General features: G+C 31.9%; 5 protein-coding genes across 11 annotated transcripts; 3 read left to right on the top strand and 2 right to left on the bottom strand.

Annotated features, from left to right (window-relative positions):
- Nucleotides 1-2,989: 2,989 nt before the first annotated feature.
- Nucleotides 2,990-3,833, bottom strand: mRpL43 (mitochondrial ribosomal protein L43). Its single transcript, XM_067280396.1, has one exon. The coding sequence runs from the start codon at nt 3,716-3,718 to the stop codon at nt 3,170-3,172; it is 549 nt and encodes a 182-aa protein (XP_067136497.1). The 5' UTR covers nt 3,719-3,833; the 3' UTR covers nt 2,990-3,169.
- An 831-nt stretch (nt 3,834-4,664) lies between these two features.
- LOC136983601 (abnormal spindle-like microcephaly-associated protein homolog) lies at nt 4,665-12,026 on the top strand. Of its 6 annotated transcripts, none has more exons than XM_067280391.1 (17): nt 4,665-4,800; nt 4,864-4,974; nt 7,193-7,309; nt 7,444-7,518; nt 7,613-7,756; nt 8,154-8,306; nt 8,400-8,534; nt 8,608-8,742; nt 8,819-8,953; nt 9,583-9,738; nt 9,962-10,036; nt 10,118-10,384; nt 10,470-10,544; nt 10,614-10,667; nt 11,392-11,505; nt 11,575-11,667; nt 11,734-12,026. In XM_067280391.1, exons 1-17 carry the CDS (start codon nt 4,735-4,737, stop codon nt 12,016-12,018), a joined length of 2,190 nt encoding a protein of 729 aa, XP_067136492.1. In that variant the 5' UTR covers nt 4,665-4,734; the 3' UTR covers nt 12,019-12,026. The 6 variants fall into 6 exon arrangements, with proteins under 6 accessions (XP_067136492.1, XP_067136491.1, XP_067136493.1 ...); XM_067280390.1 differs by having other exon boundaries at nt 8,376-8,534; XM_067280392.1 differs by lacking the exon at nt 8,819-8,953 and having other exon boundaries at nt 8,376-8,534.
- Nucleotides 12,027-17,509: 5,483 nt separating this feature from the next.
- LOC136983667 (glyoxylate/hydroxypyruvate reductase A-like) lies at nt 17,510-40,444 on the bottom strand. Its single transcript, XM_067280475.1, has 12 exons — nt 40,151-40,444; nt 39,757-39,900; nt 34,944-34,981; nt 34,735-34,868; nt 31,541-31,623; nt 25,463-25,550; nt 25,252-25,369; nt 21,707-21,774; nt 20,831-20,915; nt 20,682-20,726; nt 17,677-17,769; nt 17,510-17,585 (listed from the first exon to the last, which is right to left on the bottom strand). The coding sequence occupies exons 1-11, from the start codon at nt 40,275-40,277 to the stop codon at nt 17,683-17,685; spliced, it is 1,017 nt and encodes a 338-aa protein (XP_067136576.1). The 5' UTR covers nt 40,278-40,444; the 3' UTR covers nt 17,510-17,585; nt 17,677-17,682.
- Nucleotides 40,445-68,771: 28,327 nt separating this feature from the next.
- Nucleotides 68,772-118,836, top strand: LOC136983666 (ral GTPase-activating protein subunit beta). Of its 2 annotated transcripts, XM_067280474.1 has the most exons (28): nt 68,772-68,997; nt 74,430-74,628; nt 74,703-74,867; nt 78,226-78,459; nt 78,547-78,801; nt 80,003-80,149; nt 80,233-80,502; nt 84,227-84,459; nt 85,640-85,779; nt 91,019-91,122; nt 91,239-91,361; nt 91,426-91,542; nt 102,342-102,458; nt 103,094-103,234; nt 103,973-104,199; nt 104,279-104,419; nt 111,461-111,653; nt 116,216-116,304; nt 116,384-116,508; nt 116,581-116,748; nt 116,839-116,911; nt 116,990-117,160; nt 117,229-117,361; nt 117,437-117,613; nt 117,684-117,947; nt 118,026-118,167; nt 118,244-118,360; nt 118,431-118,836. In XM_067280474.1, exons 1-28 carry the CDS (start codon nt 68,794-68,796, stop codon nt 118,549-118,551), a joined length of 4,590 nt encoding a protein of 1,529 aa, XP_067136575.1. In that variant the 5' UTR covers nt 68,772-68,793; the 3' UTR covers nt 118,552-118,836. The 2 variants fall into 2 exon arrangements, with proteins under 2 accessions (XP_067136575.1, XP_067136574.1); XM_067280473.1 differs by lacking the exons at nt 117,684-117,947; nt 118,026-118,167; nt 118,244-118,360; nt 118,431-118,836 and adding an exon at nt 103,854-103,868 and having other exon boundaries at nt 117,224-117,361; nt 117,437-117,573.
- An 11,555-nt stretch (nt 118,837-130,391) lies between these two features.
- Nucleotides 130,392-134,143, top strand: LOC136983668 (uncharacterized). The gene is made up of 6 exons (XM_067280476.1): nt 130,392-130,547; nt 132,876-132,949; nt 133,028-133,117; nt 133,197-133,259; nt 133,342-133,434; nt 133,955-134,143. Exons 1-5 carry the CDS (start codon nt 130,472-130,474, stop codon nt 133,402-133,404), a joined length of 366 nt encoding a protein of 121 aa, XP_067136577.1. The 5' UTR covers nt 130,392-130,471; the 3' UTR covers nt 133,405-133,434; nt 133,955-134,143.
- Nucleotides 134,144-144,179: the final 10,036 nt, after the last annotated feature.

Below are 144,179 nucleotides of genomic sequence, written 5' to 3'. Positions count from 1 at the left end.
TTTTTCACTCAATGGGAGTTATTTGAATCTAAAACCAAACATAAAATGAATGTTATCAATAAATAAATAAATAATATCAGTATGATTGTCCTCCTTCATGGAAAAGAACCATGAATCCATAAACTTATATCAAACAAGCAGCGACAAACTTTGCACTCATAGGAAAAAAATTTGAGTTTTGTCTGACATGGAATTTATTCAGTCTAATTTGTAACATTAAGAAATGCTATATGAAGAATTTATGATGAAAGGCTATAATTAAATAAATATCAAATAATAAGATTATGACAAATATTCAGATGATTAACAATAAAATGCCAATCTATACATTTTCTATTAATCTACTTGACTAATCATTTAGCCATCAACTTTTCATTTGTGATTAATCTTGGCAATTTTTACATTCCTCTAGAATCCGTATATGATTAAAATATGTATATATTTCAAATTCTGATAGCAATTTAAACCGAGAAGTGTTGCTGTTGTGAAATTGGAACTCAATATGTACTTTTTCAATAACTGAAATTCTAGCCTGAGGATTTTGTAACAAAGTAATAGTCTGTGAAATATTTGTAATGAGCTATTTATGCTCATTATAAATCATAACAATCAAAAACTTTTATACCCAAATATTTAAACTATCTACTAACTCTTACAGAGTATTCTTCAAATACCATTAATCAAACTTCTGCAAACATCTCTACAACAAAACACCAAAATTTTTTACTTATTTAAATCTTTTTCATTATGAAATCTATAAAGCTTATCAATTTTCCTGTACAGAACAATCTTATCCTAGACAAGAGTACAATATAAACTATGTAAATCAATAAAAAAACAATTATCCCCAGAATGTCAAAAGCATTTATGGAAATCAGATATATAAAATATAAACAAATGTAGACTTAGGAAGTACACTATGGTGATTGAAAATGTTTCAGAGTACAGCATTCCATAATTATTCATTAGCTTCTAACCATATCATATGTTATATTTATAATATGTTATATACTGTATATGCTTTGAGACTGTGTGAAGATTTTACTAATTTAAATTATTAATAAAATGAATAAATTGTCTGATTTTAGTTTTGTAAAATCCTTATTTACACAATTAAGTAATTTTTAAAACAAATGAAATTAAATTAAATTCTCTTCTCAATCTTAATAGAATATATAGTTATATATTTAAGATGCACAGGAAAATTTATATTATGTGAGCATTATTCAATAATACATTATAAAAATTAATATCTATAAACAGATATCCTCTCTAAAAAAAAATAAATTTGAAAACATGAAAGCTTTATCATCAGATCCAGCCATTATATACAGGTCAATTAATACAAATTTAATTTTAATTAAATGGGTAGATTGTCAACATTTATACTAACTTAAATAAATGTAATTATTTTTGATGTTGAAGATGTTTGTTAAAAATTTATTGTCATTGTATTTCATTTGAATTCTTAGTCGGGAGTTTTAGTTAGTTTCATTTTAGATTAGATTGATCAATTTTCAAACTAAGAAATGTTCTTTTTCTTACCTCTGCTGCAATATGTATAAAATATACTGTATGTTTGTATGCATACAGGATAACTTGTTTAATGTATTTTAATACATGTAATATGACAATAATTTTGATTATTCAAGATTATATCATTTATTTTTATAATTTTGAATTTGATCTATTTGAAGCATACTGTTTCATTTAAAAATGTGCAATTTTGTATAATACATAAAATTATAAAAATTTTGAAGAATCTTCGAATAAACTTTTTTTGCTTATATTTGTGTTTGAATCCAAAACTCGAAAATTATACATAAAATACCTGTTTTGTTTAAAACATTTAGAAATATGACCAAAATTATGCTTTGAAAAACAAACAAAAGCTCTAAAGTAAAGAATACAAAGCCAATTATCAGCTTATTTTCAGGTTAATTTGGTACATCATTTGGCTTTAATCAATTGAATTGAGTTTTGAGTTGATGTTACATAAAAAAACATTTTTAACAGCAAGGTTAAAAAAAATTGCTAACATTTTTTGACTCAATTAACAGGCCATATTCACATGTGAACAGATAGAAAATGGAATGCTAGTGTTAGATAGGAGAGTTAGAATAAAATAAACAAGAGAAGGTAAATTATAATGGTGAGTGATGCAAAAGTTTAAGATATGCCAGGCAGGCAATGTCTTCTATTTCTCCAACCTTACCTACCCACTGTCTTGTCACCTGGAGACACACTAGGCACTCATCATGTTTTGAAACTGCATCAGTTCTTAGAATAAGAAGCAATGCAGATAGCTCCATTTCAAAACATTCAATAGATAAGTGACCAGAATACCACCAGATGAATGGCCACCCTGCTAATAATTAAATACAGCAGCTAGCTAGTTCAATTTTGTAAAACACTGTAATTTATAGCTACAACATATAACAACAAAATGAGTGCTGTATGTTAATAAATTAATTTATTGGTTATGAATATTTTCTTTCATATCTACACATGATAAATCTTTTACTGAATTCAGATTCAACTTTGTATTAAAATTAATAGTAATCTTACTTGAATGACTAACCTGTAAATTTTCCAGTTAATTATACCTATCATTTATTAGTCAGAAATGTGATTAAAATCTAAATCATATTATTTTGTTTTAGAAAAATATTTGTAGATGAAATATAATAAGTTGTTAAAACTTTGAACACTTGTAATTCACTTTTGTTGTTAATACGTTACATCTGAATAGATATTCATAATTTTATGCTTATATTCAGACAGTCCAATTTCCATTTTTAAAACACTAAAAAACACATTTTCTTAAAAATTAAAACTTTGAATTAAAAATCATGATTAAAACTTGTACAAAACAAACATCTGTATAATCACTTCTTATTAACGTACCATAATTTTATTTACACATTTTTCATGTTTTAAATGTCAAAAAAATTCACTTTACATGTATATTAAGTAAGTTTACTCTAATTTTTACTTTTATTAACTCTAAAATTTGTATAAATATTTAATAAATTCCAGTAAAATATCAAAAACTCATTACATTTTAACAGCTTGCTAATATTTTTCTATATACTTTAATTGTTAAATTAAATTCTAATTTCTATTTTAGAGTTTCTATTTTGTAACTCCAGTTAAGTATGAAATAAATTTAATCAACATCTTCATCATCTACATAAACATTTTTCTCAGCCTTGGCAATTTGCAACAATTGTTCAGTAGCCGAAAGGCCTGGAGTACAATGTTCACTCCGTTCCGGGCAAGGAAATTTAGCTAAATTAAGATGCGTAGGTTTATGAATGAAGGGATGCCATACACCTTGAATGCTTGGACTATCTGTATGATGATACTTCCTTATTCGCACAATGGGTAATCCAGATTTGTTTTTCATATATTCCAGCCATTTTCTAACTTCGTCTCGGCTGTAGTTTTGACAATATAACCAGTCTTTATTACCATTTAAATACTCGGCACTTATAACGGGTCCTCGATGCCTCCTCGGTTGAAGGTAAACTACGGTCCCGGGATTCTGGCGTGCAAAGTCAACCAATTCCGTTTCTATGAACTCTCTAACACCTTTACTACCGCCGTGACTTTTACAGAACTTTAAAGTTACTCGCTTTAACTGACAGACATATCTACCAACTCCGTTTTGAAGAACACTTCTTAAGAAATCACTAGGAATTGTAGAATTCGCCATGCCGTCCTCACAATATTTTTATTTTTTAAACAATCTTCAGTGTTGCCAGGTGTTCGCAGTGACAAAAGGTCTGAGAAAATAGCCAAAAATTCGCCAACCGGAATTTCGTTGACATTCAGAAACTAAATTAAGGATGACCACAATTTCTCTTGTTAGGATCGCAGTAATGATATCTGTAAAAAAGTAAAACAGTAAAATTAGCTGTTAGTAATATACCGATAGTATAAAAATGTTTTTAAAATGTAAAAACACAAAACAGCTGAAAGAGATCGGATCTTTGTGTCATCTTTCACATGTCTCCTATCCTTCTACATCGCTATTTAAAATTATGCCAGAAACCAATGTTAAAAATAGTGTCCAAATTGAATTGTGCACACTTTTTGGTGGGCACTAATTATACGTGAGTGGTTGGACTGAATGCAGATAGCCATTCTCCCCATTCTCAATATATATTTCCAACATTTCTGCTTGCAGTATGTAGTACAGTATTTTTTTTTCTTCAAGTTTTTGATAACAAGACATTATCTTATGTGAAAATGTAAATTTCTCAACACATTTTTAAATGGATATGCAATAAGTCGACAGCCAAAGTAGTTAAAGCATCAGCTTGTCGCTCTGGGAATCAGGAAACAAATCCAGGTGAGCCATTAAAGAATTTTTCATAGGTGGCTTGACCCGAAATCTGGTTCCGACCGTTACCATCTGGATTCTTCATTGTTGGTCTACAGAATCCAGGATGAGTATGGACCATTTACGAAAATTCGCCAGGACTTTTCCTCCGCCTGGATCCGATCTCGGATCCCCAAAAAGTAAATTGACGCCTTAACTGCCTGATAGAAATTACTGTTAAAAGAGAAGATGAAAGCATTAATAAAGTAACAAAAATAAAAGTATTTGTTTAACTAACAATACAGTATACATTTATTATTATTAAATTAATCGTGTATTACATTATCAATAAAACACCATTCCAAATTATCACTATTATATCTGAAAGAGGAAAATGATAATTATTCATGAAGATTAAAGAATTTTATTCACTGATGCGAATTTTTAAAAATAGAACATGCAAAAGGATAAAGGTAACAAATTTATTGATATAATTATTTCTTATATTTATTTACAAATTAATGTTTTCTATTCAGGATTCAGTTTCGGTGGAATTACTTAATGAAAAAATCATCCTCGTTCAAAATGTGATTCGCTATTTTGTTTTTCATAATAACATTAGAAGAAATGGACACATATTTCTTCGAGTGAGATTCAAAATCGTTAATTTAATTTTTTAATACTTTATAAGTTTTAATTGTTTCGTTATATAGTAAAATATTCTAATAATTCAATTAAAATAAGATTGGATCAATGGAATAAGGCAATGCAATGGACGATCTGACTAGGAGTGGACTTTCTATAGGAAACTGTAGCATTTTGGTATTAGACACTTGAAGAAAGCATAGAAAATTTCACGTGGCCAACCCGTTGGTCAGGCACAAATTCCAGACCAATTACCATGTTTCAGTGATTTTATCCGCTGGGCACTGAAAGACTCAATTCCAATAAATTATTACATTAGAAGTAATAGATTACCAAGTGCAGAGTATCTAAGCAAACGCGGGCCAAATTAAAATCATTAAAAAATAAACAATTAAACGATAATGAAACCGCTAAAACATTTATATTGTAAAAAATGTTAACAACTGAAAAATCTATAATTCTTGTAAAATAAGATAACAATTCCTTTACAGAATAAAAATTTCTTTTCTTCGCATAGGTCAATAAATTCAGCGCGGACTCCCACTGGCCCGCGGCCCACCAGTAGCCAAGCTATATTCGTTCCTTGAACACTGGGAGTTCGGTCGTGGGTTCGCACCTCGCTCGGTCAGGCTGGCCACATGGAGTTTTCCGGGTTTTTTCCACGTCTGTAACGCCTAAATAGGGGCCAGTTTCTCTTAAAAAGACCTCCCGGGAGGTATCTCCCTAGGCAGATCGCACAAAGTGTCACGTTGCCGTAGCTAAACGAACTAGAAACCCACTGGCCCGCAGACTCAATTGAGTCCAATCTATCCAATCGACTTAAGGCTGGCTCTGGCCAAGCGTAATGTTTTGTCAAACATTTTAATATTTGCACGTAAAAGCAATAAAATACAGTCAAACCTGTTTTTATGCGGTGGATAAGGACCGCATAAAAAAAACGCATAAAAAAAATCTCACGAAACTTCACGAATGGCTGTAAATAATAGTTTTCGCAACACAATTAAAAAATATTTTTTATGCTGTCAACAGGGACCGCATAAAAAAAGTCTCACATAGAAAATAACTCAAAACCGTACGAAATAGAATTTATTGACAACAGATGTCAGCACTTGACTGCATCGTCTGGTCTATCGTCTGTTTTACATATTTTTGTCCAGGTGGTGTTTTGTTGACTTAAAAAGTAAATTATTTCATTTTTCGCATATTCATGCAATAATATTACTATAATAAGTGCATTTATGCTATAATAAGTTTATTTAGCTATAATAAGTCAACGTGAGACATGACGAATCGCACGAGACTAGTCGCCAACTATACCACATAAATAAAAAATCGCACAAAAAAAAACCGCACAAATTAAAAATTCGCATAAAAAAATCGCACAAATAAAAATCGCACATAAAAAGACCGCATAAAAACAGGTTTGACTGTATAACATTATTAAAATCGCATTGGATTGTCATCTTGAGTATGCCACGAATTGAAGGATAAAAATCTAATATTGTAAATTCTAGACTATATGGCAATCTCAATTTTGTTCGTTAAGAATAAGAATTGATTTAATAGGATACAGCAACGCAAAACATAGGCAATCTTCTAAAGAGAGAAAATGCCTCCAGGAAAGAACTTTCATGTGAAAATGGCCCCTACTTAGATGTGAATAAAACCCAAAAAATTTCACCTAGCTAGCCCGTTGGTAAGACGAAAGTCCACGATGAACTACTAGTGTTCAAGGATTTTGTCTACTGGTGGGCACAGGAATGAGAAAAACTACTTCTAAGTTAGTCAGATGGATGGGAAATAAGAGGTTAATTTCAATTAATTTTTCATTCGCGATTATTAGAGAGGTTGCGGCCGAAGTTTTAGTCGCGAAAACGTGAACGTCGGACGTTCATTGCCGGCATCCTGTAAGCCTAGAAGTTTGACAATGGCGTTTGGAACGTCAGTGGAATCATGCTCGACGTTCCAAACGCCATTGTCAAACTTCTAGGCTTACAGGATGCCGGCAATGAACGTCCGACGTTCACGTTTTCGCGATTAAAACTTCGGCCGCAACCTCTCTATTTACTTGTTATATGAATATCTGGATTCAAATCGGATTCGATCTCATAACATACTTTTGCATTAGTAGTATGAATCAAAGCGTCTTTCTTCATCCCTCATCCTTCTCAAAACGATAAATTCTAATTTATGAGTTCATGATTATGTTATTTCGCACAGCTCTGGTGGAAGATTCACGTACGAATTCTAGTAATGAGATATAAAAGAAAATTGATTGCTATCCAAAGTATCTTGAGAAGATATCGCGTGAAAAAAATACTATCAAGAATTATCAAGGTAATTTAAAAATATTATAATTCATTTTATATCACAAATGCATGTTGATCTAAAAAGTCAGTTAACGAAAATATTTTTAAAGATTGTTTTTAAAATGATTTAAATTAGATATATTACACAAACAAATTTTATAGGATACAGCTTCTAGAATTATTCAGTTATGGTGGATTCGAGTTGAAGTAAAATACAAAATATTAAATCAAGTTCAGGTAACAGAAACTATCTGTAATAAATATATATATATATATATATATATATATATATCTTTCATGTTATACAATTCTATTTGTCCACATTTTATAGTTGAATCATTTGATCGCATTGCAATCTCGTTTTAAAATGATGATTGAAAAGAGAAAATATTTACAAATGAAAAACTGTGCCATTATTTTAAAATATATCAGGAAGAATTGTAAAAAATCATTACTTCTGCAATATAAAAACAAAGTAAAATTTATTGTAAATAGTAAATATTTATACAGGGTGTGCATAAAGTTTGAAACCAATGGAAAAAATAAGCAAAAACACATACTTCATTACTTCGATGGTCCGGTATTATTTTATTTCCTATCATGATAATTATCCCCAATAACAGATATTTTAAAGAAGAAGGACACAATGACATGCATGTTCCATTAACTGCACCACACCATTATTCTGTCAGCTTCTTGTTCTTTGCTGTCGTAAACTAATGAGGATCTTCGACAGACAAGGAGAATTATCTCCATCCGGTCTTACTCAGCACAATCACTCAACCTGTAACGAGGAAAAATTCCCTATTGGTTCCAGACTTTATGCGCTTTGTAATAAGTGGACTAATAAATAACTAAATCTTTTTATACAGAAAGCTGCTGTAATTAAGCTGCAAAAATTGATAAAACTGTTCTTGCTAAATCGCAAGTACAACAAAAATTGGCCTGTTCTGATTAGTTTCCAAGCAGCTATTAGAGGTCGTATCGTTCGAAGCAAAATTATCCTCTTTACTTACGAGCTCATGGTAAGTTTTTAAAAATATAGAAATTTAAGTTTAAATTCTTTTTTTATTCTATTATTTTTTGCTGGTTAGCAACATTCAGCTGTTATTACACAGAGCTGGTGGAGAATGGTCATACAAAGAAAAATATACCAGAAACTCTATTTCCTAGTACAGAGATTACAAAGTTTATCTAGAGGTTATCTGATCAGATCAGATCAAGTGAATTTAAAAGCAATCATTATCTTTATGGTAATGTGTTAATTATTAAATAATTTAATATTTCACGTATTTTTAATTAATTTGCATAATTTTATTTTATAAGAATTCAACGGCTAATAAATTGCAACGTTGGTTTAGAAGGATATGTCGCGATGGCACAGGATCATTGCAGAGGAAAGTTGCGATCGATTGTCAGAGAAAAATCAAAAGCAATTCGTACGAAGAGTTGAAAAAAAAGGTAATGTACATTTAATTTTAGGCTGCTGATTAAATATATTAGCATATAAAAACTTTAAAATTCTATTATTTTGAAGAAAAATGCAATTACGAGAATAAGAAATTGGAAACGAATTATATTCTACGGGAATTTTTGTTTCAAGCAAATTAAAGTTATACAACATGCAATAAGAAATTATCTTTCTATAAAATATAACAGGCTGGCAATTATGGTAAGTTAGCATATGGCTAGAATTTTATCATAATTCTATTGTAAAATGAGATATTTAAATGTGCTGTGTTGTAATTAAACTGTGTTGAAGAGGATAAATTAAATTAATCAACTTTGGTAGCTATCTTGCAATTATGTTCGCTTTTTGATTACTGGTTTTAGTTACTGTTTTAAACATTTGTGACGATTGAAATTTTTCCTCGGATTCTTTTCGTTTTTGTAACTCTGTTGAGACGTCTTCTTTATGTCTCATTTATAGGTGTGCAGCAGTTGTGTCAGATTTGTTTATTTGTTCTCGTCCTCATTGAACACAAGCTCATCTTTCTATCTGTTATGAAGTGTACGATGAACATCTTAGATCTAAGTGCTTTACGTTTTGTGTTCTTATAATTGTTTGTGTGTGTGTACAATGTATAATTTACAATTTTTACGGTTTTAAGTTTAAACTTTGTTATGGAATCGCTCCGATGGCCGCAAAACTTCCTTTGTCCTGGATTCTGTGCTTCTGTACCATTTGCACCTATCTAGTTACGGCACCTCATAAAATAATGGATATTATACATTAAAAAAATATTTTTATTAATTTAGAATAACTCATATTTAAGATAATAATTGTTTTTAAATGTCCAGACTGAGGCAAAAATTCGAGCTTCTTGGAAGAAAATGTACATGCAGCTTCCAGCATTTCAAATGAAGAAGAAGAGATATCGTTTACTTTACAGTTTTCAAATTTTGTCGAAGGGTTATATAGCGAGACGCAAATTCGAAAAGAAACGAAATCAATGGGTAAAATTTTATCAAATTTTTTATTTTTAGATTTAACAATATTTAGTCATTATCTTTCGGAGACCGGATGATCCAGGCGGTCAAGGTGTCGATCTACCGCTCTAGGGATCCAGAATCGAAAACCCACTTGCAATCTCAGAAATTTCTGTACCAAACCCAAATGACACATTGTGCAGAACAGAAAGTTACAAAAATTGTTAAAAACTATCGTCTTTTGTTATAGATTAATACAGCTACAGCAATTCAAAAATGGTGGAAGGAGCATAACGGAAAAAATTTGAATTCAAAAAAGAGAAAAGTAGATTCTTTGTAAATATTTACTAAAATTCTTAAAAGATAATTCAAATTTTTACGTAAAAATTAAATTTTTTAAAACTAGAATTTACGTTCTCATCCGAATATTTTTACTTGGTCGTCTACACTTTTAAATAGAAGTAACAACTTTGATAAATCGAGAAAATGTGACAGATTTAACATCGCTGGTGACAATCTTAACACCATAAAGAACCACAAATTTCTAAATACTTCTTATATAAATTCACGAAAATCATCAGAAGAAATAGATTTTAATTTGATGTTTATACATTTTCAAGCTTGTTTACGCGGTTTTTTAATAAGAAAAGAAATCGAAATAAGTTCGTACGAAGTAAGAGAATGTATTTTTTATCTTGATTTTTCTTTAAATGATTATTTTTTCCATTATTAAATCTTAAATGTGATTGTAAATGAAGAACGTACTTTCCGAACTGTATCGAAAGAAACAGTCCGAATCACGAAGAATAAATCACATTTATAGCGCTATCAGAGTAAGGATGAAGCTAAGAGAAAAACTAATTATTCTTTATTTTTTAGTAAAATATTTAAATAAATTGCAGATAAGGACAGAGAAACGAAAGCGCTCAAGTTTAACATATAAAGCAGTTTCCGAGGTATGTAATACCTTCAAAGCATACAGGGGGGCCTCATATGTCCACGTTTATCCGAGGCCTGGGTTTTGGACAAACGTGGACGTAAGAGATCCCCTATATGCATTTATATAAGTTAAAGCCTGTATCACACAATATTTAACATTGTACAAGCCCGGTGGTGTGCCGAAAATGGACTACGAGGACTAGGCTAGTCCCCTAAATTCCTTGAAGTACCTTCTAAATATCACTTTTAATGCAGTTGTATTTGAAACCTTTTATATAAAAAATATGCATTTTTCGTGTATTTTTCCCATCCGTTCTCCCTTTCTTTACGCTGAATTCAACACTTTCACGAACAAACCTGAACAACCCTCAGGACTCATTTATAACGGAGCTGGGAAAGTAAAATTAATGTGCCAATAGCGTGCAAATAAAATGAATTTTTTCCTGGTGTTTAAATAATTGTTATAATGTATGAAAAATAAGTTTTCTCACATCTGGTCCTTTTTGAAAATTTTCACCGCACGCCGCTGTACAAGCCATAGAATCCCAATTAGCACAGTATAACATTTCGTGACATTACTGTACTAACTGGACCGAGACCGTACGAAAGTTTTAGGCCCTAAATCTTGAGGATTTAGATTGCTTACGCCAAAATCGCCAATGAATGCAATACATTTGATATTTATTCTTCATAATAGAGTACGTATAATGAAATTTACAATTATTTTATGCATTTTTTAAGAGGCCGAACCGATGGGTAATATATCTGAAACATAATATGGGTTTAAGAAAATTGGCAAGATCGAGAACAATTTTGAACTGGTCCAAACTTAGAAAGACAATGAAGCGAGTTAAAGTATGGAAATTTATTTTTATGATAAACAATGGATAATAAATGTTGATAATTTCCATTACTTTCAAATAGATAAGGCTTACATTCAAGTTCGCGAAGATAAAACTAATATACGAGAGCCATATTTACGAAAGGGAAAAACTAGAACAATTGAGAAACATTCAGGTATTTTAAAACGTATTTAAGTGATATTTATTTGAAATATAATTTTTTTTTTAATTTTTTCGAAAGACACTAGCATCCGTTAAAATACAATCTTGGTGGAGGATGAATTGTGAAAGACTTTTTTATACCCATTGTTTGAATGCATTCAACATCGTTCAATGTGTTTTTCGGAGTTATCTTTTGAGGAAGAAATATAAAATTTTTAAACAGAATGTAGAATTGTACGAATGGATTTTTATTAGAGCCATGTTTTATTATAGAATGCTTCAGAAGAGAGATCGTGATGTGTTGCTTTTGAATAAATTGCGTTTGATACAATCTGCAATTAAAAAGTTTCTTCAATTTCAATAACAAAGAATATAAAATAAAAATTATTTATAACTATTTATGTTTTATTTTCGCTTATTTAATTCCATTTTCACTTTAATGAATACTAAAAATTGATGGCCCACCAGTGGCCAAGCAGTCTTCGTTTCCTGAACAGAGAATTGGGGGGGGGGTTTGCGCCTCGCGGGGCGAACCCACGACCGAATTCTCTGTTCAGAGAACGGGGCGAACCCACGACCCTATTTAGGCGTTACAGACGGGTTTTCTCCACGTCTGTAACGCCTAAATAGGGGCCAGTTTCCCTTAAAAAGACCTCCCGGAAGGCATCCCCTCTAGGCAGATCGCTCAAGTGTTGTGTTGCCATAACTACATAAACAAACTAAAAATTGAAACTGGTTTAGTCGAATGGGCGAATCTGTAGCAGATGCAAGGAAGGGATAGGTTTGCAGCTTCGATCGGGTCGAATTCCCAGATGTCCACTTTCCTCGAATCAAGTAACCATTCTCTCATGAGCATGTAGAGTATATAATATTGTACAAATGTTCAATTTTCTAAAAATTAAAATATAAGCTTAAATACATAGATTACAGAGAAATAATGTTTGAATATATTAATGTTTTTCTGTCAAATATTATTAAATCTTAATTTTTCATAAAATAATTTATTGTTCAATAAATTTTGACCATGATTTTAGAGTTTATAGATATACATTGTTTGACATCATGCAAAATTTCCCCATATAAAAATTGTGATTACCAACATTTTCTTCATTCCAAAACAAAAAACTATATGTAAATAATCGCAACTAAATGTGTTAAACCATAAAATATCTTAGAACACATCAGAGCATAACTAGAAAATTCCTTCCATTGGTCAACTGTAAAGATTCTTCTGCATGCATAATAGAATAACATTGAAAACTCATCCTCTAGCTTATTATTTGCTTTTCAACATACCTATAAAAATTTGCACTGCAGCCTTCATCGCCTCTTCGGCACAAGTTCCAATATTAGTCTTGCATTATCTATTTCTAAGTATGATTGATTAGACTATAAAAATAAAATTCAGGCTATTACTTGATATTTAGGCTTAATGAGCCATGCAATCGTATTGTGGCGCCGATCAGCGACGTGCCGATAGAGATGGCACATGGTTAGTGCTAGAGTACCTAGATATCAGAGTAGCGACACACGAGTCATCGCCTCCATGTTCTGTCGACTGTCGTCATTTGGTCTACGGGTTTACATTAAAAAAAAAATCGTCATTTCTTAATGTAAACCCGTAGACCAAATGACGACAGTCGACAGAACATGGAGGCGATGACTCGTGCGTCGCTACTCTGATATCTAGGTACTCTAGTTAGTGCTAGTGGGCCGTGACGATCTCCGTTTCTTCTCAAAACAATGTTAAAAATCAATTAAAATTCACTTTACTAGAGATGGCTAAAAGTTCATGAAACATTATTGCACCGACTACTTCCGGGGCGCGATTTATTAAGCCTATCGCACGTTTAACAAGCAGTCTGATTTTGAGGAGTTATATCTCTTAAAGGGTCACATGTAGACATCGGTTCCTTTGATCTTTTATTTCTATGGACATGGTCTATAGCTCTGATAAGGTTTCAATCGTCTCATTCAGAGCACTATTTTGTACTTTTTTAGGAACTAGTCTTTCATTTTACTTTCTTGGCAGTTATAACATAATACGTGTTACTTACCTGGCCGTAATAACGTAATATTGTAATTGTGTATAATTGTAATTGATCTTCCGGGGTTTTTTTTTTTTTTTTTTTTGGAATGTTGACGTTTGAGACCTCCTGAACCCTAAAAACTAAAAACAAATGATTTGCGGATTATGTATTAGTGTGTGTGTGTGGAAAATATAAATTCCTCTTCTGAACTTTCCAAAATATAAGATAACATATTAACATTACTTTAGAATAAATGAAAGTACTTCTGTAAATTTTATTTTTATAATTTTATTTATTAGAAATACGGAACTATTAAACGGGAAGTTGGCTGCTTTCCACCCGATTATTAAAGCCCACGTAGGGCGAGTAAAAAATACCGACGGGAAAAAAAGGCGGCTGCTTTCCCCCGATACTTAATGCCCATGTAGGGCGAAAGACCGTTTATATTATTGGAATATTTATGCATTTGTTTTATTATAAGGTTGGTATCGTTACACTATATGTTACCGGCTGTTTTAGTTACTATTTATATTATTGCATCTAACTATTTAGATAGTAATAAAATAGAAAGTTTCGAACAGTTGAATTGTTGTTAGAACGAATTTACAAATTGTCTGCAATAATTTAATTCATTAATTATACATTAATATAATTGTGAAGAATTTGATTTATAAATTGCAAAAATTTCTGTGGAAATATGAATATACCGATTGACGAAACAGTAAACGACGACAATACAAATAATAAGAATGTAATATAACAATCGGGCGTCTTATTTAATTGTTTGACTTCATTTAATGCGGAGAGACGAAATACGAGTCTCTTCGGACTAAATGGGGGCGGAAACCCAAATCCTCCGAGCCTTACCTCCTCGTGGTGCCACCGGGATACTTCCTTTCTGGCCCGGGATAAGTCCTTTCGGATCAGGACTTTTGGCTTTTTGTCAGACTGGGTAGTATGCAAACAAGGCAGGGGTACTTTTTTCCTCCCCGTCGTGGTGGGAAGGCTTGGTGATCTGTGCTGCAGTGTCTCGATGGGATTTCTCGTCATAGTGTTGCTGCCGGATCCAAACTAAGAGAGACACACGCCAATGCCGAGCAGGAAGGCATGGTGCAGAGGTAGCTTTCTGCCCTATCTTTGAGTCAAAAAATTCACGTGGCTGGTGACAACCACTCTTTTATAGATGTTGGCAACCTTATAATCTAGGACCTTGGACGCAGCCACCTACATGTGATGAGTTCTGGGTCGTCTTTCGTCTGTAAATGACGAAGGGCAAGCGAAGAGTTGCGTGTTTCCATTGAATTGAATATTATAATAAGAGATAAAAAGTCTAATATAAGTAAAAATAACAAATTAATAAAATTAATTAAGTTGAGAGAATTAAATATTGTAAGTTTGGTAAATATCACTTTAATTTTTTTTTCTGTTAATATCTTTGAGAAGTTTAGACGTTTGAACGTTCGAGATTCGAGTTAGCTTACTCTAATCAGCATTAAGTTGTTAATGTCAACGAACCCTTCGTATTTATAGGGAAGAATGTATACTATGCCAAATTTATTTCTCCTGGAAGAAACTTAAACGTAGTCATAAATGATTGGTGTATTTTTTAAAAATACGAATCGAGATACGTTATCGAAAAATCCCTGAAAAATTTCGGATAAAAAGTGAATTTTTTTTTTTTTTTTTTTTGCTAATACGCTAAATGCCGCTCTTCTCAGATGAAACATCAATTATTTTCTCATATGATTTGTTTTGATGCGACACGTTTCAATCAATAGCTTTTTAAAAATTTCTTTCTTTCTTTTTTGATTCTTTCTAGCTTGTGAGTATTAAGACATTCTTTCAATCATATTGATTATGGGTTGGACCTAACCCAAAATGTGACGACAATGTAGTAAGCGACAGAGCCCGTCAAAGTTTGGTTTTATTTGTATACGACATCGCCACACATGGACAATGTCTCCCGGGAGGTCTTTTATGGGAAACTGGTCTCAATTTAGGTGTTACTTACGTGAAAAAACCCCACGTGGCCAGCCCGTCGGTGAGGCGCGAACTCGCGATCAATGTTCAATGGTTTTATCCACTCCGCCATTGGTACTGTACATCCCGACGTATCCGGGACAGATCGTCCGTGAAAATTTTCTGAGTTTGTTCAGATTAAATCCTGAAAGTGATAACTAGAGACTGTCACAGCCGAAAAGTAAGTCACACCGATTTCATTGTCGGCGTACAACGGCTCCTAAATATAAAATGCATAGTTTATTATCTGCAATAGAGGCAAAATCTCTCTCTTTCTGGGTAAGCTGCGGTTAGAGTTAAAAAAACTGCCTTTGTTTTAATTTCTATAACATTATATTACTGGAAAACGTTTAGGAAAACTCGAGTATACTAGTTTCACATTAATCGGGCTGCAACTTGAAAAAATTTGTAGACAAATTTCCACTGTCATTTGTCCATCCATCTTTCCTTAATTAATCTCGAGAACGGAGTTACATAGATGAAAGACTAGATTAGATATGGAAACTTTAGGAGACCCGATTAACTATATAAGAACTTCCGATGCGAACCGGAAGTCACGTTATTTCAATTCAAAACTGGAAGCAGTTAACAGATGATCCGCACGACTCTATTGCTAACGGAAAAGTATAATGTACAGGGGCAAGACACTACAGTACTAATTTGAGTTGGAGAGCATATATTTTAAATGAAATAAATTAAAAATATGATTAAAAATTGCAGGCCGGCATTGTGATGATGTCACAATAAATAATTTTGATAAAAATAAAGTTTTAAACATAGTTTAACATTATACAGTACATAAAAATGAGCTATTATTTATTGTGACATCGTCACAACGTTCTCAATTTTAGTAGTCTTGTCCCTGTACACCATATTTTCCTTTTAACAATAGAGTTATGCCGTTTATCTAACTCCGTTCACGATAAAAATTTTTGAATTGAAATAACGTAACTACCGGTCCAAACAGAAAGTTCATATTCACAGTTAATCGGAGCCTTCTGCTGCTAAGCATTTCATAACCTGTTTTGACTTTTATCTGTCTCATTTTGTTCTCAAGATTAAGGAAGGACAGGCGAACAGAAGGAGAAATGGACCAACTCGGACGAAAACTCACTGCTCTTTGAGACTCGGGATCGAAAAATCTCAGGAATATTTCGGGAGGTGGATCTATATGTAAATAATCTATATAATATAAAAACACGAATGCGACGTTGTGTCAAAATTTAAAAGCAATCGGTTAAGAACTTTCCGAAATTTAAGATTTTGAACAAACGAACATTTACATTTTTATTTATGTAGATTAACAACAACAACAAAAAAAAATCAGGGAACGTTTGTTTTAGTTTTCATAATGATTGAATGACAAACTTGAATAATGCAGTAGAGAATAACTAAATTCATGGTTATTAGTTTTCAGGCAAAATATCATAAAAGCGATTTAAGACATTTTTATTATTTTTTTATTTTTGCTGTATTTATTTCAGATTATTTTTAAATGAATGTAATCTGTTCAGTGTGGGGATTTTTAAAATTAGTTATTTTCTCAGAGCACTTGGAAATGCCTCCCAAATTTTATAATTTCTGCTTTTATATATATAAATCACAAAGATGATTTGAATAACAGTAGTTTAATTATGATCTATTTAAGAACAATAAGATGCTATAACAAAGATTATATGTCAAATTAAGCTTGATTCTTCCAATTTTGCATTAAGGAAATAGAAACACACATTTTCATTTCAGGAGTTAGTTTTATATATATATATATATATTATATATATATAAAAACTAATTTTTTTAACTTCCTGAGTAAAATAATTATTTTATTTAGAAAAATATCAAATTTTTATCGATTTCATATGATACAATAAATCTTCAACACCTGCAAAAGATATAGCTAAATAAGTTAATTGATTCTATATTTTTTGTTTCGGAAATGAATGATTTTCAAAATATTTTAATATTCTATTTACCTAATTCTAGTAGCCTTTATTCCAGTCAATAGTGTATAGCAGTTCTCTTCCAGAAATGAATCTTTTATAATTTTCTTTAAAACATTCAGCAACCTGAAAGTATTTTTTTTTCAAATTTCATAAAAATAGAACTGAAAAAAATAAATATTTCAATTAAGAAAGTATTTTTTTAACTTAAAATATTAATGTGAAGAAATAAATCATTTCATTAATGTCTCGTTTTTATTGGAGATTAGATATTAATTTTAAACAAGAAAATTATAATCAAATAGTTCTTCAGTTTAAAAATTGAAAACCATCTTTAATTACATTTAATATATTTATGTTTCTGTTATTCATGTTAAAAACTTAAATGATTTAAGAATTAACCACTAACACATGGTCAATTAGATTATCTAAGAATGTTTTTTAAAAACTGCAGATGAATTCAATTTGTCAACTGAAAAATTGGTGATAAAATGTATACATGGAATCTGAATCAGAATCAAGAATCTTAAGTTGATAAATTTAAAAATTACAGCGACAGTTATTTATTGTTGCTATGTACGTAATATTGATTATGCCTTTGTTTAATTCTGATTACTCTTCATTTTTTATTTTAAAATATAAATTTAACGTCATTACTCTCTATTTCTTGAAAATTATTATAGTTTTAAAATCATTTCTGCAAATTATTTGACTGGCCAACTTCAAAAATTGAAGTTACACAAACTTTGAGAATCTATACCATTCGAATAGTTGGCTCCTGTAAGCAATAGATTTTTCAAATCTATCAGTTTCTAACAAAATGCACATGGCTTGAAAACAGACACTGGTAGGCAGTCAAATGTGAATTTTGTAATTAATAAAATGTTAAAAAATTAATGTCAAAGTAGATCATTTATATTACACAGCAAAACATTGGTTTAGCAGACACTGCATTTAGATAACACCTGTACTTGAGTAAACAAAATGTTCAGTTTTGGCATAGTAATAAGACCTATTTTTTTTTTTTAAAGTGGATATGGCCTCTGAAGGTGAACAAACCAAAAAAGTTTCCCATTCTCCAAATCTCTAATAAACTGACAATATCCTGGATTGCACATTTCCCAAGAAAAGCATGGCATTTTTAAGATATTCTTTGTTACCATTCACTGTTTTATAGAATTTTTCAGTGTGTTCTTAAATTTTTCAAATAAAGTTTTCATAATTTCATTTTTAAATAGCACTCTGACAATTTGCATGTAAACATAGTAGATTGATACCAGCATTTCTACTTGCATAATGGGAGGAAAGAATGAAGCAATTTAGAAAAATTTGGAGGAAATAATAGAATCAAATGAATTATGTATTAAAATACTTATCTAGAGAGCATAATGTATTTGCTGACTTAGAATAATTAGAGTTTGGATTTCCATTCCAGGCTAGATTTTCTTTAAATTTTTTAAGAAAAAAATCTAGAATCATATTTTCTAATTAAATTTAGTACAAAATGACACTTAATGCTATTAGTCTAAATTCTGTTAATTATTGAGTAAAAATAATATATGCACCATAATTCCAGTGATTTTTTGGCTATTTTCGATTTCTGTTCTTTCCTCATACTTTCACAAAAAAACAGTATCTGCTAAAAATTGATGTATCTTAAGTGGACAGTCTTCAATCCCAAGAGTGTCCATTAAATTATAGAAACACAGTAAATTTGAAAGACAAATTCTAAATTGTATATATAGAAACAACTAAAAAAAATCTTTTCACATACTTGTATACTTAAAAGATTATTATAATCAAATAATCATTCACTTTTGTTTTTAAAAATTTATACTTCAGTTTCACAATCAGAACAATACAAGATTTTTCAAAAGTTATTCTTATTATTTCTCAAAATATATAGTAAAAAATCCCTATAAGACTGGAAGCATATATTTATTTAAATGCCTTAGAGAATTTGACACACTTAATTATCAGTTTTTGCAGACAATCATCAAGATCTTTAGTCCCTAAAGTAATCAACTGTTTCATAGATCACACTTTAAAGTATTTCAGGTGTTATTTTTCAAACCTTTGCAGTAATACAATCAGTTACATAATAATTGTTCTACGGTACACTTCAGATTTCATGAAACCATGCAATCTGAAAAAAAAAACATTTAAATCAGTGAAAGGAGCTGCCAATGCTCCTTTCACTGATCCATCACAACCAAGGACCCATTCTATGAAATTTCCTCTTAAAATTCTCTCCAATTATTTTGCACTTCATGCATTTTATCTTGCATGTTACCATAAGCACCCATTCTTACACATTCATCATTAATGATGAGTTTAAAATGGAACTTTACAGCAATTGAACTTTTCTAAATGCACAAAATTTGCACTAGAAGCACATATTATTACAGTATAAAAATTAAATATACTCCCACAACTGCTATAAATAAACAGGCTAAATTTGGATATAATGATTATAAATTAGATATGAATTTGGCATTAGAGTGCAGCATTAGGTGCCATGTCGTATTAAAATTAATAATTATAACATTTAATTAATTAATTTAGATTAAACTGGAGTAGTATAATTGCCGTGTCCGCACGGTAAGCGGGAGTTGCAACTTTGAGTCCCGCTTTGGGCCAATTTTTTTCTTCCAGTTTAATCTAAATTAATTATTTAAATATTATAATTATTAATTTTAATACGAGATGGAGCCTAACGCTACACTATTGCCAAATTTATTTCTAATTTATAATCATTATATCCAAATTTAGCCTGTTCATTTACGGCAGTTGTGGGAGTATATTTGCTTAGAATGGGTTTTCGATCGGTGTTTATATTTGTATAAAAATTATTCTAAAATACCTTTAAATTTCATTAAAATAGTTAATGTCTTTTGAAACTATTTACATTTTATTCAAATTTATTGCATTCATGAAAAATATTTCAATTTTGGTTTTATGCTAATTCAGCTTAAATAAAATTAATCTGTTATTATTTTAAAAAGTTATTATATCTTAAATAAAGTAATTGTACTTACTTGGTGGTGTTGTGTTATAGCTCCAATATGTGGTGTTATAATTACCTGTGTTTATAAGCAGTTACTATATTAACTACATTTTATGTAATTTAAGATTAAATTATATTTTATGTTTACGTTTTAAATTACATTTTAAAATAATATCTTACTTCTGGTGTTTTCCAAAGTGGATTATCTGATGGCAATGGCTCTGTTTCAAATACATCTAATACTGCTCTTGAAATCCATTTTTCACTAAAAATGTATTTAAGTAGTTCTGTTAAATTAAACTATAATCATTTGTAAAAAATTTAAAAATTGAATCTTATGTAATATGTTAGTTGTTTAACAATAATATCCTAAAATTACTATAAAATTCTCAAAACATTTTTTCGGATATATTTTTGGTAGTTTTTTTACATCAGATACTTATTTTACTAGTCACCACAGCCTCTTAACTAAATATTAAAACCATTTCCATTTTTATTGTAAAAGTGTTACATAATTTCAAATACTCTTCCTTGACTGTGTTCTCCGAAATCATAATTATTACTTGATTTTCTTTTACATGCACAATAAAAGAAATGTTTGCAAAACAAAATTTATTAATATAAATTTATAAAATATATTTTACTTTCCTAGGTGTTATAACATAACATAGGAAAGCATTGTAATCTTATCACAATTGACCTTCTGGATTTCTTGCTAATTTTAATGTTTTGAGACCCTCTGAATCCAAAAACAATAAAAAAAAATTGTGCATGTGCAGGCATTGAATATGTCAGGATGAGATAAAGTAGCACACTTTGATGATGATGGTACTTTTATACCATCATCATTTGAATTTGTTAAATTACAATGGTATTATAATGGAATGATAAACATTCTGAAAATATATTTTATTAAATGAAAAGTTAATATTTTCTGACATCTTGAAAACTTGAATAATTGATTTATTAATCATGTTATCCAGAATTGATTTTCTATGTTTACTTCGGATATATAAAAACATTTTAAGTAAAAATAAAATATTAATCATATCTCACTTCAAGGCATGAATTAAATCTGCTTCTTTAATAATATCACCTCTTCCAATATTTATGAAAACTGGGTCCTATGAAATTAAAAATATTTCAATATAAATATCAAAAGCAACATGTAATTAAATCAAAAAATTCTAAAGTAATTTTTTCTTATATACTAAAAAATGATCATAAATAAGGTTGAAGCAGTTAAAATGATAAAAATGATACAGTTTATAATAAGTAAATTTATTAAAATGACAGAATGTGAACTAAAAAACTAGAAATCCATTTTTAAAACAAACAATGTAGTGTAAACGAAAGCATTCAACATCTTTTATTCAAAATATCTTACATCAGTCAACTAGCCATCAACATTTTAATATTTGAAAAAGTTTTATTATGTAAGAAAAATCACAACACACCAAAATCCAGTAAGAAAGAAAAAATAAATAAAAGGAAAGAACACTGATAAAAAACTAACGTTTTCAACTAATTTTATCAGCCATTATCAGGTTTATATTGAAATATCATTGAACATAAAATAGAATATTTAAATACTTAGTAAGCAATTACAATATTGAAAACCCAATTGAAAAATCATTCTTTTTAAATCGAATTTTAGATTCCACTTTATGTTTGATGATATTTTAATTATAATTATAAACTTGACAATATTGAATTTTTATGAACTTTCATTTTCAACTACTTATTGAATCATCTTAAAACTTCAAATGTTCAGCTGGATTCTATATCAATATATAAGGCCAAATAATTACTAAGCAATTTGGCAGAAAGTAGGCCACCAGGTTGCCATTAAAAATTAATTTATTTATAATTATTATATTTAACAAGAAATGGTAGTCTGCTTCATGCTAAATTGCTTAGTAATTATTTAGCCTTTTAGTCCAGTAAAGAATTTGGCTGTTCGTTTGGTATTTGAAATAACTATTGGGTTAGTTGTATTTATTATATACAGTGAAATTCCATTAACATGGCATCCAGTATGCCAGCAAACTGATAAGCTGGCATGTCGAGCTCATCTTTGGGGGGTTTTATTGGTACACTGGGTATTCTGTATTTACACATAACTAGGTACAGTTAACTAAGACTAAAAATAATTAATTTAAATTTAAAATTAAATTAAAATTTAAAACTCTGACCTTTATACTGAAACAAAAACCAAACGATCACCATAATTAATCGAGCTATAAATTTGCTATTATTAATGATTGCCTTTAATACCAAGTTACTTAATATCTAGACATTAATAATTTAGATAAGAGATAGTTATAAATTATTTAATAAATTATAAACAATTATAATTAGGCACCATTTGGAAGAAGAAAACTAGCATAGAGTGGGATTTTAACCCACAACCTCTGCTTACTGTGCGGTGCATTTGCCAGTTATGTCACCAGGACCTCTGAGCAATTCTTTGCTTCCAGACAAATGGTTATATCTAAAGTTTAAATATGTGGTTTCTTCCAGACAATTCTAAATTATTTAATACATTATTAAAAATTACAAATTATGAATTTAGATAAGAGATGGCACCTAACATCTACCTCTAATATCAAATTACTTAATCATTACTAATAGCAAATTTATAGCCCAATTAATTATGGCAATTGTTTGGTTTAGTATTAACATAGATATAAAATATAGAGTAGATATAGATAAAAGTATACAAAGCATAAAGTAAGATTCTAGTTAGTGTGTTCTTGTTTCAAACTAACCAAGGTAAGGAATAATCTGGAAAAATTAAAATGGCAAGTAAACAATCATAAAAGGTGGATTTGTACAGTTTTACATACGAAGATATGGTAAAATTGTGTCCAGGGTATCGAAAAAAACCAGAAAAAAATTCCATCATCCAATAAGTGATCATGTTCGATAACCCAGCACTACATTGGTCCCAACATGCCGGGTTAATGAAACATCATTATTACATGTATTACAATGAAACATGTATTAAAATACAGATGGCCAGTCAATTGAGGCAGTTAAGACATCAGCCTACTGTTCTGGGGACATAGAATTTAATTTGGGCCAACCCAGAAAGTTTTCATAGATAGTTTGTCTCATATGTCAAGGGGATACTATAGATTACCACCTATGGAATTTCGGGTCTTTGGGTATATATCTGAACTCAGGAAACCGAAACGAGTTCAACGATACCCTACTTTTGGACCGGAGACGAAAAATAAAAAAAGTTATCATACTTTTTTCCAGCGATCGTGTGATGATAGGGAGTCGCGTCGCTCTCTCTGCTAAGTCGGCCTCGCTATCACGATCGGGAGTCGCATCGCTTGCCGTTAAAATTGCCTTTAGTAGACGTTTTCTCCTTTTTCTTTACTTTGTCCAAGATCTACCGTGAATCAATAACTAGTGACGTTTAGCACATGGCGGCCTGCCGGCGGCTCCCCTCCGGGAGGTCAGTCAGGATCACGAACAGTGGAAACGTCCACCATGTTCGTTGCCATAAGTAACATTAACCGAAATGGCAATCGCGTGATGATCGAAAGTTGCGTTGCTCTCTCTGCTCTCGTATCGCGTGTTTAACCCTCCTGGAGATGACCGTAGTCCGACATCATGGTTTGCAGACTTTACCGCAAGATGGCAGTACTAGCAACTATGGCGCCATCTTCACGAGAGCATTAAAAAAGTATGGTAACTTTTTTATTTTTCGTCTCTGGTCCAAAAATAGGGTACCGTTGAACTTGACTCGGTCCCGAGTTCAAATATATAATCAAAGTCCTGAAATTCATAGGTGGTAATCTATAGTACACCTTATGTCAAGCTTCATCCTTTACTAGCCAGGCATCTCTGTTGTGGGTTCAACCAAACTCACAATAGAGATGGCTGGCTATTAAAGGATGAGGCTTGACATATCTGAGACAGACTACCCATGGGTGTAGAAAAAAGTTTATTCTTCATCTCTTGCCTGTGAGATGAAGAATAAGCAAAAAAATATATGGTGTTAGAATATAGGTTGGTCCAAAATCAGCTAAAAGATATAGTGCTGTAACTAGGTTTTCATATGCCCTGTGCTAGATTTTATTTTTTGGTTCCTTTTGTTTTGGAAAAAATACATTAAAACAAAAACAAAGTATGATAGGAATGATTAGTTCTTTTAACTTTTTTGTTAAACATTATGGAATGGCCACAAAATTTAAAAAGTATAATATTGATCATTTTTGATGCCCCATTTTAGGGCCCTCTTTATCCTGAGCCTAAGCATCTGTTACACTCAAACCTGTTTTTGTGCAATTTTTTATATGTGCAATGTGTTTTGTGCAATTATTTTTGTGCAGTATACCAATTTGATTGAAATTCATATACCGCACACAAAACAAACCGCACAAAAACAGGTTTGAGTGTACACCTACCTAGTTATGGCACTAAACAGATAAAGTATTTTATTTTAGAAACAGTTAAAATTAGTTTAAAATGCCTGCTTATTTTTATTTATGACACAGTTGCTTCCAATATGGCAACTAACATATCTCAGTTTCCTGACTTTCAGGGCAGCCTGTATTTAAATAAATGCTCTGTTTTCAAAATACCTTTAAACATTTCTGTAAAGTATTTCCATTTAATAATCCGTTTGTTTCTGATGTACTTGGTAACACATTACAGATATAATCACACTGTTTCAACAATTCTGAAATATCTGTAAAAATGCTGAAAAATATTTAGTTGAATATTAAAAAAAATCTTTCATACAATAATTCTTTAATTATTTTTAATAATATATAACAAACTTTAAAAATTTACTTATCAAAATCTCCAAATTCTTCAACTGTTCTTGGACGTTTTGCAAATCCATAAACAATAGATCCTCTTTGTTTCAGAAATTTGGCAACTAAACATATTAAACAAATAAATGACAAATATAAATTCTATCTTGAGGAAACCGTGTTTTGTATTTTCGTTTCTTTTCTTTCGAAGACACAATGTAGTGACGTAAACTTAAACACTGGGCGAATTTTTCATCCTTTTTATTCGGTTGGAATAAAAAGGATGAAAAATTCGCCCAGTGTTTAAGTTTACGTCACTACATTGTGTCTTCGAAAGAAAAGAAAAGAAACGGAAATATAAATTGTTAACAATACGCTATGTACAGTATATAAACAATTAGGTTGTTGGTTGTTTATATACTGTATTGTACATGTCTATTATCATAAGTCTTTCCTTTATTACTGATAAGAGCAGGGCCGGATTTACATAAGGGCATTTGGGGTCTGTGCCCAGGGCCCCCACAAAATAGGGGCCCTGACAAAACTAAAAAAAAATTATGTTTAAACATAATTTTTTTTTCTATTACCGCTACCGCGACAGCCTAGTGTGGCCTAATCATGAGGGCAACAGGCAGAGAAAACCAAACCAGAGAAAAAACCTATGAAACATCGGAAAATTTCGGGAAAAAATTTCACATAGGTATTTTTCAGTTAAATTAAAATAATTAGTTTTACACTATAAAATATATGTATGTTTACAATAACCTTATTTTTAAATGAAATTTACAACTTCCTAGTTCAAATCTAATTGAAAGTACAGTATTTTGTGTAAACTTTCTAAATCATCAAATTTGCCTACTCTTAAAGGGGGGACCCCCACCAAATTTGTGCCCAGGGCCCCTGGATTGGTAAATCCGGCCCTGGATAAGAGTTATATGTCAGATGAAAGGAACAGAAGATAAATTAGGAAAATGAGGGAAAAATTCAATATTGATAATTAGCCTCTAATCTAAAAATTGATTAAGATGATAAACTCAAGGAATAGCATTTATAGGCAACACACAAACTTTTAATCACCAATGTTTTTGGCCATTTTTAATGACCTTCAGATAACAAAAAATGTTCTACCATGTAATTTTTTCTATCTGTTTTTGGTATATTTTACATTTGTTCACTATTTATACAGGGTGCGGCATGGGAACTTCCTTATTTTAAAAAAATCATAAAACAAAAAGTATTAGCGATATCAATATAATTCTTTTTTTCTTTACATAGAGGTACATTTAAAGTTTTATTTCATTAGGTTTTGAAAATGACATCTCGAAGGTGGCTTCCGTTCTGGTTAGAACATTTGGAGAGTCTAAATCGGAAGTTTCGGTCCACTTTGTCCAGCATGTCTGTGTCTATGTTGGCAATAGTAGCAGAAATATCGTTCTTTACCTCACCCAGGGTCTTTGGACGATTGGTATACACCAAGGATTTAAGATATCCCCATAAGAAAAAAATCGCAAAGGGCTAAATCTGGCGAGTGTGTTGGCCACTGAAGATCGCCCCTCAAACAGATGAGATGTTCATGCAAGAGTCATTGAGGTTCATGATGTGTGAGCTGCGGCACCATCTTGTTGGAACCACACATCCCTCAATTCTAAGTGCAGCTGCATGTTTAAGTGCAGATTGCTTAGGGGATTTCAAAATTGCCAGCCTTACTCTCTCAACGTTTTCTGGCGTCCTGATGGTTCTTGAAGGTCCTGATTTCTTTTTCTGCACACTACCAGTGTCCATAAACGTGTCCACTCACTGAACAAATCGATTTTCAATCAGAAACATGACCTACAGGCACAATATTAAACTGTTTCCTGAATGCATGCTGAACGGCTGCTGTGTGCAGTGCATTTCAAATACAGGGTGTGGTGCGAGAACTTCCTTATGTTTTTATTTTTGTAAATTTTATTCCTACATTTATTCATTTTTGATTTGTAAATGGTTCTTGTTTTAATTTTAATTTGAAGTTGTACAGCACTCTTATTCTAAACGTTTATGTTATGCTCTATCATTTGATTTTTGTATATTGTTCAATTACTTCACTGTTACCTGATGGTGGTCATTAAAAGTGGCCAAAATGTTAGTGATTTATTAGCAATACAAAAAAACTTCTAAAGTTATTTGTTGAGTTTATTATCTTATGTAGCAATATTTAATTGAAATTGAATTAAGATGACAAATTAATAAGTTAAATATTGATTATATGATTGCTCGACAATAATGTAATAAAATTTATTATGTTGCTGTTATTTAAGAAGTCATTTCTAACATTTTCAAATTCATAACTGCTTTGGTTTACTATGAATAACAATATTTCAATTCAGATAATTAAAAGAAAAAAAATAATTTCTAGTTGTTATCTGTTTAATCTATTATTTATTTCAAGTCAGTCAACTCTCAAAATAATAATGGTTTTTTGCAAAATGTTCTATCTGGTTATGTATCTTGAACATGATAAATGCAGCTAATAAGAACTATAGGTTTATATCACAATGTTTTATGTATTAAACTACTAGCATAGACAAGGGGATTAAAAGCTACAGCCTCAAAAAAGAATAAATTTTAATAAAATAAAATGTAAAATGCATTTTAAATAAAACTGTAATACTGATAGAAAAAATATTTTAAAAACTTATTATATAAAATATAAAATTATCACATTCCCAATCTGACTGAATTTCATTTATTTCAATAATAGCTTTCTGTATATCACTCTAGCCAAGCATACTTTTCTTGCCTCCCTTATATCATCTCTTTATATATATTTTTTTCTTTCTTTTTCTTAAATTAAATCTCATTCTCTCAACTATTATAGCCACTTTTACCTAGACCTGCACCTCTCAAGTTTACCAATCACAGAATCTGTTTATACTTTGCCATAATCTCATTCATTATCTCTACATTCCAAAACCAATGGAGTGCTGATTTATTCACTTCTCACAAATATTTTCTTCCACTTTGTACTCTTTCAGTATATAATTAATATATATATATATATATATATATATTAGTGTAGAAATTTTTGAACAGGAATTATAAAAAAATCAAAAACATGAAAGATAATACACATATTTTATTCAAAGTACAATCTATTGACATGTATGCAGGCTTAAGAATAGTCATATAATTTTCAGAGCAAAAAAAAAAAAATCCTTCTTTTCCAATTATCTCTAATTTGTTGGTAGCAGCTTTTTAGATGATGGGAACTTCCACAAGTTGTTGAAACTGAAGCTTAAACCACATGAGAAATAGAAAATAGTTTGGAGGGGACAAGTCTGATGAGTAATGAGGTGATAAAAAACAAGAATTCTTTTTCATGTAAAAAGTTTATGTATGCTTGCAGTTTAGATACAGTTTCATCTACATCCATGATTACAATGATGTCCTGACATAACATGGCTATCTTCTCTTAGCTCAGTTGTCAAAGCTTGTTTATTTACTTATTTTATACATAATTAGGAACTGCCAGCCAACAAAGATATCCACTCCCCAAATTAACAAAAGTCCCAACAATGAATTACAGTTGAAACCAGAAAATATTTCATAAATCATATTTATTTTCTAACACAGTATATGTTAATACATTAATGCATGCAAAATTTATAAAAAATTTATTTAAAAAATATAGTGAAGACAATAAAATTAAGCATGTGAAATAAAACAAGCACATATCTTTACTCAAAATGTGAAGAACTGTTTTGGGGATGTTCAAAGTTTGTTATTACATGTGATGTTATTTGGCAATTGTTCTTCACCAATTCATTGATGGTAACAGTAACATTTTCTTTTGTTTAAAGTCAATGTGCATTGGCCACTTCTCTCATCATCTACCAATTCTATTCTGTGATAAAACTATGACCACCATCTGAAGCACTTGACACATTACCATAAACCTTTTGTACCAGTTTTATGGTTTTTGTAGAAGAAATATCCACCTTAAAACATAACTTAAAATCACAATTTTCTGGTCAATATTCAAATCCATGACAAAGCAACAGAAACTTTGCAACATATTCTAGTGACACATTGCAAGTGAACAGACAATAGTTGATATTACTTAATTAGCATGCTGGCTGAAATATCACTACACTATTGTTATGGAAAAAAATTAAGTTTACTTTTTATGGACTACACTGTCTAACATGATTATATCTCATTATACCTTATATATTTCACAAGTAATGCATGTTACACTGCTTATGAGATCTGCAAGTGCATAAATTTAAATTATAGCAGTCAAATATTTGTTTGCCCCTGCCAGACTTAATTCCTGGCTATACTATCAGGTCAGTCCATAAGTCCATGGACATTTTTATGACCTTGAGAAAAATCTTGTTTTGCTGTTAAAAATCTCAGTCTAATGTGATAATTTTTACACTGAAGTGTTAAATTGGATCTCATTCATATAATACTGTTCAGAATGTGAACATTTCAGTTGTTTATTTTTGTTAAAATGGAAGTAACCTACGAATATAAAAGAAATGTTTTATACTTTTTATTTTTAAATGGTGAGAATGCTACAAATGCAGCCAAAAAAATAAATACTGTATATAATCAAATCTTAATTAGTGCAAGGACTGCGCAAAAGTGGTTTGAAAGATTTAGAAACAATGATTTTAGTGTGGAGGATAAGGCTCATACTGGAAGACTCGTTGACTTTGATGATGATGCTCTCTCTGCACTAGTTAAAGCAGAACCATCTTTAACAGTTGATGAAATTGTGGAACATTTAAATTCATCCCATGGAACTGTTCATACAGGGCCAGATTTACCAATCCAGGGGCCCTGGGCACAAATTCGGTGGGGATCCCCCCTTTAAGAGTAGGCAAATTTGATGATTTAGAAAATTCACACAAAATACTGTACTTTCAATTAGATCAACTAGGAAGTTGTAAATTTCATTTTAAAATAAGGTTATTGTAAACATACATATATTTTATTGTGTAAAACTAATTATTTTAATTTAACTGAAAAATACCTATGTGAAATTTTTCCCCGAAATTTTCCGATGTTTCATAGGTTTTTTCTCGGGTTTGGTTTTCTCTGCCTGTTGCCCTCATGATTAAGCCACACTAGGCTGTCGCGGTAATAGAAAAGTTTTAGTTTTGTGGGGGCCCCAGGCACAGGCCCCAAATGCCCTTATGTAAATCCGGCCCTGTGTTCATAGACACCTACAACAAATCGGAAAAGTTTCAAAGCTTAAATGGTTACCACATGAACTGTCAATAGCTAACCGACAACAACGTGTAAACATTTGCAAGTCTCTTTTATCCCGTATTGCTTTAGAACCTTTTCTTGGTAGGCTGGTTACTGGAGACGAAAAATGGATCCTCTATAATAATGTGACGAGAAAAAGACAATGGACGGATTGCGACAAGCAGCCAAAACCGACTGCAAAAGGTGGGTTGCATCCAAAAAAAATTATTTTGTCTGTTTGGTGGGATATGTCAGGTGTAATTCACTTTGAGCTGTTAGAACCTAATCAAACAATTACAGCTCAAATGTGTTGTGAGCAATTAGAGCATTTAAATGAAAAATTGAAAAAAAATCGATCATCATTTGTGAACAGAAAGCAGGTTCTCTTGCAACATGACAATGCCAGATCACACGCTGCAAAAATAACTGTACAGAAACTTGAAAGCTACAACTGGGAAATTTTACCTCATCCACCATATTCGCCAGATATTGCTCCCAGTGATTATCATCTTTTTCGCAGTTTGCAGAATTTTTTAAAAAAAGGGAAAACTTTTGAGGATGAGAACAATGTAAAAAAGGCTATTTCTGAATATTTTGATTCAAAACCGAAATCATTTTACGAAGACGGGATTAAAAAGCTACCATCAAGATGGCAAGAAATTGTACAAAATAATAGTGAATACATTATAGATTGAAATAGAATTTAATTTTATTTGAAATTTTTTGCTGCTTTTTTGTAGATAAAAATACACATGAACTTATGGACTGACCTGATAAACAATTGCATTAAACAATTTTATTATTTTTTGAAAGTTCTCTTAAATTAATTTATATAAAAACAACTAATTTAGGAAAGTTATTTATAATATAATAATACCTCTTTTTCCTATAGTCCCAACTCCTAAAATTCCAACAGTAAGATTTTCCAGTAATCGACCTCTCTCTATTTCTCTACGAGTCCTTTATAAAAATAAAATATTTAAATGCTAATGCATGTTAAAAATATATTTATTTTTAAAGTACTTAAATAAAATATTTATATAAAATATTTTATTTATTAAATATATTATAAGAAAACAAAAAAAAATTAATTGTAATTTATACATTTCAGTTCTACATGATCAGGTATGTACTGTACAGTACATATGGTAATGTGAAGTTATTTATCACATAAAAGGAAAAAAAACTCTACACTGACTTTTTTTTTATAAAAATTAATCTAAACCAAACTAATAAACCAATAATGTGGAAAGCATGCAATTATATATTGACATGCTATATTCCTCATGGCTTGTCTGAATGAAGAAAGCATACACAGACATCTTGTTGTGGGGGATTATGACCATACTTGCCCAATTTTTAAAATTTGAAGACTTGATAGTGTGAATACCATTAATGTTTTTATGATTTATTTTTTACCAAATCATTTTTTATGTATACAAATCTTTTTGCCAAAAATATATCTTGGACATTCTATTTGAATCTCTCTAACAATTACAGCAAAAACGACTAATCAAAGCAACTGCCTAATCAATACCATATCAAAAAGAAGTATTGAATGAAAACGTTCTTCAGAATTTTCAAACAAGAAACAACTTTACATTTTTTTTGTTGTTTTTAATGATCTCAATTCAAGTCTTTTTACAATGTTTCAGAATATAATTACTATTCTTTGTTCTAAATATAACAACCATCTTGTTATAACTGAATATTTATAACTAAAATACTCAACTTATCTTTCAGCAGATTTGTTTTATAGTAACTAATTCTTTCAAAAGTTAGTGCTAGTTAGTCAACAATTGTCTTTAAGTAGAAGAAATACCTATATTATTCATGACATTTTATGTTTAATACAAACAGTAGAAAACAATTAATGATACAGATATCACATAATAGTAATAAACTTTGATTTATAACATAAATCTTAGTAACCTAGAAAAAAGCTAAGAAGTTAAATTCCCTACAGCACTATTTCCAAAGTTTAGATCTGCAGATGGAGATCTTGGAGACCCTCCCCTCTTTCTGGTTTGATTTCAACATATGATAATGACTAATTGAGTGTGTGAGATCTGGAATTCCATCAGACTCAAAATTGTAATAATTTTTCCTATTATAAACATCCTCGATAGAAAAATTCCTAGCCGAGAAAATATGCATCCCTGGCCGTATAACTGTCAACTATCCATTGTTCTTAAGCTGTATACAGATCATCTTGCAACTTAAGTTTATAGTTAACATCCGAATTCGTCATATATCTTTGGTCCCAGGAACACCTATGACCCAAATCGCTATCAACCATCGATCACGTGACCAATTTTTCCAGCCTAAAACTATAAAAGCCACTTCTTTCCCCCCCTCCGGGGAGTCTCTTATCCTCTGCCAGACCAACGCCATCGCAGGTCGTCACCACTCTGGACCTTAAGTTCCAGCGTCACTGTGCTCAGTCGTGACTTTATAAAAGTGTGCCATTTCCGGATACTGATATACACTTCTTGGATATCTAAGTGCTAACTCGATAAGGAAACTAATGATGAGGTATGAACTAAACCTGTAAGCTCTCTCTCGAACCCTATGCGAATTAGGGAAATAATTACAAAAGTTGACTAGTCCTTTGTTTACTTCCAATAAATCTTGTTTTAATGGTTAAATGGTGTCCTCTTTGACTCGAATATCGCTTTTGCCTTATTGTCAACCCCATTTCACCTCCCATCCACTCGCCTGACAAGAAGAGTCCCGACTCTCGGGACCAAACTCGTAAACTTAGCCATCTTGATAAGTAAAAGGTCAACGACCTGTTGCCAGAAAGGGGAGATACGACTTCCTCTTACCTCCCTCGATCTCACAAGTGTGTGGGAGTCACAAGACTTAAACAATGACACGAAAGAAATAAACCTTCATCCAAGTCATCACTATCTCATGAAAAAATCATATGATGGCTCACCGGATGCATCTTGGAACAAGCTCTAGTCTCACTAGCTCTCGTCTTCTCTCCCTTCCGAAGTGGACACAACGTCTCCATTGAACACTGTCTCTAGAGAAGTCTCCCTACCACTAAAGGAGGTATTCTACTTGATAGATTTATGTAAACTCTCTCTCAAATCAATAGTGAGGTTGTGGCTGAAGTTTTCATCTCTAAAATGTGAATGTTGAGCAGCACTTACAAGATAGCGGCACTTGACGTTCACATTTTAGAGATGAAAACTTCAGCTGCAACCTTGCTAATGTAGACGTAAGTATCTAGTAAGATGACATTTTGTATCCCTTTTGATGTATTATCAAATTATCATAGCTATTGTGTTTGTATGTACATGTGTCTTATTTAGGTTATTAAACTTTTGTTGTTTGTTGACCTGGTAACCTGTCTCGGAGAATGGACGCCTATTGTCTTACCCATGACTGCCGCTCGATCCAGCCTTTACTCTGAACTTTGATGACAAGTATAAGAGTGAGTTAAGACACAAAAATTTATCTTAAATGGTGACAGATCTGACAGGAGAGGGAAATTATACTATTTCCTCACCTCTGACCATAAACAGAGGAAACAAACCATCCAGTGTCAACTGAGTAGGCCTAACTGACCTGATACCACCACTTGGTGATAAGACCAACACCTCTACAAGGGAGCTTCTCACAGAGATCAATTCCAAAAGATCTATGAAACATTCAGATGATATCTGGTAATATGCATTTATTTTCCTAAAAATATACCAAAAGAGGATTTCATTATAGAAACATTGAGAGAAACAATTAATAAAAAAGCTGGCAAGGGCTCTTGCTAGTCTTTTTTGGGCACTTGAAGGGGATGACCTGTAGCACACTATTCTTTGAATCAGTTTGATTAACATTGTGGCTTTTTAAAAACCTATTTTCAGTATTACTATCCATTAATTTGCTTTCCTACTAATATGATTTTTAGTTCCTAGATGGCCGAGACTTAGTTATAAAATTATAGTGATAAAATCTGAATCAAGAATTTAATGAAATACTTTACTATTCAGAAAAATTCTTAAGTTTTGTTCAGAGTATTTCATAAAGCATAATTAAAGATTGGAAAGAAAAAAATAATAATACCATTTATTTTCTTTCTGATCATCCCACATTTCATAAAATTTTCTTTCATTAATTATAATTTGTGCTATAATATATTCAGCCATATAATCAGCAAATCCTTCATTTCCAAGTTTAGTAACAATAAACTTTGGAATCTACAAAAAAAATTTTATTTAAAATAATTAGCTTATTAATTTATAATAATTTGTTTATTTCATTTTTATGCTTACTTTATTTTTATCAAAATTTCGAAAGATAGCTTCCACTCCTGGAATTAAAATTATTCATTACTTCTACATAGTTCATATTCAAATAATTATTATTCAAATAATATATTAAAATTTCAATTTTTTTACTCATTTAATTTAATTTTCAAATATGATAAATGAAAAATATTGAAATGGTCTTAATAAATATTTTGATATTTTTTTAAAAGTATTTGATATTTTAAAGAAAAATTATTTAGACATATTTGAAGACATTAAGAAATTCTAAATTAGGATTTATAAAAATACAAGTGCAGTTCAGTCTCCAGTAAATCAATACTCATTTATCAAAGGTTCTTTATTATCCAAAAAGGTGAATTTGGAAGGATATTTTGTCAATAAAAACAAAGAAAATTACAGTACAGTTTGTTTTATGAAATTTTGGCTGGGTAATGCACAGTATTCAAAAGCAGTTCAAGAAGTTTTAAAAATAATTTACTCTGATGACTTCTCATGATAATTTTTAGAAACAGTTTTAAAAAATTTAATTGTAAATCATTTTAGATTTAAATTATATAATGAAGATGTAAAACTGTATTTATTAAAGAAAACATGTGTAGAAAAACTAGAAACAAAGATACATCTTACACACTTTCCCAGTACTGGTTTAATCAAAACAAACTTTTTCAACCCTGTTCACGAGTCTGCCTCTGTATTTTAATATGTTTTTAACCTAAATTAAAGAAAAGAACAGAGTTCTAATGGTAGAACTATAACCATTATTTTTAAATTTACAATATTGAAAAACCAAATGTTTTTTAAGTTTTAAGAGTTCTACAAACAAATAATTTATGTAGTTTTAAAATGAAAACATTAAAATAAAATACAATAATTACACATGTTAACAAAAGTTTTTTAAGTTGAGCCTATCTTGTTCTTGTGCCTCATCGAGTTATCAACTAGAAACTGCCATGCTTTGGATAACATTTCTTTCTCCTTGAAATTAATGCATTCACTCATAGATGCTTGGAAGTGACTCACTGTAAATGGTATGTCTATAAGTAAGGGTCTGTATACCAAATACAGGTCCATTTTTATGCAATCACGCTGAGTCAAAAGTCCTTTGTACCCTTTCCATTTCAAAAGTACAAAAGATGATGTAACTATATTAACAGAATTAATATAGTTACATAGTCATGAATAGAGAATCAAATAAAAAAAACTTTTTTTTGTTGCCTTTTGAAATTGATTTTCAAGGTAACCTTTTAATTTTAACAATATAACTTTTTATCGAGTAGAGATAACATAAAAGTTCTAAAAACAAGTTAGAATATTGTTTAATTGTGAATTCTTAAAAAGATTTAAATAAAATAGAAGCATATTTTATTTAATCTTTTAGAATTTAATATTTTTAATAGAAGGGTTTCCAATTATAGTATATGTAATAAAACAAAACATCTTTAAGAATGCTTTAAGACAAGACTATTTTGAATAAAATTTATACTACAATTTTAAATATTGTCATCTTTAACATTTTACTAATATGTAAATGTTACTAATGCAGTTCTGATTGAAGTTTATTGACAGGAAAGACAAACTTCAGCTCCAGCAGGTCCCTGTAAGGAAAGATCTGTTGAACAGACTTTTTTTTGTTTTTGTAATAGAAGTAATTTATTAAATTAAAAGATTCATTTTAAGATATTATTTTTTAAATTTGAAAAACAAATTGAAAAAAGTGAACATAAAAATGGGAAGATTTAAGTATTTTTTCTTTAAATTTAATTCTAGATAATATAGGTGAAAATATGATTTCTATTAAGTAAATATTTTCACATTTTTTATTTTAAAGTTTTCAATTACATGCTTGCATCATGATGATTATTACAAAATTGTTTTATTCTAAATTTTTGATGATACAGGATGAGTTTTTTTCATCTGAAAAGTTTGTTTATAACTAATTTTTAGTTTAAAATGTGTACATTAAAAACATTTAAATTCATTTGTAATAATAACCATGAAATTCAAAAATAACTAGAGGTAAATAGTTCATAAAAAACTTACACCTTTGTACATCCAGCAATGAATTTAATAAAAATTAAGTGTTTTTGACCCAAAGTTACAGAACATAAAATGTACAAAAGGTGCAAGTTTATATGTAATAATTTTTTATTGTATAAAATTTATTTTAAAAATGATAAACATACTGAGAAATAGTTTTGTTAAATTTGTAAAATAAAAATATTTTCTCTTGGATTGAAAATCTTGAAATATTTTAAAATTCAACCACTTTCAAGGTATGAAGGTTACCATGAAAATCAATTTCAAAAGGCAACAAAAAACAGGTTCTATTTGATTCTTCATTCATGACTACGTAACTATATTAACAGAATTAATATATCATCATCTGTACTTTTGGAATGAAAAAGGGTACAAAAGACTTTGGACTCACCATGATTGTATAAAAAAAAGGGGCCTATATTTGGTATACAGACCTTTAATTATACACATACCATTTACATTGAGTCACTTTAGTATATTACAGTAAAACTTCTCTAATTCAAAACATCTGTAAACTCGAATATTTCTTTAACTCAAAGAAAACAAAGCACTTGGTAGGATTCAATGTCTCCAACTTGAATTTCTTAACTTGAATTTTCTCCAAGTCAAAGTTTTGTGGTCCCCCGACGCCAATTTATGTTGATTTTAACTTCCCAACTCAAATTTTAATATTTATTCTATTCAAAGTGATCCTAATTATTGGATTTCCATAAAATTTTCAAACAGTTGTATCTACTCTCCAATACCAATTTTCAGACAATGTTCCAATCCAAAGTGAGACATCATCTATCTCAATAAGATGAACAGTTTTGCAGGTACAATTGCCATTACTTACATTGAACATTTTGCTTTATGTTCAATGTAAGTAGATAATATTGCTGAAAGGCATTATTTGAGCTGTTTAAAACAAAAAGAAAAAACTATCAGAGATTCTTTATATAAATGCCAGAGAGATAAAACAACAAATCCATTCAGAATTGGCATTTTTTATTTTCTTGTTCTCTAACTTGAATCGTTTGTAACTCAGTTTTTCCCTGCCCTTGGAGCTTTGGTTACAAATTTAGACCAAGTACAGCAAAACTTCTCAAACTCAATCTGACGCTGGTCATCATCAGGTATGAACAGGTGTAAGATTAAAGTGTAAACTAGTCGATTTTGCAGCAAATTAATTGGATGTGACATTTAACTAAATTTGTTTGATCATTGTATATTTGACCATTCACTGTACAGTTATTGATTCAATATCCTTCTATGTCATACTTTTCAAAAGAAAGTAGGTAGAAACTCTTGGATCCAACATGTTGGATTTTTCATGCAACAATCATGAGATACTCACATGCAGTGAAATATTAATGCCACTTACAGGGATAACTCAGTTTTCATCAATAATCGATCAGAAAACAATCAGCAAAATCCAAAACCAACGAAATCTGAGGCAATTATTTCCATATGAATCAATGTAAATCCAATTAATTTGTTCTAGACACTCTAAAATACATACCAAAAACACATTTTATAGAGAATTAATATAGCATTAAATACTAAAAGCAATAAGAAATTAATAGATTAAAAATAAGATTATTAGCATTAAAATGAAAAGCAATGGAATTGTTCTGCTAGACACGCAGGATAATGTCTTGTCTTGTAAAAGCTAGTTGGACATGAGCTTCTAGCCTATAGTGTCCTGTGGTAAAGTGTGACGTAATTGTCATGTAATAGTAGTTGTATGTGTTTATGATGGTCGTATCAAGGGGAATAATGCCTTCCAGGAAATCCGTTTAAGGGTAACTGATCCCTATTCAGGTGTTACAAACTTGGAGAAAACCCAGAAAACTTCACATGGCCAGCCTGCCCTAATGAAGCGCAAACCCACGACCAAACTCCAAGTATTCAGGGAACAAAACCATTGGCCAACAGTGGGTCGTCACGGGGTAATGTTCACACAACGAGAAATAATGCCACATTACACCAGAAAACACATGGGTCGACCTTTGTTTTTGCAAAATTAGCAGCGAGGTCACTTGAGCACGCTGACGAAATCTGAGGCAATCAACAAAAATCGAGCCAAATTTTACATGAAAAAAATCGACAAAAACTGAAACTGACGATAACCGAAGTCAATGAAAACTGAGGTATTACTGTATTTCAACTAAGCTGCAATTTCGAGACAAAAAAGTTTTTTGATTGATTATCATACATATGAGATCATCATAATTACTTCATTAAATTATTGAAACTATAAAATATACATATAAATATATAAAATATCTTTAGCAATACATATAATGCTTATTAATTCTTTTCCAATATAAAACACTATCAAGAAGTGTTAACACAAAACTATAACACACCATAACTGCCAATATTCATCATTTTGTCAACAAACTCTTTTGAGCTATAGTTTCTAGGCAATAGAAAAAATGTTTATTGGTTCTTTAGAACTAGATGAAGAGTAATATCACAAGATTGTCAAAGGAAAGTAGTCAGGCAACTACAGAAATGTGATCCAATATCACTCAGTGACAGTATTAATTAGTTTGAACTGGGTTTAAGAGGAATGAATTCTGTTCACATTCGAAGGTAACTCATTAACCAGGTCAAAACATTAGTATTTCAGCACTATCAATTCTTAAAAATGTATTGTTACTTTTTTAAATTAACCACATTGACTAATTTGACTTTTTAAATGTCAAAATAAAAAATTATAAAAATATTAACAAAATAAATGAGAAACGAATGCAGAAATATCTTACCGATACTTAAAAATTAATTTTCATACCTGCCCAAGTTGATTGCACCCATTTCATATTTGGAATATAATCTAATATCTTTGAGATGACTGAAGTATCAGCAATTAGGATTTCAGCATCTTTCATTATTTCAATTTCTTCTGGAAGGATTTCTGTGCATTTTTTACATTCCTCTAAAAAGGACACGATAATATTATATTAATATAGGCTATATTTATAAATGAATTTAAAAAAAAAAAAAAAAATTAAATATATGAAGCTCCTTATATAAATTATAAAATTTAAAGTTAATATGTATATTATATATAAATAATATCAGTAGAGATATTTATGTATAATTATACAGTAATTATTACAGCACTTTAACTATAATTCTTGTATTTTTATACAAAATGTTAAAAATAAATCTAATAAAATATTTACCAGCTAATCTTATCTGTTTAAAATTAAGTTCAGGTAAAGACGATCGCAAGCAGGGTAATAGGTCATGAACTTCGGACCAAACGTAAACGGTTCTCTGCAAGTTAGACATGACTTTTCTGAACAGCATCTCGTCTCACATCGCATTTAAATACCCTACTACAAAGCACGTGGTTTGAAAGTCAACGCAAGGTAAAACCGAGAGATGGCGTTATTTTCGTCGAATTTACTCGGATGCAATTTAATGCATCGACTTGAAAAAATAAAAATAATTCTGTCATAACTTTACTGTAAATTTCCTTACTCACACTCGAAACCTATTACCTTCGGCAGAATCAGCACGTGTTTCTTGATAAGCTACGGCCACCTACTCGATATATCATAGACATCATATTCATAATTCTGTATCAGAAATCTATTTGTTTACAAAAATGTGTTTTATAATTCAATTGAACCATCATTTTGTAATATAAATATTCAATATATTTTTTAAAAAAAACATTATAGATAACTTGTTTAATCGACGTTAAAATTATATTAGAGTTTTGTTTTTACTCTTCTCCCTACGCCAGCGTTTCTTAACATGGAGGTCACGTGATATTAAAGGGAGATCGCGAAACAATAATGAAATAATTTTATCAGAAGAAAATCATTTATTATAAACTTATAAACATTTTACTTACACTAAGTACACGTGTAAATAAAAGAAATTAATGCGACGGTTACATTTGTTTCTCACTTAAAATTTTCTCCATACGTGGATCTACGTTAGAAACACACAAAAGCAACTTGTTTTCGAGTGATAAAAGACGATTCCTGGGATGCATATACTTTTGGAATCTAACTGATCCAAGATCACTTCGATCGTTCAAATCGTGTATACAAAGGAACTACTGCGATCCGATCAATCTCTATTTGCGTATACAAACGCCATCTAGGATCAACTGGATCGCGATCAAACTAATCCGAGCGGAGAATAGGATCGTTTGGATCGGATAAAAAAGATTAAAGATGGCGGCTTCCATGGTTAAAGTTAAGCTTACAGTAAATAACGAAGAAACACGTTTAATTGTTGACAAAGAAACTTATTTAAAACTATTAAATGGCAAGTAAAAACATCATTATTAAAATATCCGATAAACTGAGATGAAAAAATAAGTATTTAGAGACAATTTTGAGAAGTTGAACGTCAAGACTGTATGGCGTGCACTTTCATCTTTTCTGCAAGTTTTATTTTCTTTAAGTTTGTAAAATTTTTATTTAAATGTTATTTTGTGGAAAACAATTTTATTCATACAGTAATACGAATTAAAATTCGTATGAATGAGCACAAACAATTTTGTCAAATAAAGGATAATTCATAACTACGTATGTCGTTTAGTACTAACTACAGTTTTAATATCGAGAGATAAAATGGATAATTTTAATTTAATTAATTGATCCTTGTTAGTTAACATATACAGAGTTACAAAGATATTATACGTATAATATTTTTAAAACTCAGTATATGTTAACTAACGAGGAGAGACTATTAATAACTAACAAATGTTTGCCGCCATCTTCGATCCTACTTGTATACTTTCCGCCATGACAGAAACTATCTGTATCACGTGACAAGGACTGATCCGCTTTTACAGATCGATTCATACAAAACGAAAAGTATATGCACCCCTGTATTTAGTTTTTAATGCAACCATAGACGAAAAACAATTTTCACAAAGATAAGACGTGGCGAAAGGAATTAATATTTCCAATGCTTCTGTGACTTTTATACTTAAAGTTAACGAAGACTAAACAACGTTCTGTCCTGATTCCCATATTAAAGACTCATTATTATTATCTTCGTCAGGATATACACCTAATTATGACTCCTTGGTTAGAGACATGCAAACGCAGTCCTCTCATTAATGTTAAGATAATAAAACAAATTCTAAATCTGTCTTTATCTGTAGCTATTTTGAATTAATATTGTTAATAATTTACTCATGATGTTTTAATTTCCCTGGACGTGAGTTTTTTGGCCCGTCAAATAATTTACCTACCGTTAACAATCTACCTACGTAAAAACGTTGTTTTTTACGTAGGTAGATATACAGGGTGTTTTAGTACGAGGGGCAATCCTGCGAACTATTGATCGTTTATTCTAAAGTAATGTCTGTATTTGTGAAAATCCAAAAATCCAAAGAGGAATTTGTAATAACGAGGTTGAGGCCGAAGTCTTAAACGCGAAAACGTGTACGTGGGACGTTCAGCGCCGCTTTCCTGTAAGCCTAGAAGTTTGACAATGGCGTTTGAAATGTCGAGCATGATTCCACTGAAGAAGAAGAAGAAGACCAACTCGTTGATGGTTTATTTTTCAATGAAGAAAGTTAATTAATACTTTGCAGCCTGAGGAAATTATTTCTCATGTTTCAGTTTTTGAACATTTATTTAATGTGGAACGAATTTAATAAAATAATCTTTTCTAAAATATTTCAAACCGATTAACGTTTTACGTAACACGTGACGTAAAAATATGACGGGATCGTAACACGTCACGCGTTCTAAACAATACATTTTAACAATACGTAACGAATTGTTAGAATGCATTGTTGGCTTTTGTAGGCAATTGTTATTAAGCGTAAATCTGTTCGAAAGTTCCGCGTTTCTTTGAGATTTCGCGAAAAAATTGCGATTAAGTAAACTTCGGTAATGCACGGGACGCAGAAAGGACTCTCTGTGTCGCCTTTCTCTTAGGCCCGCTCGAGAAAAGGGATAGAATCTCCCGTCGGCCTTTTTACTCGAGTTACTTTTTATTCAAACTAACATTTTGTGTCCCTCCATATTTAAGGCCCGCTCGGACGAAGACAGGAGATTTGACCGGAGGCGTAGAAGGCTCCCTGTGTCAACCATATTTAAGGCCCGCTCGGACGAAGACAGGAGATTTGACCGGAGGCGAAGAACGTTCCTTGTGTCCCGCATTTTCAAGGCCCGCTCGGACGAAGACAGGAGATTTGACCGGAGGCGAAGAACGCTCCCTGTGTCCCGCATCTTCAAGGCCCGCTCGGACGAAGACAGGAGATTTGACCGGAGGCGAAGAACGTTCCTTGTGTCCCGCATCTTCAAGGCCCGCTCGGACGAAGACAGGAGATTTGACCGGAGGCGAAGAAGGCTTCCTGTGTCCCGCATCTTCAAGGCCCGCTCGGACGAAGACAGGAGATTTGACCGGAGGCGAAGAAGGCTTCCTGTGTCCCGCATCTTCAAGGCCCGCTCGGACGAAGACAGGAGATTTGACCGGAGGCGAAGAACGTTCCTTGTGTCCCCCATCTTTAAGGTTTGCTCGACCTTAAAGATACGGGACACAAGGAACGTTCTTCGCCTCCGGTCAAATCCCCTGTCTTCCTTCGAGCGGGCCTTAAAGATGCGGGACACAGGGCTTTAAGGCCCGCTCGGGCGAAGACAGGAGAGGCGGAGAAAGTTTCCTGTGTCCCATCTTCAAGGCTCGCTGGAGTGAAGACAAAAGACGGTGAGGCTTAGAGGACTCTGTGTTTTGTATTTTTAAGGTCCGCTCGAGTAAAGAGGCCGATCAGAAATGGAGAGGGCTTTCTGTCTCGATTTCTTAAATCCCGCGCAGGGCGAATATTTTTTTCTTTTGTTTTTTATTAATGAAGTTCGGTATGAGATTGAACTAAATTTTGTGGCCCTAACGTGCATTTTATTACGACCAGGTGTATTTATAGATTTCCGTCTTTATTACTAGTTGTTGTAATATTGTATCCCTTAGTTTAGTTAGTAATAATACAGCGAGTTTTGAATAGCTGAATTTGGAGTATTCAGAGGTAATTATGAATATTTTCATCGTGCGAGTTAGGAAGAACTCGACTCGACAAGCGATGTTGGTCACTTGTGGAGTAGGATTCTTTCCAACTCTTGGTGGAACTCTGAAGCAGCCACCTCCACGTGGTGAGTTCTGGGTTGTCGTTCGTCTGGTAATGACGAACGGCAGGCGAAGAGCTGCTTGTTCCATTTTTATCCATTCGGCCGCTGCTGCATTTCTTATGCCGTTTGACGTTGAAAACCCAAAGTGTATTGGTGTTTCGAGTACGAAATCAAATTTAAATTTATCATAAACTGCTAATAAGCAATTTACGATTGTCCCTCCTGTAATTTATTAATTCTAAAACTGGAATATTTTGTTAAATACATTCTATTATAATAACTCCGGCTTTCTTGACGGGGTTGACTCTTCAGGGGTCGATGAAAGTTTGCGGGGATAGCTAAGACTTTGCAAATATTTAAAATTTTACACATTTTTCTTCTTGCTCTTAAATAAATGTCTTTTAATAATTATATAAGAGGTTATATTATATATAATATAATATTGTATATAGCAGGGGTGGCCAACAAGTCGATCGCGAATGCAATTTTGGTCGATCGCTCGCGATGTCTTGACTTAATGTGTTACACTTGTAATCGAACGTAACGCGCAAACGTAACAGTATGCATGCAGTTGTGACTGGACTCAGAAAAACAGCCATTTAGCTTGGATATTTGCTACTGTCATACGGTAGCTTCTTTTCTTGAAAAAATAAATTGTGGAATTTATATCTTTTCCTTTTAACAGAGATTTGTGTGAAACGTATTAGCCAAAAAATTTCAGACATATTAATATTTCATATGGAGCAAAAGGCATTAGAAAATGAAATTAAAATTTTACAAACTGATTTAATCTTACAAGCCAGAAAATTTGAAGGAGATTTTTGGAAATACGTCAACTGAGAAAAATAGCCCACTATCACCGAATATATTTACTCTTGTTTCGGATCTACATACCTGTGTGAATTGGCATTTTCATACTTAAAGTTAACGAAGACTAAACAACGTTCTGTCCTGACTGATTCCCATATTGAAGACTCATTATTATTATCTTCATCAGGATATACACCTAATTATGACTCATTGGTTAGAGACATGCAAACGCAGTCCTCCCATTAATGTTAAGATAATAAAACAAATTCTAAATCTGTCTTTATCTGTAGCTATTTTGAATTAATATTGTTAATAATTACTCATGATGTTTTAATTTCCCTGGACGTTTTGGCCCGTTAAATGATTTACCTACCGTTAATAATCTACGTACGTGAAAACGTTGTTTTTTACGTAGGTAGATATACAGGGTGTTTTAGTACGAGGTGCAATCCTGCGAACTATTGATAGATTAGCGAAAAATAAGTCTGAACCTTGGTATCATTTTTCTATGATAAATTTTTTGGCCCAAAAAAATCGCGAAAGTGAAATCAAATTATCAGCCATACTATGCATTTTTATAACAACTTTTTCATATTTATGAACAAATAGTACTACAACTTTTACATTGCAATTAATAAGAAAATTATATTTTAAGTTACTAAAAATTTATCTTGAAAAAGAGTCGAAAAATCGAATTTTTTAGGTACCGCCTGTACGGAATGAACTCGTAGATGCAAATATCAAAAGTTGGGTCTGGAAATTTATTTTCTTTATGAGCCTATACCTCGAAAGCTTAATAAGTGATTTAAAAAATAAAAAAATAGCTTTGAACATATATTTTGCTTATCTACCCATAGTTGCACCTCGTACTGAAACACAGTGTATAAACATAGTCTAAATGGGGAGGGGGAGGTGTGAAATACATACTATGTCTATGACAACAAGTCGATCGCGACATATTTTGAAGATAAAAAGTAGATCTCACGTACACAAAAGTTGGCCACCCCTGGCATATAGTACATAACATTGAATGGGTCGTCAGAAAAAATACTTTTTTAAAAGGGGACAATACACGAAAAGGATTAGGAACCCTTGCATTAATTGGTCTAACTTTTCATTTTATTGGTTTTTAGGCAACTTGAACCAATCTTCCAACTTACTTTACCGTGTTATATACAAAAGAAGCCAACAAAGTATTTGAATTGTATCAACTTTGTCCTTCCGAGATTTTTCCAATTTCGACGATTTCAACCCAGAAAACCGAAAGAAATTCCTACAATGAGTTGCGTGTATTTTAAAAAGTAACATTCGTGTCTCCTACCATCTTTTATGAGATTGTGTTGTGTAAAGAATGTTTTTATATCATTAATTATTATAAGATGACAAAAACCTTAATTTTGAGGGTAGTGATTGGTTTTATAAAAATAATCGTAAATGCTAATAACGAGTAATCTTCGTTAAGTCAGATCTTTCTCGAGATCGCCACTATTTCCCCACCTCCTCGATCTTGACTATAGGGACATTGATGATGATAAAGTTACCGTGCCAAATTTCGTGTTATCGTCTTTAATTTATCCTGAGATATTAAATGAAATAAACGCCAACATCCGCATTCGCATGCCACATGCATCCACAGATATCTTTCCCGTTAACAGCATTTTCAATTTGTTTATTTTATAAAACTCATCCCTACTTTCACAATTAAGGTTGTTGCAATTACAAAAAAACTAGGAACAAAGGATTACTGCATAGCGATGTTTTTCAACCCCTATTTGGTCATGTGACACTTATAAAATATGGAAGCATTCAAATACTTTGTCGTTAAAATTAAAGGCTTACCTATATTATGAAACTACTGAACATACGTTTTCTATAATGCCTTTCGCCCGCCCGATCACGTGACCGTGTTCTTTCCTTCGTTTTCTTTTTCTAGAACGACGTTTAGGCATTGGTCTTTCTCTTTTAATAATGTTTTTTTCCCCCCCACTATATGGTCTTGAGCCAAAACTTTTTAAAAATAAATTTTCAATATCGCAATTACATTCTGAGTCGCTAGCCATGATATAAGGGCTAAAATTAAAAATAAAATTATAAGAACTTACTTGGTGAAATAAAATGTGCGGTGAATATACATATCTGGTACAAAATATTCTTCAATTGTACGAATATACTTTTAAAGAAAATCATAATTAAATATAGCTTTGTAAAGAAACGTACATAAAAATAACAAAATCTTTACTTTTTAAATCTTAAAACAATCCAAACTTAGTCAAATGGCTCCCTACTAGTAGCTAATGGGTGGAATCTGCTGTCTAGGACTGAGTAGAGTGTTTGTCGTTTGGATTATATGTTGGATGACCGTGGTCATCGGTGGAGACCTCAGACGACCGAAGATGCGGTAGAGCGTTGAGTGGGAGGAAGGAGGCACACAGACGACCCCAGCACTCCCGGCGAACCTGACGGGTCTTCCGTCCGAGTTTCGCCTGTATTTATCCCACCAGGCGTAAGACGCCCACCTACAGGCTAGACGGAACGCACGACGTTTTTGCGCTTTAATGCGGCCGCGCTCGGTTTCCCCGAGGAAGGAATAGAGCAGTGGCGTGCCGTCATTGGAAGCGATGGAAGCGCCGATTCCACCTTCCAATGACCTTCCCTTGTATTTTATAAAATATAAATTTTCATATTTTAACGTACTTTGAATTAATTAAAATTAATATTTTATTATAACTGCATTATGTATCTTTTACAAATTTCTATACTACGTGTGAAAAAAAACGATAAGATTGCTATTGTATATTCGAATAATTCGGTGGCGGAAGGAATGTCGAAACCGGGTCAGTTTCTAATCAGCCAGATTATATAGGCATTAGCACATGCGGTTTACAGAGCACCAACCTCACCCGGTTTAGCTGGTAGAAGCGACACACGCGTACGGAGTCCAACTTTATAACCCGGACCGGTTCTGAGCTGTTAGCCGCCTGCCTGTCAACTTCCAAGCAGCCAGATTATAGGCATTGGCGCATGCGCTTTACAGAGCACCAACGTCACGGTTTAGCTGGTAGAAGCGACACACGCGTAAACAGTACGCGACTTTATATCCCGGACCGGTTGTGGGCTGTTTAGCCGCCTGCCTGCTAGATAATCGGCCGCTCTCGCCCGATTACGTGAATCACGAGTAGACTACATCAACGGCGGGCAACCCGCGAGCCAGCTACGGCTGGCGAAAAGTTTCTATCCAGCCCGCGAGATCTTTAATAGATTATTAAATTGGAAAAATAACTATTAATTAGTTATTTTTCCAATTCTTTGTAATTTTCGAAAACGATAAAAAAATAAATGTAGTAATTAACTTTTTATTTATTTATTTCATATTTGCAGACTAAAAAAATTACGAGTCACAAGAAGGCGTCAATTAACTACTACGGCGCGGAAAAAAACGTAAAATTTATTCTGGCCCATGTTATAAAAAGGGTTGCCCACCCTAGACTAGATTTATAACAACCCAACCGATAGGAGTTTACTGGCACGTTTTTATGATAGTTCTGTATAGTTGACAGGAGTTTAAAAAAACTCCATTAAAATATTTGATATATTTATTCTGCGTTTATTCCGCTTTCCCATCTTATATTACTTACGGATTTCAATGTTAAACCGGTGATATTACGATTTAGTATGTCCCATCTGTAAGGGGATGCAGAAAAAACGTGTACAATTCTAGTACAGTGTTAAAAATTAACTGTTACTTTGGCAGCATCATTTACAACCAAATTTAATGAATGAGACATACAATGGTACAAAAAAAAAAAGCTCTAGAATTTATTTTCCTTAAATTTACCATTTATATATCCGTTGTCATAAAAATTTGTCTTTCCACTGTTTTCCCAAGACTACAGATATTCAGGTACAAAGTAACTGGTTTCGACTTATTTCTACTTAAGAAGTGACTAAATAATTAAGAGATTAGGGAATGGGGACATAAATAAAACCCTGTTGAAAGAGCCAGAATTTTACTTCAACAAAAGCTTAACAGAACCAATCACTCGCTCAGTACAGTGGGAAACTGATTTCCGTGTACACCTGGTATTAAAACGAATTAGTTAGAAAACGAATGACTATTAAGTTTAACATAGTTAGATGTTTACAGCTACGGTGAGAAACGTTTAAAATTTACAACAGCCCTGTGGCGTCCTTTGAGATATACTAGTGATGCGACAAAAGAGGCATTTGACATTGACCGGTATCGGCACCCTCGGGATTTGGCACGCACACACTCACTACACACCTACCTGGACCGTCACTAGTTCCATCCATTAGCTACTCGTATCAAGATATTTGACTAAGTGGATTGTTTTAAGATTTAAAAAGTAAAGAATATTTTATGTTATTTTTATGTACGTTTCTTTACAAAGCTATATTTTAATTATAATTTTCTTTAAAAGTATATTAATACAATCGAACAATACATTGTACCAGGTATGTATATCCACCGCACATTTTATTTCACCGAGTAAGTTTTTATAATTTATTTTTAATTTTAGCCCTTATATCGTGGCTAGCGATTCAGAATGTAATTGTGATATTAAAAATACATTTAGAGAAGTCTACAGTTTTTACTGGCTTATCGAACAAATGAATACGAATGGACCCTAGACCAGTGATTCTTAACAGGGGGCCGCGGCCCCTGGGGGTCCATAAGAAGTTTGCCGGGGGCCGCCAAATTATGCAAAATTTCCTTCAGGAATATAATAAAAAGAAAATTGATGTATAATCCGAATATCGTATTGAAAAGTGAAATAAGAAAGATAAAGTTTTCCTATTTAGTTTTTATTTATTTATTTTGTATTTCTTCCTACATACAACTTTGTTAGTACAGAAGAAATAAATGTAAATATGCTACTTACACCGCAGTATTTACTTCTTTTATTCCAAAGCAATTTTAAGAAACTATTAATGCTTGGAATTTTAAAAATAATTAGGAAAAATTTAAATATTTTTGCAAAAGATATGCAAAATCCTTACGACAAGTGGGCGTTTTAGTTTTAGTTTTAGCATCGACATTGGATCGATTTATCGACATGTTTCTTATTTTATTTTCTGTTAAAAATTAACGAGTTTTCGTGTTTAATTGTGAAGTTTGAATGTTATTTAAATAGATAATGAAATAATAAAGTTATGATTTACATTTATTATATAAAAAATAAAGCAATAATTAAAAAATCAATTTATTATAGATAAATTATCAAATTATCAAATATAAATTATTATTAAAAAATGGGGGTCACAAAAAATTATGAAATATTTGGTGGGCTGCGCGTATAAAAAGGTTAAGAACCACTGCCCTAGACCCTCACTGACGCGCAATTAACTGATTGCCCCTGGAAGTCGGCTTCTTACAGAAACACAGCTTCCCTATCTTCAAATGTCACGGCACGCCACTGGAATAGAGCGAATTGTCGTGTTAGCGGTAACTGTTTCATGGATATTGTCGACGAAGGAGTTTTAAGAGGTGGGGTGTGAATCCCCGGAGGTCCAAAGCTGATCAAGATTATTGGAGTACCGACCCCAATTTGTGGTACGATGTAGACGTGGGGGCAGTCGTCGGGCTAGGGGTGCCCGGGCGGGATAGAGTGATAGATATCGGTGCATGGTCACTAATTATAGTGTCCGCGCAAGGGCGCCACGAGGCGGAACCTAATAAGTCCGGGGAGCAGGAGGTCAGGTCTATGGCCGACGAGCCGTTTGGATGGAAGTAGGTCGGCTCGTAGCGAAAGCGAATGCGAAAAGCGATTTTTATTCGCTTGGCGAAATTGACCTATACAACCAAAAGCGAAAAGTGATTGCTAATTTTAAGGAGCCAATCATTTGCAAGCGAGAGAAAACGTCATTTCGAAAAACAAAACGGCCGCTTCCGACATTCCGTCGTTAACCACGTTTGTTTATTTATTGAGAAAGAATGATACGTCAAAAAGAAAACGATGCTGGGTGAGAGGAATATTAAACATCCGTAATTACAACATTTACTCTATTGCGTAGGAAGTTTCTGTAGCCATTCTGAAAACAACAAGAACCACGTGACAACTAGTGGGAATACGATTGGTGGCGAAATTTTTTCGCTAGCGAAAAAGCTCGACGGTTCCGAACTTCGAACATTGTTATATAAGAATACAAAATTTAGTGCGACGTTAAAATATTCGGGGTGATAGATGAAAGGTGGCAGAGATTGTCATTGATAAAACGTAAAAAGGGGCTAAAAGTTAGATTCTAATTAACCGACAAATAATTAAGCACATTAAATATTTGTTTAATAAAATTTTTAAATGTTCGTTAAAGCAAATTAATAAACATATAATTGGTTAACCGAAAGGGAAACCCTCGTTGATTTTAATTAAAATCTCCGTTACGCCACTTGCATCCGGAAATTGTCATTTAATTAAATATAATTAAGAAAAAAATTAATCTTATAAACGGTTAAATTGATGATTTTTAATTTGATATTATTTACAAAAATTAGTTAATTACCTTGAAACATTTTTTTCTTCCGTAATTAAAACTTTTTTCCCAACTCTTGCATTAATTGGAGAGGTAAAAATAAGGAAAATATTTAATTATTTTCTGATTTATTAATTTTTTTTAATTAAATAGTACAAAAAATAACTGGTTATGAAAAATTACATCTTTCCAAACCATTAATTTGTAAATATAACAATATTTTAGGCTTTGAATCACGATAAGGTATAGAATCGCTCCTGAAAGTAAGCTTCGCCCCAATACAAAAAGAAGCTCTAGAGTTCAGCATAAATTAAATAACTTGTATATAATTTTGAGATGCAACATTTAATATTTATGTAATTTTCAATAGTACAATTCATCACTATAAGCTAGTAAAATCAGAATTATAATGCAATGAGTGAAGAATGCGTGGAAGATAACAATCCTAATGATAACTTTATGGAAACAGTTAAAGTCGTTAATTTAATACTAACTTTATAAATGATTTAAAATTATTTTATTCTGTTATAAACTCTATTTTAATCTTATATAAAGCATTAAGGAAAGATTTTTATCATTACTTACTCTAAGAAATAACAAATTTTATCGTAAATTACAGTTTATTTTCAGTACATTCATAGTTTATTTATAAATTTTTACTTTAAATAAACAATTCATTTTCTAAATTCATTATATTTTAAAATAATAATTTTAAAAATGTATTTTTATAAAAGAAAATTTCAAGCTTTCATCTCCATCGTTTGATGCTGAAATACGAAAGAATAATGGCATTTAGAATGACACGTCAAAGGGCTACAGAGGAAGGAAGAAGAAGAGGAAGAAGAAAAATCCTATTAATGTAATAGTGAATGGTGACTTTATTTTATTTATTTATTTATTTAAATTAAGCATTCTGGTACAAAGACCCCGATGCGGGGATAGAACAAAACAAAAGTATACATAATCTTATAAAATAACAAAAAACATTTCACAGATATATTCATCAATTGTAATACCATTAATAATTTATAAATTTTACAATTATAATTTTAAACTAAATCCAAATCAGAAAATAAAACTTAAAGAACTACTTGGGAGAACTATCCGAAAAAAATTAGCAACCAACTAGGCTAAAACTTACCTAGAAAAAGAAAAAACAATTCAAACCAATTGTTCAAAAGAAAATCGGATAGTCTCCCCGAATGGTGACTTTCAAAGCTGTTTCTAAGCGAAAATTGCATTCAATGAATCAGTAAAGAACTTAAAAATAAACCTTTTTTTTCCGTTTCACCTCAAACAAAAGCAAATTGAAACGTTGACAGTTAAAGTTTACGATTTTAACTTTCAACTGCTAGCAGTGAAATATTGCTTTTAATTATTAAAATACGGTTAATTATGATATATTTATTAAACATTTACGCAGAAATAAAATTGATAATCATATTTAAGCAGCGCTTATAAATAATTCATCAACTGTACATTAACTTAATTAAGTCTGTTTGTATTCTTTGTTATTGTAACAATGAATGATAATGGTTTCTTTAATTCTTTCGTTACAATAAGGATATATTAGTGTTGATTATATAAACACTAACAATATAACAATATAACAATAAATTCCGGTAGTTTTGAAGGTGAATCTCGTGTTATAAAAGGGTAAGAAAAAATTCGACTAAATTACTTCCATAGAACGTGCATTAATTTACAATAAATTTGGGATAATAATAGGATAAGTTGAGCCAAAATAATACGAATTTGTTCAATTTTCCGTCTAAAGATTACAGTTTATAAGCCGGTTTTATGATAAATTCGATATAAACGGGTTAACAGCATCACCATCCAGTCGTATATATTCATATATAAGGTTTTTTTTTAATTTGATAAATATTTTATATTTATTCTTATGTAGAAAATGAAGTTGATGAAAAAGATTTTTCTTCTGTTAATTTTCTTCTCATTCTGTGCTGTGGCATTGAGTTTCTTTTCAAGAGATGCCCCAGGTGATTTATATATATATATATATATTTCAAACGATTATTGATACAAACAAATTCATAAACATTAATTATAATAATGATAATTACATTATTATTATTATATAGGCAAGAAAACAGAAAAAGACGATCTTACTTCTCGTGCAAAAGTCAAAAGCTGCATGCGATGATTTTAATGGTTAGACTTTAAATGTTTACTCTTTATATTATCTAAATTAATTTTACAGAGTTTTGAATTAAACATTTGTTTTAAAACATTGTAAATTATTAAATATAAATCTCAAATTATAATAGTTAACATTTCCAGATATATTTGAAAATATTAAAAGATCCATTTGAGCTTCACTACTTGCATGAAGAGTTATTTGGCACCATTCTACAGTAAGCTTACAGAAAACTTGAGCTGTATTTTAGATAATACAAAATATATTTTCTGCAAATTTCTTTTTTATTTGCAAGTATACACATCCATTGCACAAGAATACTTCATCGAATGGATGCACGTGGCTTCGAGTATCATTTGCAAATGGGGTGAAATTACCTGGATTATTATGAAGGAATGGATTTATAAATTATTATGTATTTTGGAAGAAAATATTGCAAAAATGAAGAAAAAATTAAAGACCGAAGATCTGAAAATTATTCATTCAAAACAGAAGCAATATAATACTGTGAGAGAAACTGACTTTTGCAAATTTTGGAAAATACCAGGAATCATTGCATTGGCTACTATTTTAATCGTAAGTAAAATGAAAAAATAAGCAATTACTGTAATTATCTATATTAATGTTTTTTGTATTTTAAGTAAATATAATTATCTTTCAGTGCCAAGGAATTGAAATATATTTTGGAATAAACATCATTGAGTTTCTTTTAGAAAGTAATTTTATCAATATTTACTACTTTCATTATTTTTTTCTTGTAGATTTTACTAAAATTAATTTATTTTTATTTATTTTTACAGCTGTACAAGATTCATCCGATACGTGCAATTTATAATGGCTTGAAATATAATCATTTCATGAAGATTTTCATGAGCAGAGAACAAAATTATTTAATTTTTATTATTTTTTTAAAAATTGGTTTAAAATTTCACCAAAATTTAAGTTTTATCATTTTGATTCGCTTCATTTAAATAAACGCTAAAATTCAGTAAAATAATTTTTTTCTTGATATTATGTGACTTAAATTGCAAATAAATATAACATACATTTTTACTGAATTCCTCCCCACGGGGGATAGGGACAGGATTAAGGCTTAACACTTCCATATATTTTTTAAATTTATATTGCTGAATAATTTTTTAATCTGGAAATATTTAAAAAACACCACGTGAAGGGAAGAATTGAGGAGCGCTCCCCAAAAGGGAATCGGTTCACTCCATTGGAGTACAAACTCGCCTACAACTCGCCATCTGCTGAGCGATAATGCGGAGTTTTAAAATAATTTTGTAGGAAAATCGGAAATATTATTCAAATTAATTTTTATTCTAATATATTTAATATAAAAATAAATATTAAAATGGTCCGTTCGGATATGTCGTGCCTCGTCCCTCACCACCCGGTCGCCCCATTGTAGGCCTTACCTAACCCATAATGGGCCTTCTAAAAGAGGCCCTCTTAAGTGCTCACAGGGCGGAAAGAGTTAAAAAAATAAAAAAAATAAATATAATAAATAATGTTATATAATAAATTTTGTTGTTTGTTATATATATATACACACTATACACATTATTTATATTAATCATCCTTAAGGTTACCGGGTCAATAGAAAAGAATGGTGATTTTTATAAAGAAAATAAAAAATTTGTATTTTGTCCTATTGTTCATCTCTTATTTTGTCGCCCAGTTGACGATGTCCCATATTTGTCGCTTTATTTCTCTTACAGTTAACATATGTACAGTGGTGATATTCGGCGGGTTCGCACAGGTTCGGCCGAATCCGTTGTTAAAATTTTCAGTTTTCCGAGCGGGTTCGCCCGAACCCGTTGTTAAAGTTTTCCGAACGGGTTCGGGCGAACCCGTTGTTAAAATTTTCAGTTTCCCGAACCTTGTTAAACACACGGAACATTTCTCAGTGGGTTTGTTTTTTTAAAAAAAATATATTAAAATATGCGTATTATACTCTGTAATACTACTAAACTAGGGCCTTATACCCGGTTTGCACCGAGCTTTTCAATCTAGATTGTGAGCAAGGTCAGGGAGTATGTCTTGGTGCGATCTCTCTCGAGCGTTTCAATCTAGGTTTAATCGCGATCGATTCAAGAGTGTTCTTGAAAGTAGATCCAGTCATAAGAGAGATCCCAGAATGTCACGCGCGCGCGAGACAATACAAGATGGCTGTGGAACACGTGTCGGGCTATGGACCGCGAAAGAAAAAGTATAATGTATCTCGAGAGATGATGACATGTGCCTATTCCTAGAAGCGCCATATTGCGGTAAAGAATTTCTCTGCCTTAAATAAAAAAAAAGGTCGACAGCTCTAAAACACTATTGTTACTTGGCCTTCTCCCATGGCTCGTTACGTTCTAAATACGCCACTGATTGTTAGATATATGGTTGCAAGAAAAGGTATTGTATTTATTTCTAGCCAAAACTTCCATTTCGTTTGTCGGTGATTGTCAGGGAAAAATTTTCTGCTAGCGAAGCCCTTGTTAAATATTTCGAATATCACCACTGCATATGTATCTTTGCCTCCACTATAACTGAACAATTGCATCTTTCTCAAATCTTTCTTCGGCGGCATTTACAACATAAGAGCTTTAATTTGATACCCGAACCGTACTTTTAGACCCAGCTATTTACACAAACTAAGTCGGAAGAGCCGAAACCCTATTTTAGTTAATATACAGATTAGTAGAAGAGAAAAAATGAATCTTCTACTCCACCAAAAACTCTTAAAAATGTATCTTAAAAAAAAACCACCATAAAACGCATGACGTAGACCTACCGATAATTTGTGGTATAAAATTAAATAATTAAAATTAAAAATGTTTAGATAAAATATTACATATTAATAATTTTTAAAATAAATTTGGTGTAAAAAAATTAATCATTAATAAAAATAAATAAATAAAATACATGATTTAAAAAAAAGCTATAATGCTTACGACATTGGCGCCCCCTAATGTAATTCTTGAAGAGAGATGGGAGTATTAATTAAAACAATTTTATTTAAACGTCAATAGTTATGTTTGTTTACAGTTAAAATGATTAATTCAGAATAATTATAATCATTATATATACACATAAACATTCTGCTTTGATTATTTATATTCAGGTAATTATAAATATGAGTGTTATTCATTTGTTGAATTATTTATCATATGTTTCATATGTTTCATATGTTTTGAATGTAACAAGTTTGTTGTACAAAAAAAAATAAACCAAGATGATTCCTTTTATACATAAAAATAAAAAATTTCATGCCTTATTGTCAAATTATAAATATTATATTAATGTTAATGACATTTCATAACAAAAAATAGAGATGAAAATCAAATGATTTAATTTTTCCCTTTTATAACTTTTTGCAATAATTTAAATATTAATTAATAAGTAAGAGTATAAATATTTTCTATATAATTAAGATTTTAAAAATAAGTTATAAATCTTAATGATAAATATAGACATAACTTGTAGATTATAGTTGATTACATAAAAATATTAATAGCTGATAAGGTTGTGAAATTAATAATGTAAATTTTTGTATTCTGTACTGTAAAAATTTACAGGGTTATTTTTTTAAATGTCGTCATAGGTTTGGCTAGGTGTGGTGTGTGTGTGATGGCCAAGTAGTTAAGGCATCCACTTACTACTCTTGGGATCTAGAAACAAATCTTGATGGGTTGAAGAACCCCAGGAATTTCTCGGGGATGGTCCATCCTGGGTGCGTCGAGCCTTGTCCCTCGTTGCCTGGCTGCCTGTTGTGGGTTGGTCGAACCTGTAATGGGCGTGATTAAAAATCTCTCTTACTGCCCACGGGGCAGAAAATATGCTGCTCGTTACATATTTCAATTTGGTACATTGTCTGATTTTGCTAAGATATTTATATTGATAGATTGATAAGCCTACCCAAATATTCATAAATTCTCATGCATTATTTAAATTTAAATCCATATAATGTATTTGAGTCTAATATAGTTTTGTATTTTTGGGTTTACTCATAAATATTTGTTCAAGATTTATATGAATATATTCTAACTATATTGTTGCCTGTTTAAAATCAGTTTAACTTAATGCAGTCCAAGACAACATTTAGGTTGTGCATTCCTGAGCTAGATGATAAGGAATGGGATTTTAGATATTTGGGTTAATCCATTCTTGAAAATTTCTGTTCTGACCTTAAATCCACATCTTCCGTTTCGCGCTGATATCTGTACTTGGTGGTGAACTCGAGATTTAGCCTTGGGAGAGCCGAGTTGAACGGATAAAAAAATTATTAATGTGAACTTGACAAAATTTTTACCTTATGTAACTGCTAATTCGTAAGTAATATAGAAATAGAACACACAACACAATATAAATAAAAAAATGAATTTGAATTAGAAAAATATTTTTGGAAAATTTACTAGTGTTTCTTTTCCTTTAACTTTGGGGTGCCGGGACTTCTTGGTCCACTCCCTAGGTGTGCCACTGTCTGTACTATTTAAACCATCTAATCATTTAATAACTGTCATATGCTGATAGTTTTATTTAAGAATAGTTTTGTAGATTTATAATTTGAAAAACACTATCATCTGTAAAGACAAAATTGTGCGATCAGTTTTGTTTGACTGAATTACTAATAGATGAGCTCAGTTATTATAAGCTTAATGTTACATGCTGTCAATAAGGGTATTTATGATGAGGAGCTTTTCTTGCTTTTAGATGAGTTGGGTTTTATGAAAGCTATGAAATGTGAACACTTAAATGGACCAAATGAAATGAGAAAAAAGGGAACAACTGAGACTGAATGACATAACAGAAAACAACAAATTTCTGTATTTAATTCTAGTGAAGATAAGCCAATCTCTTCACTAAATACAGAAATAGGATTGATGAATAGTTGGTATTCAGATAGGCATAAAATAATTATAAATTAATGTGTGTTTATTCTTGAATTTTGCTGTAACAGGTACAAGATATTTGTATGCAAGATCCAATGCATGTAAATCTGGGGTTTGATACTTAGAAGTATGACAAAATAAACCTTAAACTTTTTGAGATTGTCATTAAAAAAGTTACAATTCTTATATCATCTATATTGACTTTACTGGTTAACATTTGTCTTTTAAGAGAATTACTTTTCACTGTATCATATTTGTATCTTACAAATACTTGTAAGATATGATGATCAAATGGTTATTATGAGATCTGTTTGCAGATCTCAACCATCAACTAATAAACATTGTTTTAAGGCAACTTTCTGTTAAGCTTTTGCCATAGACCATGTATTAAAAAAAATATAAGGCCGAGAAAAGTAAAAGCCATAAAAATCAGTTCAATAATAATAGCTGTATATCATGAATACCCCTAATAATTTTATGACAATGATTCTGTATTGATGAATATTGTAAAAGTGAATTCTTATTTTCTTATCAAAAGATTTTATAAATTAATTACATACTGTTGTGGGAGTATAAAATATAAAATTTTAGATGTAGCAGAAGGCAACGAGGAATTATTTATTATGACATTGTTACAATGCCCGGCTGCAATTTTTAATCATATTTTTAGTTTATTTAATTTAAAATATATGCTCTCCACCTCAAATTAGTAGTGGCTTGCCCCTGTACATCATACTTTTCCTTTATAACAATGGAGTTGTTCTGGTCATCTATCTAACACCTTTCAGCAGAAATAATTTTGACTTGAAATAACATGACTTCCGGTTTGCATAGGAAGTTCTTACATAGTTAATTGAGGCCTCCTGCCATGCAAAGTTTTCCATATCTGGCCTTGTCTTTCATCTATCTCACTCCATTCTCAAGATTAAGGAAAGATGGACGGATGAATGGACAATAGTAAGAATTTATAGGTTTAAACAATTTTTTAAAACTGCAGCCCAATAATTGCCAGATGTTTGGAACAATGAGGTAGGAATAAGACATGAGTCACGTATATAGGGATTGATTGTTTCCAGGGTAAAGTGACAATTAGCTTTTTAAATTTATCACTGTTACAATTACATCTGAAGTTATTTTAACAACAAACACACAAACACACAGTGCAGTTACAGTCCAGTGATGGATCTCAATGCAGCTGTTGAAATATTTTGCAAATTATTTAATTCAAAACATTTTAAAAGTAATTCATTTTTGCGATGCAATGCCTTGTTTAGAAGGTAAAATTAATGATTTAAATTTAGTGTATGCAGCTTCTTAAGTAGATAATAAAACATTTTAAATAAGCAAGTTTTGTCAAATTTGATTTTATTTTAATAATGAGTATTTTAAAAGAAATATTGCCGTATTTTACGGACTATAAGACGCTACAGACTATAAGACGCACCTTAATTTTTAAGCAATTTAAAAAAAATAAAAATACAGGACTATAAGACGCACTTGAATTTTGGAGGCAATTTTTCGAAGAAAAAAGTGCGTCTTATAGTCCGTAAAATACGGTAGTAGAAACAGAATATTGATTTATGGTGATCGAAACCTTATAACTTCACTGTCACATTGTATAAGAATTTAACTTTGCACATATTCACCATGCAAGGAATGATCTTGTTGCAGTGAAAAAAGCAACTGAAACAAATGCTGCAGATTAAACTTTTAACCAGTGAGACCACTGTGGCGATCACTGCATTCAATGCTTCAAGAAAATGAGTTTGACAATGCTCTCAACAGCATTAGCAGTTCTTAGTTAATGACACTGAAAAGACAAAGGACTTGGTAATACAGTTGCATTAATACATGAAACAAGATTATTAAAGAATACTGGTGGCAAGAGTATTGAACCAGAGAATTATGATTACAGTTATAATGAACAGTACAGACAAAATAGTATAATAATCTTTTTTCAATAGCTGAATAGTTAGCAAATTTACCAAAAGTGCCTGCAAAAAAGTAATAATATTGTCAAGACTTATGTTGATCCCTTGGATCCCAGTGTTTTACAAAAGTCCTTATGATCTTCTCCTTGAATACCATGAACAATAAAAATAAAAATTTTTTTTTTGCTTTTAGAGCACAGTCCTTCACTTCCCACTCAACCACTTGTCAAATTGACCAGGCTCACAGAGTTCTCTGCACTCCTTCTCCTAGGATAAACAGGTCTGCTCCTTTAGGGACGTGGAAGCAGACCTGTTCATCCAAACGAGTTCAACTGGGGAAACAATAATTAATTCTAAAGGCATAAGACACCGTGTTTTCTTGACTTTTAGATGTACTATGAATTTTGGAATCAAATTTGCAATTTTTTTTTATGAAGAAAAAATTTTTAAATAATCAATTTTATTAAGTGAGAACAAAATAAGTTAAATAATATCAAATATCACAAAACAAATATCACAAATATCACAAAACAAATGATGTACAGAAGTTCTATTATCATGCTTTTCTTCACATAAAAACTTTTCTTTTAATGCTGTATCATAATGTTGTTTAAAGGCATTTTAAATGCTATGAAAGAATTTAAATTAAACACTTGTTACTGGCAAAATTTATTTGAACTAATGTGACTACTGAACAGTTTAGCCAAAAATGTTTATCATAAGTGTAACATATTCCATGATCTGTTCACAATGATTCTGATTGTTGTTTTGGATTGCAAATATAAGATACATCTCTATTTCTGACAAATAAGAATTAGTAAAAATGTACATCTTTACTCATTTTGTATATTAAATTTAGATATTGCTATATGAGGAAAACACTGTAATATAAGTTTAGATATTGATGTATGAGGAAAATATTTAAATTTAGAATTTACTGTATGAGGAAAATATAATAAATTTAATTTAATTCATTTAGGTTCTTTATTGAGTTTTTTATTTATTGAAATGAAGGTGTTTGAATGTTGTGTATAAAAATATTTATTTTTTGCAAGTATTAAAATTATTTTTTCTTAATATATTTTTAAATAAGAATATTGTAGAGACTGTAAGTAAGAGTATTGAAATTTCCCCAGTATTAAAAAAGCTAAAATATATCGGTTTTATTCAAATAATAACTGCCCTTGAATAGTGATCTTGTCTTGTCCTTAAAGTTTGAAATAATAACTGCCCTCAAATAGTATATGTGGTTACTACAAATCCTGAAATAGTAGCCACATCTACCATTTGAGGATTTCTGAAAACTTAGGAAAACAATGTAAAATAGTACATACTGTACTACTGTAAGTAGATGCCATATTTATTTATCTAACAAATTTTAATAGAAAATGAAATATGTAAAATGTTCAATGAACAGTAGGATTTATTTTTTAAATTATTTTGTTATTACTGGAATTTAGAAAGTAGTTTGGCAGAGTTTCAAGACCCAAATGGAGTGTCTCAGTCTTGGAAAGTGAAAATCTGGTCCCAGTTGTGAAAGCATTGGAAAAATTTAAAATAATAAAATTATTAATATATTTAAAATTATTTATGTCACACTTGGGAACACGTGTATTTGTATTTTCGTTTCTTTTCTTTTCTTTCGAAGACACAATGTAGTGACGTAAACTTAAACACTGGGCGAATTTTTCATCCTTTTTATTCGGTCGTGTTCCAACCGAATAAAAAGGATGAAAAATTCGCCCAGTGTTTTTAAGTTTACGGTCACTACATTGTGTCTTCGGAAAAGAAAAGAATAAAATATTAAATATTAAAATTATTTATGTCACACATTGGAGGCAGTGCTAAAATTATTCTGGCAACAGTGATCTAGATATTAGTTCTAGGGCATGCTGAGGTTGTGAGAATAAAACTCTTCTTTACGTGTTTTGTGTTCCAGCAACCTCAGCTCCTGTTAAGAGAGGTTTTTCACAAAATGGCTTGATTATGCCTCTTAGTGTGCTAGAATGACAGCTTCATTATTGGTTACTAAAATTATATTAAAAATATATATAATTTGATAACACTTTGATAAAATCTTGGTTATCTTTTTTTCTTTCCTGACTCTTCATCCAAGGTGAAATGTTAAAAACAATAAACTGGTATGAAAAAAAGACTTTAAAACCATTATTTTCTTTATTTTTCTTGTATATACATTTTGATCTTACGATCCTCATCAGCACTGTACATTCATAAGATTAAGTTTAGCCTATAAACAAATAAATATCTCAAAAAAGGAGAACAAAAATTACAAAAGGAGAACAAAATTTACACAATAATTTTTAAAAACTTACAACTGTCGTTTTACATATTATTTCCATTCATTTTGTTTCTGCAGCATTACAATCGTGGTGACACATTTATACCTGTATTTAAACTTAGTAAATTTACATTTTTGTTTTTTAATTTTTTTACAATAGAAAAATGTTCCATTACTTTTTTCTCTTTTTACTATATTTTTCAAATGATATTATATTAATATCATTTGAAATTATACATTTACTTTTTTGTTGATGTTTTATCCTATAACACCATTGGTCACCAATGGTGTTATAGTCTTAGAGCTGTTAAATGTTGTTTCACTCTAATCTTGAGTTGTCTACCTGTTTCTCCTATATAAATTCCTTTATTATTATTACAATTACACTAATTCATACACTACACCTACTGAATTAATTTTGTTTCTTTATTTTATTTGTTTTTTTTTTGTATCTGTAAAATTGTAGTAAATTTTAGTTGATTATAAATTTTAGTTTGTTGGTTAATATGGATATTGGTTTATGTCCTACTTGTTAAAATTTTTCTTTTTGTTCTTCAATTAGTCCTTTAATGTGTGGAAATTTATAAACTTTATCCAATTTTTTATTTTTTACATAATATCTATTTTTTTCATACTCATCCTGCCATTTTTATGGATAATTTTCTTTTAATAGATTAATAGAATTATTGGGTTTATAAAGTGTAATAAAGACCTTTGCTGTTCTGTTTGGTCAGTACTTTTCTTATAGAATAGTCTTAATTCTATATTTCATGGATGACATGTGTTTTAGGTATGCTTGTAAAGTAAATGCAAATACATTGTAATGCTAATAACATTCTAAATTTGAAGCTTATTGCATTATTTGTAATACAGTAATGCTGTTTTAATAATTTTTATAACTGTGTTATATCAAGTTTCTTGAAATTAATTTTGGTTTTAGATATGGACCATCTTGATAGTTATAGAAGTAATAGAAGTTTTGGTCATGTCTTGGTTTCTCTAGAGCAGTGTTCTGCAACCGGTGTGCCGTCACAAGGTGAAAGGTGTGACGTGAATTTTTACATATTCTATTAATTTCAAGTTTTATTTATATGTTTTTATCACAGTTGCTGTGTTTTGTATGCTCGCATTTCATTCTCTGCCGCAGCACTGATGAAATAAGATGATGATTGTTTATTCTTTATTACAAGCCATGCATGTATTCTAAGAAATTAAATGTAAAATAAATTTGCTCACAGGTGTTGACATCTGTTTAATAATAATAATAATAGGTTAGTGGCACTATGTAATTCTATTAATAGTATCATATCATATGTTTTTGAGAGGAGTAACATTTTGATGTGCCATGTTAAGTCATAAGTGTGCTGCAAGTAGAAAAAGGTTGCAGAACATTGCCCTAGAGGATGTCTGTCTTGTCTTGTTTTACAAAATAGTGTTTTATTAACAACACTGAAAGAAATAACACTTATAAAAAATGATACCAGTTGCCATATCATGTATAATTTGCTCTAAAATCTGTCATAAATAAATATATGAATACTTTATTAATAATGAACATGAAACAGTTATGTGGAAAAGAAATAATATCCACCCTTGAATAGTAACCACAGAGGAAATAAGCAGTTTAAAGTAGTAGCTGTGGTTATTATTCAGGTAAAACTGATGAACGAAAATTTAATAATTTATATTGTAATATGATGCTTAACTTTTAATAAACTGATAGAGATCAGATGAATTATTAAGGCACTTATAAACAAACCTGCAAAATATTTGGTAGAATCTTGTTTTAATGGATCACAGATCAATAGATTTCTTGGAATAATGGATTTTTTTCCAGATCCCACCAAATCAATGTAATTTTACCTCCTGAGTTACAGATGTCCTCTCAGCACATCTGTAACTCAGAATAACAGATTTTTTTCTAGTTCTATCTATTGTAAACTTTGCATTTTTTTCAATGTTTAGTTAATATTTGGATGTTTCTGGGAATTTGTAGAGTTTGATGATGCACTTGTTACATCTGAGATATGTACAATTATTATATGAAGAGAGTCAGTAGGCTATGATTGAAAAGGAGACACCTAGTGAACATTCTGACACAGGCCCAAGTGTAGTGCTGAAATTTAGCAAGACCATCAAGTATTTTCAAGTCACGAAGACCTCCCTGATGAGTTTCAGCACAAATGAACAGGCTGTACTGTACATGACATTGCTAATATCAAGAGGTTGTTGTGTTCATTAGGAGGAAAGTGGCATTAAAACGAACCAGGATGGATGAGATTTTAACAAATTGTGAAGTGCTAATGAGCATACATACTTCACCTTTTTTTGTGCTTATAATATATATATATTTTTCATCAGTGTGTACACAGTAACAGCATAAGATTTTGTAACATACGTGTTTCTTTAGAATAAAGGATAGATATCTCAGAGACAATAATTTCAAGTACAGGTGTTTGTTATATGTAGAGTTAAAAAACAAAGTTTTTCAAATAACAGATATTTTCCTGCATGTACAGGGAAATCCATTGTTTGCAATATAATGCATTCTCAGAATAATTGATAATTTTCAGCAGCCCGAGTAATCCATTAAAATGAGATGCTACTGTAATTAACAAATTTTCATTAAAAAAAATAATAATGATGGAACAATTGTTAAGTTAGCCTATTAATGATGAATGATTAATCAGTAGTTATGCAACGAACATTTGGTTACAATTTGGTATTCAGTCGAATACTGAAAACCTAAAAACAGGAGTAAGAAATAACAAAAACGCAGTAAATTAATCATTTTGGTATTGAGATTTAATGTTATCGGGTTAGTGTCATTTGTTTATATTTATTAATAACTTATAACCTGCATAAAATAAAAAACAAAGTAATATTAATCACATGTATTCACAATTTATAATTACAAAGATAAACACACATACATACATACCTATTTGTTTGACAATCAGTATACGTGCACACATACATATCTATTTTTTTAGTTATTATGTTTTATGTAAATAAATTAAATTTACATATTAATTTAGCTTTAAAAAAAAAGTGAAAAATGAATCAGGCAGTATTACTGCCTTTATAATGCATAAGAGAAAGTTCATGTAATCATTATTATATAAATAATATTGTAATTTTGTGTTATAAAAATTGTTTTATGTATTTTTACATTTATGTAGTTTGTAAATATCATGCCAAAAAAATTTCACCTTTATACCCACTGAAGAGGAATGAAAAATGTTCAAAAGAATTTGGGAGTAATAAAATGGGAAACAGAAACAGCCTAGAAGTTTTTTCATACTAAAAGTGTAAAAGTTTTGATTAAAAATGGCCCAAGTAGGCAAAAAATACTTTAAAATGAATTTATATTAATATTTGATTTGTACTGTTATACCCCTGCATCTAGAGTGTTGCATAATTTTACATGTGATTTTTGAAATGTAATCTTAAATTTATAATTTGTCGTGTTTTCTGATATTCCATTGAACGGAGAACAGAAACTAATATGAAGTAGATCTTAGGTGTAGATTGAAAATGTTTTGCTTTAACATTTAATTAAAATTTTTCACTTGTCTTATATTAAGGTTTTTGGAGTGTTTGGTTCATTTACATAAGTGTTGTGATGAAAATTTTGAGAATTAGAATTTCAACTTGCAACTTGATGAATAATTAAAAACTGTGCTACCAAGTTGGTACATAAGCATTTCTAAATTTCTTAAATAATTTACAAAAATGATTTAATGAACAGTATTAAACTTACTACCAGAGCTGTTTTTAAGCATTTTTGAGGTTCAAGCTAAATTTATTTAGTGACCTACGCAAAAAAGAAGAAAAGGTGGCAATAACAAACAAAAATAAAAAGTTATTATAAATAAAATTTACATACACTAAAGAATTTTAACACACATTTACTTATGCTAATTTATTTATATTAAAGAATGTTATAGGAAACTGTAAAATGCCTTACATAACATTTCTATTTTAAATTAGCTTATATATTTATATCAATTAGATCACTCAGTAGCATTCTTCTACAACAATCTCTTTAATTTTTGAAGAAGTATATTTGTCATGAAAGTTTAATAAGTCAACATATTTTTTTTTTAATAAAAACTTGATATTTACTTTATTAATCTAACTTTTTAAATGTAACTGAATTTAAAGTGATAGATCAAAAACTTATTTTTTAAAAAATTAGTTCTGTATGCTATGTTTTATTTATATTATTTTAAGATAGGACTGGGCTTTTCATAACGGGAGGTTCTAAATTGTGACTTGATTAGTTTTTGTAAACTTAGAACTATTATAAATGTTGTCATTTGTTTCTATCATTATCAAATAATTGTAACATGATTTGCTGTAAAAATTACTCCATTTTTCTATTTTTAATTAATTAATATTTTAAGAAATGACACTGTTGAATTATTTATTTATTTTTCTTAATTAAAACAATATTTATAACCAATTTACTACAATTTAATTTTTGCTTTATACATGTAGATTAGATTATAGTTTAAAAAATTATTGTTAATATTATGTTTTAGTTTATTAACGTGGTTGAGGCCGAAGTTTTAAACACAAAAATGTGTACATCGGATGTTTGGTGCCCCTTTCCTGTAAGCTTAAAAGTTTGACAATGGTATTTGGAAAGTCAGTGGAATCATGCTTGACATTCCAAATGCCATTGTGAAACTTCTAGGCTTACAGGAAAGCGGCGCCAAACGTCCGATGTATACGTTTTCATGTTTAAAACTTCAGCTTCAACCTCACTACTAATTCAATAAAATTTTTAACATTTACCAGTACTTTTGTTGGAAGTTAGCCAGTGATATGGACATCGGATAATTTATTTTCATTTTTCATTAGAACATAAGTTTTTTGCAGCATTGCCAACTTCAAAGTTACAATGTACCATAGAAAAAATATTTTACCCCTTTAAAACCCTTATTTGGGGATTTTTAGGGGTAAAACATCTGAGGTCTATAAACTCTCTTTTCCAATGTGTCTTTAGGACATTAAGATTGGCATTAGCATGGAGATAGTCATCCCATTTACTTTTTTATTTGGGCTATGAATTGATTGCTTGTTATGCTTTCTTTAATGTGCTTTTATGGCACTCTAGAAGGGACTCCTTTTCTTAATCTCATTTTAAAATAAGTAGTAAAAAATGAAACAATTGGTATTATAATTAATTACTGTTTCTACAACTAGTTCTTTCAATAATGAAACTTTAATATCAAGATAAAAATTTTGATTTGTATGTTAGGAAATATTCTAACATTGGTATTGCTAATTTTTAGTGTAGTAAACAATGATCAGAAAATAGTTGCTGTTCATTACAATATTGAATATTGTAACATAATAACATTGCCACTTTTTACTGAGTAGTAAACAGTATTTAACTTCTGATTACTGTTTTCAGTTTCTCAGTTTTCTTTATGAATAGGATATTTGTTTTAAAATATTGATAACAATCAATGTGTTATCAGTTTTTAAAAACAAATTAACCTCAAAATTCATAATGTTTGTCAAAAGGATTGAAATTATATTTTATTGAATAAAATAACACCAGTAATTCAGAAAAAATGAAGAAATTTAATAAACAAACAAACGTTTTCAATGGTCATCATCAGGTTGTAGAATCAAATATTGAACATAAAACATTACATAAGATTTGAAAATGATGGAACTTCGTAAAATTATGTGTGCGCAACCAGACCATATTTTAACTTGTAAAGATTAATTTAATATATTCAAAGTTTTGGAATTTGCTATTTTAAAAGATTTTTTATGTTTTGAATCCCAAATTTTTATGCAAAAGATACGAAGTGTAAAAATCTCTGAAAATGGAAAAATATTCCAAACATGCTTTACTTACAAAAGTAGTTTTTATTTGTTAAAGTATAATTTCCATCTTTCATGATATGCTGTCTTTATTACTTTTTTTAGTTTTATTATATTAGTTTTTATTTACTGATTTAGCAAAGTTACAAAATATAAATATATTGTAACTTTATATATATTGTAACTAATATATATATATATATAAATAATAGTGTGTGTGTGTGTCTGTCTGTCTGTCTGTGTATGTAATAAAATATGAGAAAAATAAATTTCTAATTCACCCATTTTAAATTTTAACTTTAGCTACTAGAATGTACTCTGAATGGGTATCTCTTCCGGCTACTGCACAAGCAGAAGAGAAAAGATGGAGTGTGTTACATAAGCTTCCAGGAACTACTGGCAGAGATGTCGTCATTGCTGTAGTTAAACCATTAGCTTTAAATCTTGGAATCAGCACACCAAACTGTGAACCAAGTAATTTAAATTCTGATAAAGAAGTTCAGTGGTGTATGGAAGTATGTACCAGTATTTTAATATATTTCAATAATTACTAAACTAAATCATAATTTTATTTCTCTAGTTCTACTTAAATTATATTGTTTGTCCCAGGAATAAATTATAGGTGATCAACTTATATTATTAGTTGACTGAAAATTTACTTATGAATCTCTCCGTTTACAGTTAATGATTATAATATCAGTATTAAACCACTGTTCTGTAGTCTAGTTATAACAAAAAAAAAATTTAACTGGTTGAAGTTGTTGTGACACTAGGCTGTGAAAATGTTTAGCTGGTGAAATAACCACCTTGAGGAGAGCACTTAAATAATACATTTTATTGCTTAAAAACAAAAATAATTTTTAAACAATATATATTAACTACATCTTAATATAATTTTATTTTTATAATATAATTATTTTTATTTTTTTACTGTTTGTCTGTTTTTATTCTTTTCAGTTTTTCTTTTTAATTTATTTTATTATGAACTATATGGAGCAAATTTTATTTTATTGTTATTTCCTGTTTTATCATATACTGTATATCAATTTTTTGACTTGAGGAACTATTCAGGATTAACAGAAGTCTATTTTTTTGAGCATATAATTTGAGTATGTTAAAAAATGACTAATATATATTAATCATTTCTGAATTTATCTGATTTTACACAACTATCATTAAACTATTAACATGTTAATTTAGTTTAAATTCAGTTTAAAAAAAAAAAAAAAAAATTGAGATGATAATTTACTAATTATTGAACAACAGAGATGCAGCACATATCCTCCTGATACAGAGAATCCATATCATGCTTTTGTTGAAATGGTTTTGGTATCTCTGACAATGAACTCGGGAAAGCCTGAAAGTACTAGAGTTTAAGGGAAATTTTTCATTTTGATCTCCAAAGAAAGCAGTAGATTACATTTGTTAAGAATAGAAAAATGAAATTGGTTAGAGTAAAAAAAAAAACATTTTTTTATTACTTTAAATGTACAATAGAAAATATGTAACCCAAGAATAAACTTTTTAACAGCTTTTTGAAAATAAAGAAATCTCAAAACTGCCAAATAAATGTATTTCTTTGACTTCTAAATAAGTCTGTTTGTTCAATAATTAGTGTTCACTAGGTGGCTCCTTCTCGAGCATATCAGCTTGCTGACTCTATAAAATTCTTCAGTTATACATATCTCAAATGTAACAAGTGCATCATCAAACTACAAATTTCCAGAAAAACTGAAATATTAACTAAACATTGAAAATATGCCAAGTTTACAATAAATGAAGATAGAGAAAAAAATCTACTACAAGTACTCCTCACTTTACGACCTATCTGCTTAACGATCACTCGCACTTATGACCAATCAAATGTTGACCTGCAATTCGGGGAATTCCCTTTCTCAGCTTGAGTGTCGGTCAATGGTGAATGGTGATATGCATACTAAGTGTACTATAATAGGCTTGCGCGTACTATAATAGGCTAATAGCATACTATAATAGTCTTTTTATGAATAAATTTGAACTATTAAAAAACAAAAACCGTAATGTTTCCAGCAATAAAAACTATTTAATAATAACGTTTTCGACTGTTTTAAACAGCCATCATCAGTTACAACGAACTTAAACAAAAAAGAATGCAGAAAAATAGAACACAAGCAATACAAATATTTAAAATTCAAAAATAATTCCAAAGTAAAAAATGCCGTCGTATGGAAACATTACGGTTTTTGTTTTTTAATAGTTTATCTTTCCAGTACTGGTTTAATTATTGAATAAATTTGAAGTTTGTTGCATAATTTGTATAATTTTACAACAATCCTATATTCCCGGCGCAAGTTCCTTGCTTATCGACCAATTTGCTTAACGACGTAGTCGGCGGAACGGAACTCAGACGTAAAGTGAGGAGTACCTGTATTCTGAATTATGGGTCTTCTGAAAGAAGGTAAAATTACATTGATTTGGTGGGACTTGGAAAAAAAATCCTTTATTCTGAGAAATTATAGTTCTGTGATTCATTAAAATGAGATTCTACTGTAGTTGGTTCAATAAATCCTCAGACTCATGTGGATGGAGAAATAGAAACTATTAAATTTTTTACTAATAAAAAATATTATTATGTTTATTTATTTTTCAATGTATGAGCCATTTTGCTCCACACTCTTTTTCCAATGGCAGACAAAATCTTCAAATGCCTTTTTGAAGAATGTTGTTTTGAAAAAATTTGGTCAGTTCTTCTTCAGTATTATTCAGAACTAGTGAGTGAGGTCTGCAAATTGTATTAAAAATCAAAAGGAGTTTTTCTTTGCTTTCTTTGCAATAATGCCCCTTTCAAACCAGCCATGTCATAAAAATGACAGTTGAACAATGAGATTTCAAGAGCTCCCAAACAGCTCTTAGTGATTAGTGACTTTCCTCTTAAGAGCTGGAAAATACCTGTTGGAAAAAATAAATGAGCTGGAGAAAGTGTATAGAGCAAAATGGCTCTTACATTGAAAACTAAATGTATACAATAATGCCATTTATTAGCAAAAGGTTTTGACGTATTGACTTATTGATCCAAATATGTATGTTAGCTGCAATCTTGTTAAACTAATAGTTTTTAAATGATGCAAAAAGTTCACTGAGTTCAGCGTTATATCCACGTTTGCTTGTCGCAAGTACTTTCGACGAGGTGCATCGTTTATACGGTCTTTGGCGTGAATATTGTCGTACCGACATTTAATAGTTTTTATTTTTACATCCATTTGTATTATTTGAACTGATACTTTATACTGATGGAAATGAGAATCAAAATAGTATAAGATGCTGTTTAATTTGTAATGTTTATAAGTATACTAATTGATTGCCTGTCATATGTGATAGAATATATAAAATAAAATTGCAAAGTCATACTTGTAAAGTTTACTTAGCTATTTCATTACGTTTACAAAGAAAACATAGTCATTTTGTTTGTATTTTTTATTTTCTGCCCTGAGAGTGCTAAGAGGCCTTTTTTGTCAAGCCCATTATGGGTTTGACCAAGCTCTCACAATGGGGCAACCAGGTAATGGAGAATGAGGCTGAAATATATGGGATGACTACCAGGACTGTTGAGAGCTTATGTAGGACCCAAGGAAGACAAGCCCCTTTTTTTTAACAAATGAAATATGTAGAATGTTCCTTTGTTAATAAAATGCAGTCTTAAAGATTTTAGTTTTTGTTAGTAAAATAACATTAATTTATTTGAGTATAGACTATTATGGGTTCTTAAATGTTCTCTGGGTCCAGAGAAATATTTGCTGCTCTCTCCTCTCAATGACACTGGACCATCCCAAAAAATTCCTAGGGTTTCAACCCACCATTTCCATTCATTAGAAGTTTTTTTACGCATAACATAACATAGGAAAGTAAAGTTTATTTAAAATGATATAAAATAAGACCTAGTCTTAGTTAGATATACATTAAACAAAGTAAAAACTAAATACATTGAAGAATATAGGCTTATATTAAGTAAGCATTGAAAAACTTGCCACCTATGATAAATTCCAAGTTGAAATAACATTTGCAAATAGAAATTTTGGTTAAATAATTAATTTAATATTGTTATTCTATACTTTCTAAGCTCCCTAAGATTTGTCACCAACTGTTAGTGTTTGTCTAACATTAAAGAAAATGATATTTAAAAATTAAAAAACTTAAAAAAACAATACAATATAAAAAGTAGCAAAATTTAATTAATGATGATGTTAAAGTAGATGTGTTAACAGATGATGTAAATTGTGTTGATGGGCAAAGCCAAAAGCACTTCAATTTTAAAAATTTATTGTGCAATCTGTAATATAATATATGGAAAAAACTTGCAAGTTAAGTGACATTAATTAAAATTATCTAACAAAGATCAGTGATGTGTATTTAATTAATTAATTGATTGCTGCTAATAAGAGAAAATGAGTATTTTAGTTTTAAAGATTACATTAAACTGTAAGTCCAGAAACAGGTGTACATAATTTCAGAGAATTTTCTCGCTTTAAATATGTTGTCTGCCTCTGAATATAATAAATTTCATTGCATTTATTTATTGATTGTAAAACCAAATACAATACATGAATGAAAGATCAGAATTTAGAGTTGGAAGGAAGTAATATTAATATTTATAATTTATATATGTATGAGGCTGTTATATTGAGATTATCTGATGTCTGAGAGTTATATTGAGAATATAAATAATTCAGTTGAAAGAAAATTTTCTACTTTTATCTATGCATACTAAATACAGGAAGTATACATTAAAGATCTAGATTCATCTTCCAACTTCATATTACAATTAAAAATTAATAAATGCTAATTAATTAAGAAGTCTTATTGTAAGGTTGCTGACTTTTAGAGGCAATAAGTTAATTGCACGTCAGGAAAACCTAGGGGCAAATCATATGTTGGTGGCGGCGGCAGGACACAAAGATGACAAGTGTCTTATACAAAACCATTTATTTTAACAACTAGTTAACTTACATTATACTAGAAAAACAAGGAACGTCGGATGAGGTGTGAGACTTGTGGTGGCCCCAGGGCTTCCTGGTGAAAAGTCCGCAGAGTCTGAGGTGGGATCTGGAACACGGGCAACAGATCAATGTTCTGGCAGACACACTTCTCAACAAGCAGAGGGTCCGTTGTCTTTGGAGGAGAGGCTTGGATGGGCGTGACGGACTGGTGGACAGAGGTCCTGAGATTTTTCAGCAACACTTGTCCGGAAGAGAACCGACACTTGACCTTGAGATTCAAGGTTTTATAAGATTTTCCCTTTCCCTTACCCCGATTGGTCATTCTTTTGTTTTTAAGTGAAAACCGAGACGGATCTGGTTCAGGAAATGTCCAAGAGGCGTTGACGGAGCCTTTGAAGTCTGTGCTCGTATTTTACGCCATTATGACCCTTTTCTCTGACGTTTTTGACCCCAAACAATCTGCCAGATGTTCTGTGGCCATTTACCCCCCTTTGTTTCTCGATTCCGACACTTGTTTGCGAGCACCTAGACAAAGCTTCTTCTCTTTCGGTTGACATCCCCTCTGTTGTTTATTATCGCGTTGTGTTTGTTTTAAAATAAGTAAGAAAGTTTCCTTTGCATCTGGTCTACATCACCAACACGTGTTCCTGACCCGAGTTGACCCCTGAAACTTTCCGACTTAGGAACTTGATAATTATTCGTAATTTCAATGTACTTTTACGACTCTCATACTATCATTTTGAACTAATTTGAAGTTGGTTTCAGAAAATGTTTTATCTGCAATAAAAATGGTAGGACTCCTTGACTTATTAGCATTTGTGATTATTTGGTACATTAAAGATTGTAATGAATAAGAAAAACAACTGTCTGTTGGTGTCAGAAAGACATTTAATAATGTAATTTAAAGTATAATTATAATTTTTTTTAAAAATGTATTATAAAAAAATTTTAAATGTTTTATAAATTTTTTATAGGTTATATGTTATGGCTTAAGTTTACCTCTCTCAGAACATGAAGCAATAAGAGACTGTGTACATGTATATTGTGAATGGATAATGGCTTTAACTAAACCAAAGGCATGCGTTCCAAAACCTGTATGTGAGGATCCAAATAATTACGCTAGAAGAATGATCCAACATCTATACAATCTGTTTTTGCCTCGTACTGATAGTGGTAATATTGCAATCTATTTTAATTATAATCAAAATTAATTATATTAAACATTAATGCATCTTATTCATAATCAGGTGGCGATGTGATAAGCCGACAAGCAATGCTATGCCACAGAGTATTGAGAACAATTAAAACAGTAGCCCAGGATTCCAATATAATGGAAAGAGAGACTTGGGATGCTTTATTATTGTTTTTGTTAGCTGTAAATGACACTTTACTTGCTCCACCATCTTTACCAGGTAAAATAATAAGTTGAATGATTATAATAATAATTATTATATAAAAATAGATCTGTACAATGTGTTAATTTATTTTTTGGGGTTTCTTGTCAATCTTAACCAAATATTTAATAATTATCTCAATAGCTAGTTGGTACATATATAAGGCTTATTAAATTGCAATGGAGCCAAGTAATTGAAATTACATTGAAAAAAGACTTTTATTGGTTGAACATTATATATTGTTTTTACAATTATTGTAGGTATCTGTAGTCATATTGTTGTGGTTGAGGAGGGTCCATTGAAAATGCATTCCACCAATAAAAGTCTTTTTTTCAATGTGATTTTGATTACTTGGCTCCATTGCAGTTTGGTAAGCCTCATATCTCTACCAACTGGCTATTGAGATAATTATTAAATTAATGTTTTAGAAGCAAGAAGCTTACAACTACTTAACCAAATACCATATATCTCAGCAGATAAGATGACCTTCAGATAAGACGAGGTATAAATTTTTGTCAAAGTTTTATAGTTTAGCTTATATCTGTCCTATAAGACAACCCCCAAACTATCAACGGCCTATGAATTTAGTTTAGATTAGCGATCATCATCTGAATAATAATACTGTATAACATATATGGAATTATGTCCTATTTGTAATTTTTCAAATGAATAAATTTATTTTCTTGCATCTGGCAATACTGCCTTGCGATTGTTGCAAGCATTTGCACTGATTCGGCATTCGGGTAATGACCTTGACTATTCACAAAAATATCATATGGGCTATTCTATTTTGTGCACATGCCCTACTCTCTACTAGTAAATAATTACAGTTTGTCCATTTTTTTATAATGATTTTAATTTATATAAATTTCAATTTAATTTTTTGTATCTGTCCTATAAGACGACCCTGGATTTTGGGGGTCTTTTTTTATGATTCAACTATTGTCTTATCTGTCGAGATATACGGTACTTATTAATATTTCAGTTTTTGAATATGTAGGGTATCTTTGAACTTACATGTAATAAAATTTAACTATTTTATTCAATCAATTTTGCATTTTTTAATTAAAACAAATTATTTTTATAATATTGTTTTTAATCTTTCAATAAACATTTAAAAAATCATAAAAGTTAGCAAAAAAAATCAGGACGGCAGAGTCAGAGTTCTTAAAAATTTACCAACTCCAACTCGAGATGTGTGTGGGGGCATGATTTAGTTCAACTACTTTGAAGCTTAATAACTCCTGTGTTAAACTATCTGACTTTAATTCAAAAACCACAGAAGTTTTAGCTTTATTCAACTTCCTACAGGGTGAACAAACTTGTGCCACACATACACATATACAATCTATACACACAGAAAAAAAACCCTTGAATTTTTTGCATATCTTAATATTTCAAGGTGTCCTGAGTCCAAAAATATAAAAATTTGGAGGGTCATTTTTTGACTGATTGCTACACTTTCCCTCTGTTATATATAACAGCCAGGAAAGTAAAAATTATTGAATACATATTTATATATTGACTATGTCATTACTTAGAGGAGTCTTTTAGCTTTGGAATGAAAAAGTTTCTATGTTATATTTTTATTAGAACTCTATTTATTGAAGCTTTTATTTTGAGGTCATGTCATGACATTAGAATTCCTGGGCTTATTTTGGTAACAAGTCTGTCCCTGGTCAGAGTAGGAGTTGGAGTCAGTAGATTTTTAAATGACTCCGTAGCCCTGAAAAAACTAAAATTCTAAAAATTGATATCAAATATATTTATTGATGCCTATACAGTTTTAATAATTAACCCTTTCCATGAGGTTATACACTTTTAGGCATATGTCACGTGACTTGCCGTTAATTCGTGATGCGGCATATGCCTTTCGGCGTAATTAATCAAAAAATTTGATTATTTTGCGTTATATTCGATTTTCCAGCGATCTTAGCTTTGATTCGCTATTCTGTAGGTCGATTGACTTTGTTTAAACCAAAAAGTGTTTTGTGACCACCCCTGGGCCATAAATATTTCGGTAAAATAGACCCTCTCCCTGCCAAGTAATTAGAGACATAGTGTAAATAATGGCAATAACTTCTCCCCCGCTCTAGCTAGAGAGCTGCGGTTTCTTTTATTTAAAAGAAGACAGATGTATCTAACTAACAAATGTACAAAGTTTAGCGATTTTCTGTAAATTAATTATTTTTTTCTTTTGTTCGTAAGCTTCAAATTTTAATATTATTTTAAATTTCTATTAAACTAAAAATTAAACAATCGTAAACTGTAATATGTTCTTAATCAAATGCAAAAATATATTAAACATAGTGCGATTTTAAAGCAAAATATCGCGATTTAAAAATTATCCAAAAACTGCAAAAAATGCGCCGCCTGACGAATTCCACTCAATTATTTGCTGTAGATCGCCAGCATGGAAAGGGTTAAGCATTGTTTTAATTGTGTTTAAAGTGACAAAGTTTAAAATTTTATATATACTGTTCTGTAAATAAAAAAAAAACTAATTTATATGTGTATTTTATAAGAAAAGAATAAATTTAAAAGTTAAATTATTTCTTACATCATACAATATATGTTACAGTTACTGCTCTGATTTTCGTAACAATTATTTTTATCCCGATCCGGGAAAATTATTTACATTATATTTACCAAATACAATCAAGTAATGGACAGGTGTCTCAGAAGCTCGTCTCGGGTTCCTTATTCTCCGACGGTTCCATTCTCCGATTCTCTTATGCAGCCGATCACTTCGTTGGTCTGTCCAGATCTCCAGACGGAAAAGAAAGAGAGAGGTTCCTTCGGCCCTTTGACCCTTTATACCCCTCCTGTTCCCCTGCCAGATTTATTGCCCCTCCAGGCCTAACAGATTCTGAACTGATGGAACATTCAGGAATCATACCAAACAAAGGGCATTTGTCTGACATTGAATATTTTATGACGAGTGATTGTCACATACTGATAATAAAAAAGAGGTGTAATCTTTCATTGTAAAGTTAAACTTTTCCATAATATCGACAGAAGTCAAAGCTGGAGTGTCACATACATAAAGAAATTGCCAATTTTAAAATTCACATAAATAATACTACATTGGGAAAGTTGATCATAATAAGATATTGTGAAAAAGTTTTTAAGACATATTAATATGTTTGATTTCAATAAAACAACATATGTGAATAATGGCATACACATTTATTCACTTTCAGAAAACCTGATATGATTGGAAAAATGGATAAAATTTCTAAAATCTCCATTAAAAATTACAAAAAAAAAATCATGTAATTTACAAACATTTATCAATAAATTTGTCTGTAGACTTGTATTATTATAAATGTATAATTCATGCCAGTTATATAATATTTTAATTTGTTTATTTCAGATGATATTGGTAGTCAGTTATGCGAAAGAATATTGGGTGTATTATTTGAAGTTTGGTTATTAGCTTGTCGTCGATGTTTTCCAACTCCTCCATTATGGAAAACTTTTCGAGAATTATGTTGTAGTTGGCACCATCGTATTCCTTTAATAGATCAATGGAATAGAGTAAATTTGGTACTTACTGTACATGTTTTGAATTTTATGTATGGTATAAATTTTTCAGAAGTCAAAATACGTAAGTAAATATTTTGGTAATTATTTTTGATAAACACTCTCTTTGTTTTAGAGATAACTATTTTAATTTTTCTGTTTTATTTATCAGCCAAAGAGGATAAAATTTTGATCCCTTCAGATATGACAAATGAATGTGTTGCTCAAGCATGGTTTAGATTTTTGCATACTTTAGGAAATCCTGTAGACCTGTGTCGACCCGAAGTAATTAGTAAAATGCCTAAATTTCACTGTTACAATAATAAAATTTTGATGGATAATTCTTATCATCCATGTCTTAATAATTTACCTCATATATTTTTAAAAGCAATGAAAGGCATTGCAACACTGGTTGATGCATTTTTAGGTAAGTTTTCATTTTGAAACTAGAATGATATTCAATTTAATATTAAATCGATATATATGCAAGCGTGAATATAACTTTATAGAAATAAATATAAACTTTGGCATTTAAAGAAAATAATGGATGTAAATTTCGGAATTTGAAATTTTCATTTGATAATTTCTCTTTTATTTGAAATTTTATGAATTATGGTACTTATAATACAGCAAAAAAAAAAAAAAGATGAAAAGGATTTAGTTTGTTGACCATTTTTCTGTTTAAAAGTACTTTATGACTTTTAATTTTGTTTTATACTAACTAATTTTTCTTTATTTGGTATTTTATTTTATTGATCTCTTCACATAAATAAAATTTAAATCATAAAAATTAGTTCACATTTGCAATTAAGAAGTGGAGTATTTCTGTTGTTGAAAAATAAAAAAAAAGTCATTTGTCTAGAAGAGTTTACATTGCTATGTGATGCATTATTATTTTTAAGAAAAAGTTTGTAATTTGCTACATAATGATTATTAAGAAACTATAATAAGCATTAAATACCGTATTTACTCGAATATAAGACAATCTTGTATATAGGACGAGGTGTGACTTTAAAGATCAAAATAAAGAAAATTAGATTTATTAATACAATTCTAATTTTGTTTCATTTAATCACAAGTAAAATATCAAATGTATGTAAATGCACACATTGTCCCGCAAAAATCTGTAAAATCGACAACATAATTTGTTCATGTAAAGCTGGACAATCGGGAACATTTTTTACCAATTCTTAACAGTTGAATTCACTCTTCGTCGATTACACTTATGAGTTTCTTTGAATTCTGATTTCTAAATAATCATCTGTTTTCATATGGGAATGAATTAAAACTTATATTGGGCTCTTGTGTAATTTTGGAATTCAATTCAAAAGTTTGCTTTTCCTATTGCTATTCATCTTTAGTCCTGACAATACACAAGAACGATTCAAATGACCCAGATAAAATACTTTTGTTTTTAAACACCAGAAGGTGAGAATTGGTAAAATATGCGTATACACAGTTTACAAAAATTATACAAAAATGAAAAGAATCCTTTGTTCACGCGCATTGGATGACCTAGGTTTTTGAAGCAGTGAAAAATTAATAAAAACCTCATCTTATATGCGAGTAAATACGTTATATCAATTTTAAATCAATTATGTTAAGTTTCTAAATTGAATTATATTTAGGAATGGCTCAAGTACATTATAATGAAGCTGATGACAGCTGTCAAAATCAAAAGGTTCAAACCAGTACAACACAAACTAATACATCTGCAACTCCCCCTCATAACAGAAGAAGTATTACAAAAAGTTTAGTTGCTGCATCTGCTAAAGGTTATTTTATTTAAAATAATTTTGCAATGAAATTTTAATAGAAAATGAAAGACAACTTTTGAAAACTATTGGGTATATTTTAGCTGGTGTGCAGCGAAGCGGATTAATTGCTGGTTTGACAGGTTCTAAAGGAAGTTCCACTAATATATCAACTTCTCATCAAGATGCACAACCTCCATCAGTCAGTCAATCACCTATTGCTACACCCACTGCCCCACTTCCTCCGCCACTTCGTCCTTTACCATCACCTTCGAGACCAAAATGCAACTCTATTCTTCATCTTTTCGGTGCCTGGCTCTTTGAAGCATCTCTTATTGGTACTGAATTAGCATCATGTTGTTCTGATTCTGATCGTAAGTTTTGTAGAGAATTATGTGAAAAATTTAAATTAATTAAATAGTGTTATGTCAAATATACTCTATTTATTGTTAATTTTTTAAAATGTGGATGAATGAAGAAAAATTATATAAGTTTATTTTTGAAATTCACTAAACTTACATTTAAATAAAAGGAACTTCTTGTTAAGGAAGCCGAAAATAAAAATTTATTATGTACATTTTCAGCCTACTGTTTAGCTAGTTTCAACTAATTTCGTCCAACGACAAGCTTCACCATTAGCTGAAGCTGGCCAAACAGTAGGCTGAAACCATTTGTAATAAATTCTTAGTTTTGATTTAACAAGAACTTTGAGTTTTCTTTTATTTATTTAAATTTATAGTTTATTATTTAAAATATTTTTTAAGAATTATGCTTTGTATTTAATATGTATTTGTTAATTTATCAAGTGGTTTTATCACATTAAAAATGTAAAATTATTCAAGATGTGCATTGTTAGAATATTTCTGAAAATATTTAACAACACACATCTTGAAGATAACATTTTATCAACTAGTGGGTGACAAATATAATTAAGAAGTCAAAAATTTGTAATGATGACTACATATTGTAATGTACTGCACAATCAAAACTGAGTTCAAAGAAGTGGTGTTACACAAAATTAGGATTCAATCAACTACCAGGCCTGGACTTGGATCACAGTGAGTTAATTCCTGTGACTTAACAAAAAAAATTGAATACGACGCATATGTAAGCAAAACAATCCACATTAATATTTATTAAGTTGAACTATAATATGTAAACAACAAGAACTATGAACAAGAAGTTAGTAGTAATAAATATTATTTCAAATATTCAAACAACAAATCAAAATCAATTACATACAAGATAAACAAAACAAATAATCTATAAGAAAATTTTTTTTTCAACTCAGGATGTACAGTACAACTAATTTAACCTCCACCAGTATCAACTAAAAAAACAAACAATACACTTCTTTTATGAGTTAAGCACTTAATCATCACCAAAGTACTGCCAGACAATTCAGTCCAAAAGTAGATCGATTGCCTTTGATACTTGTATTCTCAAGTTTGCTTTCAGAAGATAAACATCTTGGTTGAACTGGTGTGTCATCTTTATCTGGCTTACAAAGTGTAATGCCGCACAGTCCTATTTACAGCATTACAAGATCAGTCATGTATGCAAGTGAATGTACGTTTTTAATTTTGAATTTGTTATTTTTGGGGTTTTGGGAGTTTTATCCTTTAAAACATAATAAAATGTACCCAAAAAGAAAATAGTAATAACTAAAAATAATGCTCAAAACATAAAATAACGATTGATTTCGACTCCTTATAATACATATAGTGAACTATTAAAGGCCTTCTAAAATGCTGTGAACAGTTTGCTATAAATATTATGTTATAATGAAAACAATTGAAACAGATTTTGTATTAAAATCAAAATTACAATAATTAGCATAAAATTGTAATTTATAAATTGTATGGTTAGAAATATATTGATATAGTTTAGCTTTATGTAAAGATTATAGCAGGGGTGGCCAAACCTTGCCAAAGTAGGAGCCATATAAGGCCTATATATAAGTGAGAACTGCATTCGCTATTTGCAGTATTTTACATTATATATGGTTGAAATACTATAGTTATTACTGTTCTATAGTAAATATGATATCACTGTTATGTTAGGTTAAGAATGTGTAGGTTTGGGTAGGTACAGTACATAAGAAAGGATAGCTAAATAAACTTTGAAAAAATAGGTTTATTATAAATTCATTTCTTTTATCTAAATACATATTAATGTTTCATTACTTACTGTTTTTGTTACAATGTTTATAAGTTTGTAGTTGGAACTTGCTGTTTAAAATTTGATTCATACAAACATACCCTTGGCTTTCAGTTGCCTGTTGAAGTTTCAAGTTTTGCTTACAATCTGCTTACAATCTATGTGAATGTCACACTACTTGGTAGTCAGGAAACTTACAAAATATTTCATGGGTATAATTAGTATGTCTTGAATTCATAAAAACAATTTGTATAAGTACACAGAAAACACAGTAAAAGTATAGAAGAGCTGCATGTAGATTGCATGCCACAATGTGGCCACCATGGGGTTATAGTATACCCATTGTACATATATAATTATTTTAATTATGTTTTGAAAACTATGATTTTGATTATTAAGAGCTAATAATTTATTTTATTTTAAAGAAATTGGATTTAGGTAGTATACAAATAAATCAAATAAAGTTTTATCATTAATATTAAAAATTGCAGAAGATAAATTTTTATCAAAAAATTATATAACTTGATGAGATTAATGCATTTATTTCAGAAAATTCTAAAAATGTTCTTCTTAAATTATTAAGAGGTTGTATAAATGTGTTAGGTAACTATGTAGAAGCTATTGAAGTAGGAGAATGCTTCAAAAAATTTGAATATAATAAATGATGTATTTAAAAAATGTAATACATTAATACAGTGGAGTCCACAAACTTGACTTAATGTGGACTGAGGTAGTGACAAGTTACTGAAAATGATGAGTTTTACAGCATAACAATGATGCTAGTCTAAATAGCAAAATTTTTGTAAAGGTATTATATGTGAAAATTTCTACATGTATTAACTACATACCAATAATGACTATTTATATTTGACTATAATAATGACTATTTGTATTTGTAGTTAAATTTTAATTTAAAAAATATCAGCTATTCAGAAGATACTTTTCAGTTAGTGACATTTGCATTGTGGCATTTTGCTGTGACACCTTGTAAAAGTGTCTAAAAAGTTATATTCTTTGTTAATATGTAGAATTAATGCTATTATCAGGTATTGCCAGTAAAGGACAATAACTTATTTGATCCTAGTGTCAAGTTATAGAGGTAAAAATTAATTACATGTATTTCTCTTTTTTTGGACGACACGATGAATTTTACAGAATGTCCAGTTATTGAGTCAAGTTTCTGAAACTCCACTATATTGATATAGTAATTAATACAGGTTTTCTTTGTTTTTTAAAAAAAGCTACATTACATTAAGATTTATAATACAGATATTAGATGATTAAAAAATTATATGGAGACGGATTTGAAAACAAAAGTACCAAAAAATGATAACTAGCATAATAAATCTTAGTATACTGATCATAGATTTAACAGGTTATTATACAATTTTATTTAATTTGGATCTTTTTAATTTTTTTATTTGACACAAAAATTAATGAGAATGAACTTACATAACACTATATTCCTGCTTTAAATCAACTGTTTAAATAATGTAGACATTGATAGTGCTTGATTTCATGTGATGAAAAACTAAAGGTAGAACAAAGAAAACTTTTAATAGTGTCAAATGACAGCATAGTTTTTTTAACTAATATAACCAGTGGTGCACTATTTGATGTAATATCAAGCATATTGAAAATTTTTTAGTTTATAATTGTGTATTTTGTTGTAAAACAAATATTTACAAAAAATTGTTTATCAGTTATAAAAGTTTTTTGTATTTTATCATATATATTTGTATCCTTTTTCTATAAAAGATGTTTGTTAATGATTTAACTAGAATGATTAATTTATTTAGTAGAAGGTATATTAAGCATTTTTATTTTTTATTTTATTTTTTAGTATTACATATATGAGAAAAGAAAAATACTTTCTATATCATTTATGACATTTATTATTTATCTGATTATAAGTACATATTCTTTTATTTATATTAGAAGTCGATGGTATTCGTCGACGGCATAATTCTCTTGTGATTAATTCTCGACCAGAAGGAGCATCACCAGATGTGCCATTCACTTTAAATATAGAAAATTTTGAGGCAGGACAAGCCGAAGCTGTTGGTGCATTATGCCGTTTGTTTTGTGCTAAACGTACTGGAGAAGAAATTTTGCCTGTTTATTTGGCTAGATTTTATTTAGCTGTACAATATGGTCTTATGGATGGTGAAGTAAGGGCATAATTACTTATAAAATATTTAAATTTACTTTCTTAATCAAAAAAAGATATATATTATATTTAATCTAAAATCTTATTCTGACAATTGCATAAATATTTTTCAGTATTTTAACATTAAATAGGTTTTAGGTTTAGTATAAATTGCAAATAGTATAAATTATGTTATTAAATACAATACACAAAATTATTCGACAAATTGCATTGTGGCATTTTATTTGACAATAGAATAGACATGCATATTCAATACATGCAATATTACATTAACATTAAATTATCATCACAAGTGTTTTTCTTGTAATATTTAAATTAGTTAGTAGTTATATTTGCAAAACTTGTATAACAAACAATTTAAACAATATTTTTAACAATTTAAAAATAAGAATTCATTTTTAAATTGTTAAATGATTTTAAATGCATTATGCTGTTGCATATACTTTTAAAATCAAAAGGTTTTCTTACATTTAAAAAAGTAATTATACAGGGTGATTCAAAAGTCACAGAAATGCTTAGAAAGAAGTGGGATTTTTTTAGGTGTAATAAAAATTTTAGTTAATCACATCCACCTGACATGCGGAAGGTCCAACCTAATAAAGGATGAAAATTTGCCCAGTGTTTAAATTAACTGTCGCTGTATTGTGTCTGCGCAAGAAAGAAAGAAAAAAATTTTAGTACCAAAATAGTTACATTTCTTGCCATAGACGGTATTTGATGAGATTATATAATTTGTGTAGTTGTTACTAGAGCTTACTATAAGAACATTTTTATTTTTTATTCTTATTGTAACAAATTTACAAATGCTTTCAGTTTCATACAGTGCCATCTATGGCAAGAAATGTAACTATTTTGGTCCTAAAATTTTTATTACACAAAAAAATCCTGCTTCTTTTTAAGCATTTCTGTGAAAACACATCATATTACTGTAAATAGATTTTGAGTTATTAATTTTTTAAAATTTCTGTGACTTTTGAATCACCCTGTATATTATATAAGAAAATGTTCTATTCTGTTCTAGGAATGTAGATAATATAAAATGAACTTTATTATTAATTCAAGAATTTATGATTAATTCTATATGGTATAAGATTTTATTAATCAATTCATTGTATCAAGTTAAATAAACTTAAAGCCTTTTTTGAATTTTTTAAATTATTAAAAGAAGTTTTTATATTTAGGCTCGTGGATTGATTCTTTCTAGTATTTTATTAAATTCTTGTGATCTGTTGCGTCAAGATTTGGATGGTGTCATGGTTTTGGTTCCTCATCTTCTTCGTGCATTAGAATTAGTTCTTCCTGAAAGAGAATTGAAAATTAAGTGAGTTAAACTTTAAATACTTTTAAAAGATTAAAATTTTGAAAAATGTTGATATTAAATTAAATAAAATGAAAAAATACTTTAAACATTGAAAACTTTTCAACTGTTAAGTTATGATGTAATGTGATTATTTGTGTGATATATTAAAAAAAAATTACTATTTTTATTTGATGCTGCCACTTTTCATATTAAATTTTTTTCTGAGTATATATATGTATAAAGATTTTTTTCAATTAGTATTTAAAATTTTTATCTTTGATATTTAAGTAAATTATACAAAATCAATATTATAAGAAATCAATGAATTTTGTTACTTATTGAAACTTTTAATGATCAAACAATTTATATGAAATTCAAAGAAATGTTACCACATCCTCTGTTTGAAAAATAAAATGATTGTATTCATTTAAAAATCTGTAACATTAACTATTAGATGCTTACACTTAAACTTTATTACTATTCAAATAGTATATACAGTCAAACCTGTTTTTATGTGGTCTTTTTTTGTGTGAATTTTTATTTGTGTGATTTTTTTTATGTGATTTTTTTTTTGTGCGGTATAGTTGGCGACTAGTCTCGTGCGATTTGTCATGTCTCACGTTGACTTATTATAGCTAAATAAACTTATTATAGCATAAATGAACTTATTATAGCATAAATGAACTTATTATAGTAATATTATTGCATGAATATGCGAAAAATGAAATAATTTATTTTTTAAGTCAACAAAACACCACCTGGACAAAAATATGTAAAACAGACTTAAGACGAGATGATGCAGTCAAGTGCTGACATCTGTTGTCAATAAATTCTATTTCGTACGGTTTTGAGTTATTTTCTATGTGAGACTTTTTTTATGCGGTCCCTATTGACCGCATAAAAATAATATTTTTTTAATTGTGTTGCGAAAACTATTTTTTATAGCCACTCGTAAACTTTCGTGCGATTTTTTTTTTTTTTTTTTTTTTTTTTTTCTTATGCGTTTTAACTAGTTGAAACTAGTTTATACTGGATGTCTTTGTTAAAACCCGTTTTGTCTAGTTAAAACTAGAATTAACTGCTAGTCAAAAATGAATTTGAGTTAAAACTAGTTTTAACTATACAAAACGAGTTTTGACAAAGACATCCAGTACAAACTAGTTTTAACTAGTTAAAATGCATCCTAATTAAAACTGGTTTTGACTGCAACTTATAGAGTGATTCAGGGAAAGATGGTAAGCGGGGGAAGATGCCTACTTTTTGATATTTTCAAACGGTGACATCAGATATTGTCATGTGTTTGTATGATGAATCGTTGGGCCACTATTGAGTGTGGACAGCTGTAGTTGGCTACCATTACCTCATTTTCTACATCCGAGAAGAATAGAAGCAAGATAAGAACGAAGTTTTTGTTGCAAATGTTTCTAGAATCATTTTAAAACTAAAAGTTAAAATAGAATTTATTAAAAATTGTGAAAAACAAATAATGTGTGATGTAGTTAAGGTTCTAAAGTTTCCATTGTGAGCTACTGCCGATCCCTATCGGACACGCTAGAACATGTGACTCCGCTAGGCATCTTACCCGACAAATGGAAAAGGTGCCACATTTTTCTATAATTTTTGTTTTGGACTGAATGACAAAGACTGTTATGAGTGATTGAAATTTGCTTTTGGGAATGATGCTCCATCCTTTACTACTGTGTTTAGGTGGTACAAAGAATTTCAGAGGGGTTGTACTTCCTTCCACGATATGAAGGATGACCACAAACAGCAGTGACTCCTGAAAATGTAATTTCTGTCCAACGTATGATTGCAGAAGACCAAAGATGTACTATGAAATGATACAGGAAAGACTACAGATTGGAGCCCCTATAATTGCAGACATTCTGTATAAGGAGTTACAGTTTAAAAAAAGTAGTGTGTCGCGATGAATACCTCATCAGTTGACAGATTTTCCAAAATCAGAGCATGTCAGGATCTCTAAGAAAACTCTGGAAATGTTGAACCAAGGTGGACAATAGATTATTTCCAAGATGGTCACAGGTGATGAGACATGCATACTGTTTTATGACTGTTCCACACATCAAGAAAGCCAAATCTGAATTCATAAAGATGACCAATTTCAACAGGCATGAAAAGGCAATAAAAAAGTCATGTTTGCTGTTTTTTTTTCTGTAGTACTGACTTGGTGAAAGCAACTAAGCAGAAGACAGTAATAGCTAATTAGTACACTACAGTTTCTCTTTCTAGAATTTTGGAATCACTGAAAATTTGAGGTCTAATTTTTGCATCATGATAATGCTTTGTTGCACACTGCCAACAGACTGTTGATTTCCTTCAAGCAAAATAACTATCAGAATCATTGAACAACCACCTTAATTACCAGATTTGGCAATGTGTGACTTCTGGCTATTTTTTAATCTCAAAAAACATTTGAGAGGTTGCAAATTTAACATAGAGGATGAAATCGAAGCTTTCATAACAGTATTTTGATAGCATTGAAGAAAACGAGTGGTGCCATACTTTTGATCTTTGGAAGGAGTGATTACATAAGTGCATTTTGGCCAGAGGAGAATACTTTGAACATAAATAAAAAATATTTTGTTTCAGGCCTTATAGTATTCCTGTATTGCAAAACTCTCAGTCACCCTGTATAACAAAAATGAACAAGAACATCAAATTTGAAGCTTATAAATTAGTTAGCAGATAAAAACTTCATGATTCTACAGTTTATATGTTACTTACTCAACAATTAAAAATATGATTTTAAAAATTGTCAATATTTAATTTTTTTTAATGTAACTTTTTATACTGTAAAATTCTACAAAAGTCAAATTTAATCTTCTGTCAGGTGCAGTCTGTATTTTTAAAACAAACAGGTGCAACCCATCATGGAGACGGACAGTTTTTGCTTCCAGATTAAATAATATTTACCATTGTTTTTCTTCATTATCATATGTTATAATTATTTATTTGAAAAAAATAATATATACACAAAAAACAATACAAATTAATAAGGAAAATAGGGGGGAAATAATATAACATATTACTACTCTAAGCACTATTTGAACCAGACATTGAGATTCACTTTTATGATCATTTACTAAAATTTTTTCTGCAGTTAGGTTGCTTTCACTTTCGTCTTGTACAGTAGGTTTTGCATTTCACTTCTCCCCTTCTGAATAGTATTGAAGAATGCAAGGCATATCTTGTAGTCAGATGAATCTATAAAAATATCATACTTGCAGTTAAAAGCGTAAAAGTTGTACAAATCAATGAACCAAACTTTTCCTGTAGTAAAAAATATAAAAACACAAACATAATGTAACACTTTTAATTTATAATCTATCAATTATTTATAATACAAAATAAATGTTTGTTGTTCAAAAATAAATATTTTAAAAATTCTTAATGTTTACTAACAAAAGTAAGGAAAGAAAGATAAAACTAGCAGGAAAAAATGAAACATCTTTTCCACACCATACACCATAACACAAGCAGGCATAATACATAATGAGGACAAGTTATATGTATTTCTTCTGAAAAAAAGCAACTGTTTTTCAAAACCAAAATGATTTTTACTCCTGTATTGTTTAGTGTACTTATTGCTTCAAAAATATGCCTTTCCTTCAGGATGATCGCATGCAGTTGGAATCAGTGGTGTACATATGGGAAAAAAAAAATACTGTCCTGAGTACAAGGTCACATTGTACAAAAGGTTAACGAGAGGATTTCATGGATAATTAAGCTTGAATTATGATTAATCTAGAAATATTCACTGATTAAATATTATAAGTATTAATATAACTATTTTTCTGTATGAAAATATTATAAATAGTGCTTTTGTGCTAAGAAAACATTTTCATAATCTATAGCTGTATAAAAAGCTGTATAAAAAAATAATTTATTAGATTTTTTACTTCATAGTTTAAATTAGCTTCATAATATTTTATTTGTTGACTATAATTTATCTTATCAAGTGAAGTCTATTAATATACTTTCATGTCTGAATGAGTACTAATTTGAATTAATTTTTTGAAAGATTCTGTTGTTGAGTTTATATTTTAATGAAAATAAATTTTACAGAGTGCTCCCAATGAAACTGTCACACTTGTCTTAAGCAATAAAATACAAACAATTTTTTATTTTTAAATTTTTATTTTTTTACATGACTTAGAATAATAGTTTAAATTCCAAAAAAAAAAATATTATAAATAGTGCTTTTGTGGTCGTTCTTTCACCTGCACAACCTTTTTCATCTTCAGAATAAAAGTGTTAAACTTGGCACAAATGATATCCATTGGAATCTTGTCCCAAATATATGTCAAATGGGCCATAAAATCCTTGATGGTATGGACATTCCTGATGTTGACTCTGTCCCCAGCATAATCTCCAAATACAATAGTCCAATGGGTTAATGTCTAGGGATAAAGTGGACCATTCATTTAGCATGATTAACTCTGGCATAATTTTCTCCAGCCAGGATCATGATCTAGGATATGTTCTGAAAGTGCCAAACCTGTTTCTTGTTTTTAGGAACATCTTTTACTGACTCTGTATAGATGCAGTCATTCTGGCCGTTGAATGTGTTTTGCAACTGGAATATTTTTTCATCAGAAAAAATAATTAATGATTTTGTGTGCTGGGAAATTAACTTCATGCATCTCTCCATCCTAGCCATCTCCTGCTTCTCTGTCAGGCCATGAACTTTTTGTTTCATGTAAGCATGGAAGTATAGATCACTCAGAGGGATTTGATGTATTGATGATTTACTGATCCTGAGTTCACCTGCCAGTCTTTCTCTTGACTATGCCAGATTTTGTCTGAGCCATTCTCTTATGTGCTTAATCACTTCCAGCATCCATACAGATCTGAGTTTTCCTTGTTGAGAAGCAGGTTAGATTTTCCTGTTCTACTTCATAGGTCTCTGGATAAGTTTCCAATTTAGTCCCAGACATGACAACTACTTCAAAATATCCTTGGTTTTCAGACCTTTCAGTTAAAAACCTAGCATTGCTTTATATTTTGCTTTGTTTTCATAACATAATCAGTTCTGCATCAACAATAATATTTGCATATGTAGATGATTAATGCATCTCTCATATCATTTAACAATTGGCTTGTTCATTTAGGGTTGATACAATCCTTATCTAACAAGTGCAACAGTTTCATTGGGGGCACTCTGTAGATATAATTGCATTGTGTTATTTTATTTTTATTATAATTATTTATAGAAAATTGTGTTCATAATAATCTGTAGATCACATCCAAACATTCCCCAGTCTGACCTTCGCCAAGCATCAATTCATTTGCTTTTGTCAATGCTTCCTCTTCCATTACATTTCCACAATCTTCCAATAAAAGGTGAAAATATACTTTATTTTTTGAAATTATCATTGTTTCATTCCATTACATAAGATAATAAATGTAAATTTTTCCTTAAATTAAAATTCATTTTAAACAGTTGATATTTTTGGTAGATTTGTCCAAACCCAGTGAGAAACCCTTAATAACTTTCCAGTCGTTACGGCCAAGACTTATTAATCTGCTTATTAATGCGTTACAAGTAGAATCAGATTCAACTAACACACAAATGTTATTAGGTATGTTTTCAGTTTATTTAGTTTATTTATTTTAAAATTAAATAAAATAAAAAAAATCTTTTAGGTGGTTTATTACTTTGTGTACAAGATGCAGCTGCAAGTGAAGAGGTAGAACAAGTTACTCAGTCAACTGGTAATGAAGCTAACCTTGTTGAATCTGTTTCTACGTTACTTTGTTCAGGTAAATTTACATTAATTTTAGACTATTCTATATCATTTTTATAAATTAAAAGTTCTTAAACTTAAAAATAAATGCATATAGAAAATAAAATTGGTTAGAAACAGATATTTTGTTTTTATTCATTTAATTTAGACTCAAGTATTTAACTGTTATTTAAAATATTTCAGTTTTTCGAATTTAATTAAATTTAAAAAATTTTAGTTTTAAAATTATTAAAACAATTGTATTAATCAATTTTATAATGTTTTATATATGTAAAATTATTTAAAATGATGAAAAAAATATGCCGAATTTATAGAATATCAATTGGTTTTATAATAAAATCTTACCAATAAATATTTTATTGAATTCAAATCTAAATATATAATTTAGATACTTTTACAAATTATATGAATACAGGAAAACCTTGTTAGTTTGAACTCAAGTAGTTCAAAATCCCATCAGTCATAACTGTACTTTTGTCCTGACTGGGGATATAAAGATTTACATGTTAAAGAATTCGGTTAGTTCAAAATATGGATACTTCAAAATTTGAATTGAAAATTCTATTCAAACTGTAATATGTGTATATTAACTCCTTCGTTACATTGGAAGTGCCTCCATGATATAAGAGAACAACAAACCAAGAACAACTCTAATCTGGTCAATACGGCTTTGTTTTTACAGTAACACATTTTTGGGTGTCACCTTACTCATGGACTACCCTTTTATAAAATACAACTGGTTTTTAGAGTTGCAAGATTGGGCTGCAAGTAGCAGATTGAGAATTTGTAGGCACTAGGTTACCACATTTGGGTGACTTATTAGTTTTTTGGCCACTTTAAAAGTAATTTGGATTACATTCTTCTGCTTTACTTCTTATAAAACATAATTCTGCCGTACTTTTTATAAAACCTATCTTGTGTTCTCATCGGACACTTGGTTTACCTGCAGTTTTATTATTATTATTATTATTATGTTGGGTTAAGTGAGATATACTCGGTTAACACTGGTGGCTGTGTACTATGCCAGACCAAAGTCAAGGCATAGTAACCAAAACAGAAATTAAAGAAGTGTATCAGTGTGTGTGTCTATATTCAGGAATTTTCTCACAATATGACATGTATTCAATATAGTGGCCTTCTGTATTGTGGTGTATGTGTTTCTATTCAATTGTAATGTGCTCAGGCTTTTGTGTAGTGTGTGTGCTATGACACCTGTAGAGGAGAGAACAACAGGTACAATAAGCACCCTATCCATCCTCCACAGATGCCTTATTTCCTGGACGAGTTCTGTGTACTTGCTAATTTTTTCAGTGCATGCATTTTGTATATTGTGAGTGTTTGGAATGGATATGTCTATAATGTATGTGATTTTATTGTGTTTGTCAATGAGTGAGATGTCTGGTCTGTTGTGGTAAATTGTTTTATCTGTGATTATGGCTCTGTCATAGTACATTTTGTGTGTGTTGTTTTCAATACTGTCTGTGGAATGTATTTGTAGTATGGTTCGTGGATGTCTACTAATTTGTGTTTCCTTTGCAAGCTCTTGGTGTATTATATTTGCTACTTTATTATGTCTGTGTAAATAATCTGTCTGTGTCAAGAGCTTGCAACCAGAGGTGATGTGTTGTATAGTTTCTGGCATGATGTGACATTTTCTGCATGTGTCATTTGTGAGTGTTGCATCTTTGAGTATGTGTTTTCTGTAGTTTTTAGTATTTATGACCTGATCCTGTATGGCGATCATGAATCCTTCCGTCTCCCCAAGCTAACCAGCTGTTTGACACAGTTTTGTCAACAAAATCCTGGGCCAGATCATAAGGATGCCTGCCATGGAGTGCCTTTCGAGCCCACGATTGCTTAATGGTGTCTATGCTTTTTATATGTTGTGTTGTGTCCATATGATGTGAGTGTAAGTTTAATGGTGTGTTATTTGAGTCTGCTAGAGTTACTGCTTTATGTAATTGTGATGTTTCTTGTTTTTTGTAGAAAAACTCTCGCAGTGACTGTATTTGTTTGTAGTGAAGGTTAACTATATCAATCAGGCCACGTCTGCCATCTTTATGTGGAAGGGTTAATCTTTCTGAGGCAGATTTAGGATGATGATGGGTTATGCTTAGTAAGTGTTGTTCTTGTTTTCCTTTGGAGTTGCTCAAGATCTGTGTGAGTCCAATGTATAACTCCAAAAGAATATGTGAGTACTGGGATGACATGTGTGTTTATTGCTTTAACTGTGTGTTTTGCATTTAATTGTGTTCTGAGAATAGCATTTAACCTACTTCAGTATTTTTTAATTAATCTTTGCTTTATTTGTGCATGTTCTGTTAGTTTGGCCTGTGGGAATCCTAAATACTTGTAGAACTCGCCCTCTTCCATGTATTCAATAACATCTTCATTTCCAAGTGCAAAATCTCCTTTCTCCAGGATACCTTTTTTTATGTGAAGTGTTTTGCATTTATCTAGGCCAAATTCCATTTGTATGTCCTTGGTGTATGAATGTGTGATTTGTAGGAGTTGATGAAGTTGTTTTTGTGTGGATGCATAAAGTTTTATGTCATCCATGTACATGAGATGTGACAGTGTATACTCTGTTGTTTTTTCATGCCTGATATATGTAGCCATATTGTGTGTTGTTTAACATGTTGGATAATGGGTTCAAGGCTAGGCAGAACCAGAGAGGACTCAAGGAATCTCCTTGAAAAATTCCTCGCCTAATAAAAATTTGGTTTGTTTGTATGGAAGTGTTACTAACCCTGAGATGTAGTGTTGTTCTCCAGTGCTGCATAGTGTTTTGAAAGAATGTAATGAGTGATGGATGTATTTTGTACATGTGTAGAATATGTAGCAGCCAACTGTGTGGAACACTGTCGAATGCTTTTCTGTAGTCTATATATGCCATGTATATGTTTCTGTGTTGTTTGCGTGCTTGCTGTATAATGACTGAATCTGTGAGTAACTGTTCTTTGCATCCCCTGTGATTTCTATGGCAACCTTTTTGTTGTTTCGTTAGAATGTCGTGTTCTTCAATATGTTTGTATATTTTGTTTGCGATACAGGATGTCAATAATTTGTAGTGTTGGAAGACATGTAATTGGTCTGTATTGTGTGGGGTCTGTGGTATTGTGTTTTTAGGTTTCATGTAGGTGATGCCCTGAGTAAGAAAATTTGGCATGTCTTGTGGATTGATGATGATGTGTGTTAGGTGTTTAGCTAGTTCCTGGTGCAGTGATGTAAACTTTTTGTACCAGAAATTGTGAATGTTGTCTACAGCAGGTGTCTTCCAGTTGTGTGTTCTGTTAACACTGTATTGGAAATCATGTATGTTTATTTCAGCACAGGGCATAGTTTGTATGTTGTGCAAGTTTTCTCCTCCTTGATCCAGCCTGCATCAGCATTGTGTGTGACAGCACTGGACCAAAGAGAAGATCAATAAGTTGTGAGTTCTTCTTCTGTTGATGTGCCACTGTGCTGCATATCAGTGTTTGCTTTGTTATTAATTTGTCTGTAAAAGAGTTTTTCATTGTTTGTAAATAGTTTATTTTGTTGTATTAGTAGTGTACGTGTTTTGTATCGTTTGAGTCTACGTGCTTTGGCAGCAAGTTTTTGTTTTAGTGTATCAATGTATTCTGTAATGCGTATGTTGTAAAGTACTATTTTTAGTATTTTAAGAAACCGACACTAACTGCGGCCGGTAAAACTTCCGTTAACCTAACAGGTACTTTACGTGGATTTGAGATTAGTTTGCCAGGCCTGGGCTTTTATGCGTGCACCGAAAATATTAGTAAGAATAACGACAAATATTAAGTCAAAGTAAAAGTTTCAAATATATTTAATTAGTAAATAGAATTTACTATGTACAATTGTCTATAATCCAAAACAAAATTTATTAACAAAAATCAACAAGTCAACCCGACAATAAACTCAGCTACTTAGCTTAACTTAATATTAATTCCCCTTTGAAAATTCGACAAATCAAATAATTAGGAACTATGAACAGAATCTCTTACGAACTAAACGTCTATCCGTCATATCACTATACTAGGAATCTATTTCCTCAATCCTTTCGTTATCGTCAAATCGAATTCCTCTTTAACACCTTGGATCACCTAATTCTCAATCTGGACTTCGACCAGGAATCACCTCGCTTTCTTCGGTTGACGTGCTGGTTTTATGCTGTGAGGTGACGTCACAACTCAGCTGGGTTACTCCCCTTATTTACATACTTAGTTTTTAACATTCAGTTTCTTTCTGCCAGCTTTAATTTTCCGACAAAAGCTTATAAACCGTTTACAAAGTATTTAGCACAATTTTCTGGGATGTTATGACAGTTTAGTAAGTATTTCTTTGCTAGTGAGTGTGGGGATTCCCCCTTCCATTTTTTTTCCTGCGGACCGTTTACTTCCGCTGGGCAGCACAAGTGCGCGAGATTTTTCCTACAGCGCTTGTTTTTTTTGTGAGTTGGTTTATCTTCTTTTTTCATTACTAATAAGAGAGTGGTGGGGAACCTTCGTCCTAAATAAACGTAAGCCCCAAACAAAATATAATAAAATAAAAATAACGCTCAGACTCAGTTTCTTACAGTGTTGTGATGTTCATGTTTTGTGTGTGTTTTTATTTTCTTGAAAATGTTTTTGAGCTGTTTCCTTAATTTGAGTGTTATGTTGTTTTTAGTGTATTGTGTCAGCCTGCCTAATTGCTGTCTAATGTCATTTATTTGTGTTTCTATTCTTCTCTGCCAGGCAGGCTTGTGATAGAATTGTGTTTTCTGTGTATTTGTCTGTGATTGTACTTTCAGTTTATGATGTGTCACTACTGTGACTGCCCCAGCATAAACTAATGTACGAATGTCTGCGCGTGTAGAAATTGAATGAATGTAGTGTGGTAGTGAGTGAGTGTTTACATAATTTAGTGCTTTTCCTACTTCCTTTGACGTGTTGATTTTTGGTATTCGTGGTCTTTGTGTGGGATCTGTACCTGTATATTTAGTGAATGTTTCCTGAAATATAAGTGAGAGCATATTAACTAAATCCATGTCTATGTTATCAGTGATGGATGAGGAAGTGTCTGTAGTATTGTTGGTGGTAATTGATGTATCAATGCTTGTTGCTGGATTATCCTGACAGGTTACATGATCTTCATTAATGTTAGATGTTTCTGTCTGTTGATGTATTTGATCAGCAACCTGTTGTTTGATAAGTTCAAGTGTTGTTTGTGGAATAAGGTTGTTGTGTATAATTGTTCTTTTTTGATCAACAACCCTTTGTTCAGTGACAGTGAGATGAGGATACTGTTGTGTGAATCTATGGTGTAGTTGTTGTCATGTGTTGTTTGTGAATTTTGTGATGATGTAGTAAGTACGGATGATAAACTCCTTCATTTCTACTGTCCATTTCATCCGTTGGCGTGGTTTTCCAGCCTTTGTGGTCTGTGGATGCATTGCCACAGAAACACCAATGCTGGGTTGGTTCCTCACTTGTGTTGAGGGCATTGCAGTAGCCATGCTTGGGCCAGTGCTGCTTTCGCCACCAGTAACCAAGGGAGACTGTGGCCTATTTTTCAAACGTGAGCCTCTGCCTAACGCCACGAACGCGGACCTTGTTAACCCGGGCGACGTCCGAGCCGGTATCACACTTTGATCTGGTTATTACCATAATAAATATCTCCACAGAATGTGGGTGTGGTCACTCTTAGCTTCATTTCTCCCCAGAGACCTTACTGGCATGGGTATCCCTACCAGGAGCTTGTGCTCCAGCCTGCATTGCCCTAGGGATCAGTAAAATTACTATGCTCTCCCACCACGACCAGGTGGTGACCATGGGAGAGTTGTTGTTGTTGTTGTTGTTATTATTATTAACAAAAATAGCATTCTGTATATGTAGCTGTATTCTGCTTTCTTAATGAATTACATTAATTACATGACATTTGGCATATTGTACAGAAATATGTAAATCTTGGATAATTCAAAACTTGATAATTTGAAGTTGTGATTATTTCGTCTCTTGAATTTTGAACTAACAAGAATTTCCTGTGCATTTACCATATTTACTTACATATAAGATGAAGATTTTATTCATTTTTCACTGCATTAAAAACCTAGGTCAGCCTATATGTGTGAGTGAAGGATTCTTTGCATTTTTTCAATAATTTTGTGAACCGTGTATTAGCATTTTTTACCAGATGCTCACCCTACGATGTTTAAAAACAAAAGTATTTTATCTGGGTTGTTTGAATCATTCTTGTGTATTGTCGGGAGTAAAGATGAATAGCAATCGGAAAAGCAAAGCTTTTGAATTGAAATTCCAAAATCACATGGGAGCCTGATATAAGATTTAATCCATTTCCACATGAAATCAGCTGATTATTCGGAAATCAGAATTTGGAGAAACTCATAAGTGTAATTGACGGAGAGTGAATTTGACCATTAAGAATTGACAAAAAAGATTTCCGGTTGTCCAGCTTTACATGAACAAACTATGTTGTTGATTTTAAAAGATTTTTCCTTAAAGTTTAAAATGCCAGTAATTTTTGCAGGACAATGTGTGCATTTATGTGCATTTGATATTTTATTTGTGATTAAATGAAATAAAATTAGAATTGTATTAATAAAACTAATTTTCTTTATTTTGATCTTTAAAGTCAAACCTCGTCTTATATGCAGCATCGTCTTATACACGAGTAAATATAGTATATGTATTGAAATAGGATAGAAATATATTAGGTTTCAAAACATATATAACTAGAGATGGACAAATACCACCTACTTCCTGGAAAAAGTTTAGAATCACCACACATTTTCTGATGTTAACAATTCATTTGTGTCATTATAGCAATTTCATACTTTGTTACAGAAATTAACTGATAACAAAACTATGTTCCAATAAACAAATCCTAAACAAGTAAATGGCAATTAAATGCAAAAGAAAAGTTTTTAGGACAAAAATAACAGACTGGTCCAGGAAGAAGTTTTGAATCATACAAAGTTGTGGAAATATGTATCAAATCTTCTGCTTATCTACTTAAAATAATGTATTGAAAATTATGAAAATTAGTGTATTTCTTATCTAATACAAAAGTGATAAAATACTCAATGTTGTTTTGTCCACCTTAACTGTTTTTGGTAGTTCCTAATATTAGCACTTGAAATGATTTCAATTACTGAACTGTCTGATGATGTAAAAAAATAATATCATTGCATTGCTGAAGAATGGATATTCTCAATGTTGTGTTGTGCAGACAATGGAGTTTCACAGTTCACTGTAAATAAGGTATAGAAGAAGTATACAATGACAAAAACTAAAAACTAGATCCAGAAGTGGACACCCACAGATAACTTCTGGATGCCAAGAAAGAATATTGCACTAGCAGTTTGCCACAGCAACCTCAAAGCAACTGAATGATGCTTGGTCTGGAATCAGTAGAACACAGATCTCTAACAGAACAGTAAAGAACAAAAAACTGGACTGTAGAAGAATGGAGTCATGCCATCTTTAGCAATGAGTCAAAGATCAACATCAAGTATGGTGATGATGGTTGTTCATTCGTATGGGAATGGAAAGGTGAGTATCAAGACAAGTATGTGAAATGCAAAGTGAAATTTTTTAAATTTCTTGATATGGGCATTATCCCAGCATAAGGACCTAGAAAACTATATATATATATAGTTTTCCAGGTCCTCATGCTGAAATAACGAAAGTGCATCATGCAACAGAGCAACATCAGTTGCGGAATTCTTCACTCAAAGAAAATTAGAAAGGATGGACTGGTCACTGAACAGTGTAGATTTAAATCCAATCAAAAATGCATGGTATTTATTGTACTTTGTGAATTCCATCAAACAAGGAAGGGTTTAAAAAATGCTCTTAATTATGCCTGGAGTAACAACAGTGCAGAAACTTGTAAAAACTTGTGGAACCAATTTCTAATTCCATGACCTGTGGATAACATGTTACTAGAGATGCAGAAAATACTGTAAACTCCATGTTTCTCATAATTAGTTAATCCAGGACTGCTGAGAGGGGCAAGCCCATTGGCACTTCTTGTTTCTGAAGGTAGATTTCCTTATTAAAGGCAAAAATAATTATGCTGTGTTACAAGTAAAATGGCCTTATGTATTTCCAATACTTGTTGCATAGAAAATCTTTTGTATTTTCTTTGGAATTAAGCACAGATTTTCTACAGAGAACTTATTATACAGGAAAAAAGTGTTCCTATATAAGTTCTTCATAGCAAATTTGTGCTTAATTTTAAAGAACATACAACCAAAAGAGAGAACAGCAAGCAATTATGTACTAAGAAAACCCTTTGTTTAATAACAGTATATTAGCATTACTGCTTCAAAGTAGAGCACAGATGGAAACAACATCTATTTTATAAAATCAGAACCCATTCAGTGCTAAAGATCCAAGTATTTTATTGATTGTAGCTTTTGCCTCTATGGCAGAGTAGACCACCACTAGCTCGGACTGAAGCATTAAGGATCTAAGAAACTTTGTTAATTCTTGCTCTGAAGTATGTGGGATAGGTACATTTGTTTAGGCTATGGGTCATGCTATATAAATCTTTAATGAATTAATGTATAAGGAAGACTACTACTACTTGAATGTAATTCTTTTTCACTATGGTAAAGTACTACATCTATGCTAATCTACATTCTATGCAGCAATCAATTTGTCCTTATGTTCAAATTCAAATTTCATAATTGTGTTCCATCTAGAATGACTTAACATTCAAGCATGTTTTCTTTTGTGTTTTGCCTGATGAATACCTATGTCCAAATATCATAGATACCAAATATGATATTTGTGACAATGCACAAAGCATTTCATATACTTTTGCACCACTTGACTGAAGGATCAATGTCGCTTCAGTGATGACTACGTCAGGATAGAAAACACCACACAGCAACTAAAGCTGTTTTTGTGTAATGTCCCTGTTGTTGCTGCTAGGTCATGTGGGCAGATTTGGGATGGAGAAGGTGTGAGAGATGGCAAATTGCAAGTGAATCACTCAGATGCCAGTTTAATAACTAATAACTGTTTATTTGAAAAGAAAAAAGGATTACATGATCTATACATCGTACTGTGTGGAAATAACTGACCTAGACACCATAGGTGGTTGCAAGAGAGTTTACAGGATATTGCACATAGACATAAATACCTGAAGTTTGGTTGATCTACTGGCAGATGTAACCTCCCTGTCCTGGGAGTAGAAGGGAAATCTAGAATTGTCCTGGGTTTTGGTGATGAAGTTAGTCCTGTCAGGAGTCACAGTGCAAACATGATGGGTTAAGGAACTGGCAATGACTTCCGTTATAGGACCGGGTTACAGGTTAATTGTTATATTAAAGTCAGTAGCATATGGTCAGAAGTCCAAAAGATTGCAGGAAACCATCACTTTTGGTATCGAGAACGTGTAAAACAAGATGTTCTCAAGTAATAGTTGGCAATTATTGAATGACAATGATCAATTATATTTATAACAAAAAATTGTGTTATTTTGGTTGAAGTCTGGGTTCCCACACATCATTAGAGAGGTTGAGGTGCATGTATTCAACCCAAAACATAAACGGCAGACATTGAACGCCACCATCTGGCAATTCTAGAAGGTTGATAATGGCGTTCGCTACGTCTAGCATGGCGAGTAAAAGTTTGGCCTAAACTTCATTTTTCTGTGGTGTTTGGGATTAAAATTATGAGGTATTTTATTAAAATAATGATTATTTAAGCATTTGTGAATAATATTGTAAAGAAACAGACAATTTTAAACCAGAAATAATTTAGTTATTCAATCTTTTAGCAAGTGTCTATAGAATTTACATATATTTGTCTTCATAATAACTTATCTTAAGGTAGGATTGTTCTTCCACGGCATCTTCTACCATCAACATCGTAATACATTTGTAAATTTTCTAAAAATTAATTTTTTGAGCTGCTTTCGAATTTACATAAACCACTACTACTTTCAACAAGTATGAGATAGTCCTATCATCTGATCGTATGGTGGGAGATACAACGCTAATTAAAAATAATTATTTAGTGTTTAAAACTATTTATAGGATGTTTAATAACAGTTTACTTTGTTTATTTACCTTTGCTGGTAACCCTTGATGTTAAATGTATTTGCCATTTTTTCAACAAATTTCCTGTTAGTCAATGCGCGACGTTCACTGAATCACATGATGATGTAAACGAGCGCCACAAGGTTTTTTACTTGGACTTATAACGTCAGACGTGTATTTCTGCTTGCCGTACAAGTTTAACATTTGTACTTGCGCCTTAACCTCTCTGTTGACAATCAGCAATAATTGAAAGCTTCCATTAACCAAACCTACATTATAAACATCTCTGTATAACTCAGAATTTGAATCTGTAATTCAAATTCTGGTTTATACAGAGATGTTTATAATGTAGGAACCATTCTTTAATAAACTTATACTTAATCAATTTTTATAATTTGATAATATATTTTATTATTTTTAGAAATTCATTATTAATTTTTATATTTATATAATATTTATTAGGATTTTGGAATGATTAGAAGAAAATGTTAGATACATTATACATTAAAAAGTAATTTTTAAAAAATTTATAAGTTTTTCCAGTCTAATATATTGAAATTGTAAGTTAATTCTAACTAAAGCATTTCTAAATTTAATAAAATAATAAAAATAGTATTTTAATATTTAATTTATATATGTATGTTTAATGTTGAAAGTAAATAGTTTATTTTATCTGCATAGAAATTAACATTAGTGTGCTTTGCCAGAGTGCCTTAGAATAAATCATTGTAGGTTGCTTTTAAGACCTTTCTCACTATTAGTAGATCGTCCAGAAGTAAGTGAAGGTTCTACGTCTAGACAAGGTTCTATATCTGATACATCTATAATTGACGCAGTCTTCAATCCTAGTTTGGATGAAAGTGAACAAATATCTGCTGGTAATTGATTGTTTTCCAGCATTATCCTTGGAAACTAACACTACTGTTGACATTTTCTCAATTTTGCACTAATACCGTTTATCTTATCTCTTCTCTTATCTGAAAACGTTTCTGGTTGGAAAATTTTCTGTAATATATATATATATATATTAAAATATTCTGGAATAAATGTTAATTCACATTCATAACTTTCCTTTCAGTGCAGGTCTTTCTATTTATGAAGTTTTGTGGTGTTGGGGCATGACTTTGTAAAATCAAATAAATCCTCTCTTCTTTCAATTTTCCTAGGAATAATAATAAGAATTTTGCATGTATGTTCTTAAGCATGAATATATTAAAATACTAACAAATATTATTTATTACATTAATGATGAATTAATAATTAACATTTTGAATAACAAATATTATCATTGGCTACTTGAAATCTGTTAAAGATTTTATTTTGTGTGTGTTTATTCTAAAGAATTTATATAGTTTATTTAATTTCTCAAAATAAATTAATGATTAAATTAAGTATGACTCTGTAAAATTAATATCAATAATCATTTTTTTAAATTAATCTTTTAAAAATATGTTATTGTGTTTTATAATTTCTTATATTATAATGCATAATTTTTAATATTTGTTAATTATAGATTCGGCCCATGCATTGTTTATGCGTGCGACATATTTGGTTTGTCATCGTTTGATTTCTTCGTGGAAAGCTGATCTTAATGTTTCTTTAGCTGCGTTGGAAGTGTTATCAGGATTAGCACGGATTCATCTACCTTTAGAAAGTAAATTTAAAATTATTTTCTTTAAATGTATATGGGTGATCAAATGTAAAGTTTACTTGCCAGGAACGGATTTGGTAACGGCAAAAGTTGATGTACTCGATCAACTCATTATGTGCCAAAGGCTTTTTATTTAGAATTTCAGATGTTATTCCTGGAGTCTGGAGTCCAAATAAATGCCAACATTTGTGTTTCTTATTACATAGTGGCATGGTAATAAGCTCAATTGACATATGTGTTGTTATAACAACAACTCATAACCTGATTTAATCCCAAATTGTTGGACTATTTTTGGTATTTATGTTAATCATTAAGCTATAAATATTACTATAATGATTAAATTACTAATTAATTTGACTGGAGGTAGATGGATATTCTGCCATCTCATATTCATTTTAATAATTAAAAATTTCTGGAAGAACTCAATCCTGCAACTTCTGCTTACCATGCAGATGCATTGCCAATTATGCTACCCAACATAGCCCAAAAATGGCCCAGTGATTTGGCAGATTTGTTTCTTGAGAGAAAACTTCTCATTTGATTACCTATTATAATTACTTATACATTTTATTTTATTAAAATTTATTTAATGTACTTTATTTATTTTTATTTGGAAAAACAGTCCAGATTATTGCAGGTAAGATATTTTATACTATTATATTTTTCTTAAAGAATTAGTGAAGATTATTTTAAGTATTAGATAATTTTCTAATAAAACTTAGAATCTGTTAACATTTTCAGATTCTCAAGTGTGTCAGAAAGCCGTCAAATGGATCTGTGATTATATAGTTTACCAATGCTCACGTCCACCACCTGCTCATTCTAAAGATTTACATTCAACTATAGTAGCTGCATATCAGTGTGTAACCACATGGCTACTTGAACATCCTGATCTTTTAGAAAATAAAGATTGTGTACGAATAGTATTAGAAGTAGTTGAATTGGGTATATCGGGTTCAAAATCTTTGGTAAGTATAAGATGTTTTTCTTCCTGAAATTATGAAAGTTACTAAATAAATAAATTTTTATTTTAATTAATTTTTTTAGATTGATATTCCACATTCTTTGGCTTTGCAAAATAAATTACCAGAACCACCAAGACTTAAAGGAGAGAAAGAATTGAAACCAGTATCTATGAGAGTTAAAGATGCAGCTGAATCTGTTTTAGTTTGCATGTTAGATCATGTGGTATGCATTTTAATTCAGTTGTATTATTTTTATAGAAAAAAATAGTTAAATCTGATACAAATTTACTGGCATGTCGATCTATAACAAACTGTCAACATTACATCTAAGACTACAATTATCAGTGGCGTGCCATGACATTTGATGATAGGGAAGCTGTGTTTCTGTAAGAAGCCGACTTTCAGGGGCAATCAGTTAATTGCGCGTCAGTGATGGTCTAGGGTCCATTCGTACGTGCGAATGACAAAAATAAACAATTTATGTACTTTAATTCTAAAATACAAATAATACATACATAATACAATTATAGAAAAACTTGTTTCTTTTTTTTATTTTCTATAAATTAACTCTATTCGGCGATGTTTTCCCGCAAAGTCGTTAATTACTTTATCATAAAAGTCACTCGTCGTTGATTCCATCAACGTATTTAAAAGTTCTTTTTCTATAGAAAGCAACGCTAGTGACGACAATCTTTCCTCCGACTGAGTGTTCCTGGCGAATGTATGAATTCGCTTCATTGTTGAAAAACTACGCTCAACAGACGCACTGGTAGATGGTATTGTAAAAATTAATGATATTAAACCATATAATTCTATTAGTACGTCTTTGTTTAGGTCATCATTAATTATAATATTTTTTATGTCTAAGAGTGACTTGCCAATATAGTCCGGACACGAATATAAATATTGCAATTCACTACGTAATTTACATAAATTAAAAAATTCTCCATAAAATTTACGTAAAGCATTAAAACTCTCTTCGGGAAATTGTTTTTCATAATATTTAAAATTATTAAAATCTAAAAGTGATAAAAATTCTAGAGATTTTATGTCGGCAAATCTGTCAATACAATTTTGTATCAATGTATCCATTATTTCATAAAACAGACGTCTATATAAATCCTTTTTAGACTCAATATCAGTATGTCTCATTCCTCTTTTTGGTTGAATTTCTAAAAAAGTTTCATCTTTTTTCAAAGCGTCCCAAATCAAATCAAAATCATTTCTTTTCTGTCGTAAAAAATCAATAAAGTGATTTATTCTAGTAATACAATATGCTATATTAAAATTTTTTTTTGTAATATATCAAAAAGGATATCTGAATGTGCAAATATTTGATGAAAAACTAGTAATAAAAAGTGAAAATCAAAATCTATTAAATAATGGTATAATCCTCTTGCGGCAATTGTAGTATCAGAATCCCATTGTTCTGGACTTTCAACCATATTCAACAACAAAAGTTTTAATTCTTCTTTATACTCCATAACGCAGTTTACAATCCTGCTATTGTAATTCCATCTAATAGGTGTGGCTGAAGGAAAACGCTTATTGACTTCTAGGTCTAAGGCGTGAGATCTTTTAGAAGATTTAGAAAAAAATGAAGAAAATCCTGTCATAGTTTGAAAAAATATTTTACATTCTTTTATATATCCAACAGATTGAGAGAAAACTAGGTTCAATCTGTGAGCATAACAGTGTACGAAAATAGCATGTTTGGATATTTCTTTAATTTTAGCTCGGACACCATTATGTTGTCCGGCCATTACGGCAGCACCGTCGTATGTTTGTGCCACTAATTTTTTAGTGCATTGAAATTCGTCTAAGTAACTCTTAATGTGAGTGAATAACGAATTTGCGTCTCTGTTCTCACTCACATCAGTAAAGCCCACAAATCTTTCTTCGACGTTACCGTTTTCTTTCACGTAACGAAATACAGTCGACATCTGGGCTCTGTGGCTAATGTCCGTTGTTTCATCTACAATTATAGCAACAAATTTTGCGTTTTCAATTTCTTTTTTAATTTCTTGCAATAAAACGTTTCCTAACGAATTAACGAGCTCATTTTGAATTTTGTTCGATAAGCCAGTAAAAACTGTAGACTTCTCTAAATGCATTTTTAATTGATTATCTGACGTACTTAATAAAGAAACGAGTTCAATATAATTACCTCTGTTATTAGATTCAATACATTCCCTATGCCCTCTAAATGCCAATTCTTGCTTTGCTAAAAAGCATGTAATATCTATTAATTTAGATACAATATATCTATTAGCCGTAACTATCTTGTTATAATTTTCAATATTAATTTTATATTGTTTACTAATGTTAAATTCTATTCTATTTTGATTTCCAAATTGCTTCAATTTTACGAAAGAATCGATGTGACATTTACGATTTTCGTGTCTTTTTCTAGCTTTACTCAAATTATTTAAATCGTCAAAGCCATTCTTATTCCACACACTAATTTCATTTGAAAATAATAGGCAAGGCCAACAAAACAATTTTTGCATTTTTATGCATCCACAAAGCCATTTTACGTCTTGATAAATTTTATCGTGAAAATGTCGAACAAATTTTTTTGTCGAAGTACTTATATTTAATTTAGGCGTTGGTCTTTCTCTTTTAATAATGGCTTCTTTTTCATTATATTGTCTTGAGCCAAAACTTTTTTTAAGTAAATTTTCAATATCACAATTACAGTTTAAATCGCTAGCCATGATATAAGGGCTAAAATTAAAAATAAAATTATTAAAACTTACTTAGTAAAATAAAATTTGTGATGGATATACAATTATACATACCTGGTACAAAATATTCAATTGTATGAATATACTTTTGCGAAGAAACGTATATAAAAATAACATAAAATATTGTTTATTTTTAAATATTTAAACAATCCACTGAGTTAAAATTGCTCCCTGCGAGTGGCTCACGAATGGAAACAGAGACGATTTTGGTAGGTGTACAGTGAATGCATGCATGACAAATCCCGAGGGTGCCGATACCGGTCAATGTCAAATGCCTCTTTTGTCGCATCACTAGTATATCTCAAAGGACGCGACAGGGCCGTTGTAAATTTTAAACGTTTCTCACCATAGATGTAAATATGTTAAACTTAATAGTCATTTGTTTTCTAACTACTGCAATTCGTTTTAGTACCAGGTGTACACGGAAATCAGTTCCCCACTGTACTGAGCTAGTAATTGCTTCGGTTAAGCTTTTGTTTAAGTCAGCAGGGTTTTACTTATGTCACCATTCCCTAATCTCTTAATTATTTAACTACTTCTTAGTAGAAATAACTCGAAACCAGTTACTTTGTACTCGAATATCTGTAGTCTTGGGAAAAAAGTGGAAAGAAATTTTTATGACAACCGATACTTAGATCGTACATTTAAGGAAAATAAATTCTAGAGCTTTTTTTGTACCATTGTACGTCTCATTCATTAAATTTGGTTGTAAATAATGATGCCAAAGTAACAGTTAATTTTTTAACATTATACAAGAATTGTACACGTTTTTTCTGCATTCCCTTACAGATGGGACATACTATAATCGTAATATCACCGGTTTAACATTGAAACCCGTAAGTAATATAAGATGGGAGAGCGGAATAAATATATCAAATATTTTAATGGATTTTTTTAAACTCCCGTCAACTATACAGAACTATCATAAAAACATGCCAGTAAACTCCTATCGGTTGGGTTAAGTTATAAATCTAGTCTAGGGTGGGCAACCTTTTTTATAACACGGGCCAGAATAAATTTTACGTTTTTCCGCGGGCCGTAGTAGTTAATTGACGCCTTTTTGTGACTCGTAATTTTTTTAGTCTGCAAATATGAAATAAATAAATAAAAAGTTTATACTACATTTATTTCTCTTATCGTTTTCGAAAATTACAAAGAATTGGAAAATTAACTATTAATTAGTTATTTTTCCAATTTAATAATCTATTAAAGATCTCGCGGGCCGGATAGAAACTTTTCGCGAGCCGTAGCTGGCCCAGCGGGCCGGGGTTGCCCGCCGTTGATCTAGTCTACTCGTGATTCACGTAATCGGGCGAGAGCGGCCGAATATCTAGCAGGCAGGCGGCTAAACAACCCACAACCGGTCTGGGATATAAAGTTAGAAGCTTTATGTGTGAAGCATCCACCAACTAAACCGGGTGACATTGGTGCTCTGTAAAGCGCATGCGCCAATGCCTATAATCTGGCTGCTTGGAAGTTGACAGGCAGGTGGCTAACAGCCCACAACCGCTCCGGGATATAAAGCTGTACTCTTTACGAGTGTGTCGCTTACCCGTTTAGCCGGGTGAGCTAAACCGGGTGAGGTTGGTGCACTGTAAACCGCATGTGCTAATGCCTATATAATCTGGCTGATTGGAGACTGACCCGGTTTCGACATTCCTTCCGCCACCGAATTATTCGAATATACAATAGCAATCTTATCGTTTTTTTTCACATGTAGTATAGAAATTTGTAAAAGATACATAATGCAGTTATAATAAAATATTAATTTTAATTAATTCAAAGTACGTTAAAATATGAAAATTTATATTTTATAAAATACAAGGGAAGGTCATTGGAAGGTGGAATCGGCGCTTCCATCGCTTCCAATGACGGCACGCCACTGACAATTATTAATTTCTTCATTTTGTCTTCTTTCTAACAATGTAAAATACTCATGGAATTTCAAAAATGCTTTTTTTTATGTATTTTGTTGTTATTTGATTCAAAAACACAAAAATAAACATACTAAATTTAAGAAACTCTCTTTAAATTATCTCAGCTTATACCACTTAACATACTTTGTGTGAAATTTGAGAGGAAAGTGTTTAAGGTCAGGATAGATGGTCAGTGTAGCCCACACTGACTAACTACTACTACTGTCAATTAGTTGTAAGTGTTTTATTGTCTTATAAACAAAAACTCTCCTCCTGATTTTAAGTCACTCAAATTACAATGTTATTATTTTATTGTACTCTGAGGAATATTTTCTTTAATGTTTAATTAACAACTAGTTTTGTTAGATGTGATTTATTTTATATTTTAGTTGCGGTTTAACAGGCATGCCAATAAGTTGCAGTTTCCGACATGCTGGTCTCCCATTTTATGCAACATGACTGTCATTCAAAAAAATATGTTATTAATACATAAATTATATAATATTTTTATAGCAATAGAGAAAACAAAATTTTTCTTCATTGCATTTATCTTCATAAAAAATGATATAACAATGGGATCTGGAGTAATTTAGTTTGCATTGTGACAATAATTCCTATTTTTCTGTCATTTGGGTCAGTTTGAGTATTATTTTCCTGTAGAATTTGCCATTGTCACAAGGTCTGGATAAAGAAATAATTCATAAAAGCTCAAAATAAAAGTTAATTCCTTCTTACCATCATATGAGTTTACTATTGACTAGTATTTTTGATCTGTGGTAGTGGCCATGAGAATTGCATCACCCATAAAATTCTATAAAAAAATTTGTTTAATTTAAAAAATAAAGTCTCAATATGCTGAAAATGTGTGCTAGAAACTGTAAAGCTTGAACTGTTCATGACATCAGAAACATGAGAAGGCGTTTCATTGGCTGACAGTCTATTGCAGCAATGTTTCTACTAATTGCACAGGTTTTTATACCAATGGTCAATGCAAGGATAAAGAGCTTTTATAAGGACAATGGAATATTTTTGACAGTTAACAGTATAAAAATTTTTCAATTGTTGCTATGAATGCTGAAGATTTATCCTCTAATGAAATAGTGCAGAGAAATCCATTGTTGTCAATCAACAGTTGTGCATTTGTTAAACAGGAGATATGAACATGGAAAAATTGAAAAAAAAAAGCTGGATTAGACAGAAAATATATGAGTACACTGTACCAGGATAGGGAACTGAAAAATCTCAACCTGTGCAAACATGCATCTAGTTCTGAACTGAAAGTAAAGTGAGTGATTGAACTGTATAATGTCATTTGTGTAATATGGGTTTAAAATCTTACCATTCATATAAGAAGCTATTACTGACAAGTAAAATGCACATACAGCAGCTTAACTGGGTTAAACAGCATGTAATTAGATTGGAATGTTGACATATAAGATTTTGTTGTTTTAAGATTAAGCCAAATTTAACCTGCATGAATCTGACAGCTTATCCTAGGTGTAGAAAAGGTACATCTGTAATAGGGATTGCTTGATGCAGATAGTAAAATTTCCAGTAAGTCAAATAGTATGGGGATGTATGTGTATCCAATAATGATGTCAGCAGACTACACTTTATAAATGGGGTCTGTGCTACAAAAATATCTTATCTACCAAGCTAATTCTAACAACCAAGGAACAATTTCATGACAAGAAATACTGCATATTCATGGATATCACTGCACCAAGATGGTGAGTAAAGTATAATGTGTCTTATCTCTATGGTTTGTTTGCATTATTGTCATATACACTGACAAACAAATTATTGTGAAGGTAAAAAATTTCCTACAAGAGGCCCAAAGTCAGATGCTTGAGTCATCCAGGTAACAGTTCTAACCACAACCCTATTTAGTACTGCTGACATATTATGAACATAAAAATTGTTGAGATGTGGCCAAAAAATAAACAGCAACTGTAGGATTATATTAGAAGAGTTTGATATCACAAGCTTGGTATAGAATATTTGAAGAAACTCATCTGTCTGTGACAAATGCAGCAAAGCTGTTAAGGCTTGAGGTGACCCTATGAAATATTAGGATCCCATTCAACAAGAAATAATTCATATTATGTTTATCAGGCCTACTTATGCTGTAATACTTTTTACTTTCATAACTTTGGACAGCAAGTTCTTGCAACAGTGCTCATTAACAGTATGGTGAGGTTGTGGTATAAAATAACACTTGCTAAGGCTCACTAATATTATATGCAATTGCTAAATTGCATGTTTTTGGTTTTATTCTTGGATTCTTTATGCATTCTTCTTTATTAAAAATCACAATTATAGCTTAAATACACTACTTTGCTGAATGCTTTTCAGTGTGTATTATAGTGGTGCATTTCCATGCTGCTACTATAATTTAAACCATTTTCAAGTTTTTTGTATTAGAATAGATTATTGTAAATTTATGACTAATGTATAGAATATATTTATAAAAGCAGTCTGTCACTGTTTCAATATCCAGAATAGAATGTCATTAATTTTATTATTATTTAATATAATTGTATTGTATTTCATAAAATTATATATTTGATATATATTCTAATTTTATTTATTCTTTTATAGGGTTATTTTCCTCCTCCATACGGCTCTGAAACACTTTCATCATTGTTAGATGAGAAAACACTGTTACAATATTGTAACAGTTGGAATGGAAGTAATCTCTCACCCGAGAATGCCATCGAGCATTTCCGATATTTTGTAACAGATAATTCCATAATTTTGGCACTTCTAGAAGAGCATTTAGGAAATGATCAAGGTTAGAATAAAATTATTTTCTTTGTTTTTTATAAAATTAGATATTGATAAACATTCTATATGCTGCACTGTATAAACTTCAGTTTAAAGATCTTTTGAAAATGATGAGAAGATAAGCAATACTCCTTTGCAAAACATGTGCATTTTTTTGCATGCTGCTTTTTAAAACCACATTTGTATAATTTGGATTGATTAAGTAAGTAAATATATATTTTAGATTTAAATTTATAGAAAGAAAATAGCAAAATCATAATTTAGCTTTGAAATAATTAATAAAAGAAATCTTGAAAACTTTCCCTATACATTTGAAGAAATTTAATTTAATTAAATTTCTTCAAATTCATAGTCTGATTTTAGAAACATATCAATGACTATTATTTTAATATATTTCATGTCGTTTTATCTAAAGATTACTTAAATATTTTTTATTTTCTAAATTTAATACATGAAAGCAAAAATGATGATACATGGAATATGGTAATTATTTTTATTTAATTTTTCAAAAATTTCCATTATGCTTATATCTGCATTATTTTTAGATTGAGTTAAATTGAATACTGCAAACTTTTCTAATGCTTAGTTTTTATTGCTAATTTCAGTTTTTAATTTATGAACTGGTCAAACTAAAATTTGTTAAATAAAAAAATTAAACAAAATTGTCAAAAATTACAAATGTCAAATTGGATTAATGGTTTAATTTAATATCAACAATCAGATCTCTGTAGTTTGTAAAATAAGAGTAGGATATAATTTGTAATATCTGAGGATAAGGAAAAGTTTACTCTCTTGTGTATTCATTCCATTTATTTATTATCTTATCATGTTATCAAAATAGCACTTGTGATCACACGTGCAGTTATTTTATATGCCACCAGAAGCAAAGGATATACCTGAATTTATTGAACTTATGGTGCTGGTGGATTGATTTGTAACAGTAAAACCAAAATTATATCGTGTGATGATGATAAACATCTTGATTGCAATCATTTAGCATAACTGCTTTTGTTTTATACTAATTAGAATTAGTATAAGTATCTACTGTAATATGATTTATCAAAATTTCCTATTATTTTAGGAAATTTTGATATAAAATGTAGTAAAGCTTTACTTTGTGGCCACTTTGCTTATTGTGAGATCTGGAATTCCCTTAGACCAGTGTTTCCTGACGTGGGGCCCACGCCCCACAGAGGGGCAATTTGATTGTTAAGGGGGGCAATTCAAAAATGCACTTGTCCAGAGTTAAAGTTAACCATATAGCCACTGTACGCCATATTTATTGTAAATATTGATTTTGGTTAGTTTTAGTTTTCTTTGTTCTTCGTTTCCCTTTCCTTCTAGAACTTTCCTTTATAACCCTTTTCCCTTGGGTAGGATTAACAATTCTGGGAACCACTGAGAACAAAGAGATGAACGAGGCCCTTAGGCTGGTGAAAGAGGAGAAAGGACTCTTTGCCCAGACCTCAAGGTGGACAGACACGAGTTGTGGTGTTTCAGATCGCGTTTGGCAACGACTGGAAAGTGCAAGAGACTTTGATGAAAAGATCAGGTTTTATCTTGGTTACCATAAAACAGTGTGGCAATTAAGTGCAAGAAAAACTTCAACGAACACGACAAGAAATCTTCCAAAAGAGTTCAACGTATACGTGGGGAAACATAAGAATTTTAGAAAGACTTAGGTGGGGCATAGCACAAAAAAGCGTTGGGAAACACTGCCTTAGACCCAAAAATCTAATTTTTTTCTTTTCTATTATATAATGATGATCTAGAAAAATTCCTAGCTGAGAAAATATGCGTCCCTTGTCGTATAACTGTCGACTATCCATTGTTCTCATGCGGTATACAGATCATCTTGCAACTTAAATTTATAGTTAGCGCTCGAAATTGTCATTTATTTTGATCCCGGGAGCACCTATGACCCAAATTGCCATCTACCATCAATCACGTGACCGATTTTCCCAGCCTAAAGCTATAAAAGATGCTTCCTTCCCCCCTCTGGGGAGTCTCTTATCATCAGCCGTACCAACACCATCGCAGGTTGTCACCACTCTGGACCTTAAGTTCCAGCGTCAACGTGCTCAGTCGCGATTTTTTTATAAAATCGCGACAGGAAGTGCACATTTTTATAATGTGCACTTCCTGGATACCTAGAAACACTTCTTGGATATCTACATGCCAAATCTCTAAGGAAATTAACAATGAGGTATGAACTGACTTTGTAAACTCTCTCTCGAGAATAGGGAACCTATGCGAGATAGGGAAATTAGTCGAAATCTACGTTTGTATTTTGTCCATTTTGTTCATTCCAATAAATCTTGTTTTAATTGTTAAATGGTGTCCTCTTTGACTCGAACATCGCTTTTGCCTTATTGTCGACCCCATCTCACCTCCCCTCCACTCGCCCGACAGAACAGTCCTGACCCTCGGGACTGCAATCGTAAGCTTAGCCATCTTGACAAGTGAAAGGTCAATGACCTGTTGCCAGAAAGGGGAGATACAACTTCCTCTACCTCCCTGGGATCTCACACTTATGTTGCCATTCCTGAAATTCCCCTATAAAACTGTATGTTTTAATATAAATCAAACCTCGTATTGATGGCCACCTGACTTAAGTGGCCAGAAAGGATTGTCCAAAAGTAACATTTTTCTCCATTTACCTGGCCAACAGAACAAGAACGTTATGTGTTCTTAAACTCAAAATATTCTTTAAAGCACTTTAAATGAAATTGAGTTTTGTTGCTATAGTTTTGGAGTAGTTTGCTGTGATCTTTCCAACAGATGACAGTCAAATGAAATAAATGTTCACTTACACTTAATAAATACTAGGGATGAATTAATTTGTCAAGAAGAAAACAATCATATATTTGTTTAATAATTTTATACAAAATCTGATTGTATTTTATAAAAATACAACTATGTAAATCAATGACAATCAGTCTACTTCACTTGCAACACTCGACAAAGAAAAAATATCAATGATGTAAAAGCTGGTTTAATTATTGGACACTTCTGCACATTTAATGACTTACAGTTAATAATTTTATTCTGAATTCTCCTATTAAATTACAGTATTTAAGTAAAAGCTTTATTATTTTACAAACATATTATTTTCACTAGGGTATTGAAATGTACTCTGCTGTAAACAGCTTATATTCACTGTACTCTGTATTTCAATGCCCTATTATTCAGTGTTAATACATTACAATTACCCTGTATGAAAGTTTGAATTACTGATAATGTATATTGTGAAGGATGTGCAGTATTATGTGAATTTTCCATTTTATTTTCTGTGTACTTTTATAATCATGTAATTTTTAGCATGATTCAGTGTGGTACTCTACAGTTCTGTATGCCAATTTTTTTCATTACCCCTCTGAGGTGGCCACATAAGTAAGGTACTATAAAACAATTCCCCAAATCCTTTAAAATTTAGCAAGAAAATTTTACATAATAAACAATTTTGAATTTTTCAAAGCTATTTCAAGGTTATACTTCTATAGAAATCAACTTGTATGGTTTAAATTTAAATTAATTATACACACAATTTATGAATTTATAAATGTGTCTGATTTACTTATAGAAGTCAAAATTGTTCTTTATATAAAACTTCCTTGTTTCATTTGACGAGTTTTTTTAGACTTCAAATAATTTGAATTTTTAAATTAAATAAAGTGATTAATTTTAACAGTAAATGGTAATAGTTTATTATTGTACTAAATTTATCTAGACTTTATAACATTTTTCAATCAATAATTTTTGGCAAATTACTGTATTTTCTCAATTCTAATGCACATCAGATTTTTAAGACATCAAAATTTGAAAAAAGTAAGCTTGTACTGTACATGTAATGCATGTCCTATATCACTGAAAACACATCCTTAAAAAAGTTAATGTATTTAAACAGTAATAAACACATTTTTGAGAAATGTTTTAAATTCATGTCTACAGTGCTTTATGATGACTACATTATCAGAGGATCTGCAGACCAATACAAAATCACAAAATCACAGACAAAATTGACAAAATTACTGTACAGTCAACATTTTAAGAGTGAGATTCATGTGGTTATGCACATATAAGAAATTAACCAGATATGTAGTATCAGACTGAAATGTCTATGTACTAGTACATATTCTTTGAAATAGTGGATAACTTAAACGTAACTTAATAGGAGACTTGTCTGCTAGACATTATTCACTTCACTTGTTGTAGTTCAAAACTCCACCAAACTGTTCCAAAACTAAAGTAGTGGGAGGGACTTGTTGTTTTTGCTGACAATGTAATATCTGTGAATTGCCAAGCAGAGTAAGAAAAAATGACACAAAGAAGGCCGCATTACAAAGTAGGTTGACTTTGATTCTAATGTGCACTCCAATTTATGAGACCAGAAAAGTTCCAAAAAAAAAAGAAAGAAAAGTAAAGACTCACATTAGAAGTGAGAAAACACAGTATTTAAAATATATTTCTATTATATAGAAATGCAATCATAGTCAGTTAGCAGTTTTTGAATTAATTTTCTAATAGTAATCTATTATTTTAATATTAAGAACATTAAATTTTTTAAAGACCCTCAGCCCACTGTAACAGCATTGATTCGAGGTCCATTTGGGAGGAATGCCTGGGCAATGCAACTCCGCCATTTACCTCGCCACAAAGTAAATTCATCTTTCTTTTTTAAACAGAGATTGCATTTTATAACAATTCTTTTGCTAATTTTCTATTGTACATTTTTAGTCTGGATCAAAAATGCAAATGACAAATCCTGGAAGACCTTTGCCGATGAATAACTTAGGAATTCATTACAAGATACGTCCTCGTTATTTTCCGGAATGTGTAGAAAGGATACCCCTTACCAAAGCGTAAATATGCATTGTTGTTATATTTTTTTCATCTGTTAATTTATTATTTAATCTAAATTGTTATATCTGTAGAGATAAAAGTATTCCACCTCTTGAAAGTGTTATTGGAGACCCTGTTGAACATGAAAAGCTCTCAAAACTTGTTGACAATCAAATTGCTTTTGAAGAAGCTGTTGAGCGGCAGATCAAAGCAAGTGAAAGAAAATATCCAAATCCCGAAACTGAATGTAGAGCTCCGAGGTAATTAACTTAAAAATTCAACTGTAATTCATATAGCAAATATAAAAGTAATTGTAATTTATTTTATAAAGTAATATAATTAATTTTCAGTATTTGTCAAGAATTTCAAACATCTCGTCTCCTCCTTTCCCACTTAGGACTTCTATCTCTCGAGACTTTAAAGGTGAAACAAAAATATTTTTATATTTTGAAGGAGTATTCACTATGTATTTTGCTAAAAGATATAATTTCTTGTTTTAAGGATTCATTGACACAACCATTGCCATCATTAATGGCTCTGGATCAGAAGCAATCGGGGTTCTTCAAACAGTTGGACATATTGGATAAGATATCTACCCGAACGAGTGATACGGTGTTTGTGTTTTATATGAAGAGTGGACAAGCTTCTGCTGAAGAAATTCTTGATAATGTTGTAAGTTTTTAGATTTTAATTTAAGCAGTTTGAATCAAAATTTTTATTACTTTTATTTCTTAGACAAGTCACCAAAATATATTCATCCTCACTTTTTGGAATTTCTTTTATCTTTGGGATGGCCAGTTGATGTATCTAAACATGCCGGATGGACTGGCCATACATCTACTGCTTGGAAAGTGAAGCCAAATGAAGATTTTGGTAATTTCTGTATTTAATTTTATTTTCAATTATTTTTGTACATAGATTTCTAATCGAGATTAAAATAATTGCTAGATATACCTTCTGATCATGGTGGAAGTTTATATAATGGAGAACATCAAGTGTTATATTGGTCAGATGTGTTATCAGAAATTGCATTTGTTGTTCCTTCAAAAACAAAATCTCATCTGAACGACGAACTGAAAGATGATGATGATGATTCATTGGGAGAAGTGACATTAAGAATAAAAGGTTATAAATAAAATAGATGAAAAGTATGAATTAAAATTTCAAAAAAAAAAAATAATAATATATTTAACAGTTCCAGTCAGACCAGATACATCACCCAAAGAAAATGATAGGCGAATGACATCGTTAGACGAAGGCACCGATCCCTCTCATTTGTCAGATATTTCCAAACCAAGGGCTCTCTCTCTTAATTTGGAATGTCCAGATATTCATCTTCAGAGTGGAAGAAGTTCTGGTCGCAAATTTGGACGTCAGCAAAGCACCTCAATTGGTTGTGAAGCTAAGGTTATTGTTGTTTGGCTAGAGAGTTTGGATGACTATCTTTCTTTTCCTCTTTGTAAGTATTAAATGTTGATCTTATGTAAAACTATCGTTTTATACACTAATTGTATACTTGATAATTATATTTTTTAAGCCGATTTGCTTCCATACACAACAACTGGATTAGAATCCAATGCTTTTACACCTCGCTGTCCTGAGAAAGATTCTTATGTTATTTTCATTCATGCACTGCAGAGTGGTTTATTTCACATTAAAATGCAAGGTCCAGTTGGTCGGTTAGTAATTTTAGAGCTTTCTATACAGTAAATTAATATTATGTAGCAAGTTACCAAAAACTTTTTTTTTTATAAGTATGACACTTGCTCTTCCATTGGTTGACGGTATGGTAGTGAGCAGACGTACTCTGGGAACTTTAGTAAGGCAGACAGCCTTGAACTTGTGCCGCAGAAAACGATTAGATTCGGAGAAGTAAGTAGGTTTTTAATACTAATAGTGGTAAAACTCTTTGACCATCTGTAAAACTAAAATTTATTTATAGCTGTCCCCCTCCCCACGTTCGTCGAAGACAAAAAATACAAGACATTGTAAGCAAATATCACTTAAAATTATCAGAACCCGAGTTCTACACTTCATTATTTTCTTCTGCAATGGCAAGTTGAATCAATAGATGTACAAACATTATATGTATATACATTGTACAATTTTAAATTAAAAGATCACACTATTGTACAGGAACATTAATATTCAGGGTAAACTTAATTTTTAAATGAAAATCTTATCTGTAGTTTAATTTCACTGAAATACTAATTTTTAAGTGAAACTTTCATTCCTGCAGACATAGATTCTATTCCATTTAACTTCAATTAATTAGTTGCAGTTTGTTCACGTTATATATTAATACAATAATGTAGATATTTAAAATAAACTATTGTTTATATTCAGCATCATGTTTGTTTAATTTCTGAACGTAAAGGCATTGATTTAAAAACTTAAAATAAATATATCAGAGAGATACTTAATAAATTAAAAGTATAAAACAATGAAGCTTGCCACATTCATTTTTACAGTAAGAATACAAAATATCTCTGTACAGAATATAACAATTAATTTCATATATTCTGAGCTATGATGATTTTTTTTTTCAAACCCACTACTGGGTTTAGCTAGGCCCAAAATGGGGCAGCCCTGTGGTGAGGGATGGGCATTGGCATAGCCAGGATTTTGTTATGGGAGGGGCCTAGTAGAGGCTGTAATTTTCTGGGAGGGGCATCAGGTTAACTGGGGGAGGCCGTGTCCACCCATGCCCCTTCCTGGCTATGCTTGTGGGGATGAGTCTGACATATCCGTGGCAGACCCATCCCCAAAAAATTCCTGTTGTTTTTATCACCCAGATTTGGTCTCATATCTCCCACGGCAGTAGGCCAACACCTTAACTTCCTTGCCTTCTGGTTGGCTATTCATATAGTTTTGAATAATTACTTGAATAATAGAAATATATGTTTTGAAAGTTATTCTCACAAAGTATAATTTCGAAATTATATTGTACAGTAAAACCCATGTGTACCAGAATTATGAGGTATTGAATTATTTTCATTTTGGCAGGTTTGTTTCACAGTAATTTTATTATATTAAAATTTTAATATTAGGCTTAATCAAAATTAATGCATTTCTAACTAAAGACAGATTTGGATTCAAATGCAAGAATTGAGAATTATTTGCTCACTAAAGTTGTTCCCAAGAACTTTGAGAGATATCAGAATAAGCAGATTTCTGGGATGCAATACTTATTGGCACAGATGAACGAATGAATTAAAGTACCTACACCTAGTATCTTGTCCCGCTGTTGGAAATTCTATTTGCATTGCAGTTATTCAGTGACTTAAAGGAATTTTAATACTCTAGTAAACATTTACAAAATTTATAAAAAAACTTAAAAAATTTCAAATTAAAATATGACAAGGCTCTTTTTTACAAAGGACAATAAAATGCCGACTTTTTCCATAAAGCTTATAATGCATTTGACTTGCCCTACTTTTTCTACCACAGAGAAAAAGTGAACAACTACACTGGTCAAAACTAAACATATTTTTGCTCTTAGTGAGGGACAAGCTTTGACTTATAAATTTTTATGCTTAACGTAATAGAAATGTTTAAGAAATTTAGTTACAACAATCTATACCTTCTCAAAAACTCCACAATATTAAGAAATGATGACAGAAAAGTTATTGTTTGGCATATGAACCACAAACAACTTTGTTCCTTATTTTAGTAGGTTAAAAAAAATGTTCAAATCATCAATTAATGATGTGTGTAGCCACCTTTATCCTTCTTTCAGACAGCTGTCTTTACTTATTATCCCATTGTTTGTGACTACTGCTAGCTGGGTTATAAAAATCATTTAAGGCACGTTTGAATTGGTTCACAGCTTTTCAATTGGCTGTAAGTCTGGGGACCAAGGAGGGCCGATCGTATGTGGCACGATTCCAATACTTCCCTTATTTATTGAGGTCAATAACAAAAATTAAAAGACAAGACAATCTTTTAATAGAGAGGTTGTGGCCGAAGTTCAAACATTAAACTTGTACGGCAAGCAGAAGTACACGTTTGACGTTTGAACTCCAAGTAAAACACGTTTCTCCACACTGTCACGTCATGCACTGACTCATGGGATATTGTTAAAAAAATGGCGAAACACCTTTAACAACGACGAATGTTACTAGCGAAGGTAAATAAACAAATCAAACTATTTTAAAGTATTTATAGGATATTTAATAACACTAAATATTTTTAATTAGCGTCGTGTCTCCTACCCTACGATAGGACTACCTCGTACTTTCGTTGAGGGAAGTAATGGCTTAGGTAAATCGGAAAGCAGCTCGGGAAATTATTTTTAGAAAATTTACGAACGTATTACGCTGTTGATGGTAGAAGATGCTGCGAAAGAACAAACCTACTCTTACAGAATTATGATAAGCTATTATGAAGATAAATATATGTAAATTCTATAGGCACTTCACATCGCTTGCAAAAAAATTGAATAGTTAGACGATTTTAATCCAGAAATTATTTGTTTCTTTGCATTATTATTCACAAATGCTTAAATAATCATTATTTTAATAAAATACGACATAATTTTAACCCCAAACACCACAAAAAAAATGAAGTTTAGCATGGTGAGTAAAAAGTTCGCCTAGACAACAAACACAGTTATCAATCTTCTAGAATTGCCAGATGGCGGCGTTCGAACGTCCGACGTTCACGTTTCTGACGGCTGCAACCTCTCTAATTAATTCATAACTAATGTTTTTGTAGTGATATCAGCTAATTGGGTATTAATAGACGTCTTTGGAAATCTTTCATCACAATTTTTTTCTAGAAGTCTTTTATAAGAAATTATAGCGAGGTTGAGGCCGAAGTTTTAAAAGCGAAAACGTGTACGTCGGACGTTCGGCGCCGCTTTCCCGTAAGTCTAGAAGTTTGACAATGGCGTTTAGAATGTCGAGCATGATTCCACTGGCTTACCTTGTATAATTTATGTTAGCTTATTTTGAAGTTTTTTTTTTTACAATTTTTCACCATGTATAATGATGATATACGATATGTTGAATTCGTATCAAAGTACTACATAATTATGGTGTTAGTGGCCTGTATCTCATATAGTGCCTAGTGTTATGTCAGACCAAAGCGGCCGGATGGCCGAGCGGTCAAGGTGGCAGCCTACCGCTCTGGGGGACCCGGGATCGATCCGAACGAGTCGAATAATCCCCAGGAATTTTTCGGAGGGTGGTCCGTTCGGATATGTCGGGCCCCGTCCCTCACCACCCGGTCGCCCCATTGTGGGCCTGGCCGAACCCATAATGGGCCTACTAAAAGAGGCCCTCTTAGTGCCCACAGGGCGGAAAGAGTTGGAAAAAAAAAAAATGTCAGACCAAAGTCAAGACACTATAGGAAAAACACATTTCGTCTACTTTAAGAATTTCCTGACTATTTTTAAAACTCTGTTAAGTGAATCCTTTAGCAAGCCCACAGTAATGTGACAGGGTGGTGAGGAACAGTCCATTCCTGAAAATTCCTGCAGGTTTTCGACCCATCGGGCATCAGTAGACTGTCACTTTAACTGTTTGGCCTTCCAATTTCCTGGCTGTGTGACGTGTGTAGTATAATGCACGTATTGTTTTGAAGCTCTAATGTTTGGCGATACTTTCTTGTATGCGGTATGATGCCCATGCAAGAAAGGATTATTAGCACAATAAGCACCCTATTCGTGCTCCACAGACGCTTCATTTCAAAGGCGAGTTCTGAATATTTACCAATTTTTTAGAGTATGTATTTTGTATTATTGGTGTTTGGCAGATATGTCTGATATATAGCGATTTTGTTTTTGTCAACGAATTGTTTTTCTATGATTACGGCTGGGTCGTAGTAAACGTTTTGTGTGCGTTGTTTTCTATGACCGTGTGAGATATGTATTTGTAGTATGGTTCTTCCGTGTGTAGTAGCATGTTTTCGTGCAAGCCTTTGATGTCTCATATCGACATAGTCAAAATAGCAAACATAAGTACATTGGTACCTCGTAACTTCGAATTTAATATTCCCAGGAGACTGTTCGAAGTCCGAATCAGTTTTTCTCATCAGAAATAACGGAAAGTGAATTAATCCATTTCCAGACCCTAAATAATATGCATTTTGATAAACTTAAATAGTGAATTACATATAATTTAAGGGAAAATAACAATTAAATACCCCAATAAATTAAAATACTAATAAATAGTATTAATCAGTATATACGTAAATAGTATATAATAAAATGTAAATTGGTCGCACCCCGTCGACTTCGGCACGCTTCGCTATAAGTTCTTTTTCATTTCAATCGTCGATATTACAACCTTCCTCGTAAGCCCTGGTCACACTATGCGATTTCCAGCCGCGCGGGCGACTGCAACCGCGACGGCTGTTTTCATTAACTAGTAATCCCCCCTCGAAAACCGGCGGGACTGCAACCACAGCTAGAAACAAGAAGTTTGTTCTACTCGCGACGGTTGCAAATGCGCATCCAATCAGAAAACGTTTTTGTGCCACGTCATACTTTGTGTTGTATATTTGTCAACATATCTTGATTATAACATTTGTATTAACTGAGTTTCAGTACATTTAAATGCTATATTTGATATAAATCAAATCTGAATTTATAAAAGTTATTGTTAGATTTATTTTAAAAAGTTTGATTACATTTAATAATATACAATTGAATAAAATAAATGCTGATATAAAAGAAAAAATATATCGATTATAAATGAATTAAATCATTCAAGCTTTTTTCTAAACCACTTCAACCCTCAAATATTCACTTTTATAAGATTGATAAATAGCATCCAAAACCTCTGGGATAATGACTGATATCGAATTATGGCCCACTATAAATTGATATGTCAAACTACGAAACGTTTCGCCTAAATTATATATAAGTATTGGTATTCATACGGATATATCCCCTATAAGCTTCGGCCTCCGAAAGCCTTAATTCATTCATCAGCTGGTGAAAGCCAGATTGTTTAGTCCGTTTATTTTCATTTCGCCAAGTTTTAACCCAGCATGAATGTTTTCTCTTATTTTTCTCTTCGTATATTCTCGCCAGCTGTAACAAAATTATCGCCTTTTTTCTTTTATTCATTCCAGAAAAAGAACTGCTTGCTATTTTAATAAGAAAAGCAGAGTATTTATGGAATTTTAGCTAAAGTAGAACGTAAAATGTCGGCGAACACACGAAAGTAGACAAAAACAAGCTACTGTAATTTTATTGGTTTATTATAGGGTCACGTGTTCCGAGTTGCAACGTCAACGAACAATGTGTGACCACGAGAAGACGCGCGCGACTCGCGCTTGTTGCAGTTGTGGTCGCCTGCGCGGCTGGAAATCGCATACTGTGACCAGGGCTTTAGACTTTAATAAGTAAAGGTTACATTGGTTGAACAGAAACTTTTTGCATATTTTTTAACAGCTGTGGTTATTTAATTATAACAGTTGTGAAACAACACATTATTGCTAATGAGAGTTTTATAACCAAATACCGCGAAAATGAAACTCGAGTCAGAGCGAGAGACGACTTCAGATCACAACAGATTGCATTTATTCTTCGAGCGGATTTTTTCACTGCGTGCCCGGTTCGAACTCCGAAGCGAATTTTTGTCAAATTTACAGATAGTTTCGAAGCATTGTAAATTAGTCGTTAGTACCACTGTAGTCTATCCAAAGCTTGCAACCCGAAGTGATGCGTTGTATACTTTCGTGCACCACGGGTATTTTCTATAAGCGTTGTCTTTTAAAATGTGCTTCCTATAGTTTGTATTTATAACCCGGTCTCCAGAGTCAGCCAACAGCAACAGTGGCAACACTTAATTTTTGTTGGTGACGTCATGTTTTATTGTAAACGTTTTCGTTGCTGTAATGTTTCTTGGTTAAAATGAAGGGTATACTGTAGATTACTCCCTATGGAATTTCGTGTGTTTGGGTATATATCTGAACTCAGGGGACCGAGACGAGTTCAAGATACTCTACTTTTGGACCGGAGACGAAAAATAAAAAAGTTATCATACTTTTTTCCGGCGATCGCGCGATGATAGGGAGTCGCGTCGCTCTCCGCTAAAGTCGGCCTCGCTATCGCGATCGGGAGTCCCGTCGCTTGCCGTTAAAATTGCCTTTAGTAGACGTTTCCCCCCTTTTTTACTTTGTTCAAGAACTGTGAATCGATCACTAAGTTTAGCACATGGCGGCGTGTGGTGGCGCCCATACGAGAGGTCAGTCGGGCCGCCACTGTTCGCTGCCATAAGTAACATTAACCGAAATGGCGATCGCGCGATGATCGGAAGTCGCGTCGCTCTCTCCGCTCTCGTATCGCGTGTTTAACGCTCTGGGAGATGACCATAGTCCGACGTCACGGTTTGCAGACTTTACCGCAAGATGGCAGTACTAGCAACTATGGTGCCGTCTTCGTGAGAGCATTAAAAAAGTATGGTAACTTAAAAAGTGTGACGACTTTTTTATTTTTCGTCTCCGGTCCAAAAGTAGGGTACCGTTGAACTCGGCTCGGTCCCCTGAGTTCAAATATATAATCAAAGTCCTGAAATTCCATAGGGAGTAATCTATAGTACACCCAAAATGAACAACAATGTGTTTTACGTGGCGTATTCAATTTTGGGAATTTGGAGAAAGGATAATTTATTACACGATGTAAGGAATGCGATCACGTTGTAAGTAACCCATTTATGAATTATTTACTAAATCATATTTTTACAAAAGTCGGTTAATATAACCCTTGGTGCGAAGATCGTCAGCAAAGAAACAGTGGGACGCACGTTTTTTTTTTTTTAACTCTTTCCGCCCTGTGGGCACTAAGAGGGCCTCTTTTTTAGAAGGCCCATTATGGGTTCGGCCAGGCCCACAATGGGGCGACCGGGTGGTGAGGGACGGGCCCCGACATATCCGAACGGACCACCCCCCGAAAAATTCCTGGGGATTTTCGACCCGTTCGGATTCGATCCCGGGTCCTCCAGAGCGGTGGCTGCCACCTTGACCGCTTGGCCATCCGGCCGGGACGCACGTTCTAACCCAAACTAACCTATTCTAATAAATTACCATAATTATTAGCAACCAAATTATTAAATAGGTTAGAACGTGCGTTCCACTGTTTCTTTGCTAGATCAGAGACGAGCTGCCATCTTGGCACCAAGGGTTACATTAACCACCAAAAGTCAATGAAAAAATTTAAATACCTATTTTGGAAATTAGTATTAATTTACATTAACAGCGATTTAAAATAGAAATATTGTTAATTCGTACGTAATTGTGTCTTGACGGTCAAACCTCGATTTAGCGCCACTGTTTAATTCTGAGGCGAACAAACAATGGCGCTAAAATGAAATATCTGTAGTAATGTGGTTTAGGTACGAGTTCGAGTGTTTATTACTACAGGAAATTCTCGTTAATTCGAACTCGGATAATTCGAAATTACCGATTACTCGTAACTACTTTTTGTCCCGCCGGGGAATATAGAGAATTTTATGCGTTGAGGAATTGGGATAGTTCGAAATTCCAAGTAAAAATTCTGTCGAACTGTCCTATGCGTACGTTAACTCTCAAATTTTGGATCGAAGTGTTTCCATACTATAAGATCGGATGGGCAACCCGCGGCCGCCTCGCATAAAATATGAATAAATATATGAATTTCCCAGCTTAAGAAAGCATGCAGCAAAAATTCAAATGTTATTTTTACAACTTATGTATGTAATAGTTTTTCCCGCCATGAATTTAGTAAAAATTAAAACAAGAAGCCGGCTAACAAACTGAAATCGAAACTAATTTAAAACTAGCAGTGACTAATATTTAATCAAATATTTTCGATATATTACGTTTAAATCGGTTCCAAAAGCTAATTTAAGTATACCTATGCTAAATTATAATTATACATGAATAAATAATTGTGATTCACCGGCATTTTTTCCTCTTATAAGGACGGCATTACTGTAGCCTATTATCATATACAATTTAGCAAAATCGCTGTAGAGGAAATTGCCTCAACTTTGATGTTATAAACAATAATGTAACGAAACGATGACTTAAAATATATTTGGATATAAACATAGATGAAATTATCATCATCGTGTTACTGAATCGCCGTTTAGTAAAATCGTTATAAAAAGTTTCAATTAGCATAAATTTGAGCTTTTGTAATTTTGAATAACATTCATTTGTTTCCACGCAATTTTATTTTTATAAGCATATTCCAGTAGATTCAGATTTTGTCCTAGGAAATTTCCTTAAATAGGGGGACGAAGCCCGGATGAACAACTTTTGGCGATGGAGTCCGATAAAAGAACGTGTGGCAAACTTTTCTGGTGAAGCCCGGAAAGTTACTCAACTCGCCCTGATCATTAATTGTTACTGCAAATATTATAAATAAAATGTATTCTTTAAATATTTCTACAATCTCGGTTTGACAAAACAAAAACTATTCTTCCTACTTGGAAGTTTAGTTTGCACTCGGTTGGCGTCATCTGCGGACTCTCACAGAAACTATCTACGAAGATAAATGTATTGTGCTCTGTGCTGACCGAAGCGTGTATTGCTATTGCTTGAAAATGAAAAAAAAAATTGTAAGGGTTCTTGCTCGACTCTTGTGCCGTTCGAGCGGGAGTCAAAGGAGACCAAAAAAGAAGTCCAATAATTTTCAATTATACTAGAATATAAATTTAAGCAATAGCAAAAACAAAAACATTCCTCCTTTAAACCTAAATACGAAAGAAATCTCCATTTAAAAGAAACAATATGAGATAGCTGAAAGTTAAAATTGTGTGTGGCGCCATCTGTTACGATATACGATTATCATCAATTTTTTAACCGGGCAAAAAAGGCCTAATTTTGTGGCTACAGCCGAGTTTTTAAAAACAATAAAAATTTTACTCGTTATTAACATTTACGATAAATCCGTCCATTTGAGATATGACACGTCACTCCCTCTCTCCCCTCGAGTTCCGTATTCCAAAATTTAATATCCCATACCCTACACAAGTTACAGAGCCTAATTTCTTTTCTTAATCTGCTGGTTCTTGTCAATCCTTGTTCCGGATGGTGGCACCACCCTGGCCACCAACATCTGGGACAAGGATTCGCAAGTACCTTTAATCTTTACCCCATCCCGAGATATTGCTGCCGAAGTTCAAACGTTAAACTTGTACGGCAAGCAAAAGTACACATTTGAACTCCAAGTAAAACACGTCGCGCACTTACACATGGGATATTGTTGAAAAATGGTGGAACACGTTTAACAACTACGAATGTTACCAGCGAAGGTAAATAAAAACTATTTTAAAGTATTTATAGAATGTTTAACACTAAATAATTAAATTAGCGTCGTGTCTTCTACGGTACGATAGGACTACCTCATACTTTTGTTGAGGGAAGTAGTGGCTTATGTAAATCCGAAAGCAGCTCGGAAAATTATTTTTAGAAAATTTACAAACGTATTACGCTGTTAATGGTAGATGATGCTGCGAAAGAACAAATCTACTCCTACAGAATTATGATAAGCTATTATGAACACAAATAAGGAATATATAAATTACTCTTTATGGAATTTCGGGACAGTATATATTTGAATTCAGGAGACCGAGACGAGTTCAACGATACCTACGTTTCGACCGGAGACCAAAAATAAGAGTTATCATATTAATGATTTCTTGCCTTTCACAATGCATATTACGTTATTTTAGTATTTTAAAATGGGAGTTTTCTAAATGGAGAGTAATCTATAGTATAGCCCACAAATATATGTAAATTCTATAGGCACTTCACATCACTTGCAAAAAAATTGAATAATTAAATAATTTCTGAATTAAAATCGTCTGTTTCTTCACAGTATTATTCATAAATGCTTACGTCATAATTTTTACCCTAATTATTTATTTTATTAAAACAAACACAAAAAATGAAGTAGTTTAAGCCCAACTTCTACTTGTCCTGCTAGACGTAGCGAACGCCATTATCAATCTTCTAGAATTGCCAGATGGCGGCGCTCAACGTCCGACGTTCACGTTTTGGGCTGAAAACGTCGGCCGCAACCTCTCTATTAAACGAATTAAACACGATTACAATACTTTCCCGTATTGTGCAGTCGGGAAAGTATAAAATATAACCAATAGTTTAAAGTTACAGTTTACTGGCGGTCGATTGTAATCGGTATTTCTAGAGTGAAAATGGAAGATTCGCGTAACGAAATAGACGCAACTAATTAAACACTCGCCTTATCGAATAGATATGCTCCGAAACTTGTCGCTTTAAAAAAATTCTGCAGAACATGCATTGTACGATTTGTTAAAACTCAATTTGGCTGTCAAATATGATTACTTTGGTTGGCCCTCACGAATATTTGAAGACGGGATGAAATTAAGATATTTGTTCCTGTACATATTTAACAGTTCTCATACAATTATTGTCTTCTATTATTTTCGGTCTGTTAGAACTTTCCTATATCTTTTAACACACTAGATTTCTTAGAACTAATATTACCACCGATTGAGGCCGGATGGCCGAGCGGTCAAGGTTAGCAGCCTGCCGCCCTGGAAGACCCGGGATCGAATCGGACGGGTCGAAAAATCCCCAGGAATTTTTCGGGAGGTGGTCCGTCCGTATATGTCGGTCCCCGTCCCTCATCACCCGGCCGCCCCATTGTGGGCCTGGCCGAACCCATAATGGGCTTGCTATAAGAGGCCCTCTTAGTGCCCACAGGGCGGAAAGAATTAGTTACAAATAATACAAAAAAAGTCTTATATATATATTATAACTCATATATATATATATATATTACCACCGCAATACGAGGTCTTACCGGCGCCACGTCGGCAAGTAGAGAGAGTTCAACACTCGATAAATAGCACTGTCTAAATGCTGAGTTGCCGAGTGTCAAGTTTTGCAACAACGTGCAAAAGACGACTTCGCGGCACTTCTAACAGATATCGCCACAATTATTGCTAGAAAAACTACTGGGTCTAGAAAGCTCAAATTAAACACAATTATTGCAAATTCAGCCCACTGATATTCGAATATACAGTAGCAATCTTATCGTTTTTTTTCACATGTAAGTTTGTAATAAGATACATAATGCAGTTATAATAAAATATTAATTTTAATTAATTCAAAGTACGTTAAAATATGCAAATTTATATTTTAGAAACTACAAGGGAATATCATTGGAAGATGGAAGCGGCGCTTCCAATGACGGCACGCCACTGGTCTTATATCAAGGGGAGTAAAAATGACACTGACTATGACTACATATACAAGGAATCGAAGTTTCCGACTTTCGAGGGGTCGATTTCTCCGTCCCTGAATAGCTATAGTAACTTTCAATATCTCGTCTCGTTCGAATTGTTAGTGTGCAAAATTTCAAGATTTTGTATAAAGCGGTTGCCGAAACACAAGCAATCGAAAAGTGCTAAGATCTGCAAAAAAGCTTATTTTCTTATCATTTTTCTTCATCCGGCACGCAGAGAAAAACTACTGGGTCTAGAAAGCTCTAGAATTTTAAACTTAAGCTTAACACGAAATGGTACAGTCGAAAGACGATGACAAATGTATTAGAAAAATCAAAAATTTCCACAACTCACAGAACAAAACTCTACGCCAACAGTCGAATTAAAGTACTATTTACCTATTTTGAAATGTTTGTTGTTGTTAATTTTTTTCTACATTATTTTAAATGACAACTTTTTCTCCTGTCTTACTATCGATTACTTCTTACTACACGTCACAGTTAATAACTATTTTATTAATAAATAAGTTTATAAAACAAAATTATAGATTACAATTAAAATTCGTATAAAACGACAGATTTAACTATAAACTACGAGGGGAAAAGGAAACGTTATTATTAAGATATAAACTTCCTCTACTCGTTATCGGCTTTAATATACTCGTATATATTTAATCGCTTTACTTTTTTTTTCCTGTAAAGAGCCGGGTTTTCATCGCTTTGAATTCGTTTCAAATTACTAAAATAGTTTTTCTGTGTTATTACGTCGAAAAATCATGAGGAAAATTGCAATATCCATTTTTTTGGTGTATGTTAGTTGCACTTTGGCTCATTCCTCTGATGAAATTTGCGGTAAGTATAATATACACTTTTCTAGCTTTTTCTCTTTCCTCCCTGGGAGTATTGACAGGACATGTTTGCGTAGTCATACTCATGCAGAAGTATAATGGGTGGTGAGGAGAAAGCTTGACCATCCCTGAAATTTTCTTGGAATTTTCGATTTTTCGGATCCCCACGTCGATAGAAATTAAATGCGAATTTAATTCCTACCGCTGACGGTCGACAAGCAAGACCGACTGAAAACACGTAATTTATTGAACACCTTACTTACAAATCATTCGTGATTTTATAAAAATGGTTGGACGTCTTGTAAAATATTTTAAAAATAATAATTGGGGTTAGATACATGTATAGAATTATAAGAGAAGAGAGCATTCGTCATTCTTTTTTCTACTTTCATTAAACTGAACCGGAACGAGTAAAGAATTATTATCGAAGGCAACGACTCAAATTTTCAAATCGCCGAAACACGTTTGCGAAGTAACGACTCGATCGATTTGAGCGAAATTTTGCACATTGATAATAGTAATAAAATGGCGAAAAGCCGAAATTAAAACTTCCACCTGGAACGGGAAGATAACGGGGGTAAAAGATTCTCCCCAAGTTTAGGTTTAAGTCAATGAGAAGATTTTTAGTTTATAAACTTATCTATTTTGCTTAAATATTTAGGACATGCCACACATCAATAATCAGTATTTTGAATTGTTTAAAGATAAATAGAATAAAACTTCAAAATATAACATTAAAAAGCAAATTAAATAGACGAAATAAAATTAAAATATAAAAATACAGTCAAACCTGTTTTTATGCGCTCTTTTTATGTGCGATTTTTATTTGTGCGATTTTTTTTAATGCGAATTTTTAATTTGTGCGGTATAGTTGGCGACTAGTCTCGTGCGATTCGTCATGTCTTACGTTGACTTATTATAGCTAAATAAACTTATTATAGCATAAATGCACTTATTATAGTAATATTATTGCATGATATATGCGAAAAATGAAATAATTTATTTTTTTAAGTCAACAAAACACCACCTGGACAAAAATATGTAAAACAGACGATAGACCAGACGATGCAGTCAAGTGCTGACATCTGTTGTCAATAAATTCTATTTCGTACGGTTTTGAGTTATTTTCTATGTGAGACTTTTTTTATGCGGTCCCTGTTGACCGCATAAAAAAATATTTTTAAATTGTGTTGCGAAAACTATTATTTACAGCCATTCGTGAAGTTTCGTGAGATTTTTTTTATGCGTTTTTTTTAATGCGGTCCCTATCCCCCGCATAAAAACAGGTTTGACTGTAGTACGAAACGAGCAAATAAGTTCTCGAATGATAATCAATTAAAATTAATTAAAGCTGATAAAACTAAATAATAGCGATGAAGATTGAAAATATAATTCGATAGTAGACGAGAGGTTGAATAATAATAGCGCACGAAAAAACTAATAACCCGTTACAAAAGTTAAAAATTAAGGTAAAGTAATAGAAAAAATTTTATATTCATCAACATTTATTATAACTTTTCTGAACCAGATCCTAATTTTACACGGTGGGCTAAAACATAAAAAACCCATTAAACATAGACCCTTAATCGACATAAAATATTGTCTCCTGTAACTTAGAATTATTTGTTAAAAGTAAATTGAATTTCTATGATATTTCTAAGTATAATATAAACAGAACAGATATATTGTGTCAGAGATTGAAGGCAATGAAAATATTAGCACGACGTCATTAGACACGAAGAATACGAACCTATAATAAAATTAACGATTCCTCGGTACTTTATTCTCGCAGTACTGATGATTCCCGCAATACTATGAAATTGTTGGAATTATTTTTGTTAATAAAATAATTAATAACATTGCAATTTAAAAGCCTCATTATTAGCGTATGGTAAGTCCTAAATATTTAAGCGAGGTGAACTAAAAGAATTGTCGTAGAGGAACAAAAAGCTTAAAGGGAAGGAAAATACGTGGATCCACATTCGAAATAAGACCGAAGCTCTTTCCAATTATTTTTATTTCTCTTATTTATGTTTACTACCGATCGTCTTTTTCCACTTTTCTGGAAAAATTGGAAGTATGTACCTTAATCTATATAATTTAACGTATTATATTATGCACGTTTCGTTGCGTAAGATTTTCGAGGTAAGAATTAACTGCTTATGCAGTAACGAGTCACTTTAATTTAGCACCCCTAACGACGTTGCAAGCCGTTCTAGGGATCAGTTCTAGGTTTATTATGGCGTGAACGATAAGAAATAGCATTTATAGAACTTTAAGTTAATTCAATAAATTATTGAATAACTTAATCTTTAAAATGTGAATACTCCAGCATTATCTAGAGATCAGTTGTCCCAGTTCACTGATTGCCTGGACGATTTCTTGAGTGACGAAAGCAGAGATGTTGTGAGTTGTCTCTCATTAAATCATATAAAATTATTTCTAAATTTAATTATAATAATGATTTTTAACATTTACTTGTAGGTAGGTGATTTTCTGAAATGCCTTGGTTTCTCTTCCGTCTTCGATTATTTAGAAAACGAGTGCGCACTTAATCCTAGTGGCCTCGATACTGTAAAGATTTTTAAAAGGCTATATATATTTTTTTAATTTATTAAATTTTTATATTTGTTTTTTTCTTTTTTAATATTAGTCAGATGAAATGTACAAAAAATTCTTTATCTGTTATATGCAATATGGAGAATATTTAAATACTGTAAGTGTTAACGATGTATAATGCAGTAATATACTAAGATATACATAAATAATACAAATGAACGTAATTACATTTCTTAAAGGTTCTAACGAAAGAAAATGAAAATTATTGTCTGGAGAAAGCAACGGCCGGAATTGTGGAATAATCTAGAGAGGGACTTTCACGATTTCTACAAGTAAATATAATTTTTATTTTCATTATATTTACGTGATTATACCGGCTTCAAAGTGATTAGATCACAATCGGTGTCATACATCAGTCTTGTCCCTTCAAAAAAGTTCCAACCAAATACTATGAGGTTGCACACTGCACACCTATGTCCGGTACGTCCGGGGCAAGAATCAGTTTAAAAAATAATATGGACAATGTCTTTCTGACAATATTCGTTCGATTTTCTTGTGCAGCTGGTTTTTCTAACTGTTTGATACATTTGTAAACATTAAAGTTTTCGGAAATGACATAGAAATTGGTGCCGCAGCGGGTCTTTTGGACGAATCTAATATTTCCTGTCTTCTATTTATTTCAATCGAATCTTTTTCGGCAAAACATCTTCCCAGAATCTTACGCAAAACATCTTACACAAAAGAAAAACTAAAAATAATTATTTACTTCTTTACATAAATTATAAATTTCTCCGTGTTGCAAGCATCATAATAGAGTTATAAGTTATTTAATGTAATTTTTTATGTTTACAGACTCAAGATTTTTGGAAGTTCGAATGTTACGTCGCACGGAGAATCGATCCATCTAAATATTTTAAAGCGCATTTATGAAAAATTAATGACTTGTTTTAAAATCTCTTGTAAACGACTTTTTGGATTAGAAGTTTTCTGCATTAATTTCATTATGAATTTTTTATAACTGATTAAAACGATACGAGACAATTTAGTTTGTTCTAAGAAATTAATTACGTATATTATGTGTATGCATGGGAAAATATTTATGTTCTTTACAGGTAGTTTAGATCCACAATGGAACCGAGCAGCGTGAGTGGAAAATAAAAAACCATGCTTCGATCCGAACTGCTAACCAAAACTTATGTGGGAGGGCTGGATGGTATTCGAATTCGAACCCGACCTTAATGTACCAGCAACGTGCTATGACATTTGATGATAGGTAAGCTGTGTTTTTGTAAGAAGCCGACTTCCAGGGGTAATCAATTAATTGCTTGTCAGTGATGGTCTAGGGTCCATTCGTATGCGAGTGGTAGCAGAGAAAAACAAAGACGTAACAAAAACCGTTTATTTTAACATAAAATAAACTTACACTATATACAAAATAGTATGCTTTAGGACAATCAGCTGTTCGGACGTTCTGGGCGTCGATGAGGTCTTTGATCGTCTATCGAAGGTGGCCCCGGGACAGTGGCGTTGACAAATCCAAAAGACAGGTGGGGAGACTTCGTCTGTTGGCGTCGGCGACACGGTCTAAGTCCGAAGTGGCAGGGTTACAGGTTGGCAAAATAGATGAGAAACTGCTCTTTTTTTGCGCCTTAATACACGGCGTTTTGGTTATTCGGAACGTTAACCGAGTGTGAGGTGTCCTCGGTTGGGGATTATACCAATCTCCGTTCTTTCTTTCGTCCATTTTGATTGGTTGTTCTCCCTTAGTCACGCTTCCGAGTGTCTAGTCCAGTGGTTCCCAACGGTGTTCCGCAAGCATCTCCCAAGTGTTCCGCAGATTTAGTCGCAAATCGGAAAGTGTAAGTACAATCGTATTCGAGCCGCCGAATATCAATAAAATTTTCATAAACTTAAATATATATGTACGACTCGTACTGATGAAGTGTATTACTGTTTCGAATAAGATAAAGGCAATGATAAAAACTGAATGAAATATGTAAAAAACATCAGGCACAAGTTTCCCATTAAAGTTATTTAGGTATATTTTTTCCTGTCTTAGAATTGGCGTTAATAATATGAGTAGAGATTTTGAATTATAACTGCTCAATTCTAATAAAATAACTGATGACAAGCTTATGTATTTCATATTAACTTAAGTAAGTGTTCCGCTAAAGAAAATTGCTCACAAAAGTGTTCCGCATCCTACAAAAGGTTGGGAACCACTGGTCTAGTCCCTCGTTACTAAGCGTAACGAGACTCCTACCTGGAGCGCGAGAAAGGTGAAATTCGAAGACGAATTCGATCTTCCACCGATCATAGGACGACTTCCTTCCGCGATTTATGGTTTCTGCCTGGCAGTTTGATATAAACAATGGGCGTCCGAGTACAAATGAGTTTTACCTATGTTTTTTAAACTAATAAATTTTTCTCTAAATTAACCGTTTTTTGGCGTCATCAGTGGAAAGACAAATTTTTATGACAACGGATATATAAACCGTAAATTTAAGGAAAATAAATTCTAAAGCTTTTTGTACCTTGTACGTCTTTAAGCCGGATGCACACATGCGGCGCGGCAAGGAAAAGCGGTGACGCAAACGCGTCTTCGCCGCGCGGCAGCACGACCACACAAGCGGCAATCCGTTTACATTTCGGCGCATGCGTTCAGTATTCAAGATGGCGAACGATATCGACACTCCGCTATCCACGTGTTTACAAATTTTGTTTTGTACGGCTCGTTTTATTTAGCTAGAAGATTTCGTCGAAGATTCGAATGAATATTTTGGATTAGAGATATCGTATTGGCAAGAATCTTGCCGAGATATTTTGTTGGATCGATAAAGAACTGATGTACAAAATAGGCTTATTCTTCGATTAAGATCTCTCGATAAAGAATACTATTTCGAGTAAGATTCGGTTGTTTTGTTCTTTGAATTAAATAATATATGATTACTGTATCTGTGTAGAATTTGTGTTAAATTTATTATTCTTTCCTCTTTATTCTGATGTTAGTTATCTCGGTTAACCACGTCGAACTTTCCGCCATTAAAACACCACGTGATTGTATTTTCTCACGTGACTGCCAGACGAAATGTTATTGGCTGATAGAAACGCGTCTTGGCGGCGGCCGCCGCGAAAGATAGAATTCGACCAACTTTCGCGGCATGAGAAAAGCGGCACGAAATAGACCTCTGCGGCGAGAAAAAGTGACGTCATTCTGCCGCTTTTCCTTGCCGCGCCGCATGTGTGCATCCGGCTTTATTTATTAAATTTGGTTGTAAATGACGCTGCCAAAGTAATAGTTAACTTTTTAACATTACACAAGAATTGTACACGATTTTTCTGCATTCTCTTATAGATGAGACATACTAAATCGTAATATCACTGGTTTAACATTAAAATCCATAAATAATATAAGATGGGAGAGCAGAATAAATATATCAAATATTTTAATGGATTTTTTTAAACACTTGTCAACTATACAGCGCTACATAAAAACATACCAGTAAACCTATAGGAGTTTACTGGTAAGTTATAAATCTAGTCTACTCATGATTCACATAATCGGGTGAGGGCGGCCGAATATCTAGCAGGCAGGCAGCTAACAGCCCAGAACCGGTCCTGGATAGAAACATTGGAAGCGTTATACGTGTGTAGCTTCCACCAGCTAAACCGTGTGAGGTTGGTGCTCTGTAAAGCGCATGTGCCAATGCCTATAATCTGGCTGCTTGGAAGCTGACCCGGTTTTCGACAATACAGCGCTTCCATTCCGCTAATGATATTCGAATATACAATAGTAATCTTATTGTTTTTTTCACATGTACAGTACAGTAGTATAGAAATTTGTAATAAAATACATAATGCAATTATAATAAAATATTAATTTTAATTAATTCAAAGTACGATAAAATATGAAAATTTATATTTTAGAAAATACAAGGGAAGCGGCGCTTCCACTGCATCCAATGATGGCACGCCACTGGTGTTTATTACTACAGGAAATCCTCGTTAATTCGAACTCCCGTTAACTCGTAACTCCTTTTGTCCCGCCTGGGGATAGAGATTTATGCGTTGAGGAATAGGGTTAGTTCGAAATTCCAAGTTAAAATTCTGTCGGAACTGTCCTATACGTACGTTAACTCTTTCGTTTGGATCGAAGTGCTTCCATACTATAAGATGGATGTTGCAACTCGCGGCCCTCGGGCCGCATTAATATTTTCTTGCGAACCGCCTCGCATAAAATATGAATAAATATATCAATTTCCTAGCTTAAGAAAGCATGCAGCAAAAACTCAAACGCTATTTTTTATAACTTATGTAATAGTTTTTCCCGCCATGAATTTAGTAAAAATTAAAACAAGAACCGGCTAACAAACTGAAATCGAAACTAATTTAAAACTAGCAGTGACTAATATTTAATCAAATATTTTCGATATATTACGTTTAAATCGGTTCCAAAAGCTAATTTAAGTATACCTATGCTAAATTATAATTATACATGAATAAATAATTGTGATTTACCGGCATTTTTTCCTCTTATAAGGACGGCATTACTGTAGGCCTATTATCATACAATTTAGCAAAATCGCTGTAGAAGAAATTGCCTCAACTTTGATGTTATAAACCAGAGGTGGGCAAGCAAGAGTTCAGTGGGAGCCGAAAGGTAGGCTTTGCAAAATGCATGGAAGCCGCAGTTCTGTACTCTCGTGGCGGATAGTATGGTAAGGCAGGGAAGGATAGGGTGTCCCCCATCCGGGTCGAGAACTTGTTTTAAAAGAATAGATTTGAAATGTCAATTTAATTTATTGCACCAACCTGGAAATAAATTACTAAATATTACATATATATATAATTACATATCTTCACAAAATTATGGAAATAAAATTGTAAAAATAATAATAAAAAGCAGAAATTAACACAATTTCAGCAATGTAGAGGAAATTGCCTCAACTTTGATGTTATAAACAATAATGTAACGAAACGATGACTTAAAATATATTTGGATATAAACATAGATGAAATTATCATCATCGTGTTACTGAATCGCCGTTTAGTAAAATCGTTATAAAAAGTTTCAATTAGCATAAATTTGAGCTTTTGTAATTTTGAATAACATTCATTTGTTTCCACGCAATTTTATTTTTATAAGCATATTCCAGTAGATTCAGATTTTGTCCTAGGAAATTTCCTTAAATAGGGGGACGAAGCCCGGATCAACAACTTTTGGCGAATGGAGTCTGATAAAAGAGCGTGTGGCAAACTTTTCTGGTAAAGCCGGGAAGCTTCGTTGCGTAATTCCACGCATAAGTTTAATTTGCACTCGGTTGGCGTCATCTGCGGACTCTCACAGAAACTATCTACGAAGATAAATGTATTGTGCTCTGTGCTGACCGAAGCGTGTATTGCTATTGCTTGAAAATGAAAACAAAAATTGGCAAGGGTTCTTGCTCGACTCTTGTGCCGCTCGAGCAGGAGTCAAAAGGAGACCAAAAAAGAAGTCCGATAATTTTCAATTATACTAGAATATAAATTTAAGCGATAGCAAAAACAAAAAATTCGACAAAATTACTCCTCTAAACTTAAATACGAAAGAAATCTCCATTTAAAAGAAGGAACTAGCTGGAAGTTAAAATTGTGTGTGGCGCCATCTGTTACGACATACGATTATCAATTTTTTAACCGGGCAAAAATGGCCTAATTTTTGGCTACAGCCGAGTTTTTAAAAACGATAAAAATTTTACTCGTTATTAACATTTACGATAAATCCGCCCATTCGAGATATGACACGTCACTCCCTCTATCTCCTCGAGTTCCGTATTCCAAAATTTAATAGCATCCATGCCCTTATACACAAGTTACAGAGCCTAATTTCTTAATCTGCTGGTTCTTGTCAATCCTTGTACCGGATGGTGGCACCGCCCTGGCCACCAACATCTGGGACAAGGATTCGCAAGTACCCTTAATCTTTATCCCATCCCGAGATATTGCGGCTGAAGTTCAAACGTTAAACTTGTACGGCAAGCAGAAGTATACGTTTGAACTCCAAGTAAAACACGTTGCGCCACACCGTCACGTCGCGCACTGACTCATGGGATATTGTTGAAAAAAGGCGGAACACGTTTAACAACGACGAATGTTACCAGCGAAGGTAAATAAACAAACTATTTTAAAGTATTTATAGGATGTTTAATAACACTAAATAATTATTTTTAATTAGCGTCGTGTCTCCTACCGTACGATAGGACATCATACTTTTGTTGAGGGAAGTAGTGGCTTATGTAAATCCGAAAGCAGCTCGGGAAATTATTTTTAGAAAATTTACAAACGTATTACGCTGTTGATGGTAGAAGATGCCGTGGAAGAACAAATCTACTACTACAGAATTATGAACATAAATAGGATTATATAAATTACTGGTTAATTTGCACAGAGGTATTCCAAGATGGCGGCGTTTCCGGTTGCGACTGCCGACGCTCCCGACGACGACTGTTGGAAGCGAGACGCGATCACGTGACTACCTCGGAAAAGCGCCGACGCCTAACTAAAAAAATGTATGTTGTATGTAAAAACTAGTACTACTACTAATACTAAGTTTTCGAAAAAAAATTTACTCACGTTTCCGAAGGCTGTCATTTTTGTTTCTTTTTTCTTGGCAATGACGACGTGGTGACCGGTTTTCAATTCGGCTTGGGACGATTCTTTTTTTCTTTTCTTCGTCCGTTTTACATTCCCACTTGTATTTTTCTTACCCTTCGTTGCCGTTTCCTCCTTTTTCTTTCGGGGTTCTGGGGCGGCGGGCACAGACGGTGGTTCCTTCCATACAGGGATATTACCCGATCCCGGATATATGTAACTTAAATGTTTCGCAAACAGTTCGAATCGTTTTCCGGGCCTTAGTTGGTGCCATTTAAACAACTTCTTGTACATGAACATGTACAGATAAGAATCCGACAAATCCTCGGTGTAATGTTTGGGCAAATGCTTTATGGGGAGTCTTAAAAAACAGAGCCTTTCTATCTTCCGAGTGTGTACTACGCCGGTTTGAGGGTCCACGAAATTTTTCGAATAATTCACCGTCTTGTGAACTATTTCTACATCTTCTAGGTCGTCTATGTGATTATTATAACCTCTCCACTCGTCGGTAAAAACCGGCTTCCAGATTTGACGAATTTCGAAATTATCCAATTCAACGTCTCCTCGCTCCTGTCGTTGACCTTTCAAACAAAGCATGCGTGGTTATCCTCGCGACACACACTCCGCCGACTACCCATCTGGTGCCCTTCAGTTTGCGACCCTTTTCGTATTTACGTCTGGCTATCACGGTCTCGTCGATTTCCACGGTTCTGCCGGGTCCTCCTATTTTAAACGACGAAACATTCTCCACGGCTATCATCATTACTAGACGGAAGTAGTTTGCCGCCCAATCGACAGACGTGTGACTACTGATAGAGCACGCAAAGGCCGCGTTCTTTAGCGTGCATTCCAAGCACAGCAAGTGCCATATGAAGGAAAACACTTTGCCCCAAGAAATGCGTCCGCACTTACCCCAAAAAGGTACCTTCGAAAGCGGAGGAGTTCTTTTTACACAATAGGCGCATCTCATCGCCACGGAGTTCCTGTCGGCACGGTACACCACCTTAGACGCACGGGAACAAACGGTATAAACGGCCTCGACAAGTTGCAAACCTAGTTTTACGGCCAATTTCACGTCGGACGGAATTCTCTCGTCCATCCCCAAATCGTTAAATTCGCTTCCAAGCAATTCGAAGAACATTAGCGAATCACACCTAGTCCAGAATTCTTCCGAAAACATATCACTTCGGTCGACATTGTTATTAATCTCCTCTTTTTTTTTCTTTCTTACTTTCTAAATTTCGAAAAAACGAAACAAACAAAATGCAAAATATCAGGAATAAACCTCGATACGAAAGGAAAAATAGAGGCACGTACCGTAAAAACAACAATAGGAAAATTCTAAAGAACAAAAAAAAAAGTCTTGCATACACCACGACCATGCGAAAGGAAACGAAAATTTGCACAATTTTACCGCAAGGAAAAAATCGACGACGAACGAAGCGATTTGCATACAAAAATTGCCAGATTTCTAAAAACGCCCTCTACAGTCGCCAGCGCTAAGCTTTCCGAGGTAGTCACGTGATCGCATCTCGCTTCCACCAGTCGCCGTCGGGAGCGTCGGCAGTCGCAACCGGAAACGCCGCCATCTTGGCCGAGCGGTCAAGGTGGCAGCCTACCGCTCTGGGGGACCCGGGTTCGAATCCCGACGGGTCGAAAAATCCCCAGGAATTTTTCGGGGGTGGTCCGACCGGATATGTCGGGCCCCGTCCCTCACCACCCGGTCGCCCCATTGTGGGCCTGGCCGAACCCATAATGGCTAGCAAAAAGAGGCCCTCTTAGTGCCCACAGGGCGGAAAGAGTTAAAAAAAACCAAATTACTCCCTATGGAATTTCGTGACAGTATATATTTGAACTCAGGAGACCGAGACGAGTTCAACGATACCTACGTTTGGACCGGTGACCAAAAATAAGAAAGTTATCATATTAACGATTTCTTGCCTTTCACAATGCATTCTACGCCATTTTAGTTTTCTAAATAAGGAGTAATCTATAGTACAGCCCACAAATATATGTAAATTCTATAGGCACTTCACATCACTTGCAAAAAAATTGAATAATTAAATAATTTCTGGATTAAAATAGTCTGTTTCTTTACAGTATTATTCATAAATGCTTAAATAATCATTATTTTAATAAAATACGTCATAATTTTAACCCAAAACACAAAAAAATGTAGTAGTTTAAGCCCAACTTCTACTCGTCCTGCTAGACGTAGCGAACGCTATTATCAACCTTCTAGAATTGCTCGATGGTGGCGTCAACGTCCGACGTTTACGTTTGGGCTGGAAACGTCGACCGCAACCTCTCTATTAAACGGATTAAACACGATTACAATACTTTCCCGTATTGTGCAGTCGGGACAGTATAAAATATAACCAATAGTTTAAAGTTACAGTTTATTGGCGGTCGATTGTAATCGGTATTTCTAGAGTGAAAATGGAAGATTCGCGTAACGAAATAGACGTAACTAATCAAACACTCACCTTATCGAATAGATAATATGCTCCGAAACTTGTCGCTTTAAAAAATTCTGCAGAACATGCATTGTACGATTTGTAAAACTCAAAAACTGTCAAATATGATTACTTTGGGTAAGTTCGTAAAGTCAAACGCGTTAGTAACGAATCGTTCGAATAGTAGTCGTCTCGCTCAGTGCGCATGCTCTGCGGTGATGACGTTTCGAACGAAACTCTAACGAAATCACGAAGGAAAGAGTTAGTTTACTTCGTTAAGAAAATGGCGCCCGACGATATCGATGTTTCTAAATCTACTCGTGTTTATATTGTGAATTAAAAGGTGAAATGATTGAAATAATTGTCCACCCGAAGCGATCTAAGAAAAATATTTCAGATAAGGCTGCACTAGCAACATATCTTCGATTTTAGAAACAGCCATTTAGTTATAAACGAATCGTTCGAAAAGTCTAACGAAATAAGAATAACGATGACGTCATTCTCGTTTAACTAATGGTTGGCCCTCACGAATATTTGAAGACGGGATGAAATTAAGACATTTGTTCCTGTACATATTTAACAGTTCTTATACAATTATTGTCTTCTATTATTTTCGGTCTGTTAGAACTTTCCTATATCTTTTAACACGCTAGATTTATTTGTTACTTAGAACTAATATTACCGCTGCAATACGAGGTCTTACCGGCGCCACTTCGGCAAGTAGTGAGAGTTCAACACTCGATAAATAGCACTGTCTAAATTCTGAGTTGCCGAGTGTCAAGTTTTGCAAGAACGTGCAAAAGACAACTTCGCGGCGCTTCTAACAGACTATTGCCACAATTATTGCTAGTGAAAAAGGTTTTTTCCCCATAGAAGAGTGACATTTTTAACGCCATCTATTGGTAATCGCATGCACAGCCAGCCTTGAGTCAGCGTATCAGAAGGAATCTAATCTGTACGAGTAACGAACCCATCGAATTTTTCGCGGGTGTTCTGTCACGTCGAACCCGTCCTGTTGTGCGCCCACAGACGGGGCATACAGTATATATTCGGCGGACAACGAGCAATTTTCCTATCCTTAAATACAGTACATGTTTAAGGATAGAATACAATACTTCGAAACACACTAAAGCGATTTCCACAAGGGGAAGTAGTTCAAAATTACCGAGGAATTTTCCGCTGTAGCCATTGTAAAACCAAATTAGTACTTTCCATATAAAATTCCGGTCATCAATAAAATACTGGTAGAATTTTGTTTTGATTTAACAATAGATTATCGTGTAGTGGGGCCATATTAATGCAAGCTACAGCGGGAATTGCTTAACGTATCCCCCATTGGTATTCCAAGAACACAGTTCAAGAATTACATTGTGTATTCAACGACAGAGGCCGTAAGTCCGAGCGGTTAAGGTGTCGGCCTATTATATGGAAGACCCGTAGATTTCAGAATTTTTCGTGTAGTAGTTTGTCCCCGCCCCTAACTACCCTGCCGCCCCATTGTTGGTTTGGTCGAACCCACGATAGGCTCGATTAATATTTCCTGTTAGTGCACACGGCAGAGTGAAAAGGTACTCAAATAGCAGAATGCAATTGGACTTTGGCATTACAAAAAATATCACCGCAGCTACCAGATTACAATCTCGAAAACTTATAACCCTGCCGCAAAATGAAGTGAATAGAAACAAAACTTCAAAATTTGTACGTACTGTACATGACAAAGAAACCAACCCACAAATTAGAAATTTCTCTACGCTACCTCTTTGGACATTACTTTTCGGTGTGGGCAGGTTTTTTTTGACCGGCGACACTATTCTACATCCCTGACCTGTTTGCAAGTTAGTGGATGCATACATGCTTTCGATGTTTGACAACTGTCTGTGTCATAATCATTTGTACATTGAGTGCTTTTTTTAATCATTGGGTTTTTCCGTGATACAATGATTTTGAATTTGTGGGCGAATTCCTTTCAATTCTCTGGTTTTAAAATAGAA

This window comes from Centruroides vittatus, unplaced genomic scaffold, assembly GCF_030686945.1.
Source record: "Centruroides vittatus isolate TY-2023 unplaced genomic scaffold, ASM3068694v2 contig_884, whole genome shotgun sequence".
NCBI lineage: Eukaryota > Metazoa > Arthropoda > Arachnida > Scorpiones > Buthidae > Centruroides > Centruroides vittatus.
Note: the sequence above shows the minus strand (reverse complement) of the source record. Positions and strands in the feature narration are given on the sequence as shown.

Excerpts from the sequence above, each read along its gene's own strand:
- LOC136983601 (XM_067280390.1), top strand. The coding sequence starts at position 4,735 with ATGAAGATTAAAGAATTTTATTCACTGATGCGAATTTTTAAAAATAGA. Across the intron at positions 7,519-7,612 it reads AAATATTAAATCAAGTTCAG|TTGAATCATTTGATCGCATT; the intron begins GTAACAGAAACT and ends CACATTTTATAG. Across the intron at positions 8,743-8,818 it reads ACGAAGAGTTGAAAAAAAAG|AAAAATGCAATTACGAGAAT; the intron begins GTAATGTACATT and ends ATTATTTTGAAG.
- LOC136983667 (XM_067280475.1), bottom strand. The coding sequence starts at position 40,277 with ATGCTGTTCAGAAAAGTCATGTCTAACTTGCAGAGAACCGTTTACGTT. Across the intron at positions 34,869-34,943 it reads GAAATTTTGATAAAAATAAA|ATTCCAAAGTTTATTGTTAC; the intron begins GTAAGCATAAAA and ends TTTTTTTTGTAG. Across the intron at positions 25,551-31,540 it reads TGGGACTATAGGAAAAAGAG|TTGCCAAATTTCTGAAACAA; the intron begins GTATTATTATAT and ends TAATATGTTTAG.
- LOC136983668 (XM_067280476.1), top strand. The coding sequence starts at position 130,472 with ATGAGGAAAATTGCAATATCCATTTTTTTGGTGTATGTTAGTTGCACT. Across the intron at positions 130,548-132,875 it reads TTCCTCTGATGAAATTTGCG|CATTATCTAGAGATCAGTTG; the intron begins GTAAGTATAATA and ends TGAATACTCCAG. Across the intron at positions 133,260-133,341 it reads ATGGAGAATATTTAAATACT|GTTCTAACGAAAGAAAATGA; the intron begins GTAAGTGTTAAC and ends CATTTCTTAAAG.
- mRpL43 (XM_067280396.1), bottom strand. The coding sequence starts at position 3,718 with ATGGCGAATTCTACAATTCCTAGTGATTTCTTAAGAAGTGTTCTTCAA.
- LOC136983666 (XM_067280474.1), top strand. The coding sequence starts at position 68,794 with ATGTACTCTGAATGGGTATCTCTTCCGGCTACTGCACAAGCAGAAGAG. Across the intron at positions 74,629-74,702 it reads TTTGCCTCGTACTGATAGTG|GTGGCGATGTGATAAGCCGA; the intron begins GTAATATTGCAA and ends ATTCATAATCAG. Across the intron at positions 74,868-78,225 it reads TGCTCCACCATCTTTACCAG|ATGATATTGGTAGTCAGTTA; the intron begins GTAAAATAATAA and ends TGTTTATTTCAG.